The sequence below is a fragment of the Saccostrea echinata genome, unplaced genomic scaffold, assembly GCF_033153115.1.
Source record: "Saccostrea echinata isolate AGI-Se365-2 ecotype Australia unplaced genomic scaffold, CSIRO_AGI_Sech_v1 ptg000009l, whole genome shotgun sequence".
Lineage (NCBI taxonomy): Eukaryota > Metazoa > Mollusca > Bivalvia > Ostreida > Ostreidae > Saccostrea > Saccostrea echinata.
Genome location: NW_026889758.1, coordinates 49,927,233 through 50,032,670, shown reverse-complemented (window position 1 = coordinate 50,032,670; position 105,438 = coordinate 49,927,233). Strand labels below are relative to the sequence as shown.

Sequence of the window (105,438 nt, the reverse complement as noted above, 5' to 3'; positions counted from 1 at the left end):
CTTCAATATGAAAATTCGTTTGCATTCAAAGAAGTTGAGGATGACAAATGACTTACCCCCTCCCCTCAAAAACTGAGGAGTTGGTTTACTGTACAGAACAAATATCCCTCTGTTATATAGAGATTTTTCTATCTTAAAAAAAGGATACTAAAATTTAAAATCTATTTTTAAAGAGGGAACAAACAGCAAAGGTTTGAAATTAAATTTTTCGCATAAGCTGAAAAACAGTCAAGAATTCTTTAAAGTGATTGACAGAAGGGCGGACATAATTTGCCAGACACAAATAGGAAATAAAATATTATTTGATATCACATTCTGTTTGACAGATAAACTTGATATCCTCTCAAGATTTAATATAACAGTATAGAAGGCATATTCTTCCATGAAGTAGCCCTCTCTCGTCAGAGTTCGCCGACCTCCAGAAAGGAACGTACTCCATCTTAAAATCAAGACTTTTTACGGAACATTATTTGTGACGATATTTTGGTTTTCCCCAAAGAGGTCATGGAATTCTTAGATAAGACCCAAGTGACTAGTATATTTCTTTGTCTCAAAGTCAGTCTGTTATCAAACAAATATGAAGCTTCATTTGCAAACCTTTGTATTGTTTTTAATATGCTGTTTTGCCTTTTCAGAGGCGCTAAGAAGGTAACATTAGATCATTGCGTATGTATTTTTACACAATAACTATTGCAATCTTTAAGGTCTTTTAATAATGTCAAGTGTCGTCGGGTTATTGTTCTATGTGTTCTGTCTGTTAACTAGCCTTGATTGACACCGTAGCTATTTTGAAACATGCTGTTTCATTGTTGATATAATTTTAGGCCAAATGAAATACGGTTATATTAATATAATTTTTCTCTATGATTATTATGATTATCATTGTTTTTGAAATTCAGTTGGGATGTAACAAACTTGTCAGAAAAAAAGCCTCCACGTATATTTGTATATGAAATAAAGTATATATATCCCAATAGTTCCATTTTGTTTATTTTTGAGTTTTCTGTTCTAACACACATAGATATAAGATCTGTAATTTTTCGCTTTTAATAAAAAAAAAAAAACCCTGTTCATTTTCATTTTTTAAAGGACCGCAAGGAGACAGTCCTACTAGATACGTGAGATAAGGGTCATCTGCATTGCCATGGAACTTTTCTTCTTTTCTTTTTGGTACAAATTGCACAAACAAATGTTATTCTTGAACGCTTGAATGCATTTTGCAGAAAATGGTACTTGCGGTCCAATTTTGACGCTTGTGAAAATGCTGCTTTGCTGCATTTTTAAAATATTGTCTTGATATGTTTTTTTCAGTGTTGCTAAGTCAGAAGAATTATGTTTCTTTTTTAGGAAGAGAGAATGGTGTAGGCCAGTAGACACAGAGACCCAGTGCATACTTGGCATCTTTGGTAGCGTTTGTCACATGAAGGATGACATGTGCTGTTGCCCACCAATTTATCCGGGTATGTTATAATATAAGGGAACAGAATGTAGGTATCAATTATACATTGTATAGTACTTTTTGAGGAATAGAAATTTAAAAAGAAAGTGTAAACAGGTATCAAAGGAATGATATTTATGTAGATGTAGATGATTACCAATCAGCCAATAAAACATTAAAAGAACAATGCAAATCTGAAAACAATAAACATGTATATTTGTTCAACTTAAAGTTGATAATAGAAAGCTGAGGCAAATTTATATTCAAGTATTTTTTTTAAAATGTATTGTTTATGCACATTATATTAAGATTATTTCATGGAAAATCCGTTTACAATTAAATGGAAAACATTTGAAGCGTTTGTGACGCTACTAAAAATCGCATCTCAAATTTTAGCATACATGATGATGAAGTCTGTTAAATGTATCAGACACTGAATAAGTAGGGATACTGGGATCTCGTATGCTTCAATACTATTACCAAATGATCACGTGAACACAGAAACGCATTACGTTATATTTATTTTATTTCATAAAAAAATAAAAAGAAATATCTGTATGGTTGTATATACGTAATGTACCAGAGAAAGCAAAGCTTGTTGAAAAATATTTTGAAAAAAAAGGTCAAAATCGATTTTAATACGAATTTCATTTTAGCATAAATGAATCATACTATTCGTTGTCTTTTCTGTTGCCAAGTGTTAGAATGTAGGAAATGTATAATAATTAGATATATTAAATAACTCTATAACACCAGTAACAGCTGAATGCTAAGTTTTATTGAGAGAAAGTAGAATAATTCAAATCTAATTTGAGAGAAATAAGATGATTTCTAACATAAATGCGGTATGAGATAAAGTTCTTTTCCCCTTAACAGGTAAGAGAGAAGCAGGACACTGCGCTATGGTGTGGGACTGGGTTTGTCCCCCTAACTGTAAGATGGTGAGGGACTGCCGAACTAGATGTGACATGCCGGGAGAGTACTGTTGCTGGTGTACCTCCTAAACTCAACGCAACAAATAAAGAATTGTCATAGAACCAATTTGTTATCCCTCTTTTAACTCATTTCTCTTTTGACATGATGCTTATGTGTGTTGAGATGTAATACCATTGTTATTTCCAATTATTGGTATATTTTTTCGTGTCTATTTGTCTGCATTCTTTTAAAATGTTTTGGTTATAAATACACAAGGAGTATTAAGTAATTTAAAATAGATTAAAGTGTTGTAAAAATGGTACTCAAAATTATTCGACCATTATTTGTCCATGTTTTAACTTTCCCTTTACATCGGCAATTTCCATACTGATTAGATATAACTTAATAAAATAGAGATGGTAAAAATCAGCTCAAAATCATGCATTGAAAAAGATCAAAATATGCCAAACATACTAAAATCTCAATTAAATCAAACCAAGAAACTGCAAACGTGAATGCAAACGTGTTCATCAATGTAGTACTCTCTATTCATAATAAGACAACCATATTGACTTCCAAGAAAGTCTTTAAAAATAGAAGCTTTCCAAGAAGATAGGAGGTATCAAAACCATCAAAAGAAAAGTTGAAGTTTCAGCAACAGCCATGTCTGTGAAATGATAGATGTACTTTCAATCATAATATTGCACAAAGAACCACTTTTTATAAATTTATGAATGCAAAGTTTACATAATATATGTATCTTACCCTATTTAAGTGACGGATCATTTTATAAAGTATAAATAAGTATATAAATAACTTCCTGATAAAACAGATGAAGAGAAATAACCAAATGTTGTATATGTTCTTCTATTGCTAGCAAGTTATGTCTCTTTCATTTGAAATATTTTATTTCATCTGAACTCAAGGTATTTTCCTTTTCTGTTTTTTAAAATTTTCTTAAAAATGAAAACAAATATGATGCAATAATTCTATTCTATTCTTATACATTTCACTGAAATTTACTTTTGAAACTGTTATTTTTTTTATTTAATACCCATTATAAGTAGTACCTTTAAAAGAGTATGGCGTACTATATAAGATATCATACGTAATTAAAATACAAAATACCATATTGAGAGAAACAGTAAAGTTTTTTTTTTGTCATTCTCTCCGTATGCCCTCTATCTGTTGATATGATCCTTGCATTATGTTATTGATAGCTTAATCAATTCTAAATTCTTATTTATGTGCTTTTAATAACAGAGCATCAAAATATTACCACTCCTTTAGCAAAGAGATTTGTCTAGAATTAGGCCAAGTTCCCAAGATTGCCTGTAATCTCAACACGTCGACTGTATTCAGAAAAATGAAGCTTGTGCAATTTGTGATCCTTTTTACCTTTGTTGTTTTGGCTTATTCAGCTCGTTGGTAGGATGTATTTATATTAATTAATTTAAATTTTCATTTCATTAAAATTATCTTCATATAAGATTTTTTTTGAAAGATGACATATGTGTTTTAGAAATTGACATGCATATGAAATACTTTTAATAATGCGAATAAAGAATTCATTTGCTTAAACCATTATACAAATAACCAGTAATATTCATATTAATGTACTTGTTTTTGTGGGATTAACCATCCAAAATAAGCTACGAAATTGGACATGTTTGAAGACATGCTTTTTATACAGGACTCGTGAAGACTGTCATTATGCAGAAACCGAAGAAGCATGCAAATCTGTTTACCTTGGTTACCGATGTCATTTTTCTGTAGACGATAACAGATGCTGTTGCCCACGCATATTTCCAGGTACAAAAGTTATTTAAATTAAGCTAGATTTTTAAATAAAAAAATATCTGAAGCTTACGTACTTAATGAAATTATATTCAAAAGTTTTTTTTACTAATTACAAAGCAACACAAAAATAATTATTATCCATAAAATATGGTGTGTCGCGCAGGAATATGTACCTTTTTGTGTAAGATATTATCGTGGAACTTTGTATCAAATACGATTGTGTTATACTAGTCAGCATAAACTTTATGTGAAAGCCTTATAAATTTTAATCAAGCTGCACACAATGTATATCACAAAATAATTTTTAAAGAAAAGTTTCAATATTACGAAAGGGTCTACAGTAACCACGTGTGAAATTGCTGGACGACTTTTTGTTGGTGCTCAGGGAATTGATTTCTAGAAATTCTAAAGTCGCCAAACTGCCTTTCAGTTAACGTCATTTTTTCTCTGCCAGTGAGACCCGATGTTTTAATTTTTGTAAATTCAGGATCACCAAAATTTTAACTGAGAAAAAACAACAACAATTTTCTTCTATCCAATAGAACACGTAGAAGCAAAGTTTTGGACCATATTACTTTAAAGGATTTCAATTTGAACAGGGATACTATATGCGATTTACACATCTAAATTCTTGAATGCAGTTATCTAAATTTTGTTTCCGACTAAGATACATTTTATGTTTTTACAGGTAAAAGAGCATTCCCATGCTTTGGGAAGGACGAGAGCCATTGTCATTTACCATGTCATATGACAGAAGATGGAACTTGTTGTTGGTGTCCACTGGTTGGATAAAATGTGTCACGTGATTTGCATTTTTCTTTGACAAGAATTTTAAATTTATAAAAAAAAAGTAATGTATTTAGGCCCGATGGCAGGACTAAGCTGGTTATATATTGAAGTTGCATTATATCTTTGAAAATATTTTTTCTTCTGGACATCTCGCAGACAAGCCATGTGCATAATTATTCATCTACCAAGAATGTAAATTCATGACCCCTCGGTCAGAATTAGGCCCCAGGGTGTTTACAGTGTAGCTTTAATAATCTTATTTATTAATGGACATTTAGCAAGCATACTTTATGCATGGTTGCATTATGCCATTTTCCCTTTTTATCAAATTAAGGTGAGGGCGGAGGATGGGGCTAAGTTGATCATAATTTAATTTTATTTTTAAATTAATTTAAATTACTTTCTCTTTTAAAATCTCTCCCTCTTTTTATCCTTCAGAAACAACATTCAGGAATATGATGGTGAATTTAAAGTCCATGTGAAATTCATGTAAAATATCCACGATTTCAGTGTTTCAATTTCAGGTGGTAATGGATTGGTCATATATCAAGACTCATGATACTCAGGTGACCGTCAAGGCCTATGTTTGTTTGTTTGTTTGTTTTAAATACATGTTCCCCTGCACATGGAGTTTTTGTCTCCCAGGTGATTCAATACGCAAGAGCTATTCTTCGTTCGAACAAATTCTAAAATGAGGCAGGCTATTGAAAAATAAGTTGATGATACAAGGATATCAACATTCTTGTTTAAAGTCACCATTTTGCAAATTCTATGGTCGATACAATGATCTTGTTTGCAAAATACAATCTGTCGTTAGGTCGAATGTTGACTGACGTTTTTCATACAAATTGTTAGGCCATTATTTTCACACTGAATTGTCTACGGATTTTCCGTTTACCCAATCAAGACAAAGAACACACGGCGGGTGTGACCGGTCGACAGGGGATGCTGCTACTCTGTGGCACCCGATCCTTTCTCTGTTTTCAGAGGTTCGTGTTAGCTTTGCTCATAATGTGTATTGTTTAAATGATCACTGTTCGTTATCTTCACATTTCTTGCTGCAAAATTTTAAACTTAAGTGAGCGTCTCTGAGAAAACCATGCAAAACAGTCCACAAGCAGGGTTTATGTATTGATATCAATTTTTGTGTGCAATATAGTATTGATATACCATTAAATTTGCCACAAATATTTTCGTCATTGTTGCCTTAGTTCATGACTTAGAGGCATGTTACTAAAGATAGAACATGTAGTCAAACTAGGAGCTTGAAATCATTGAATCTAGACATATTTGAGGAAGTCTCAACAAATTATGACATTTCATGCATTGAAATTAATTGATAGGCATAAAAGTATGTTGCCTAGAGTATCAGTCAGGATAGTAAAATTTATTCAGTACTTATCCAGTTTAAGTACAAAAAGGTCACAAATCTTCCAAAATTCACATTTCCAAAAAATTCATATATTTATGAACTTTCAAAGTATTTTTAAAGATTCTTTAAACACTGCAATTTGTTTTATTGTAATTACACCTGTAAGTACAGACCATAATTAGGAAGATATAAAAAAAATCTATCTTTGGACTCTTTCAAATAGGGCAGATATGAGGTCACGAATAATGCTATGTTTTGACGTATTGCAAATCATAATAAACATTGTTAAAATAGCTCATATCTAGTATATCATAATTTAAGTGGAAATGTTTCAGCATGTGATTGTATATTTATTATATAGATTTGTAATCATAACAAATACCTGGAAACCCTTCATTTCTCTAACATCAAGATGTTGATATTTCAAGGGATTTGTCTCGATGAGCCTTCCACAACCAACCTGGTATGCCTTTCTCATAATTACTGAATCCACATTAAATATGAAGTTGTTCAGAAGGCTATTCTGGGGGATTTGGGATTTTATTTTTGGTTCTTCTGCATTGTCAATGGAGACAACACAAGCTTTAGTTCCTTTCAATCCATGATTGCTTTCTAAAGCTCTTTTCAAGTCTCTATGGCGAGTCCAACAAATTTGTTCACACCAATCTGATAGTAAAATAATGTGATCTTCTAAACAAATACTTCTTTTTTTGATATAAAAATTAAATTTGTCAGGGAAGGCACAAGTTGCATGTGCAATAATGCACTAAACTAGAATGGACTATTGCATAAGATATATTACATACAGCACTTTAGTTTCAGAATTTCATGAGTTTTACAACAAATGTACAAGTACTTTTCACCTAACAAAGAATTTTGTCTTATATGTAATAAAATTATTAAGCATGTTGTAAAGTCCTTGCTCATTCTCAATTTTTTCCTCAAAATGTCAATATTTTGAATCTGAAAATTGCTTAATGTATCCTTTTGCATACTAGCTAGCTAATGTATACTTAACAAATATTATAATTAGTAATTACTCCATGTATACATATGCTCTTTAAACTTAACTTGAATTTATTATCTAAATTTATTCTACTGGAATAAATATTTCTTTCATACACATAATTCAATGCAACTTTTTTTTATAATCATTTTATTGAAAATATGATAACTACTAACTAGGTTCATAATAATTATAACCAACCTGAAACTATTGGTAATATTTGTCTTGTATTTAACCAGAGTTCTTTACAAATTGTTGGACTGGCTCCTCTGTCTGCTTTCATGTTTCCCTGATGACCATTAGGAACAGGTTCTCTTGGGTCTTTTCCATCGTGCCCCCAACTCTTCACGGTGCTTTATACATATTCTCGTTGAAAGAACGGTTATATCAACCGTGAAATACCCACTTCGATATAATATTAATATATACTCAGGACATACGTGAGCATCATATACATGCTTGTCTATTATTTCCGCACTTTGTAGAGAATATAGATGACTCAAGATATCTATGTCACACTCATAAACATAAAAAGTGTTTGCAAAATTACAATCAGATTCTCCATTATGAAAGTCACACAAAGTAGGGCATTTGGTTGACAGTGCTTGTAAATGAACATCCATTTCCATTTATAAATGTATCAAATTAATCAGAAAAATCTTGGAAGTCATTTTGATTAAAAAGATCAGACCACATAGATCAAAAAAGTTGCATCAAGTCCATTCTGATAAATCATGTTTTGACCTCCATTTGACTTCTCTTCTCTTTTCTACCTCCTCTGCCTGGAGATTGCATTTAAGGGGAGGTAAATCTTATAAATAATTTTCCATAGAAACAAAACTTATCTACAGGATTTAGACATGGAAGATATTGATCTAACATGTATTTATGACCAGAAAATATATTTTTAAAATTAATTCAAAATTTAAAAAGCATTTTAAGGTCTCGATGTCTAAAATATGAATAAATTCAAGAATGACTTAGAATATGTCATTTCATATATGTATATATCAATTTTAATCAATTGTGCAGTAAACTTTGAGAGTCCAAAGATGGATTTTCTTTCAGTTTCCATTTAGGTCTTCTACTTCTAGAATCATGTGAAATAGACAAGATGCAAGCGTTTACAGGTATATTTATACCTTACTCAAAGTTAGCATTTTCTTTAATATCTGGCAGTGGTATCGATATGCCAGTTTTCTAAATTCTGCCTGATCTTTATAAAAGCAGTATTTATCAATTCAACTTTGTTTTACTGAAAATATAAGACATAGATAACTTATATCTGAGTAAAAAGTTTGTATGAATTGTTCTCTTATTTTTGTATTTTGGTACTCAAAATGTATCGTTTTTGGTATCTTTTTTACAATTTTCAAAGGATATTTGGGCCAATACTTAAAGTAGGTCAAAGCTAAAAATAGAACAACATTGAGGGGCAATTGAATTCAAAATTTGGACTTTCATGGGAGGTTCTTCCAGTTTTATACCAGTTTTAAAATATCTGAGATGTAAGCTTGTGGACCATTTTTGCCATTTTGCATGGTTTTCTCTGAGACGCTCACCTAAATGGCATAATTTTGATTATCTGTATTTACGTTAACTTTAAGTGAAGATTTATATTTTATTATTCCTATGAAAAGGCTTTTATGTAATGGTGGATAAATGAACAAATGTTTTGGTTCTCCGAGACTTGAAGAGTTAATGTCGTACGAATTGTCACCCTGTGCACTTGGTGCAAGTCATAATCCTTCGTCATCTTAATGAAAACACAGGGGCAAGGAGTTCATAGTCAGTTTATTCTGTTGTTAAAGTGAGTTAGCGTTAATTTTTACATACACTGAACTTTAATGAGACGTATAAACAGCAAAAAAAATTACACCTTAAAACATTATTTTACAAGGACATGTATATACATTGGGTAAATTGTATCAATAAACTTACACAAACATTAACAATGTTAACAGAGTGTTTTAAATATGGTATTTGTTCTGATTTTCGTTTTCCCTGACTGAAGGAGCTCGATTTTATTAAATCTCTAAATTCCTGAGCAAGATTTGTCTTAACATTTAAATTTAAATTGATTTAAAAATTCTTGTAAAACATTTAATGGAAAAAAAATTGCATTACATTATTTTATTTTAATATCATCTATGATATTATGATATGCTTACAACGTGCAATTCAAGAAATATCGGTAGAGTGAATAACTTTAATCTTAAATATTTTGATTTTCTTTTCACTGACGTGAAAATAATTTGGATCCATCTTCTGCAACTTTAAAGGATGTTTTCTAACATTTAAAATACAATGAACACATAAAAGTTGCTGCTGCTGTTGTTTTGTAAAAAAATATCTTCTCCAGAAAAAAAAAGTCAGTGAAATTTCAGTGAAGTTTTATGGAATAGCAATAGTCACTTAAACACTCACCACTCATTCGATATAAATAATTTCTTTCAGCTATTATGGAATCCGATTGGACGTTTTTTGATCAAATAATTATTACCATCTGAACTTTGTATAATCTGGAAAACTACCTTATTCATCACTGAAATATATATTGCAATGTATGTACAAGTTGACAGAGTTTTCTTTTTACCAAAAACTTATTTGTATGGAAATTATTTTTCCCTGTCGTGGAAATTTACTTTGGTAAGTTAGGATCAAATTCAAATTGTTTTCCTTGGCCTTGCAAGACAACTCCATTTACTGAAATAAAAAAATAAGTTTTTTTTGGGAATAAAAATCAGCGACATCAATGGATCTAAGGATAATATAAATCAAGCCCAAAATGATGTTACTAATACTAAATAAAACAGAATCAGACATATCTAGTATATTCAATACATTCTACAGAAAGAGCTAAATATAGATCTTTTGTAATTAAATACTTGCCTAATTCGGGTACTGAGTCGACGATTTTTTCTCCATTAGCTGCAGTCAGTCGAATGAGGAAAGGCGCCTTGACAGGTCTGTCAATAGGATCCACACCAAATGTCCAGAAACCGTCATGGGTATGAGCAAGGGTTGACCATTGTTGCCACTTTGGTTGAAAGAATTCTACTCTTTTGGCAGGAATTCTACCCAGATTTTATAGGTTAATTTTATGATGAAAATGCTAAACAATGCATTTTTTAAATAAAAATTTGGGGGGAAAATGAGAAAAATCTATTTATTTAAAAAAAAATCATCTGTAGCAATTCATAATATACCAAACGCATTAATAAAATCTTCCATGTAATAAGTGTTCATTAAGGTCAAACATCTTTTATTTATAGTTACATATATTTTTAAAACTTACCTTGCATTTCTGACTTGAAGCTTAATGTAATACGGACTACTCCCTTGAAATTTGTACTCGAGCGTTGAGTTCCTTACAGGACACTGTATTGCCTGCATTTCCATTCCTAACAATCCATCAACGTTTTCGGGTAATGCGGGAACCCCTAAAATCGAAAGTAACCGGTGCACTGCATGCAAGCAAATTATCCAGATATGAAAGGAATCGAATAAATTTTTCCTAAAATGTCTTACCAGGCATACAGTTAGGACAAAAATCCTTTACGAAAACTGTAAATGTCCCATCGATCGGCAAGCCTCCATTATATTTACCCGACATGTTAACCTGAAATATGGACATAAGACAAAATAACGAAATCAAAATTTGAGTTTTAATTGAATTTTGCGAAATCCTAATATTAATAATGTGTATATCGTTTTCTTTTTTCAAGATAATTATTATCCATAAAAATAAGTTTTGATTTTAATGATTTTAAAAAATGCACAAAATGGACGAGATTTCTGTAGAAAATTCACAAAACAAGAAATTCGACAAACGAATAATTAACAAAGCAGCATGATTTTGTTAAAACAAACAAACAAACCAACCCAAAAAACGACATTTTTTTTTCGCAAAACATACCCTGAAGCAGACGCCACAGGCAAAGCCTCTGTAAAACTGACCAGCATTGATTGCTATCGTCCTATCAATGTTCTGTGCAGCCGGGGGCATGCTTGGAGGGTCGTAGCTGCACGTCCCTCCATGGGAAGCTTCATAAAACATTCCCTGACAAAGATGGCATTATTTGTCATTATAACATTTCCGTACAACTTTATAAAATCTGTTCTATCTACATCCTTACAACTACAGAATACATAATACATTTTTTTGATACAGAAAAGGTAGATTAATAGTGGGATTTTTAAACCCTAAAACTGCATTTTTTTTAAAAAAAATATGTATATTAAATACACAATGGTCCAGAAATTTATTAGAAAAAGAAGAATTGTGTTTACATTCTAAAATACTCACATTTCCTTGATATTTGTATCGATAGAGATCTAGAACGTCCTTACTTATTGCAGTCTGCACTATTCCAAACACAAGAAAAAATATGGCTACACGCATCGTGAAAACAGAAAAAATAAATAAGGCGTATTTTCCGTGAGATTTTCATCACTATTTAGCCCGTTTTATTGTTTTTATATAGATTAACAATTTGTTTCAAGCACGACTTGTCAGCTATAGCCGAAAGAACGCAAAGATGTCAGTCCCCTGTAAACACGAAGATGGGGGACACAATAAAAATGTCATTGACGGTTCAAGTGTCTCCCTTCTTTGTACAAACTTTGTACAAATGTGGTATACAAAATATTTCATTCATTTTGGAATTGAAAGAATGCTAAAAAGGTCCAGATTAGAAGGGGGCAACGTGGATATATAGTTTTGGTGATTTAGTATTTACAGCAAAATATCACGACGTCGTGATGGATTCTCTAACAATTTTATTCGGGAGAGAATTAGAGCTTATATATTTTCCATCACTAATACTAACTAAGAAGGACACATCTGTAACAAAAATGAAGCTGAATGTTTACTGGCAAAAGTTGTTATAACTATCCAATGGCATGCTTTACAATGGTTATCCAAGTGTATTTGGTTGGGGAAAATTTCCTTTGTGTTTCTTACAATGGCTTAAAACAAAGTGCTACGATGTATTCAGAATATGAACGCATGGCAACCATTGCTTTCATCAAATAACGATGAGTTACGAATCGCCCGAGGTGTGCCGAGTAAAAAAATATAAAACTTTCGATTGCGGCATTGTTATGGCAAGTCAAATGTTGCAATATTCGATCTTTTCCATTTGTATTGTATAATTTTCCATTTATATTTTATAATTTTCCGTTTGTATTATATAATGTTTATTTGTATTGTATATTTTTTTCATTTGTATTGTATAATTTTTCATTTGTATTGTAAATTTTTTATTTGTACTCTATAATTTTCTATTTGTATTCTATAATTTTTCATTTGTATTGTAAAAATTTTTATTTGTATTGCATAACTTTCCATTTGTATTGTATAATTTTATGTTTGTATTCGATATTTTTCCATTTGTATTGTATGATTTTTCATTTGTATTGTATGATTTTCCATTTGTATTCTATAATTTTCCTTTTTTGTATAATTATACAATACAAATGGTAAAAGTATACAATACAAAAGGAAAATTATAGAATACAAATGAAAATTATGCAATACAAATGGAAAATTAAAGAATACAAATTGAAAATTTACAATACAAATGAAAAAATATAGAATACAAATGGAAGATTATAGAATACAAAGAAGAATTTGACAATGCAAATGAAAAATAGTAGAATACAAATGGAAAATATCGAATACTGCAACGTTTGTCATGCCATATATTGTTAGGGGAAAACGGTTTATTCTACCTATTCCCACTTTTAAAAAATCAGGTAGGAAAAGGTAAATTTTTATGTGGGAAAAGATGGAATACTTGTGTATATAAATAATTAACTATATATACATATAATCACTATAAAAACACTGATTTATTAACTCCTGTTGGGATGGAGGGGTTTATTCCACCTATTCCCACTGTTGAAATATCATGTAGGGAAAGGTAAAATTTTATGTGGGAATAAGTGGAATGCTTGTGTATTCAAATAATTAACTGTATAAACATATAATTACCGTATAAACAGTGATTATTTAACTCCTGTTTGGATATAGGAAAGCTAAATTGACCTTTTTTAATTGTAAATCTCATTTTTTGACTAATATTTAAAAGAAAAAGATATTAATATTTTTATATATATTTATTTAAAAAACACAATGCATAAGCCCTTATTTATGTAGGACAAATTCATACTATGTATGGCGCATAGAATAAATAAATGTAAGCGCTAAATCCATATAAAAAATGCACATTTGTTACATTACATATTTTTTTCTTAAGCCTATTTATTTTATTTTCTAAAATTCTTAAATTTATTTATCTATTTGTCTTCAAGTATACGAAATACAGGTAAGTCAAGGTGGGATGTATTGTGCTATAAAAACAAATTAACTACTGAGTATCAGAACATCTGTTGTTATTTGCAAGTGGGAATAGGTGGAATTGAGATTTTTAAAAAGTGGGAATAGGTGGAAGACCCCGATGGAGGACAGGTTAATTTATTATTTTCTGTAAATCCCATGTTTTTAAAACTAATATTCGAAAGAAAAGAAATAAATATAATTCATATCATTTATAATTATTAGATAAACGATAAACACAATGCATAAGCCCTAACTTATGTAGAACAAATTCATACTATGTACGGAACATATAATAAATAAATATAAGCACTGTCTAAATCTATATTAAATATGAACATTTATTAGATATTTAAGTGTGTTTTTTTTTCTTGAACTTATTTATTTTATTTTTTTTCAATTCTTAAATTTATTTATTTTCGGTTTTGAAGTGTACAAAATACGGGCAAATCAAGGTAGGATGTAATTAACCTGAAGTCCAATTAAAACAAAGTAACCATCAAAATCTCTTTCATTATTTGCAAGTGGGAATAGGTGGAATGCTGATTTGGGAAAAACCATAATCACAAAATGACAAAAATAATATAACTTCTATATTAGTTTTATTACAATTCTTAAAAAAACTTTTTCTTTGACAAAACACCACACATATACATGTATATTTCAAAAAAGAACTATACACTTTTTGATGAAACAAGACGAGATCACAGAATGTACAGTGGATCTAATGTAAATGGTTAATGAGGTAAGGAGGAGTCGAGACTGAACTGTACCCCATCACCGTGTATAACAGCGTCGTTTGCTGGAAATAAACAAAATATTTCATGTCAGCATATATATATATATATATATATATATATATATATATATATATATATATATATATATATATATATATATATTTATATATGGAAACATATATTAAATCAAAAAATGGTTTCGCAGTCGTATCTTCACTGTGTTTGCACTTAAGATAAAAGAACTTAGTTCAACTTTGTACACTTCTCAAAAATAAATAAACATTGAAAGTGAAGGCAACTTTTTTTATTTCTTAACAAAAAGTACAATCCAGATACTGATTAATGATTCAATAATATTTGATAAATGAATTATCTTTAATAAGAAAAACCTAATAATTGTCAATTATTGGAATGGGTCAGAACTGAACCGTTTTCTTGATATTTACCCAGTTTTGGGATGTGGTCCACCACGGTTTCCCCATTGGCTGCGGTCAGACGTACTCTGAATGGAGTGACCACTGGTTTATCGACATGGTCACTGCCAAATACCCAGAATCCATCTGTGGTATGACGTAATGCTGACCATCTATGCGACTTTGGTTGGTACATCTCCACTTGGGTAGCCGGGATTCTGTCATGAAATAATACTTTTAAGGAAGCTCTAAACACTGCACACTAAAGAGTACTATTTGTAGGGTAGTTTTATTGAGTTAGAGTGATCTGCCCTTAGAAGAAAAATAGAATAAATGGGAATCTACAGTTAATGACACAAATTGTTATGAATTGAAGTATTCTTAATGTTATGTTAAACTAAGATTTAGTAATTAAATACATCATTTCCATTAATTTTTCCGATGTAAGTAAACAACAGCGATTTCTGTTCACAGATTTTTCACTGTCTTTGAACATTTTTCCTGCAGAAATAAGGCAGGCACACTATGTTGAAAATGAACCAGATACACTGAATATGTGCACCTTTATATGATACATGTATATTTTTCTCAAAGTCCAAAAAGCATTTTTGATTAGTGTTTATAGCTTCCTTAAAGGCTTAAGAAACTTTTCGTGAAAATGTATTTCTTTTCAATCAAAGTTCTTAAAAGTTTATCTGTTTGACAAAAAGAGTCAAAAAGAAAAATAACTGTATTGTTGTAATTTCTGACCGTCTTGTTTACTTCTGTTCACACTACCCTTTTCTAGCTCACCTTGCATTTCGTATTTGTAATTTCAGATAGTAGTGATTACTGCCTTGAAATTTGTACTCGATCTTGGTGTTTCCAACCGGACATTGGATGGCCTGTATTTGTATCTTCCATCTTCCGTCACCATTCTCCGCCAAGTCCAAAGATCCTTATTACAAAGTAAGAATACTAGTGTATTATTTTACAAGGGTTATTGATATATTCAATTACATCTTTATTAATGAATAAGCATAGACAGGAATTGGACGTCTTTTTTTTTTTAAATCATCATTTGCCTGCGAATTTAGAGACGTTAATAAAACACTACTCGGAATCACTGTCTTTTGTTACAAAATCTACCACTGACCATGTGCATTTATACAGATAAAGTTTGCTGGTTAATTTATAAAATGTAATACATGAAGAGTTACAGAAAATGTACAATGTAACTCATTCACTATACCCCTCTCTCTAATATATATATATATAGAGAGAGAGAGAGAGAGAGAGAGAGAGAGAGATTAGTACTAAAGTGGGCAGTTGAAGATAAGTGAATACACATCTTTACTTTAAGATAAGAACTGACCGGCGTGACATTCCGGACAGAGGTCTTTGACGTAGGTTGTAAAGGTTCCAGTAATTGGGTCATTTCCAGCTCCATGTCCACTTCCATGAACCTTGAACAATCGCGATTTAATTTCACTTATTTTTTTTTTTAATCAAATTACACTAAAATAATTGTTTTTAACGAAACAATCCATAGTTAATGGAATTAAAAACATTGAATATATAAATAATGTAGTACGCATAGGTAACCATTCTCAAAGAGAAGTTTTTTTTAAGTTCTAACTACATACATTCGCAAAATCTATGTTAGTTACTTTTAATCATGAATTACATTTTGCTATAGAGAATAAGCAGTTCGTGGTTGTGAAGTGCGATGGAGAAGAATGGGTGCGGCGTGTTGGCTACTTACCCTAAAACACATTCCACAAGAAAGAGATCCATAGAACTGTGGAGCATTGAGAGCCACCAGCTTGTCTAAGTGACTGGCCACAGGGGGCATACTAGGAGGTGGATAGCTACAGGTGCCACCTGTTCCTGCCCCATAGTAGGTGCCCTTAAATAAGTCAATGTCAAAGTTGTTAATAGTCACATACAGTAATATGTAAAAATTTGCATGTTTTTCATATGAATTTTTTTAAGTTTGAAATGTAGACATCGAAAAGTTGTCGAAAATGCTTTTATTGCATACTTGAAAATTGCAGTTGCAGTGTATGAAGTATAGACATGGAAAAACTTGTACCTTGGATTTTCAAGGAATTTAAAAATTCTGAACTGAGACACGAATTAACCCAATAAGATAAAGTTTTTGCGTCTTCAGAAAAGAATCTGTTTCATATGGGCATTTACAAATTGTTTCCCACCAACTCTTCAAAAATGATCACTTTTCACCATCTCAAAACAGTTAAAATATTAACAATGATTCTTATAAAGAAAGTTTAAAATTACATTGAAAATAATAATTTTTAAACATTAATATGTTTTCAAAGATGGTACTTACATCCCCGTTATATTTTTGGTGATACAGATTTAGAATCCCTTGATGTGTTGCTCCCTCTAGCAAACCAAAGACAGAAAACAGAATCAGAAAAGTCATGATCTAACAATAACCTTAAAGATTTTTATCTGTCTGTATAGCCCTTAGGCATGAATTTATCGTTCCAGGTATAGAGAGGGGCTATTTATATTATCGCATACAACAAGCGACATCCCACGTTCCTGTGTTGACCGGATCCGTGATTCAGAAAGATGCCAACTCGTTCATCAAAACGTGTTTTCCTATTGTTTTGACTGAAATTATTTTATTCAGTAAAACTGACCTGAATTGTTAATTACAAATTTCTATATAACCCTCAAACATATGCAGTGCCAAATTAAATCGAATAATTGAAGATATCTTTGATTGTTTGAAGATATCAATATTCATTTGATGCGCGTAACAAATCAATAAAAATATTTTCAAATAATTAATGATAGATCTATCTTCAATTCCAAATTATTATGCACATTTAATTCAATTGTTGATATCATTGATTGATTGATTGAACGTTGTTTTACGTCCCATTCGAGAATTTTTCACTCATATAGAGACGTCACCATATACCGGTGAAGGGCTTCAAATTTTGACCTTTACTCGGCACTCAGGGCCATTGAGCAGTGAGGGAGCTTTATCGTGCCAACGCCTGTTGTGACAAGGGACCTCGGTTTTTAAGGTCTCATCCGAAGGACCCACAACTTTCACTTCAAAGTTTGTTTGTTTGTTTTATTTGAACCAGAGACATTACATCTCATAGGTATACAAAATATGTACATAAATATTTATACATAAGCTTTGCACAGGATAAGTGTAGTATATGCTATACAATATACATTACATGTGGCAATTACATAAACAATAGCATTTAATGTATTATCATTTCTTACTGTACACTATTTAAAACATCATTTCTTAATTGATAAGAAAAATACAGAAATTTACCTAGGTTACATAGTTCTTTAGTATTTGTGGAACTCAGTAACTGTACTAATTTAAAAACTGATGGTTTTTTAAAATAATAACTCTTGATATATTTAATTCTTAGTTCTTCATATCGAGGACATTTTAATACAAAGTGAAATTCGTCCTCTATCTCATTTGATATACATATTTCACATTTTCTATCTTTTCTTTCTATGTTACAATACCTTCCCCTCTCTATCTTTAAATCATGCGCTGATAGTCTTAAACGACTAATAGGTATTCTATACTTTGAATGTAATGGTTTTCTTAAATACGTCTGTAGTACAACATTATCCACTACATGTTGATATAAAAAAATATTTAGGAGAATTACAAATTCTTGCCATAATATCTTGTTTATAACCGTCATACATTCTTTGAAATACGATGTTCAAAGAATTATTATCAATACAATTGCTATTATACATGTCAGTTAAACCAAGCCTTTGAAATTCCTTCTTAATGTTTACAATCCATTCATCATTATTTTCCACCATATCTTGATAACATGATTGTAAAATACAATTATCACTGTTTTTTAATTTCACCCAATATTTCAAAATTTTCTTTTTCCTTTCTAGTATAAGTGGAAATCTACCTAATTCACAATAAACTGCATCATTACTGGTGCTTTGTCTGACTTTTAAAACTCTTTTACAATAAGTTAAGTGAACATTTTCTATATCTTGACCCTTGTGAAATCCCCACACTTCAGCTCCATAACTCATTACACTGTTAATATAGGTATCGAATACTGCTAATTGTGTTTCTACGTTAAAATGCAAATCCCTAGTTTTACTGTTTACACCATACATAGCTTTTTTACCCTGACATGAAAAATGTTTCTGTGTTTCAGCAAATTTGCCATTATAATTGAACAACATTCCTAGATAATTAAATTGATTAACAACTTCAACAATGCAACCGTTGTATATCCAACGTTCATTTTCAAGGATTTTACGACTATTGCGAAAAATTAATATTTTTGTTTTTTCAACATTTACAGTTAAATTCCACTCTGTGGTGTATGTATACAATGCATCCAACATTCTTTGTAAACCATCAGCAGAGTCAGATATTAAAACAGTATCATCTGCATACATCAGTAAAAATATATTTAACATCTGCAGTTCAATTGATGGACAATTATTTGTAATAAAGTGACGTTCAAAGTCAAATAAAACAAACCCATTTTTTATCGACTTAGGTCAGTCGCGGCCGAGATTCGAACCCACGACCTCCCGATCACGGAGCATTGATAAGTTTGCTGAATTAATGTGCGCAATAATTGAATTTATGCTCTCTTCAAGTGTATTAATCATTTCTCCGCGCAATAATTCAATTAAGAAAGCAATTATTCAGTTAAAAGACGCAGTAATTAAATTATTGCTATCTTAAACTGAAATTATGTGCGCATCAATCCAGTAAGTAGGCGTAATGAATTATTGTTGCCTTCAATTAAATTTATGATATCATTATGATATCATCAATCGATTTATCATTAAATATTAAACTAATTATAATCCATTTTCTGTGCTGGTGGAAAAACTGAAACAACACACTTTACTCAAATGTCCTCTCTACAAGGACGGAGGGAAAAAAATGACTCATTAATTTAAATATTCTCTTATTTGGAGATCAAACTGGATTTTTTTCCCCATTAATACTAACATTTTAAAACATGTACATCATGTTATTTTTGCATCAAAAAGATTTGTAATTTGAATCATATTGGAGTCTTCGTCCCTTTAGACGTTGAATTTGAAATGTATATTTTGTTTATTTCTTACTTTCTGACTATCCTATTTTTTTTTTAATATGAATTACGTTATATCTCTCCAAATATTTGTTCATATTCTAGTTCATTTTTTCTTCATTCTTTTTTCAATTAATGTTTCTAATACATTAATTTTGTTATGCAACAAGGGCGATGTAATTTTATAGTTGAAAGTATATATAAGGAAACGGATTAATATAAGTTGTAAGAACTTGTTTCGGAATCCTATATGTATATATCATTTAATGTGTATATATGATGGCTTACATTGATATAATGTTTTAACTAATTGCAACAGAATTTTTTAAAATAAATAAACTTTAGCGTGTGCAAAATATTTGTTGCAAAAAGTCTAACAAAATCGGATAATGGGAAAGCATTATTTTGGGCTTCATGAATTTCGTATGAAAATTACAATAGAAAAAGGGAATAAATCGTCTCATGGTAAATTTTAGTTAAAATCTCGGTGCACTTTTTTACCTTGAAGAGGAAATGAAAAAAATGTGCAAAATGACATTTATAGATACAGTAAAACCTTTAATACCATTTTTTTTTAAATTATTGGTTCTATAGAATAATACTTTTTAGTAAAATATATCAAAATTTGCTTTATTCTATCTTAATTGTTGTTATCATGTTTCAATTTTATTTCCGTTCTCACCAGATATTCATTAATTTATAATTTTATATATACAAAAAAAAAAGTTTACAAAAGGTACTCCCCAACATTGGAATGTGTAAGATATGAAGTATTGTGGATATTAATTACAGTGCCGAAAGTGATATATAGAAATTAAAAAGCTGATAGAACTAGGACCGACTTTGAAATAATGTTTGCTTGCCTTCTCCCGACTCAGGATGAAAAAAATTGAGTCGGTAGGTAGGTGAGAATTTTTTTTTTCAAAGAAAATTTCAAAATCAATGTTGAATGATCAAAATCTGTTTTCGGAGTGCATTAAAAAAAATAAATGCTTCCTGGAGGTTAAAAAAGTTTGAGTCGGGCCATCTTTAGCCAGTCGGTCGGGAAGGGGAAAACCAAACAATTTTTTAAAGATGGCCTAGTAAAATTAAAAAAACCCCAACTTTTTCTACACTTTGCAGTTATTGTGCTGTCCATCAAGGCACCTCGCAAAACTCCATGACTGGTGATCTGATTATAATTATATATAATATTTGTCTCCTTCATTTTGATGATAATACATATTCATCATTTATCACTGATTTAATTTATTTTGATTGCCAAATGCAATAATTTTTTTTTTTTTTAAATGCTATGATATCTTAAAATTTGTGAATTTTTAAGCTTTGATTTCAGTTATTAAATAAAAAGTTTATAATTTTTTTCTTTCAGAATTTTATGCTTTCCTTGGACTCTTTCTCGTGAAAATACTTTTGTAAATGCTACATTGTTTGCTGCGAAATGATGCATTGCATCAATCTTAACTCGTCTGTTTCTGTGATAATATTATATGATATAATTTTTAAAAAGCCTAATTCTGATTTTTTTTCTTCAGCATTAACAATTTTTTTTAATCAAATATATTTGTTAACATGATCTTTGTGATTCCTGATTCTTTGTACATTAATTTCAATAATTCATGTCTAAGTTTGAGAGAAGAAAACTGCCAGAATGTATAAATGCAAACTGTATTAACGTATTTTTTCTAGTAAAATATCCAAATATGAAACAGATTCGGCAGACTCTGTGGTGTATTTTATTTCAAATTCACTGGGATATATCGAGTCGACATATGAATGGAAATAACTATTGTTAAGTGATAAAACGTCGTCAATATACATGTATCTGAATGTGGAGTTGAAGGCCACAGCAAGTGTTTTTTTCTTCTTATGTATAAGTTTTTTAAAATAAATTATGCTTCATAGGAATATATACTATTATCGGCTAATAAAGGAGGGGAATTAGTACCCTTCTGAATTCCAACAATTTGTTGGAAGACCCGGTCTCCGAAGACCACACAAATGTTGTCAATAAAGAACTCAAGCATCCTTTTAATATAAACTTCAGAGTACTTTTCTGTAGAATCAGAGAGATTTTTAACAAAGTAATTTTGTTGATGACCAATCACAAGATACGAATATTTTCGAATTCCATTTTTATTGAAGAAACAGTTGTCTATAATATCGAAAAGCCTAGCTTTTAATTGGTTGTATAAAGTGTAGAAAATTTTGATGTAATTGACTTTAGAAGAAATTGGTGATTTTTAAATTTTCTTATAAATTGGGGTTTTTGAGAGTCCACATAATGTATGTGACCTGCTTTTTCTGGTTGAATAAACATATTAGCTCATTTACAGTTCTTTTTTTCAATGATGCACGGGTAATCATACAAAACATGCTTCGGTTGCTACATATGATCTATATTCAACGAGTAAATGATCAGTTAAAGTTTTTTAAGCATGCCAGTTACTAAGTAGATATGTATAAGAATAACTTTATTAAAATACTTTTGTATTGTTACTCCCTTATACACACTTTGATACATATCTTATGAGATTAAAAATAAACGTCGAGAAATTTTAACGTGTTTCCCCCCCCCCCCCCCTCAAAATAGTCTCAGCAATCATGCTTGAACACACATTTTATAGTTCTTTAATTTTTATGCCCCCGGATCGAAAGATCCCGGGGGTATATTGTTTTTGTCCTGTCTGTCTGTTTGTCTGTTTATCTGTTTGTCTGTCTGTCTGTTGTCAACTTTAACCTTGCCCATAACTTTTGATTGGTTGGAGCTATGACTTTCATATTTCACATGTGTATTCCTTGTGACAAGACCTTTCTTTGGGTACCATCATATTTGACATTTTGACCTTGACCTTGGAGTTTGACCCACTTTTGCAAAATTTTAGGAGACTTCAACCTTGGCCATAACTTCTGAACAGTTGGTGCTTGGGGTTTCAAACTTCACATATGTATTTCTTGTGACAAGACCTTCCTCTGGATATCAACCTCTTTGACCCTTTGACCTTGACCTAGGAGTTTGACCTACTTTTGAAAAACTTTAACCTTGGCCATAACTTTTGAACGGTTAGAGCTAGGGCTTTCATACTTCACATATGTAATCCTTGTGACATCACCTTCCTTTGAATACCAACCACTTTGACCCTTTGACCTTGACCTAGGAGTTTGACCTACTTTTGAAAAACTTTAACCTTGGCCATAACTTTTGAACGGTTAGAGCTAGGGCTTTCATACTTCACATATGTAATCCTTGTGACATCACCTTCCTTTGAATACCAACCACTTTGACCCTTTGACCTTGACCTATGAGTTTGACCTACTTTTGAAAAACTTTAACCTTGGCCATAATTTTTGAATGGTTGGTGCTAGGGCTTTCATACCTCACATATGTAATCCTTGTGACATCACCTTCCTTTGGAATGGAATATGTTAATGATAGTTAGGCTAACGATATATGAAATACTTTGTGATTCTAAAAGTCTGAATGCATGAAAACTTTTTAGAGTAAATTAAATATCATCTACACTGGTTTTTCAACTGGTAATTTAATTTTAAAAAAAGGATAGTAATACATTACCCACCTGTAGGTGCTTGAGTAGTAGAAGGTTGCTGTGTTGGTGCAGCGGTTGAAGGTTTCTGTGTTGGCGCTGCGGTTGAGGGTTGTTGTGTTGGTGCTGCAGTTGAAGGTTTTTGTGTCGGCGCTGCTGATGAAGGTTGCTGTGTTGACGCTGCAGTTGAAGATTTTTGTGTTGGTACAACAGTTGAAGGTTTTTGTGTGGGCGCTGCGGTCGAAGGTTGCTGAGTGGGTGCTTTGGAAGTTGGTGTTGGCATTGCAGTTGAAGGTTTGGGTGTCGGAGTTTGACCATTTCTATCAATTTTACACGTTCCAGTTGGCATAGGAAGAGAATAAAAGTCAACGTGAAACCTCAATCTAATTTCATTTTGCCTCTCAGGCCATCTACTTTTTAAGTAATACCATAGCCCATTTGACTGTTGATCTTCAATATCCATTGTCCACTCCTATAACAAACATGTTTTCCCTAAGTTATAATGAATCTACTTTAAAATCAGATTTCTATAGTTACCACAAAGTTAGTGCAGATAGTATGATAGAAATTGTGATAATCTAGCTATCTTGTAAATAAATACACATCTGTTACCGTCATGTGGTAAGTTTCTTTGTCAAATTCCACCATGATTTTATAGGAGTTAAGAACTGGCTTAATCTGGAATATACAGACTCCGGTCATTCTATAGCCATTTCCAACGCTCCAATGTTGTCCCTTCACTGATATCGGTATGACGTCAGAAAAGGACACTGGTATTGTAGTTGTGGAGTATCGTGGTTTTGACGTTGTCGTTGGTTTTTGTGTCACTGTCGTGGAACTTGCTTGTGGTGTCACTGACGCATGCGTAGTGCGCGTTTGTGGTGTTGTAGAGGGTGGCGTTATGTTACTGATGCATCTTCCTATTGGAAACTTCTTCTTGCTACCTCTGTATGTCAAAATGAATTCAACTTTCAGCATCGTATTGGAATACGAATACTTGCTTGATAATTCATATGCCCGTCCCTTGTTCAGTATTTTATCGATATTCATTATCCATACCTGTTAAAGAAAATAAAAATCGTAAATTATATTGTATGTTTTTGATTATCTCAACAATGTCAATTACATGTAAATTATTTTCTTTTATCCATCTAAGAAATTGAGGGCGTGAAACCCGTCTAATTTAATACGAAAAACACTGGGACACAAATTTTTGTTCGGAATATACAGAATGTCGGATTGTACAGAGTAAGAGAACACTAATCTAGTCGAACTGGGAGAAAAAATAAAGGCCGGAATTCACGTGAAACGGTAGCACAATTTTTATTTGTATTATACTTTTGATATAGCTGGCGTTCAGAATAATTTGATATAGAACTGAACGCAATTTATCATACTTCCAGCTATGAAGGAATGAAGCTCGATCTTATTAACTAATTCATTGACAATCAAAGGAAAGATCAAAATGATTCATAATTATTGATTATTATTATATTATTATATTTATTATTATTATATAGCAAATAAATAGTCTATAATAAAAAAAAAAACTACTAAAAGTCTAGAGAGTTTTAGCGTTCAGTATCTTGGCGTTTTATTGAACACTGAGTTTGATTACTATTATATTGTTATATTTATTATTATTATATAGCTAATAAATAGTCAATAATATTAGAAAAGACTACCAAAAGTCTAGAGAATTTTAGCGTTCAGTATCTTGGTGTTTTATAGAACACTGAGTTTGCATTTTGTATACGAGTATGCCCCGAATCATTCCAAATGCAAGCGTTCAATATCGAACGCCCCGTTGTGAACAAGAAATGTCGTCTGGTCAACCTCAACCGCAATATTTAGATAGGAAGTGTCAGCTAGGTAAGATGTGTTTATTTTCACACAAAATTGAAATTTTTAATTTGATTTAGTAATTTAGTACCTTATAGCCTTAATGACATAGGCCAATCTTAAAGCATGGTAGGATCATTGGAATGGTGCGATATTGAACAGTTACAGGACAGACGTTGATATTAAAAAGTTTTAATTTAAATGCCGATAATGAAAAATTCTCCTTAATTTTGAGTTAATTGAAATAATTAATACATGATAAATAATCGTCTTTCTTAAATAGAAACAATACATGGTTGGAAAGGATTTTTCTGAAAATGTGTAAACAAGATGTGTTTGTGAAACACTGATGCCCCCGTATAGCAGCTTATGGCGAAGGTTAAAGTTTCTCAAATGCAAGTAAAAATCCAGGCCAAAAGATAAAAAATGTTGGTACCCAAAGAAAGGTCTTGTCTCGAGGAATATATACCTGTGAAATTTGAAAGCCCTAGCTGCATCTGTTCAAAAGTTATGGCGAAGGTTAAAGTTTTTTTCAAAAGTAAGTAAAACGTCAAGGTCAAGGTCAAAGTTGTTGGTATCCAAAGGAAGGTCTTGTCTCAAGGATTACATATATGAAGTATGAAAGCCCTAGCACCAACCATTCAAAAGTTATGGCCAAGGTTAACGTTTTTCAAAAGTAGATCAACCTCCTAGGTCAAGGTCAAAGGGTAAAAGAGGTTGATATCCAGAGGAAGGTCTTGTCACAAGGAAAACACATGTGAAGTTTGAAACCCCAAGCACCAACTGTTTAAAAGTTATGGCCAAGGTTATGGTTTTTTCAAAAATAGGCCAAACTCCAAGGTCAAGGTCAGCTGGTCAAGGTCAAAAGGTCAAAGTTGTTGGTATCCAAAGGAAGGCCTTGTCACAAAGAATACACATGTGAAGTTTGAAACCCCAAGCACCAACTGTTCAGAAGTTATGGCCAAAACTAAAGTCTCATAAAATTTTGTAAAAGTGGGTCAAACTTCAAGGTCAAGGTCAAATATGATGGTACCCAAAGAAGGCCCATGTCACAAGGAATACACATGTGAAATATAAAAGTCATAGGTCCAACCAATCAAAAGTTAAGGGCAAGGTTAAAGTTGACAACAGACAGACAGACAGACAAACAGACAGACAGGACAAAAACAATATACCCCCGATCCGGGGGCATAAAAAGCATACATAAGGGGTTTGATATCGTAAATTTAGTGCATTTTAACATTCGATGACTTGTGTTGTCTGGACCAGTAGCTTTATTAACAGGCAAGATCGAAATAATATCTAGAGCCTCTTGATCATGTATTTGAATATCAGAAATATTTTCATTACATAAATAATACATTACGTAGTATGCAATTCGTACTTTCTTTATTTGAAATTGATGAAAAATATATATTCAGTGTTTCTTTTTTGTCTGTATCTGAAAAGGCTAATCTAGACACTCCATTTTCGTAGTATTGCAATGTGCCTTGTATTCACCAATAGAAGTTCAATAACCCCATACAATCGATCATATTTGTCGGGAAAAACCACTCTTTGCTTTATTTTTTTTTAAAGTGGGAAAGTGGTGAGAATTTGCGAATGCATAAAAATATACCCTTAACCTGAAGATTTCTCGTTGGTTTGTTAAAGATGAGGTCCATTTTGATGTCTCCTGGGCCCCTGAATTCGTTTAGTTCAAACACGCACCAGCCTTTCATTTTCCGAGCAGACCTATTATTTCCCCAGACATTCCCATTCTGTACGGGTACCTCGTAAATTGCACTCACACCCGTCCAGAAAGCCATTAGTATTGCTAAACTGTACCTGGATAAAGAAAAAAAAATCTTATATGAAGAATCATAAGGACGTTTTAAATAAATGACTGCATTATTTGCTTGCAGCAAAATACTGGTTGGTGACCAAATTCCTCTTTGCTTGGAGTTTGACGAAAATTCTTTTAATTTTTATAAAATACATATTTTTTTTTTTACAAAGTTTCTTGATTAAGTTGAACGTGTGCAACGGATAAATGCATGATTAATTTATTTCGATGTTAATTTATACACCTTTTCTGAAATTATGAGTATAATATTAGTCCTCGGACATGATTTGTATGAGGATTTTTTCAAAACATGTATTACTCAATATACAAAAATATCTCATTTCATTGGTTCATTGAAATGAAAATTAAAAAATTAAAGAAATGTGCAATGTACGATATATCCCGAATATCTGAACTAGGGGAGATATGGCACATGTCGTAGAACCCCCCCCCCCCCCAATTTTAAAATAATTTGCTATTTTACGCAGCAAAAATTATTATAATTTAGGCTTTTTTTCAAAAGCTTATATACATGTAGTATGACAGCAATAAAAAACTTACATCGAGGTTTTGCGCCTGAACTGTTACAAATGTACAATCATTTTTAATAAATAATAATTAGTGTAAAAAAAAATTCAGTGGCCTGTCTGAGAGAGGTTCACTATGGTTACAATTTTTTTATGCAAAATATGTATATAACAATCAACATTTTTCATGGCAGTTCTGTCAGAGAATTGGTCGCAAGTCGGTATAGATTTTAAATGAAAAGAAAATTACATTCTTTTTTCTATATTAAACTAATTACGGAAAAATGATTATAAAATCATTTCAGTAGTGTATAACTAATTATTAAGCAAAACTTACTTCATTATGTCTTTTCCCAGTGTTTCTCTGTGCTTGTCTTATTTGGCTCGCATTTTTCTCCTTACTTTATTTTTTGTTGGTCATTTTCGAGAGAACCTCTATTTATACCCTAAGGAAGTTTTCTTTGGGTCAGCAAAATAAGGTATATGACGTAGCTACACGAGATTTAAATCTCAAGTCCAGCCATTTGTTTTTGTTTGGATAAAAAATTTCAATGCAATTCATGCGTTAACGTTATTCAAGGGTACGGTCAGTTTGTTCATTTAAATAAGTCATACATTTGCCTCTGTTGCATGAGAAATATACATGTAATAAAAATAATCATTGAAATAGGAATAAAGGATAAATGAATGGGAAAAAATGAGCTAGTAAATGAACAAATATTTGGAGAGATATCATAAGTACATACAAATATAAATATAAAAAAGTAAGGAGTAAACAATTTAGTATAGATTTCAAATTCAACAATTCAACAAAACAGAGAGGACGAAAACGTCGATAAAATTCATGTCACAAATCTTTTGGATGCAGAAATTAAATGATGTACATATTTGAAAATATTAATATAAATATATTAATATAATATTTATAATTTCCTTAATAGTATTTTCAAATATGTACATCATTTAATTTCTGCATCCAAAAAATTTGAGGAAAGGAGAACGTTTTTAACTTCCTCATCAGTCAATATTATTTCTTAAAATATATGGTCACAAGCGTTTTTATTATTTGGAAGAAGCGCTGCTGAATTGTCGATTTTTGATTGGTTAGTAAAAAAAATGTTAAATGCCGTCGCTTTATCATTTTTTTTTTGTCGAATACGTTGCCATTAACTTCTAAGAGAGGTAAGTCATTACTGGTTTGAGTGTTGGATTATCAGTTCTTTTTTGCGATTAAATGTACTCGTTTCTGTCTACGAATGTGTTCTAAAAGTGGGGGGTTTTTTTAGCTAAAGAGGATATGAATTTTTTAATTGTCACTGTCTTTTTAAGAATGTTAATTTTAGCCTGCTTTCGTGTCGATGTCAGGATCAGGTAATAGTTCATCCCAGTCGACTGAGTTTATGTTATCTCTATATGAATCCCAATCGCCTCGATTTAATAACCAAATTTCGCGTTTGAATGAGTAAGAGATTTGATTTGATTATATTGGCTTATCATCGCATAAACAGGCCGGCGATAGCGTATATTCTGGTCCAGAAAACAACCACCAATATAAACTTTTTCCAGAATACTACTATCACTAACTATAATGACATCTAGAAGTGTAGAGGAGTCTTCAGTAAAATGGGTTGGTTCGTCGATTAGTTTGGTCATGTTGTACATAGTCATTACAATGATAAGATAATCAGATTGATTATTGTTGGTCAGTTGAAATCAGTACAGTCAGTTGGTATACTATTAAACCCCAACGGCTAAAAATGTTTGTTTTTTTAAATTTTAATTAAAAAAATTTTTTACTTAGTTTGCTGTTTTATTTTTATAAGTGTTTGAGGAATTGTATCCTTAAAGAAACAAACACAAAAATAGGTAACAAAATTAAATTGTTCGACAATAATATGTTAGCCTGTTAAAAAAAATCTGAAACTACTGAATAGGACAAAAAAATACTTATGAGGTCACCTGAGTCACTCAGGTGACCAATGCTAACTGTTTTCGTCCGTCGCCGTGCGTCGAACGTTGAACATTTTCATTTTCTTCTCTTAAACATTTTCACCAATTGCAATCAATTTTAGCATATAAATCAGTGGGTGAAGGGGTACAAAAATTTAGAATTTCATGGTCCGTGCCCCCTACCGCCTTGGGATCTAGGGGTGGGGCTAAAACTATCAAAATCAGTGCATTCTTAAAAATATATATTTTTTTAACTCCTCGATATCAAACAGTCAAACTGTTGACATGATTGTAATAAGCATTAAGCCCTCTACCAAAATTGTGAAATTCATGACCCCAGGGAAAAGGGTTCTGGAGCTAGGGTGGGGCTCTTATGATCACATAGTGAAAATGCATTATTTCTTTGAAATCTTCTTCTCTACTCCTATGTAATAAGCAAAGAAACCAAGTGCATAGTTATGATGATCAAGGGTGCCTCTTCCAAAATTGTGAATTTCATGACCCCTGGATATGGGGTTCTGTTGTTAGAGCGGGACTCTATTGAATATAATGTGAAAATGCATTTTAAATTCTTTGAAAATCTTCTTTGTTCCTGGATAGTAAGCATGTAAACGTGTAAGCATGTGTAAGTGCATGGTCAATGAAATGATCAAGAGTGCCTCTCAATAAAAATTTTGAAATTTGTGGCCACAGGGACATGGTTCTGCAGAAGGGGCGGGGGCTCTTTTGATTATGTAGTGAAGGTGCATTTTTTTTCTATGAAAATCTTCTTATCTGGGTATTAAGCAGAGAATTCAAGTGCAAAGTTACGATAAGCAAGGAAGCCTCTTCCAAAATTATGAATTTCGTGGCCCCTGGGTCAGGGGTTCTGGTTTTAGGACGGGGCTCTTTTGGTTATATAGTAAAATGAGTTAATTTTTTCAAAAATCCTCTCTGTTCTTGGGTATTAAGCAGATAAACTAAGTGCATATTCATAATAAGCAGGGATGCCTCTTCCAAAATTGTGAAATTCGTAGGCCCAAGGTTAGGGGTCCCGAGGGGGGGGGGGGGTAGGCGTTGGATATATAGTAAAAATGCATTATTTCTTTGAAAATCTTCTCTGTGCCTGTGTATTTACCAGATAAACTAATTTGATGGTTATAAGGAGCAAGGATGTAATTTCAAAAAAAAAAAAAGGAAATTCATAACTTCTGGATCATTGGGTTTCGGCGTTATGGCAGGGGCTCTTTTGAATACTAGAACGTATAGTGAAAATGCATTATTTCTTTTAAAAAATATTGTCTTCTTTGTCCCTGGATATTTAGCAAACATAGTTATGATGAACAATGGTGCCTTTTCAAAAACTGTGAATTTCTTGGCCCCTGTGTCAGGGGCTTTGGTATTAGGGTGAAACTATGTTGAATCTATAGTGAAAATGCATTATTTCTTTGAACATCTTCACTGCTCCTTGGCATCTATGAGACAAACAGAGTTTATAAAGTTATAATAAGCAAGGATATTTTTGCCAGAATTTTGGCATTCTGCACCGCTTGGTCATTTTATTAATTCGTATTCTACTGAAAGAAGCCATTCCACTTTGCTATTCATCTATGATAATTAATCACTGTCAATAATGTAATTGAAATGTCACTTGAATACAAGAATTATGCAAGAATTTTTATAATATTCAATACAAAAAGTACTTTCGTAGTTTTAATGATCAGATAGACTTCTAAATAATAGATAACAAAATAGGACAAAAATACCTTATCTTTGTACATCAATTATTCCTAAAAGACCAAGAAAGGCCAATGTGAGAGGAAATGAGATAGGTTTATTTGTAGAACTATTGTTTTGTCTAGATATAGTTAGGATCCGTAGATTGAAGTATAAAATTAAACAAAATAAGCAGATGAGCTTAATTGTTTTATTTTAATTTCAATCAATGGATCCATTACAGTGTTACATTATACATATCTTTGGGCCTCGTGTTTGTAATCATTAGATATGCATGTAGACTGTATCAATATATACTATTTAAAAAGTATAATTTTTTTAAATCCTTGTATGACACATGGACGTATTGACTCATAAACTTATGATTTATTTACTTGTTTTACAGCTGACTTCTTGCTTACGTATTGGAATTATTATAACCAACAGTGAAATATCATGTAATCATAATCTCTTTGTGTTAATTATGTCTTCTGTGTGCAGAATTATTCATCATTTTTACGTCGTTTTTCCTCGCTGTAATGAATTGGTAATCGAAAAGGGTCTTCAATATGGTGAAATAATAAAAAAAAAGAAATGATAAAGAATATAATTCAAATTCCATTTCTTCATTTTCTTATCAAGGTTTCAATTATAAATCATCGAATTTCGGCTTTTGCATTGATCAAAGTCATCATCATACATATATTCGAGTATCAGCCACTGTGTAGGTCTTTTCTTTATACAATTTACAACTATAAGTGTTTTTTTTAATCTCTTGTCCTGATTAATAAACAAGTTCAGTTTCATTGTTCTTATGAACCGGACTTGATATTAATTATAGAATTTTGAAAACGAATTTTGATTTCGAAAATTATTTGCTGAATTTACCAAAAGATTGAAATGAGAGTTACACTTAAAAAAAACTGCGAACATGTAATCATCATTTGCTAATTGAAACAGGTAGAGGGAATAATATTGATAGAAATTTAAGAATATGTACCATTTGTGATTGTAAAACTATTTGTGATAAATTTCATTATGTTATGGAATGCAAGTACTTTTCGAATGGTCGCCCGAGTGGCTCAGTGGTAAGAGCGTCTGCTCTATAGAGTCGCGGAGTAAGGAGTTAATCCTTACGTCACGGGTTCGAATCCCACTGTGGAACGTGGAGACCGGTCCTTCGGATGAGACCGTATAAACCGAGGTCCCGTGTCGCAGTAGGTGTTGGCACGAAAAAGATCCTTCGCTGTCAATGGCCCTTAGTGCTGAGCATAGGTCAAAATTTGCAGCTCTCCACAAGTAAGTGCTGGCGTCTCCATATGAGTGAACAATTCTCGAGAGGGACGTTAAAACAAACAAACAAAACTATTCGAATGACAGAAAAATATTTCTCCTAAAAGATATTGTAAAAATCCTAACACTTTCAAATTTAATGAACTTATGAACACAAATAATGTAGAAATACAAAAATCATTGTCAAAATTGATTAAGAAAATTTTCAAAACTGACTGTCCTTCTTGAATCCTCCATATATATAACTGATAATATGTTTATTTCATTCTATTTCTTTTTTCTTTATATACTTGTCTATTTTTTTAACCCATGTTATTTTTGTATATATGTACCTCTTGTACCAGTGATCGGGTTTAGAAGAGAATAAAGAATTGAAAACATTGAGGAAATAGTGCACGTATGTTTATTCAATTCGATTTGCTTTGTTTGTTTAATTTTCTCTTCTTGTTGTTGTTTTTTTATTTGTTGTTGTTATTTGTTTGTGTTTTTTGGTTTCTTTGCTTTGTTCTTTTTTGTTTGTTTGTTTGATTTTTGCATTTATTTTGCTTTTTACTAAACATGATCAAAAAGGTTTTATATTCATTGCTAAAATACATACAAAAAATAAAATACATTGTTAAAATGCCCCTGCCCCTATAAACAACTCAAAGAGGAGGCAACTTTTGCATCGGCAAAAGTAATTCTTGTATTTTAGTACAAAAATCAACTAGATATTGTCATAAGACAGTAAAAAAAAGTACGAAAGAAATACATTGTTAAAATACCACAACCCTTTAAACAACTCACAGAGGAGGCAACTTTTGCATCGGCAAAAGTAATTCTTGTATTTTAGTACAAAAATCAACTTGATATTGTCATAAGACAGTAATACCCAAAGGAAAGTGTTTGCATATAATGTAAGCCAGCTCTCTTGTGCATGGGTAGCGAAGAAGCTACGATAGTTATTCTAATAAACATGAAATATGTGTACTTGTATCAAATTGAGCATAAAATTCCCAAGTGATCATAAGGCTCATGGGCCTCTCGGAATTTTGAAATGATAAATTCCTTGCTGATCTGAAATTAAAGATTGTTATACAGTAGATTCTGAGAATGTTTTTTCTGTAAACAATCAGCAAAGAAGAAGAAGAAATCTGCCCAAAATTGGAAGTTGATGAATAATAATATTTTTTCATGTTTTCAAGGCAGGACAATTTTTATGGTATTGAAAATATAAGATCGGGATGACTATTGTTCGAAAATGAATTACATTGTATTCAAGTCACCCGCGTCGCGCAGTGGTTAGAGCGTTCGCTCTAGAGTCTCGGAGTAAGGAGTTAATCCTTACGTCGCGGGTTCGAATCTCACTGTGGGACGTGGAGACCGGTCCTTCGGATGAGACCGTATAAACCGAGGTCTCGTGTCGCAATAGGTGCTGGCACGAAAAAGATCCCTCACTGCTCAATGGCCCTGAGTGCCGAGTATAGGTCAAAATTTGCAGCTCTCCACCGGCAAGTGGTGGCGTCTCCTAATGAGTAAAAATTCTCGAGAGGGACGTTAAACAATAAAAAACAAACAACATTGTATTCATACATTTATTAGTATATTTTTGGGGATGGAGTGGGGCTTTTAATTCACATGGTGACCTCGATTGACTTTGAAATCAATCAAGTATACCTTTAATTCTCAATTTATTTGTTTTCCTGTCACACATGTATTTGCCTCAGCTACCCCATCCTTGGAAACATTTTTTCAGGACACCACCAATTACCTTCCAAACGTTGATTTGTCTACTGGGGAAAATGTACGAGGAGTTTTGGGAACCAGGTTTCTGTAAAAAAACAAGATGTGTTTGTGAAACACTGATGCCCCCGTATAGCAACTTTTAGCAAAGGTTAAACTTTCTCAAATGCAAATCAAATATGCTGGTACCCAGAGTAAGGTCTAGTCTCGAGGAATAAACCTGTGAAATATGAAAGCCCTAGCAACAACCGTTGAATAGATATAAAAAAGGTTAAAGTTTTTTCAAAAGTATGTCAAACATCAAAGTCATGGTCAAATGGTCAAGATTAATGGTGCCCAAGGAAAGGACTTCTCCCAAGAAATACACAGGTAAAATATAAATGTCGAAGCACCAATCGTTCAAAAGTCATGACCAAGGTTAAAGTTTTCCAAAAGTAGGTTAAACTCCAAGGTCAAGGTCAAAGGGTCAAAGTTGTTGATATCCAAAGAAAGGTCTTGTCAAAAGGATTACATATGTGAAGTATGAAAGCCCTAGCACCAACCGTTCAAAAGTTATGGCCAAGGTTTAAGTTTTTCTAAAGTAGATCAAACTCCAAGGTCAAGGTGAAAAGGTCAAAGTTGTTGGTGTCCAAAGAAAGGTATTGTCACAAGAATTACACATGTGAAGTATAAAAGCCCTAGCACCAATTGTTCAAAAGTTATGGCCAAGATTAAAGTTTGGTAAAATTTTGCAAAACTGGGTCAAATTCCAAGGTCAAGGTCCAAAGGTCAAATATGGTGGTACCCAAAGAATACACATGTGAAATATGAAAGCCACAGCTCCAACCAATCAAAAGTTATGACAAGGTTAATGTTTTTGCGGACAAACGGACAAACAGACAGACGGACGGACAGGGCAAAAACTATATACCCCCGAATCTTCGATACGGGGGCATAAATAAAAAACACGCTATTTTGACCTCCATTTGACCCCTATGATGAAAATGAAAATTCACATCTACAGGACACAAATGCTGTTACTACTTAAAAATTGTAAGAGGAAGAAGAATGTGTGACAGACGGACGGAGGGACAACGAGAATAACAACAATATACCCGAACTTTCTTTATAAAGTGCACCTGAAATGCACCTGTCAGCAGTTTTGATCCTCACCTTAAGCATTGTGGGCACGCTTAAAAAGTCATCAATAGTTTTTAATTTAAATTCTTAGACCATGTTTATCTTCATTCTACATTTTGATAATAATAACATGAGTCATGAATTAAGGTTTACCGGCGTGTGACACAAGTCCAGACAGTATAAACATTGCATTAGAATTAAACGTCAAGGGACTGTCGTCATTTGAACCTTACCGACCCTCTATAGACTAAAGCAAAATATTTTATGGACATTGAAAAAAATAAATTGTATAAGGGAGTGATTATTTAGCTTATTTATTTCCTTTTCAACATAGTATACCTGGCATTTAAACTCCAAGGAAAAACGTTCAAAGACAACAAAGAAGGTGGTGAACAGAAATCACCGTTGTTTGCATTTGTGTAAAGTGTTCAATATCAATTTATCTTGATATATTAAAATGCTCAGAATGTTTGAAATGATTATAAATTGAATATAGACAGGAGATTTTAATTTATCTTAAATTAGATCCAAGGGCAGATTACTCTAACTGTATAAAAATACTAAAATCCATACCGTATGTCATATAACCCTCGGGCCTCATATCAACCCGAAGGCTGATATGACATATAATATGGATTTTAGTATGTAATATTCTCTATATATGACACATTTGGACCTTGAATCTACCTCTATAAAAGTATTCGATTATCAAAATATTGTATTACATTTTTGATCTGCACGAAAATTAATTAAAATCCTCCTGTCATTTAGTTTAGACACACGCAACATGGTATTGAACTTCATTTTCTTATTCCCTGAAACCTTCGTGCAATTTCATGATGCCTTGTAATAATGCACAACTTCTTTGAATCAAATTTTGAGAAAATGCCAGCTAAAACTATTTTTTCTTAATTTTTCTTTAAAAATTACAAGGATTTTCATCATTTTGATAACTGTTCAAAACTCCTGGTAATGTATGCTGATTTTTTGTCGAAGAAAATCTGATGATAAAATGATTTTTAATTAAGAATATTTTGAAAAAATATCAGTGGGAAAGGTACATTGTAAAGTACATGTATGTTGCGCATAACCTTTAAGAATCTTTGAAATTAGTTGTTTTTCTTCTTTTTTAAAACTTTGGACGACTCTTATTTACTCATATGTATTTTGTTTTGTTTATGACATAACTTCCATGTATATACTACTTTTGTTACAACTGTTTTTGTTATTTTCTTGTTATATATTTTCCCATATTTTTGTATGTTTTACTTATAATTTCATGATAAAAAGTCAAATTCTATTCATGCAACTAAATTTATGACCAAATTACGGAAATTTTCTATAGTAGTTAAAACTCTGGCAGGAATTGATTGCAGCCATTTACTCACTAGTTAGAAATGTATCACAAAGTAGATTGTAGGTAATTCAATCGCGCTACTATCGGTCTATTTTATTTACCAGGAAGAGGTACATATATAACATATTTATTTTTAGTGTTACCATGTGCATTTACTAAAAATTACGCTCAAAGTGGCCACTCACTGCATGGCATTAATTGTAAAGAAATATGTGCACATTAAATATGTAAATTTCTTAGCTTTTGTTTTATTGGCAAGCGGGGATATTGAGATAGATGACGTGAATATAGATCTTCCTAATGCTCCACAAACGCAAATGATTCGAGAAATTATTTCAACACATAATTTCGTTAATAATATTCATGAACCGACTTGAACTTCAAACACATTAATTAAGCACGCTTCTCGACCCAATTCTCACATCACATTCAAGTTTCCGAATGCGGGCACACTAATAATAGACGCTTCTGTTAGTGACCATCTTGCTTTCGTCCAGAATAAATTATATCCGTTCGATCAAGCGTAAAGCGCGGGCTTATAAAAATGCAGACTCTAACTAGATGCTGTCGTTAGACAGTGATACCCTCAAGTAAGTAAGCATCTGAATGAAAGCTAGTTCCCTTGTACTTGGGTAGCTAAGAAGCTACAATACCAGTAGTTATTCTATAATTTACATGTACTTGTATCAAATTCTATCTAATTGAGCATAGAAATCCCAGGTGATCATATGGCCCTCTCAGTATTTCAAAGAATAATTTACTTACCGGTCTGAAATTAAAGATTGTAATGAAGTAGATTCTGATTCTAAAAGTAGTTTAAGAAAATTTGCTTTTTATAAAACACAAAAAAGGAAGAGAAAGATATCATATGCCCAAAGCTGTAAACTGATGACTTTTCAAAATCACCCAGGTGACCTCTATTGACTTTGGAATCAATCAAATATACTTCCAATTTACTTGTTTCCATGCCATATTTGCTTCAACTACCCCTCCTCGGAAAATCTCTACAGGTCACCACAATTACCTTCCAAAAGACGATTTGATTACTGGGAGAAATGTATGAAGCGTTTTGGGAACGAGATTTCTGGAAAAATAAAAACGTTCAAAACCCCCGTTTGACCTCTAGAGTGAAAAAAAAAATCGGAAATCTTATTGCACATCCACAGGACACAAACTATCACATTCCAAAAAAAGAATTGGTTACTGCTTAAATTGTAAGAGGAGTCTAAGGAAGAAGAAAGTGTGACAGACCAGGATAACGACAATATAGTCGAACTTTCTTTAGAAAGTGAGGTAAAATAATGGTTGAGATTCAAAATCTTAAAGCAAATATAATCCTGTTGCACTGACATAATGCACTGAGTACCAGGTTTTTGTGCATATTTTTTTCAAACCCAAACTGGCCCCCAGGGCGAAAATGAAAATTCCGAAACCATATTGCAAATCCACAGGACACCAACAATCACCCTCTGAGAGAGACTTTGGATACTACGTAAACTGTAATAGGACTTCCGGGAACATATTTTTTAAGGGAAAAATGTCATTTTTCTACCTATGTGGTTTTGAGGCTGAAAATGAATATTCCTAATCCTTATTGACCATCTACAGAATACCAGCAATAATCTCCCAAAAGGTTATTACACTACGGCGTAAAATGCAAGAGGGGTTCTGGGATCTTGAGTTTTTTAAATAGAAAAAATGACATTTTCCAACTCCCATTTGACCCCCAGGTTAATAATGAAAACTCCGAAACTTTATTGTATAAGTACAAGACCCCAGCAATCATGTTCCAAAAGACCATTTGGCTACTGCATAAAATGTAAGAGAAGTTCAAGAAACCAGGATTGTTTTGTAGAAAAAAAACAGCCATTTTTGACCCCAGGGTGGAAATGAAAATTCCCAAACCCTATTGCACATCTACAGGACACCAACAATCATCGACCAAAAGATCATTTGGCTACTGCGTAAATTGTAAGAGGAGGTATGGGAACCAGATTGTTTTTTTTAAAAAAGAAATGACATTTTTCAACCCCCAGTTGACCCCCACGTTAAAAATGAAAACCCGAAATGTTATTGCATAACTACAGGACACCAGCAATCATCTTTCAAAAGATAATTTGGCTACTGCGTTAAATGTGAGAGGACTTCTTGAAACCAGGGTTGTTTTGTAGAAAAAAACGTCATTTTTTACCCCCATTTGCACCGAGGAAGAAAATGAAAATTCCAAAACCTTATTGCAAAACTACAGGACAAAAGCAATAATTTTCAAAGGATGATTTGGCTATTGCGTAAAATATTAGAGGAGTACTGGGAACCATTTTTTTTTTAAAGAAAAAAAAACCCGTCATGTTTTGACTCTATGTGATTTCGAGGCTGAAAATGAATAATTTTAAACCTTATTGACCATCTACTTTTTAAACCTTATTGACCATCTACTGAATACCAGCAATAATCTTCCATAAGGTTATCATGCTACAGCGTAAAATGTAAGAGGAGTTCTGGGATTTTGTGTTTTTTAAAATAGAAATAATGACATTTTCCAACCCCCATTTGACCCCCCAGGTTAAAAATGAAAATTCCGAAACCTTATTGCATGACAACAAGACACCAACAATCATGATCCAAAAGACCATTTGGTTACTGCGTAAAATGTAAGAGGAGTTCTGGGAACCAGGATTGTTTTGCAAAAAATAACGTCATTTTTGACCCCCATATGACCTCAGAGTGGAAATGAAAATTCCAAATCTTCAAAACACCAAATTACTGAACACTATCTGGCAGGGATGGGCACGATTACTGTAAAATGTAATCGATTAATAATCGATTACTTAGAGGAATTTTGTGTAATCGATTATTAATCGATTACACTCATTTTTGTCCTGTTATCGATTGTAATCGATTACTTTGGAAGATGTAATCGATTAATAATCGATTACTTCCAAGTTTTTATCCCTTCAAATATCAAAGCAATATCTAAATGGTAAATGTTGATGTTATCCACTGAAGTTTGAATGTGTAGTTTCAGTGCAGATTCTTTAAAGGTTTTGTTCTGGCTAAAATTCTCACTAAATGCCCAAATGAGGGATTCTCTACCATGGAAAGTGGAGACATGATTCCTACAATAAAATTGCCATGGAATTAATTATTCCTTTCAACCATGGATCAACCATGGATCTGAACCTCCATATTTATGGACTTGTTGCAAAAATTATTTAATATTTTATTGTGAATTACTTCATTAGAAGTATTTGGGCCGTCCGTATGTTGATAGTACACATTAAACATTCCTGTATGTGTCTTTTTCCAAAAAAATAAGTAAATTAGAATTCCTAGTAATAAACATGTCAATTAAATGTGTCTTTAAGCAATGAAACTAATAGCACAATTTCATTCTGTATTGAAATAAGTGTTTTGAGAGTTATTGTTTTAATAACATTGTTTGTCTTGAATGGAATGAAAGTTGAACACTAGGTAGTTCACAGTTTACACCTCATTATCTGCAAATCAGGATGTCTCATTCAATTAATTAGCCAAGATAAGCAAACACAGTGACACACTCCCTCTCTTACAGACACTTATAACCTCTTACTGATATAAAAGCAACCTTACAATTTTGAATGAAAACATGAGAATGATTTTGCAAATTTTTTAAAGTTACTAAAACAAGTTTGAAGTTGTTTAAACATTTTCAGATATGGACAAGTATTTCCATCTTCTTATTTTTTCGAGTACAATGTAGTTTATTTACCAAATTATTTATATTTAATACAGCTTTTAAATCTGTTTTTGCTATTTATAATTTTCTATTACAATAAAGACAAAGTTTTTCAACATCTGAAAATATGAAAAAGGACATGCAGCAAGAGGACAGTTGGTCAAATGTAAAATGCACACGAAAAATCTGTATATTTTATTATTAAAGGGTTGAAATACACTTCTGAATTATTTAATACTAGACCAAAAGGTCATTAATGCAAATTTTATTGAGAACATTATTAAACTTATGATAATAAAAGTTAGGAAATCCAAACATTACACTAGGTGGTTTATACTTGATATTTATGTGTGACTGACTGGAAATAATTCTCCAAAATAACACCCATTTATGTATAAAATAATCGAAAGTAATCGAAAAAGTAATTATAATTACATTGAAATTTTTAGCTGTAATCGATTAAATTACGATTACAAGTAATCGAAAATCTCTTCGATTACAGATTACTGTCGATTACTTGAAAAAAAGTTTTCATTACAATCGATTACGATTACTCGATTACGATTACCCCATCCCTGCTATTTGGACTTGGTGTTGAAGATTGGCACAGTTTATATAAAAATTAACACTGAATTTTGTAAATTAAAATTTCACTTACAATATAGCTCGTTTTTTTTCCTTTAAAAGAGGACATAAAAACAAATCAAGACTGCATTCACTTAGGTAGTCACTGTAGTGCTCTTCTAAATCACACACTAGTCTACGGTTTGCAATTTCTTGTAATAAGTGAATTAAACAACGTTAAAGCGACTATTAATACAAACTTACCTTGATTACAGTCGTTGAAAGAAACATTGATATTTGATGATTCACTGTCGATATGACACTACTAATATCGTAATATAAGAAAGTTAATCTAAAAACTAATCATAATTTAGTTAAATTTTAATTTATTAATCACAGCAGTATATCCATATTAAGAGTATTAAGAGTAAACACTCGAATTAAATATTCTGTGCCTCAAAACACGTTATTTTACCCATAATTACATTAAAATCTTTGAAAAATTTGTGTGTAGACTAATGGAACAAAACAAACAACTCTATTGAAGTAAGGATTTTAAAGCTACCCATAGACTATAATATTATTTTTCTTTAAATAGATAACTATCAGATATTCATCTCGGTCATCTCTCCCAGCTTCGAAGAATCTTTTGTGCACGTCGAAGCTGCTTGATAGTCATTATTAGTTTAATTAAGTAAGTGTTTCGTTAAGGAAAATTCTGAGGTAGTCCTTCTGATAGGCGGAGAATTCTGACTCGATACTGAGCACACAGTTTTGTTTTCTCAGCTGACTGAGCGTTTTGTGGTTTTGGACGTTTCCAAGGTTAGGGTAACAAAGCCTCGTCAGGTTATTGGAATTCTCGTGTTGACAATAAATAACAAGTACTTGTGTGTTACCTAAAATGGAAATAATTATCATATACATGTATGTAATCAAGATTATTTTTTTTGTATATAAATTAAAATAATATAATTTTTCATTTTCAATGATCATAAATTGTCGTTAAAAAAAAACAGCTAACTTTTTTAACAGTTAATGACTTTAATGTCCATCTTGACAACAAGTACATGTACCCATGCGTTTTTTTGTGCTCATAGCTAGTAAATCGATATACAAATGTACATGTATTTTGCCCCTTATACACATGTATCTCTAATGAATTGATGAAGTTCATTTTTTTTAAAATTCGATTTCAGTTAGTAAATCATGTTGCGAAAATGTATGAATTAAACCAAGTGTTTATTCACAACCTAAAATGAAATGAAAATAAATTTACCAGACACAATATTTACAATATTTTAAACAGAGGAACATTAACTAAATCTTGTTCACCTTGTTTGATGATAGATTGGACGAAATCAGACTTTGTCTGTGAGACATCATTGTCTGTTTCCAGAATGATATTCCTCTCATTTTTATCCACAAATACGAAGCAAACCTATTGATGATAAAAAACGGGTCAAAATAAAAAAGAAAGAAAAAATATGACATTTTCAATTGTATCACTTTATTTAAGCATTGAATTATTTCCCGATCATGACAAGGAGCACACGGCGGGTGTGACCGGTCGGCAGGGGATGCTCACTCCTCCATGGCACCTGATCCCACCTCTGATGTTTGGAGGTCCGTGTTTGCTCTGCTCCTATTTTGTATTGTATAATGGACTTTTGAGCTTGAATACTGTTCGTTATCTCCATATATTTCATTTTTTATGTCGCTGTTTGTATAACAGCACCTGGCGGCCGTGCCGACAAATTGAATACCACGTATTAACGCGGTATAATAATTTGTCGGCACAGCCAGGTGTTGTGTTATACGACCGACAACATCCAAAGTAATAATTCAGTTTTATATCTACGTTCTGTGATCTTTTAACCTGTTAGTTTCATTTGTCTTTATTTTAGATTTAAGGTCCATTGATACTCTGATAAGAGGGATAACTTTAACTGTTATAAATGACAATAATTATTCCTTTAAAAAACTGTCAAGTTAACAAGCCATTTCTGTAAAATTTTGCCCGCAAGGTATGCTGAAATTATAATTTATAAACAAGATTTCTTTTGGAAAATCATAAGCGTAATGGAAATGTTTTATATGAGTGAGCAGAGGAATGATGAATCAACGCCTTTCAGAACTGGTGTAGGTAATAGACCGAAGAGCCGTTTTGAATTTTGACAGGAAAACGTAAATGAATGTTGTGTGGAAAAAAATAAATAAATTGATAAAAAATTTAACTTAAAATGGTTAATTTTTTTCACAATGACTTGTTTTCAATTAAAATGTGAGCAAAATCAATAATTATATTCTATGGTGTTCCCAATGTATTTTAAGGGATGTAGTTCTTATTATGTGTTCTAGTCCTATGAAAAGGTTTAGAGTGAGTTCAAAGGTGGTTGAATGTTTTAGATTTCCAATGGATATCAACAAAGAAAAATACACCGAATAAACATATATACCTGAGTATGTACTATATTTTAATACACTAGATTTAACATGAATATTTTAGCTGAGCATTAAGAAGATTTGTTAAATAAGATGCACGCACCTTTGAAGTTAATTGTAGACCAGATAAATTTCTCACTCCACCCAGAATGATTTGATTGCATTTGAAATCTTCTGTCACAGATTTTGCGATCTTTAGATGAAGGTTTGCATTGTGTTCCGAAAAACTAACAACAGCAACATTATTTTCAAAATATGAAAGTTTCTTTGCGTCGTCTCTCAACGGTGCTTGCTGCTGTAAAGATACAAATGAAACTTTAATTTGAATGTCTGCTCGCATAAAAGATGTACTCGAGTCAGAATATATTTAATAGAACTGGTTATTTCATGAAAGTGTGTCTATTGTTAGAGACTTTTATCTTTCTGTTACTAAGAATACCCAGAATGCCTGATATGACATTAAATTTCTTTATATTTCTCTAACTTTTATCTTATTAAATGGTTCTTTTTATGTTATACACATACCAAATTCTTTGACGGTCGCTTGCAAAAACATCGGAAAACAATCATAATCAATACCATTACAAATACCACAGATATGTAGAAGACTGAAATAAAATAAATCTGGTTATTTTTCTTTACATGATATGAAGACAAGTTGAAAGAAAATAATTTAGATTCACTTGAATATTTATTCTTATCATTACCTTTCTCATGAACAAAACTTTTCATGCTGTCAATTTCAATGTTGGTATGGAATCGTACTTTATCCGACACATTCGAAAAATGTTGCTGAGTGGTATTGAAATTTTCTTCAATGTCTTTCCTAAGCCTTTTCATGTCTCCTCTGATCTCCTTCTGAATCTGTTGAATTATGCCCATCAGGTTGTGCATGGTCTTATCAATGGTTTCTTCTTTTCTTTTTCTATCTTGTTCCCTTCGCTCGTTCTCTGATATGATGTGGGATATATTATTTGAAAGCTCAGTAAAATGATTCTCAAATCGGTCGCTTTGGTCGGTAGTTTTTTTCCTCCATATGGGCTCTGCATCTTTATGATTTTCCAAATCATTACTAGGTACTTTATTTCTTGCACAATAATTTGCCATTTTCATACATGTACATGTACATTCTCTGTTGCCTTCTTTCCACACATTATCCACAAAAGGGGAAATTATAAGTGTCAGAAGGAAACTACAAAGAAATATTTTACGGTACAGTTATAACATTCCTCTGTATTCAAATAAAAAAAGCAATACAAGGGTATTATTTTATGGCTTTTATTTTTTGTTTTGGAACAATCAAATAGACCAATTGAGACAGAATATGAATGTCCTATGGTGCTCAGTACCCAAGTTTTGCTTTTGATAAAGCTATGAGTTTCCATTATTCACTATAATGATTTCTGTGGAACATTTCTAAACGTACATAAATAAACGCACTCAAAAACTTATTGCAATCTTCGTTATCATCTGATTAGTGCAATCAAAAAGAACTGCGAATGATAGTATTGTTCTGTTGGGTCTTTGTCTTAAATAAAAATTTGAACTTGAATCTGCTGCCTACCTCCAAGTCAGTTTTCAAAAGTTATATACATATATATAAATATATATATATATATATAGAGAGAGAGAGAGAGAGAGAGAGATTTCTATGGGTTTTCACAAAACATATTTTATTTGGGAAAACAGAGAGGGAGAAAAATATGATTTTGGTACTTGTGTTTGTCACTATAGAAATCAATGGAAAACGGAAAATATTTTAGCCCCCCCCCCTCGTGTTTAGAGACAAAAAAAAAAACCAGCATTTTTTTCCAATTTCAAAGGGGATTACAACTTAAACAATGTACACTGTATTTTATTAATCATATATGTTTAATTTTACATGAGTTAAAAATAAGAGAAGATTTAAGGGACAATTATCCATATCCAAGAATATTTTAAAATCTAGTGACCTTTTGAAGCCCGATTTCAATGGAAAACATTGTCTACTACCCTTATAAAAAGAGTTGGAATTATGAGTAATTAACTATTTGAAACTGGTATTAAAATTATTAATCAATTACCATAGAACTCTTCTTTGCATTCAAAAAAGATTTTATGGCCAAATTGCATTTAGCTTTGAAATAAATGGATGTAAAATGCAGGCGGGAATCGAGAGATAGCGTGCGTAGTTCTTAGCGAATTAAAAACGACATGTATTGGTTTAAAGTACTAGTTCATGTGAAAATCAGTTAAAACTGGTTTAAAAGTTTTAATGAGAACTTAATGATTTTCCACACGTAGAATTTCTTTTGCAATATGATCCTTTTATATGTAAATGAAAAAAAAAAATTTGCTTTATGAATACTATGGTTACCTGGCCAAAGTCATTTCCGTAGCAAATGGTCAATTTTCATGTAGAAGGAAGAAAAATTACTTATCTTAAGAGGCTTGAAATGAAATGTAAATACTTTTAAAATTATTCTTCCTCATTGGTATAATAAAGATATACATTTTAAGTGTTTTAACAACCCAACCCATAAATATCAGATCTAAAGATAGTTTTAATATAGACATTAAAAATATACATGTTTTGCATCTTTTGCTGATTCAGCAATTTTCTTAATTTTGTCAATATTCAAGGTCAAATTAAATATTGCATCTAAAACAAACAGCTGTTGAATAAATTTCAAATAAAAGGAGAGAATGACTTTTGAAATTTGAATCTTAACACGTGGGTATGTGAATTAGCGTGTACAGGAGTTATTGGATTAGAAGCAGATAGCGTTAAGGTGCTAAAATACGTTTACTTCTAAAATAAGTACGGTGCCATTATATTACAGCAGAAAGCGAAAAAAATATTATGAAGTAGTAAATATAAAACACAACCACCATCCAAATCACTACATTATAATTTTGGCTTTAATCCGTTTTTGAAATGAACAGTCTTGTAGAGTAGGTTTTCCCCTCAAAAATATTTTCCCCCGAAAAACTGGCCCTAGAGTAGTATTTTCCATCGGAAAATGAGCTCTGGTGTAGGATTTCCCCCATAGAAATCCCACATTAGATTCAATTTTCCAGGGGGAAATCTTACTCTGTGAAATAGTTATGACTGCGATTTCCCCCGAGCCAATTCTCCCAAAATGAAATATCATGACTGCGCTTATGTATTAGAGAGGATGGGCGGCACATTTTAATAAGTGTCCCTTCTTCAAAATGGCAACCACTTTCATTGAAACAATCGAGGTATGGGATTCTAAAATATTATAATCCAACCAATTCTTTTGAAGAATTAAATCCTAAACTTTTCATCTGGTCAAAATGGTTTCTAAAAATCAATTGGTACAATGTATTCGGTTGGACAAAATGTTGACTATATTAATCAAGAGAAAAAAAGGTGACTTTTATTTTAAAAGGATTCTATGTTTCATACTGTTTTCCTTATAAACAGATAACCGAAGCTTGTTTTTTGCTTAAACTGACAACTGACAAAGATTTTTTTTCCAATTGTATTTCAAACTATTTGTACATAATATGGATTAAAGTTGGGTACTAGTAATTTTTTTGCAAACCTTTGGGAGAGTATCTCGCACTATTTGTTCTCCGCTTTCAAATCTAATACTGCACTGCTAGGGTCGAGGGGACATATCTATGTTTTGGCATGCAAAAGCAGTGTTTCCTGTATTGTTTGTTTTTGGGTTTTGAATTTCTGTCTTTCCTCGAAGAGCTTCTCTATTCAATGGAACGTTTCAATACCATAAATTTCAGAATTTTTCTCACACACTTGTTGTAAAAAGGATTGGTCCTGAGATAAAATACTGGGCTTTTAGAGGGAAAACAAATTATAAAATCACTGAGTGTGGCCTGATATTAATTTTGCCGAGAGACATTGAGTGTTATCATTTTGATTGAGTTTAATAGTACAATTTCCAATAAGTTAAAATTAAAATTTTAGGTTGATACTAAATGATTTTATCTATTTTTTTGAAAGTTTTTCTTTTTTTTACTAAATTTGTAAATTTTTGAGTTGAAAATATTGTCATATAAAATTTTAGCCAAAATATTGTCTATATGATTGACGCATTGATAAAAAAAAAAGAAGGAAAACCTATCTGAGAAAAGAAAGAGGGGAATTTTGGCTCTATTGTGAGATTTTCTCCCAGGGGAAAGTCCTACTCTCAATGTTATTCTTTCTAAAAATAACCATAGTTTATTCACAGCCCAGGCCCGGTCATATGTATTCTTAATATCATATATACATGACCCTATAAAAAGTTGTCTTACGAAAGAAGGGAACCAAATTTTATTTTTTCTTATTAGAGCAGTTCCAGAAAAAACTATTTGTATAACAATGTTAAGTAACAACAAGCTCACAACCTAAGTCTTGATAAAATTGGTTGAAATCAGCATAGTTATAAAATTGATTAGGTTTCTACAATGATGTAATTCATTATGAGCGAATGAAACTTGCTTATGGACCTCCTGTGACTTACCTGTATCCGTCCATCATCATCTTTCCTGTGTGAAATAATGCACGTGTCTTCAGCAAAAATAATTAGATGCTCTTATACGACAGATACACTCTCAAGCAATGTTTGCCTCTAAATATACTCTCCTTCGTACCTAAGTAACAAGCAAAGAAACATTATGTTATTCAATACTTTATATGAATATACATGTATCATATATATTGAGCACAAAAGGCTAAGGCTAGTACATGTATGTGGACCGTGAGTTCTAATATTGCTATTTTATATGATAATTTTATTACCAGTCTGAAATAAAAAAAAAAAACAAAAAAACAACTAAATTCCGATTTAAACGGAGTTTTTTTTTTGTTTTTGTTTTGTTTTGTTTTTTGGTTTTTTTTTTAAAAATGGAGGGTATTAATATAAAGTAATACTGTGGCAATATTAAGTTTATACAATAATATCTTCATAATATCGACCAGTCGAATCCACCAAATTTTTGGTCCTCCACCTTTGATTTTCAAAAACATCGATATCGATTAATTTATTCATGAAAATGTCTATTTTGATCATCTCATGCTTCTTTCATTTTAATTCTGATACTTATAATAATAGCTTGATCCGTCCCACTCTACAGAGAAAATATGCCAAACTATAGTCAGTGGTTTCATCTAGGTACAGCAAGATCATGTCAAACTAGTTAGTGATGCTATACAGTACAGCGTAATCATTAGCTTTTATTCTATATTCAGTTAATGTATGTAATTTAGGCAGTATAAGTTGCACATCATTTTATATTTACAATATCTATGGAAAATAAAAGTGAGTGTTAAAAAAAGGACCATTGTATTTATCATTTTGTTTCGTTTGTTTTAACTCTGAACAGGTGGATGTGGAATATGGGTGTCCTTAACCTAGCTGCCCCTCCAAGATGTGGAAATGAGCAGATACTATCAGATCAGAATTGGTGGAAAAACCTGGAAAAGAAAAGACTGATGGACTTTGACTCTCCAAAATGTGGAAATGAGCAGCTACAGCCAGACATGAATTGGTGGAAACAAGTGGAAAAGACAAGACTGATGGAGATTGACCCTCCAGGATGTGGAAATGAGCAGCTACAGTCAGATAGGAATTGGTGGAAACAAGTGGAAAAGGAAATGAGCAGCTACAGTCAGATAGGAATTGGTGGAAACAAGTGGAAAAGGACTCTTCAAGATGTGCGTGGAAATGAACAGCTACAGCCAGATAGGAATTGGTTGAAACAAGTGAAAAAGACAAGACTTATGGACATTGACCCTTGATACGTTCAATATATTATGTAATGTGTGTTCATGTTGGCATAATGATTTTTACAAGGTGACTCGGATATGACAATGTATGATTTTAATATACATCCGGCTTATGTTTTTGTAGCTAGTTTTTTGTTCTCGTATTACATTTTAATATACATCCGGTTTATGATTTTGTAGCTAGTTTTTTGTTCTCGTATTACGTCATTTAATTACTAAATGACCATTTTCGATTCTAATTTGTGATTAAATGGTTAATGAAAATCAAACAGAGCCAAAATAAATGAGAGGAAAGGGATTTGACATTTTTTTTTTGCATAAAAAGGGGCGTTTAAAATTTTCTGTACCTAATTTGCCCTCAGGATGAAAATAAATATTCCCAAAAATTATTCCAGATCTCTAGGATGCCACAAATAATATTCCAAAAAATAAGATATGATATTCTCCTTTGATTGTCAACTTTGTCATTTTCTCACAGCTAAGTCTTTTTTACGCAATATTTTGAGCGAGATTCGATAAAAGCATGCATAAAAACATATGTTTGACACATACTTAAACCACCTCAGAACTATAGGATCTCCCAAATAAAACACAATATGATAGACTGTAGTCTATATAAACATTCTCCCAACTGGCATTTGTATCTGTAGTGTGCATCCGAGTAATTAGCAAAAATTGACTTTAAAATTTTCATTTGCTGAAATGGTGTCTCTTGTTACGTCATTTTTATGGTCAGTATGCTAAACACACGAGATTCTGACGTCATTTCGGAGTTATTACGTCATAAAAATTACAAAGTGACCTCAAAATAAGTGTATATTTTTCTGACCTTTCCAATGATATCAAACTCAATAATTTCCCTCTAAACGGTTAATATTTTATCAAACAGTTCTTAGAACTTTTCAAATGCCCCTCGTATAACAAGATTTTAGTAGATAAACATCTTTAAACATTTTTCAACCCCATTTGCCCCTCGGATGTGAACAAAAATACCGGAACCTTATTGCAGAGGTACAAGACACCACCAGTCATATTCCAAAATATGATTTGGCTAAGTACTGCTTAAAATGTGAGGTGGGCTATGGGAACATAGTTTTTAGGACACCTGAGTCACTCAGGTGACCTGTTGCTATCTGTTTTCGTCCTTCGTCGTTCGGGTGTGCGTAATGTGTAAACTTTTCATATTTGTTAACTTTTCAGGAACCACTGGACCAATCAAACTTGCCTCAAAGTATCCTTGGCTAAAGGGAATTTAGATTTATTCAAATGAAGGGCAGTGCTCCCTTCAAAGGGGAGATAATCAAGAAAATGTAAAAAGGGTGGGGTCATTAAAAACATCTTCTTCTCACAAACCACTTGGGGCAAGAAGAAATGAAACTGATAATATGGAAGCTTCCTGAGTTAGGATTCATGTTTGTCCAAATCACGACCCCTACGGATGGGGTGTGGCCACAATGGGGGATCAAAGTTTTACGTCGAAATTTATTTAGTAAAATCTGTAAAAATTTTCTTCTCAAGAACAGCAAAGTCATAGATGGTCATGTATATATGGAAGTATCCTCAGGTAGTGTAAATTCATGTTTGTTCAAATCATGACCTCCTGGGAAGGGTGGGACCACATTGGGGGTTCAAAGTTTTACATAGGAATACATGTGTATATAGGAAATTTTTTTTAAAAATCTTCTTCTGAAGAACATCAGAGCCATAGATGGTCATATTTAAATGGAAGCATCCTCAGGTAGTCTAGATTCATGTTTGTTCAAATTATCACCCCTGGGGGAAATGAATCGAGAAACAGCGCATTTTTTGTGCGTAATAATTATACACTTTTTTTTCAATGGGTAGCACTGTAGCTCTCTGGTCATCCATCCGAATATTTTCAGACCAGCGAGCCACAGACACAGCTAATTTATATAGAAGCATCCTCGGGTAGTCCAGAATGCCAGATTGAGTTTCATGACCCTGGGAATGGGGCCACAATAAGGGATAAAAATATTTTCATGGGGAATATTTACTTGGAAAATCATCAACTTTTGCTCGTGTAGAACAGAGGATTTATGGTGGGTCATGATATGCCAGCATAAATCCTCAGGTAATGCGAATTCAATTTTTTTCCCAATCAACATAGGGGGTGGGCAAGGAGCACAACGGGAGAACAAATTTTATGCAGGAATAGGAAAAAAATCTTTAGAATAGTTTTGAGGGTGTCATGTATTGCAATTTATTATATAATATTTATTTCAGTTACTCATCATTTTATAGGGGACAAGGTGCATGGATTTGATAACGATTACATAATTCTCATCAAACTGTAAAATGTATGTGATATAAGTCTATTTAGCCAATTCCAGGTGGGCTCAAAGTGGATATAGCCAGAAAAAACTTTTGATATTAGTGACCATTAAGGCCCTTTGGCCTCTTGTGAAAGAATATCAATTTTTGGTCCAAAAAAGTCCCTGAAAGTAAAATAATATTTTAAACCTTATTTTTCATCTATAGGATGCCACAAAGCCTATCCAAAAGATGAATTGGCTACTCTAGACCAGTCTGTTGCAAAATTCTATTGCCATGTAGGAAACTCTATAAACTTTGATGATTTACTTATGATACATCTATAATTCTTTTAATTAAAATAAATTGTTTTGGTAGAAATTATGTATTTTCTGTCTTCTGCATTTAATAAAAAGAAAATTAGTGTCAGTAGCATTACAAATTTCCAAATTTTTTTGGTGACCTAGGTTATCATATCTGTCTACCTTTAATTACTGTTAAAGAAGATTTATCGAATACATATCATTGAGTCGAATTTATTAATTATGCAAATCATTAAATTTTTCATACTTCTTTAAGAAGCCAATGGATAATTCTAATAGCCAAAAATTCATTCACATTGTGATATTCGTTACTTTCGTCAATTTATATTTGAATCATTTTTAATTGTTTCAAGGGCCGAAACTCTCTGTAAGCGATTAAATCTAATATTTTTTCACCAAGAGTTCACGATTAGATAACAACCAAAAATATTTTATTATAAGGTATGAAATATTAGTTTTGTACTTTTTTTCATAGACATTGGCACAACTTAACTGAAGTTAAGCGTAAATGAGCAGCATAAAGTACGGACCAGGATAACAGCAATACCGGTCTTGTAGAGTAGGCTTTCCCCTCTTAAATCTCCCCCTCCTCCCCGGAAAACTGGCTCTAGAGTAGGATTCCCCCTCCCCGGAAAATAGGCTCTAGAGTATGATTTCCCTCATGGAAAGATGACTCTAGAGTAGGACTTTCCCTTACGGAAATCCCACACCAGATTCAATTTTTCGGGGGGAAATCCTACTCTGTGGAATAGTTATAGAGTGCGATTTCCCCAGAGCCAATTTTCTCCCCATCAAATATCATGGCTGTACTTATGTATGAGGGGGAGGAGGCGACAAATTGTTACAAGTGTTCCGTCTTCAAAATTCTTTTCATCTGGTCAAAGCTCGTTTCTAAAAAAAATGGTGCATGTACAATGTAATCGGTTGCACAAAGAGCAGGAGCCACTTAGGGCCTTTTTTTGGCCCTGAGAATTTCTGAAAAATCAAAACTGCTCAGTTTTGGTTGAAAATGCAGTATTTATAACTTGGACCCTTGGTGACCGTGTATCTATTGAACATGACGTAATTTTCTCTCTAGTCAATGCATTATGACGTCATAAAATGCGTCATTTTTCCCATATCCTGTAAATTCCCTTAAAAATGGCCAAAAGTTGAGATATTTTTTCAATATTTCATGTAGAGCACAACCTCTGATCCAAAATATGCAATTACATAATGAAAGATCTATTTCTGAAGATCACAAAACATGTTTTAATTTTTGAATCGTGGACTGTGCTCATATTTTAATTCTTTGCTGATGGTAGTCAAATACGCATGTTTTCTGTAAAATTCCAGAACATTCCATTTTCTCAAAGCCTGTTTTCCAATACCTGGATTCTCAAAAAGAAATTTTATTAAAGGAAATGAAAGCACTAAGTCTCTACTTTATTTTGATATATGAAAAGGGACAGAGGGTGATAGTCAATTAATTGATATAAGGCCAGGGCCATTTTATGCATAAAGTGAACCTAGCTCATTTAACTGTATTCAAAGAAACAAAAGGGAACTTCATATTAAAGGTTTTTTCCTCCTGTTGACTCAATAATTTGAACTACATAGTTTAAGATTTCATACTAAATTCGACAATTCTTGAGTCGAAACACTCATATTTCCATAAAAGAATCAGTTGACTTTCATATTAACGTTTAGCCAAACATTGTCTATATGATTTAAGCATTGATAAAAGAGGGGAAATCCTTCTCTGAGAAAGAAAGAGGGGGAAATTTGGCTCTAGAGTGAGATTTCCCTTGGGGGGAATACCCTACTCTAGAGTACAGATTCCGGGGATAAAGCTGGCTATGGGGGAAATCCTACTCTACAACACCGGTATTCCCGTATTGCGTGTAAATTTTTACACTAACTATAACATTTTTGGAAAAATTTCTTCTGCACATACATCCAAAAGTAATGTCACATCTGCTCTAAAATCTTTAATGATCGGACGTTTTCAACAATTTTATAAAAACCAATACCTCTAACTATTTTGACTCTTGTCCTAAAATTTCATTCAGCTATATGGAATACTTTATAAAATATTAAAATAAACACGACAGTGTGTCTCATTTATCGCTGACAGTAAGAATGCACAGACTTGATATGACATTACTCTTCGACACCGATTTTGAATCGATGATACATAAGAATTACGTAACTAGAGTGTTCCAAGGAACGCATGTGTCGCCTGCTTTGTAGCTTTATTTAAGGTGTAAATAAATCTAAGGGTGGTCAGCTTTTTATTTACTATAAGCATAATAGACTTATAGTTCATGCATTTCCCTGCAAAGAAAAAATGGATCCGTGGATAGTATAGGACTGCGACAGAATCTGACAATCAAAGAAAATATGGTTCAATAACCCTCAAATGAAAAATTACATTGAAATAATTAAATTGATATTATTAGAAATGAATATTTGTCATTTTATTAATACGTGTTTCCAACAATCCTACAAAACAGATTTCAGTATGTCTTTGCCAGATCGGGGCCTGTATAATCATTCCAAGATATTTCAGTCTGTCTTTACTGCAATTCTAAGTCTAAACGATCCGTTTTGGAATACAGATCCCGAGGTATCTAAATATATGTTTGTGTAGTAACTGAATGTCATACGGTATCATGAGCTCATAAACGTGTATTAATGCTAATTATCTAAACTCTGCCTCTCAAAATTCAAAAGTCATAAGTTTAATTAAACTGCCCGAGATATTTTTGCAAAGTGCTGTTTATCGGGACTGTGAACTATTTTGAAAAGTAGATCAAAGGTCAAAGGTCACGAGGTCAGTAACCATGGTAATTTACAAAAACCATAGTGCCAAGAAATATATGTGCAAAATATCAAATCCATACCTCTTACAGTTCTTGAGATATAGGGTGTGACAGAGACAGAGAGACAGGCAGAAGCCGGGTAATGTGATCCCTTAGTGCCGCTCTGCTCTGCAGGCGACACAAAAAGGAATGAATTTCAAAGTAACTGTCGGACAAATTTTAAATAATTTTATTTCCTACAACTCGAAACAAGATGATTATAGCAAAATGACAGCAAATATTATTTTTTAAAAAAGCAAGGGAATGGTTAAAAAGATATGAACTGAAAATAATTGCCTAGAAGTAACGTCATAATGACAAAAATCTCTTTAAAAGTATTTCCCTTTAGATAAGTTACAAGTGAAGATTTAATTACATGAAGATACATGATAATAACACAAAGAAAAGGCAGCATAAAAGGATTAGGTAAGCATGTGGCCCATGGGCCTCTTTTGTTAGTATTTATACAATTGATTCGTTACAATCTGAGAGAAAAGAATTTCATGAGACATAAATTCTGTTTAAAGAGTTTTGGAAAGAAACTTTCTATGTTAAAAATAATATATGCCCAAATTGGCCTCCAGGACGAAAATTTGGGTAAATGTGTCTTATAACAGCATCTACTCTAGTTTTGTGTCGCCTGCAGAGTAAATCACTTCACCCGGTGTTTGTCTGTCTAAGTAAATAGTTCAATGTGTCGATATACAGCATTTACGAGATAAGTCTATGCTGTTTAGCATGTGCACTGTTTGCCATAAAACATATTTAAAAAAACAGCGTACAATCCACTTGACCTTAACCTTTTTTGCAAAAATACTCCGGATGATTAATTTAACTTCTGTTTTTTTTTTTTTTTTTTTTTTTTTTTTTTTTTTTTTTTTTTTTTTTTTGAGAGGCAAGGTTTTGATAACTAGCATTCGTATCACAAGTTTATGAACTCATAACACTATACTTTGAAATCATATACTATACACTTACCACACAAACTGAAAAAATGCTATGAAAATATATCAGGATCATTAAACCAAAAGGATTGCTGTAGATTGATAATTACAGTAAAGAAAAGCTAATAGTTTTTTTTCTAAAATGATTAATAATAATTTTTAAATAAGAATTTCAATATTCACTTACTTGAGGGTTGGGAAATTATTTTTATTGGTTATCAGACTTTATATGATAAATGTTATTCTAACGGTCTTACTATTTGTGGATTTTTTTCTTTGTTAAAATGTTCTTTGCTATAATGCTAGTAGCAAAATAAATAATTGACCACCTTTAGTTTTTATAAATCTTTAATGATGCTATAAAGTAAGACGTTCCTTGAAACACTCTAATTAAAAAGCAGTCACTGAAATTCTGTTGACAAAAGAACAATTTGAGAAAAATTCGATTTCTATTATTCATTTTTATTTTACCCGAATTTTCAAAAGAAAGTTTGGTATATTGTTGTTTTCCCGGTCTCTCTGCCCGTTTGTCAAATTATCTTCTTCCCCAAAGTCCCCTTACATTTTAGGCAGTAGCCAATTCTTCTTTTTGGAATCTGATTTTGTGTCCTGAACATGTGCAATAAGGTTTCAGAGATTTCATTTTCACCCGGGATCAAAGGATGGTTGCAAATCTCCCGTTTTTCTACAAAAACCTGATTCCAATAACTATTCTTAAATTTTACGCATAAGCCAAGTGTGGTATCCTGAATAGTGCGAATATGAGTTCAGAAATTTTGTTTTTATACAAAGACCAATTAGGGATGAAAACATCGTATTTCTGCAAAAACCATGTTTTCCAGAATTCCACTTACATTTTACACTATTCAAATCATCTTATCTTGTTTTAGAATATGATTTCTGGTGTCCTATAGATGTGCAATGAAAATGGCATTTATATTTCATTCATAATCCTACAAAAAAACATGAGTCTGACAGATGTTTCATATTTGGATGTCTAACTGGCAAAGACACTGAACAACAAGCTTTATTATAAACGTGATGATTTCAACTTTTCCATCGTCAACTTCCCATACTTATATAGCAATATACCATCATCACCTCCTGGGGTTTATGTCTCCCAATTGATTCAATAACCAAGAACATGTTCTACATACAGTTTTCTAGGACGGAACCTGTCACTGACAAATAAAATAATTATACAAGGCTATCAAAAATCCAACGAAAGTCAACATTTTGCAAACCCTGGGGTCTACACAGGGTCTTTGTTTGCAAAAACAATCTGATATTAGGTCGAATGTAAACTGACATTCCTCTTATAAATTATAAGGCTATTATTTTCAGACTGAATTGTCTACGGATCATTCACCCGCTCAGGACAAGGAGCAAACAGCGGGTGTGACTTATAGACAGGAGATTCTTACTCTTCAATGGCACCATAATCCTACGTCTGATGTTCTCAGAGGCCTTTGTTTACTCTGCTCACAATTTGTATTGTTTAAGCCTTTGTTAACTCTACTCACAATTTGTATTGTTTAAGCCTTTGTTTACTCTACTCACAATTTGTATTGTTTAAGCCTTTGTTTACTCTACTCACAATTTGTATTGTTTAAGCCTTTGTTTACTCTACTCACAATTTGTATTGTTTAAGCCTTTGTTTACTCTACTCACAATTTGTATTGTTTAAGCCTTTGTTTACTCTACTCACAATTTGTATTGTTTAAGCCTTTGTTTACTCTACTCACAATTTGTATTGTTTAAGCCTTTGTTTACTCTACTCACAATTTGTATTGTTTAAGCCTTTGTTTACTCTACCCACAATTTGTATTGTTTAAGCCTTTGTTTACTCTACTCACAATTTGTATTGTTTAAGCCTTTGTTTACTCTACTCACAATTTGTATTGTTTAAGCCTTTGTTTACTCTACCCACAATTTGTATTGTTTAAGCCTTTGTTTACTCTACTCACAATTTGTATTGTTTAAGCCTTTGTTTACTCTACTCACAATTTGTATTGTTTAAGCCTTTGTTTACTCTACTCACAATTTGTATTGTTTAAGCCTTTGTTTACTCTACTCACAATTTGTATTGTTTAAGCCTTTGTTTACTCTACTCACAATTTGTATTGTTTAAGCCTTTGTTTACTCTACCCACAATTTGTATTGTTTAAGCCTTTGTTTACTCTACTCACAATTTGTATTGTTTAAGCCTTTGTTTACTCTACTCACAATTTGTATTGTTTAAGCCTTTGTTTACTCTACTCACAATTTGTATTGTTTAAGCCTTTGTTAACTCTGCTCACAATTTGTATTGTTTAAGCCTTTGTTTACTCTACTCACAATTTGTATTGTTTAAGCCTTTGTTAACTCTGCTCACACTACTTCTGATGTTCTTAGAGGCCTTTGTTAACTCTACTCACAATTTGTATTGTTTAAGCCTTTGTTAACTCTGCTCACACTACTTCTGATGTTCTTAGAGGCCTTTGTTAACTCTACTCACAATTTGTATTGTTTAAGCCTTTGTTAACTCTGCTCACACTACTTCTGATGTTCTTAGAGGCCTTTGTTAACTCTACTCACAATTTGTATTGTTTAATTAGATTTTTGAGCATGATTGCTGTTCATTATCTTCGCATTTCATTAACACCCTAAAGTAGTATTTTTTTTGCCTCATATACAGCAATAATTAAAAAATAACGGATGTAACACACATAAACTGCTTAATCAAATTTATTGAATTCATTATTTACCTTCTAAGCAATATAAAGATCTATGTACAGTTGATGATCTTAAATACTTAAGTTGTAACCTACATAACTTTTCATACTTCAATACCAAAGTTACATCGAAATGTAATCATATTATTTTCATCCATTTTCAAATGTTTAATTTATTCAAGCAATGTTTTATTGTAGTCTACATAACAGAACCAATACCCCCGAGGTCTATCTGTTTGTGCCCGTCTGTCTCAGTCTTTAGATATATGAGATAGGGGACTAATATTTAGCATATATAGCTTGGCATATGAGTTTTCTGAAATACAAGGGTGACTTATTTATTGAAAACAAATCAAGGTTATCAAAAATAGCAATAATGACAAAATAATGACAGTATCTTTCTATCATGAGTGGTTTAGCAGTGATGTAAAGCATGCACAATGTTTGTCTTGTAACAAGATATTTAAAATTAAAATCTTTGACGAGGCTGAAGCTTTACTGATGTATAATTTTAATAAATAAAGTTGTTTCTTAATGTAATCTACTTGTGTAAAAAGTTTTACTGAAATCTGAACAAAGCTTATATATATATATATATATATATATATATATATATATATATATATATATATATATATATATATATATATATATAAACACTAAAAATGACTAACGGCACAAACAATTAAAAATTGTCAAATTTTCTGGACGACCTTCTACAGGACATAAATTTTAAAAGTCATTAAAAACAAAAAGATGAAAACAGAAAAATATAGCACAACAACTTAGCTACTAAACTCTATATATGTACAGTTCTTCTTTTTCGTCTATAAAATATATAAACAAAATTACATTCACGTCAATATCAATCATCTAAAATTACTGATGATAAATTCAGAATTATTTTATGATACATTTTTCCTATTTCACTCACACAGCATTCATCTGCGTGTTTGCCATTTCAACGCAGACAACCAGTGTGTATACAAGAACAGTACTACAGTGAACAGAAAGTCACATGAAGTCCGTTGCTGCATGGATGAAAAGATAAAGATCTATTCATAAAAAGACTTTATATATGCTACTTGGAATATTACAAATATGTTCATACAGCTACATTAATTATATAGTACAACTACTGATAATCAAAAATATTTTACATCCACTGAATATTTTCTCCTTAATTTCTTAAGAAAACCATTGTGGTTTATCAGTCAGTAAACATCATTAAGCATAACACCTGCAATTTCTTGAGCAGTGGCTCTTCCATCAATGAAACATACAATGACCAATTATACAATATTTAATCTACTTAAATCTATTTTAAATTATTATTTGTACCAAAAAAAAAATATAAATATAAACAATAAAATGTCTTTATTTCTATGTTAGTATGGGAATTAACGTTGCTGCTATTGCAAAAAAAATATATAACCCGCTCACGCAGGTTATGCATTTTTTTCTGCAACAGCTGCAACATCAATTCCCATACAAACAACCTAAGAAAGCATTTTATTGTTTATGTGTTTCCATTTTAATTCATGTATTTAATTTGCTCTGATAGTTTTTCTGTAAATCATGCCAAAAGTTTGGTTAAGAAACAAATTGAATTCGGTGTTATATCTTAAAAAAATTTCTAGAATCGATCTCGTTCCGAAAAAAATGAAACCAAATATACCAAAAAGAAAATATACAGAGGGTTTTTGAATAATATTTCCATCGGAGCTCAATTTGCAAAGATTATCAATGCTGGATAATTTGTGGTTCTCATGTTTATAGCTCTCGCATGCGGTATGAATCCCTGATATTGGAAGCATAAGCCACCAGAGGTACATTAAAATGAAAACACACTGGGCGAAATATAGCACTGCAGTTTTGAGTTTTGTATTTTTCAGTTTTTCAAATGCTTGTCCAAGAGGTGTACTTTCCTCATAAACTTCTCGTGCAGGATCTATTACCTAAAATTTATGCATCAAAATACAGTTAAAAAGATAAAAAAAACAAAAACATTTTGAAACGTTTTTCAAACGTTTCAGCATTTAAATTCAAGTATTTGATCAGCAGATAAGTTTGAAATAGATCCCTATAAACGTACATAAAATGAAGGAATTTTATCCGAGTCTGAAGCAACTCAGTATACTGGTTTAAAATATTGAAGAAGACTAGACTTTAAACATTTTTTTTTTATTTTCACATTTACATAATTAGGTACTGATCGAGTATCTTAGTATTTTCTTACCTTATTGAAATGAAACCAAATTGTAGGATAGATAGTGTTTTGAAATCAACCTTTTATTTATAGTTATCACAACAACACCGCGCATCTAGATTAAATGATACATCGATTTCTTTATTTTGATGAAGTCTTTTTTTTTGTATTCCATGTTTGATTGAAACCAGACAAAAACTGAAAAGTAGAATTTTGAAAGAATTTCACAGTATTTTTTTATCTTCGGTAAAGATGGCAACATCGTTAGAAAAAAAATTAAAACCATTAATTAGTTTTGTTTTAGGGTAGTTAACTTGTGTTGTAGGAGGACAATTAACATCGGAGAAAACTATAGCAAGTTCTATTGAAATCAGACAAAGCTATTTATAGGTGAAGTAGCATTTTTAAAAAAATTGTTTACTAACAAAGAAATGGAAATGCAGGCGGACGAAAGGACACCTCACTACTGTATAAGCTCTTCTGGTCTTTTAACAGTAGAGCTAAAAACAGGAAGTAAGTATTTCGAAATAAATTTTTAAATTTATTCTTTATTATCTGTTTATTTCTAACCTGTCTGATGAATCTTATCACAGGAACTTCAACATCGGGATTTCGCCGATTTTTCCAAGGCAGATCATCACAGTAGTTAGTACAATGAAGAAATCGCAGCTGAGACAACCCTAGGCCTCTTCTGAACTTTTTTTCAAATTCAGAAAATTCTTCGCCATTCTTCTCATGGATCTGATCAGCATGAGTAAGAACTCCAAATACTGGTATATCTTGATCAAGTAAAATTATGATAATATCAATACAGTACATCACTAGGGTAGATGAGTCATATCTATGGCACGCCAAATTCACAAAAATTAGATAATCATAGTTTAACAGTTGGTAAACTGGATTTATCGATTGTAAACTGATTCGTTAACTAAAGTTTTCATCTGTAAACTATATTTAACGGTTGCAAGGTGTACTTTACGAATCTATACTACTATATTAAAATAATAGACTCGAATTTTTGGCCTTTAATACCGATAAATCGGAAGAGTACTGTCTTTTGTTATATATATTTTAAACATAATTGGTACTTGAAGATTACCAATTTGTTTTTATTTTTTCTCAATTAGCCTTCGCTATATTTGTTATTTTATAATTTCTCTAATAAGAAATAAGAAAATAAGAAATCATTAATATATATAAGAAATCATAAATATATATGAACAGAATATATAGCAAATTTCCAATGAAAATTTACACGTATTTGTATTATCTTTCTGAGTTTATCCATACAAATGTGATATTGTGGCCACGTGGGTAATCATTCGCCATCTCGGAGACACATTTATTATATGTTATTTATGTCTCTGGCCATCTCAACGGGGGCAAAAAGCTCATGATCGTAGGAGCAATATTAATGTAACTACCCGATTTTATTTTATCCTTCCTTTCTTTTATGCTTTTTTGAGGGGAAGGGGGGGGGGGTTACAACTCCAGCTAGAATCACATCTTAGTGAAATAAGCATTCTTTTTCCGCCAAAAATTACAATAACATTATTTTCATTTCTTAACTTTGAAACAAATCGAAGTAATTAAATAACGTCAATATAACCCATATTTTCAATTTGAAATGTGTCTAAATGATTGCAACTTGAATTTGTTCGCCATGTTTACTATTACCTTCACTGCTGAAATTTATAACGCGGTAAATATGAAACATAAACTAAGGGCAAAGAAATATTTGATTCCATGCAAAAAATTCACATTATATTTCTTAGAAGTGCAGTGAAATCAATAGCATTATTGTAGGTTTATAGCTTTGTTATGTAAATACATGTAATGACCTCTGACCCTGGTCTGTCAACAATACGGTGAACACCCCCTGCAATGCTTGCGCCGTGCATTTCCCACGTGAACCATCAAAGAAAGCATTTTATTGTTTATATCTAAATTCAGCTCTAAAAATTTCTTTAACTTTCAAAAAAGTGGGTGAAATATGTAAATTATTGTTATTGATCTTCAGTACGTTATACAGAAGGGACAGCCTGTTCTTCTAAATATGTAAAGGTTGTCATGGTAACTACGCTTTATAGGTATCAGCAGTGCTGAATTCTTTGTTGTTGTCATATTTTCAATGAATATCCATAATTTCTTTTATTAAATTTGTTTGGAAAGGTGAAATTTATGTAAGCTCCGGCGTGATTCTAACTCATGACTTGATTTATAGCTAACTGATGGTCAAAGCCATTCTGCGCTACGCCGTTACACAACAATTTTGCAAAAAAAAAAAAAAAAAAAAAAAAAAAAACAGAATTATATTCACATTCATTGTTTATCTCAAAAGTACCTTACAATATCAATGTGTCGATGTATCTATTTTGTAAAAGTCCGATATGCACATGGACGCATTCATAACAATGTCAACCCGTGCACGCACGGGTCAAAGTCTAGTATATATATACATCTATATAATGATGTTTTGGATGTCGCATGTTGACATGTCTCTAATACTTATATTGCAAATATTCATGTCTTAAATAATCCATATCTGAATTTCCATTACAAACACACAATTTTTTGATTTAGTGGGTTTAATTTCATCAGACTTTTTTTTTTAGATGATCCCATCTTAGAGATAAAACGGACGCAGGTTTTGTAACTCATTCTCGATAAGAGTGGTAGGGCCTTCGCTTCGTGATCAGGAGGTCGGGTTCGATTCTCGTGCTAATCTAAGTTTATTTGTCTGTAAATAAACGTTAACAATAAATTTTACTGATAAATATAGATTCTCTTTGTAAACTAAAATTTACATTCGTTTACCATAGTTAAGAGTTTCTAATCATAGTTTCACAATTCGTGAAACTATATTTATCAGATAAACTATGTTTTACATTCGATAATTTTAGATTTCGGACGTAAACCATAGTTTACGGTCATTATTACTAATAAACTGTATATAACAGACGTAAACTATTCATATTTACCCCTTGTTCCATCAGAAGCTTGAGACAAAACAGCTTTGATGAGTTCAGCGGGAAATTCTTTGGATTTTGCAGAAGCAACAAAAATTATTCTGTCTACTTTTGCATGACCCTCGTCTCCGTAGTTCAATTGCTGCAACACTTCTGGTATGTTTCTTCAAAGTAATGAGCAAACTTAATTACAATAATTATTATATTATAATTGTCTTATTTCTTTGCAAATTAATCTGCCTACACTGTCAATTTATATCTTTTACAAAAATGTATTTCATATGACTAATTCAGTTCATATAAAGTAAAAATTTTTAACAAAGATTTTTTTTAATTGTTGTTTTTATGCAGTAAAGCAAGATAATCTGTTTATTTACATTTTTTCTTATGTGCTTGTCTCAGATAAAACCTGGTCAAAGTAAAGAAATCCACAGAGGAGTCCAAACATTTCATATGAGTATTGTATTTTATTTATACAGGCGCATTTTATTTATATTAATACATGTATATGCTAATGCAATAAGAGTCAGATCTGCTTGGAAAATGGCTTTAAATATCCATAACTTAGATGAACGAAATATAATTAGTAATTACTCAACATTTAACTGGACAAAGTATTGTTGCTTATAAAAAGCAAATCTAAAAAAAACAAACAACATAAACCGTTAATAAGAATAAACAAATTAAAAAAAAAAACAACAACAACAAAATTTGTATGGTGTCTCCTTAACATTTAACGTCAAAGATAAACAATTTTGTTGGTAAGCTCTCAGAAAATATATCTATGTAAATCAAGTATCTATAATTTAAATTGTCGTCCATGCCTAGTATGTTTTTTATTGTGCAAAATTAATGTTTTAGCTGGAATGTGTCTGTGGACAATTTGCATGTTTTTATCTGAGACAAGCACTTGTTTTATACAAAATTCTTTTCCCCATAAGTATATTTTTTACATACTGTTGACTCTTTGTTTGAAAATTTAATTTAGATCCGTCCTTAATCTGGCCGTGAAAGATCAACTTTAGTACTGAATTCACATTCTCGTCATTCTGAAATCCTGTCATATCCATCAATGTTGGGTAATTATATGGCATCCTTTCACGTTTTCCCATGTATTTTTCTTTGGTATATCTGAAGATAGGTGGAAAAAAGAAAAGAAAAGACGACTTGCGTTGAATGTTTTTAACGCAAAACAACAAGTTCAATTACTTTATCAAAAAGGCTAATTTTGTGTAATATTTGCAAGCAATAAAAAAATTGTTCTCAATCTCATAAATTTAAAAAAAAATTAAGATCCAAGTAATATACAAATCTCTGGTATATGCATAACTGATCTCCAAAATAAGTTCCTATCTTGATTGGAGGCCCATGGGCCACACCGCTCACCTGAATTAATATGGCCCTGCTGTTCTTCAACAGATTTTTTCTATTATATATTCCTATGTCAATTTTTTAAATCTATTATGACCCCAACCTACCCTCAGGTATCATGCTTTTTATTATTGTAGCCCCCCCCCCCCCCGGGTCATGATTTGAGTAACCTTTAATGTACACTACCTCAAGATACTTCCATATCAATGTAACTAAACATGACTTTTCTGATCTTGACAAAAAGATTTGCGCTCCTAATGGGTTCTAGTGTCAAAAGGGGCACAAATGACACTGTTAGATTTTTTTTCCTAGACACTATGATAGTGCATTGTGGCCCACCCTACCCCAGGGGGTCATGATTTGAACAAACTTAAACCTACAATACCCAAGTTTGTTTCCATATCAATATAACTAAACATGGCTTTGCTGTTCTTGAGAAAAAAAAATGTCCCTATATATTCCTAAGTAAAACATTGATCCCCAATTATGGCCCAACCCTACCCCCTACCCCCCGGAGGGTCATGATTTGAACAAACTTGAATGTACAATATCTGAAGATGCTTCCATATCAATATAACTAAACATGGTTTTGCTGTTCTGGAGAAGAAATTTTTTTCCTACATATTCCTATGTAAAACTTTGATTCCCAATTGTGGCCCAATCCTACCCCAAAGGTTCAAGATTTGAACAAACTTGAATTTAAACTACCTGTGGATGGTTCCATATAAATATGACTAATAATGGCCTTGCTGTTATTAGAAGAATATTTTTGAGGATTTTTTTTCATATATATATATATATATATATATATATATATATATATATATATATATATATATATATATATATATAATTCAAAAGTAGTTAAAAGATGATGTCACACAGTGAAAATAATCATAAAAGAAAAAGAAAATGCACAGTTTCCAAATTTCATTTAACACAAGCGCTTTCTGGATTTAACAATCGTTCTTCAGGTGTACATACTTTGAACTATATATATATATATATATATATATATATATATATAACTCTGATTTAAGGACTAGGGAGACCAGACCATTATATATGGCTTAAGGAGACAATATACAGATTTTTTAAATTTGCTTTTTTCTAAAAAGAAATACCAGATCAATGTTCTATAGAACACCATTTAGTCGACTCTTGCTTTATTTTTTCATTATAAATGCCTCCTAAAAATATATGAAAAAAATGGTCTCCCTAATATTTTATGTTTCTCTCATATGACTTAAGGAGACCAGTGTATACTTTTATACATATAACTTGTGGTTTAAGTAGACCATTTTTCTTTCATAGTAATTTCACTGATTATGGATTAATTAACATATTGTTTCCAACCAGAATAGTTGCGGATGGTCATTGGTCAAGCTCAGCAGAAAGATATTTGTGTTAATGTGACTCAACATGATCAGTACAAAATCTTGAATATAAAACTAAAGTCATTGCACAAGTGACTTATATAGAGAGTAGTTGCCCCCCTGGCGCAGTGGTTAGAGCGTCTGCTCTAGAGTAGAGAAGTAAGGAGTTGATCCTTACATCGCAGGTTCAAATCCCACAGTTGGCTGGGGAGACCGATCCTTCGGATGAGACCGCATAAATCGAGGTCCCGTGTCACAGTAGGTGCTGGCACGAAAAAATCCCTTCACTGCTCAATGGCTTTAAGTGCTGAGTATAGGACAAAATTTGCAGCTTTCCACTGGCATGTGGTGGCGTCTCCATATGAGTGAAAAAATCCCAAGAGGGACGCTAAACAACATACAATCAATCAATCAATCAATATATAGAGAGTATAAGCCCAGAGTAGCTTGTTCTGATATCCACAATTAACTCTCAATGCTGTCGCCCACATGTTGCAGTGGTAAGAGCCTATGCTCTAGAGTTGCCGTGTTAGGAGTTGATCCTTATGTCACATGTTTGAATCCCACTGTGGGACGTGGAGACCGGTCCTTCGTACAAACCAAGGTCCAGTGTCACAGTAGATACTGGCATGAAAAAGATCCTTCACTGCTCATTGGCCCTGTGTGCCGAGCATAGGTCATTTGCAGCTCTCCACCGGCAAGTGATGGCGTCTCCATATGAGTGAAAAATTCTCGAGAGGGACGTTAAACAACAAACAAACTCTCAATGTCCAATACAGTTTAACCTGAAAGTGAATGCAGACATAGACATGCAGACATAGATTAGACTTATTCTTTAGACCAAGTATAGTATACTCCATATTGTTTTGTTGAGGACACAAAGTTCACAGTGGAAATCAAGTAGTTTTTCCTGCTATTTATACCCAGCTTCTTTTAAACCATATAGTCATTGAGTGCATTCACTTTCCAACTAATTGATGAAGTTCTGAATCATACCTATATTTGTTTAAATTCTTTGTGATTTAAGAATATGTTTGACCAGTTGAAACCAAGAGTACATGTACTACATAAAATTTCAATGTTGTGATTAAGATCCAGTATAGCAATATGTAGATGCCATGTTCAATATACATATTTGCTATCATTAAACTTGCAGAGACCATGAATCAAAATAATTCAAATGCTTCAAAATCATTTTATTTTTACTGCTAGTCAAAATACAGTCACTCAAGCATATCCTTTGTTAATTTGAATAAAAATGATAGTTTAACATTTATTATTAATACCATACCAAAGCACAAGATAGTGCACTTCTTACATAATCCAATGATTCATGCTGTGATTTGACATATTTAGATGTTTCTCATTTACAGTTCAATATACATGATATACAAGTACAGTGTGACACTAACCTAGTATCAGTTGAATGGATCATTACTATTTTGTTTTTAAGAAGTTTGCAGGGTAAAAAGTATAATAAAATAAAAATGTTGATACATTTATTGATTGCATATGCTAAAAACTTTGATAAAATATCAAACTTTGTATCATAACAGCTTTTACAAATTAATTCAATACATTCAAAGGTACAAAAATCAAATTATTTTCATCCACAGTTTTATCATATTCAGTTGAACAACAGCTACATCTATTATATAAAATGTATGGTAGTATGTTATCCACTAGTAAGGCAAAGTCTCACTCAACAAACACTCTGGTAATATATATCACCTGAATCCAAAATCTATGCAAGTTGTTCTGGGTTAGATTTAACTGCTCAATAACCCTGAAAATGTATGTTACATCCAGCATCAGAAGCAGGATGCATCATCTATGTTTACTGATCACCAAAGAGTATATTGTTACTTTGAATGAACCTTCTCTAAAAAACTGGTCATTAATCCAGAAAATCTAAGTCAAATCAAGGATTGGTACCCTGAAACATTAACATACATCATCTTTGCAGGTTTGTTCAACATACAGTTTATAATTACATGAGAATAGGACTGCTCAAAACACTTACTCTTGTGGAGTCCCCCATGTGGCGCAAAGGCTAGAGTGTGTAATCTAGAGTCGCAAGTAAGGATTTAATCCTTAAGTCTCAGGTTCAGATCCACTGGGGATGTGGGGACCAGTCCTTCAGATTCGACCGTATAAACCGAGGTCCCACCTCGCAGTTGATGTGGGCACAAAAAAGATCCCTTATTGCTCAATGACCCTGAGTGCTAAGTATAGGTCAAATTTTGCAGCTCTCCACCAGTAAGTAGTGGCATCTCCATATGGATGAAAAATTCTTGAGAGGGATGTTAAACAACAAACAAACAAAAACAAAAAACACATGAAGAAAATGTTGATCAGGTCAAGCATCTGAAGTAAATCTGTTAATGTGCTTTAATCCATGCAAGTTTGTCCAGTTAGAGCTTAGGAATAAACCTTGCTCCTTAAATTTCAACTGGGATGACAATGCTAGGTACAGTCCCTGAAACGTTCTACTTTCCCATTTTTCCGTTCGCTCACCGTTCGTTCAGCGTGCGTTCACCGTTCGTTCACCGTGCGTTCACCGTTCGCTCTCCGCTCACAGTTTTGCGTTCACCGTTCACCGTGCGCTCGCGTTCACCGTTCACAAAGCGTTCACCGTTCGCTCTTCGTTCCGTTCACATTGCGTTCACCTTGCGTTCAGCGTTCACCTATCGTTCAGTTTTCATTGTCATTCGGAACTCCGAAGTGAAAGGACTTATCTTTTTGTAGGGAAGGAGTTACAGGTTTTTTAATTTAATAACTAACGTATCGTGTTTGAAGAATCATTATTTCATGTTGAAAAATATCTACGATATATATTTTTATTATTCTAACTTAGCTGTTAGGTTATTTATTAAATTACTTTGGAAAATAAATGTTGTTATAAGCACATTCTGTACCTATGTAGAACGATGCTGAAATATTAAATATAACTAAGGGCAATGTGCAAATAATTCAAGCACTGCAACATTTTGTTTTTTTGTTAAAGACGACAATTCGTTAATGGTGATATAATTACATATGTATCTAAGTCAAATAATTATACGCAGCAAAATTACGAAAATATTTATTTCTAACACGTTTTTTTCAATTACTACAGAAAATATGATAGAACTAGTTGTGAGAGTTATACATAGTACTGCGGATATCCTGTTAATTTATTATCTTTGGAGCGAATTAAATTGATAGTGTGGTTAAAGGAAATATTTATTTGAAATGTACTGCACTGCAGAATTTTCTCTACTATAATATGTAAAGTCTATAGTTATAGAGAAAAAAAAAATCTTTCTTCACCGTAACTTTATATGTTTGTCATTCGATATGATTAAAATCCACCCACCCACCCACCCCCCTTTCCCTCCTAGATTGGTTACTTAGTCAGTACTGTATTTCCAGAATATTTTAATTAACATTTTTAAAAAAAAAGTTAAGGTCTTTTTTAGAACAAAAATTTCAGTCTCAAAACAAACTAGTACTAAAAAAAGTCACAAAACAATAGTAGCTCAAAATGTACACGTGTCGGCAGTGGTATTTGAAATTGGCAGGAAGTTTCAGATTCAAGTGTTAATGCCCAATGTATTTTATTCATTTATTATTCAAATGTTTGGATCAAATCTAGAAATGATAAAAATAAATGTTATAACTTGTTGGAAATACTCGCACTTCGTCTTCGATGTGACGAAACTTTCACACCTGCACAGTGTCGAATGATTTTGATTGACAGGACAAGCACGTGGATTTCGTGTGGACTTGAAGCAGGAAAATAAAAACGAGTATGACTGTCAAACAAATAGATATGATTTGTTGATAAAAAAAAAAGTTACTTTCACTGCATGTCTGATATATTTAGAAAAAAATTTTCAGAGGTTTTGTTTGATAAAGGTACAAACATTTAGTGAAGCCTGAAGGGGGGGGGGCTAAAACGAAAACTCTCTCTCTCTCTCTCTCTCTCTCTCTCATTTGTCTGTTTAATAAAAACTATAACAACATATTACATAAATATCAAGTTCTGAAAATTGAATTTATAACAAATAATATGAATATGTATCTTTGTATTATCTTGTCCGAGTATAACCACGGCCATCTGCATATACATGTAGAAGTCTGCTGAATAAATCATCATGAAAAATAGGAATGACACATAATATATTATTGTATTAAAAATTTAAAATACGAGCGTATAAATGCAAAACGTCCACTGACCTTTGTAATTAATTTTTTTTCATTACTTTACACGAAATCGCCCTGACACGGAGATATATGAATAGATGTTACAATCGCTTTAATTCATTCTATAAGTCAGAAGTTTTCTCTGATTTGTTTATACTTCAGCATTCGGCAACAATTGCAATGTTTTAATGCGATAAAAATCATGTGATTAAAAACTTGATGTGCATGCATCGTCTTTCTTACGACAATTTTGGAGAATTTATTTTATTGACTTATTTATTCATTCATTTATTGGTTTACTTATTTATTATTTATTTATTTATTTTTTTTTTGGCAACTGACATTATAATACAATAAAATAGTTTCAATGCAAGGAAAATATCAGAGGCATTCCGAATATATCGTTCATCTTGCGTTCACCGTTCGTTCAGCTTTCACTTTGCGTTCGCGTTTGCGCTCCGTTCGCGTTCTGCGTTCGCTCACCGTTCAGCGTTCACACATCGTTCACCAAGTTGCGTTCAGCGTTCACACATCGTTCACTCACCGTTCGCTCTGCGTTCGTTCAGCGTTCGTTCAGCGTTCGCTCACCGTGCAAGTGGGAAAGTAGAACGTTTCAGGGACTGTATATAGCAAGAACTCATCTAGACTGTCCAGAAAAGCTTAAGAATATTTAGCAATATCTTACTTGCATGATTTAAAAAAATCTGCAATCTAACATTATTCTAAAACAATTTCAACAAAGTTTCTAATTTTCAACAAATTCAATGCACTATGAGATGAATTACATTTCTAAACCACATACACTCTACTTAAAGTGCAATATACATGCATTATACTGTATGTTAAATCTTTACAGTTCTCTTCAAGTACTCTAATAGTATATAAAATATGAAGATTACCAAAAGTGATCAAGCTTTAAAGTCCATTGAAACAATACAAAATTGGAGCAGAGCAAACACAGACCTCTAAAAACACCAAGTGCAATGGAGGAGAAAGCATTTTCTGCCATGTGCTCCTTGACATGATTGGGCAAATGGAAAAATCCACAAACAATTCAGTGTAAACAATTTTGATGAAAAACATTAGTCAACATTCAACTTAATGATAGATTAAATTTGCTTTAACAATTAATTTACATGTAAGTGTACACACATGTATGCATACCCAATTTTACTAAATGAATTATTTCACAATATCCAAAATTGGACAATAATATATAGTTTCTAATCTAGCCAGACAACAGGAAATTTTCATTATTACTTAAATTACATGAAACTATTGATGTCTGTGAGCTACAAATTATATCTAAAGATTATATACATTTTAACAAGTGTTTACAGTTTAGTGTATTTATTATACACAAATGATGACTTAATTAGTAAGACATACCAGTAAAGTCCACAGATTGACTTCCAGATTTCAGCTCAAAGGCTTGAAGATTTTTAGTGGCTTTTTCTCTCATAATTTTTTTTTCACTGAATATTTTCATTTTTTTTTCAAGACACTGTTTTTGTTGAGGTCTTTTAGCAGTTTGATGCAATCCAAGAACTCTGAGGGCAATTTAAGAACTCCTGAATTTCTTTCTTACCTGGCAAAAATAAAAATTTAAAAGTTTGAAATATATTCAACTTACATGAAGAAAACTAGTAAAACTAGCGATAATGTAATAGACCTTTCAGATGTTCCAAAGCAGCTACATGTACCTTATTAAAAAATATAAAGTTTAAAGTATTTAGAGTCACCTGTATTCTGAACAAGGGATATGTGTATTTGACAGACAGATGAATGAATAGACTGATCACTATAGAGCACCTTAGTCTTTTTTCAATAATCATTATATTAGTGAAAATCAAATAGGAACTAGAGTGCTTCAAGGAATGTATATGTCGCCTGCTAGGTATCTTCATTAAAGAGGTAAATAAATCTAAGAGTGGTCAGCTATTAATTTAATATTAGCATGGAGGTTCATGCATTTGCCTGCAAGGAAAAAAAAGGATCCAAAAGTAAAAGACTGGGATAGAATCTGGCAATCAAAGAAAATATGGTTCCCCAGTCCTCAAATGAATAATTTAATTGAAATTATGAGGAATAACTATTTATCATTTTATTAATACACATGTAGGTGCTTCCAACAATCCTCGGAGGAAAGAGATTTCAGACTGTCTTTACTTTGTCACTTTGTCAGTCAACACGATTCATTGTAGAATACTGATCCCAATGTATTTTCATAGTATTTAAATAAGTTTGTGGTAACTGAATTTCATACAGTTTCAAAGTATAGTATCATGAGCTCAAAAACATATATAAATGCTAATTATCAAAACCCTGCCTCTAAAAATTTTGGAGATATAAGGTGTGACAGACGGACAGACAGACACCAGGTAAAGTGATCTCTAAGTGTCGTTCTGCTCTGCAGTTGACACAAAAATGAAACTTAGTCAATTTTTGAGCATGCATATCACTTCAGTGATGAAAGGAATGCTGAAGTGGTAAGTCTATCCTAATTATTTGAAAATACGGCAACCCCATTGGTCAGAATATAATACATATGCTGTCCAGCCTTAATTTCATTGGCATAAAGCAGCACAAAACAAGATTTGATTGGATGGTGCAACTTGTTTTTCTAGGGGGCGCTGTTGCAACCCTGGAAAAGAAATTAGGACTGGGGCTTGCCCTTTGGGGGCACTTACTGACCGAAAGTAAACAAACAACAGAAATAGCAAATTACACTAGAAATATGTCCATAGGCCATGAATGCCCCGCCGAGTGTATAGTAATGCAACATGAAATTTTGTGTTAGTATATGAAGTTTGATGAGAATATCTTGAAAAGTTTCTTTAAAATTGAAATAAAAATTTTAAAAAAAATGAATAGATGATAAGTTCTCACCAAATTATGTATAGATGCATAGCCTTAGATAACAATATCTTAAATGGTTTAAAACCATGCAAGATGCAAATTAAAGGAAAGTGAGGTCAAGGTCACAGGAAAGGTCAAAAATTTTTGAAATAGTTGAATAGGTCTTACTAATCTTACAGCATATTAAGTTTGATAAAAAATATCTTGAATGATTTCTTTAAAACTGAGCTAGTCACAAGCGTGGCGCCATGGTTAAAGCGTCTGCTCTAGAGTCACGAAGTAAGGAATTGATCCTTACATCACAGGTTTGAATCCCACTGTGGGATGTGGACACCAGTCCTTCGGATGAGACCTTATAAACTGAGGTCCCATGTCGCAGTAGGTGCTGGCATGAAAAAGGACCCTCACTGCTCAATGGCTGTGAGTGCAGAGTATAGGACAGAATTTGCAGCTTTCCACTGGCAAGTGGTGGCGTCTCCATATGAGTGTAAAATTCCCAATAGGGGCTGCATATTACCTGTTATGATTGACCAAAATCCCTACTAGGCTTTAAACTCTTCATTCTTGACCTGTATATCGTCAAATGAGATTTGTCCAGTTAATTAAGGTAAAAATTACTAATTGATAAAACTGTAAATGATTTTTTTTTTACCTGAGTCAGATTTTTACTTTTCTTAAAGGTGTCTGGATTTGACTGTTGGTTCCACCTATCTCAAGGAAATGATCTGTAACAGTAAATGTTAGAAATCATAATCTGTTCTCTATCTCCTATAATCACGAGAAAAGGTGTTAAAAATTAACAGATGGAGATAAAATCAGCAGTCACATTAAAGGCTTTTTTCAATCATCAATTTATTAGTGAAAATCATAAAAGTATTAGGCAAAAAGGAAAAATAAATGTTGTCATTAATTAACCTTGCATATCTCTACAATTTTCTGATAAGAAAATTTATACCCGATAGATGCAATATAATCACCCTTTGCCTGCCCCTAAATTAAATTATGAAATTTTGATAGATTTTGATTTAAGCAATTATTTAAAACAAGGTTTTTTTAGGGGCACGTACCCCTGCTTTAGATTTATATAAAAAAAAAAAACTACAAAAAACGTGAAAACCTATTTCTATCTTACTGGTTTATATTTATTACAAATGTCCTCATAGTCAGCATAGATCAGAATGGTAGACCGCAGACTCTCACCATGAACATTTTTAGTGTCCTGGTTCGAATCCATTTGTTGGCACATTTTTATTTTTTCAAACTTTTTACCTGTATAAACACTAAAGAACGAGTGCACTTATGGGCCCCGGTAAAATGTGAAAAAATGAAGAATCAAATTAAGCTTAATTTTCCATCTCAGATCATTAATTGATATCTAAACCCTAAATTCAACAAATTTTATTGCTGAAATTCATGAATATACAAAGAGCAAAGCCATACAATGTAGTAGGGGTCAGCCAACATTCGTGATTTTCTATAGTAAATCGAGGACAGTCATTCATTTCAAAGCTTTTGTTTATTGTCAGCCTAACGTTGTACAAACTTGTGTGATTGACAAAAAACGCATTATACATTTATAAAACTTGTGTGAAAGTAGGAAATTTGTACAAGATTAGGCTTGTACTTAAAATATTAAAAAAATGTATGAAAAGTTCAATGTTTTTCCTATAGCAAGTAAGAGCTTAGATTTACCTGTATGATCTAGCTATGTTGAACCCACCCATGGAATAAATTATTTAAAATACCGGTAGTCACGTGAGTTCTACCCAGGTAAACATTCCTCAAAGATGCTCACTGTAAAGCATAGCCACGTTTTGTATCATTATATCAAAGTCATGCCGCATAGAGAAGTTTGTATGTACATGTATTTGGTTTTAGGAAAACGGGAGGGTTAGGAACACAGAAGGGTTAAGAGAGTTTAGTGTCGTTAAAATGTCATCATAAATAAAAGTGTCAAACATTTTTAACATTCAAGCAAGACAATGGTACCAGTATTGAAAGCCACCCAAATACACCTTTTTTCATTTTAAAATATAAAGGAACTAATGTTAATACTTACTGCATTATTTCAAATGCAAGCGTACCAATTTCATAGTTTGATCACTATGGATACAGGCATCTATACAACTTCATTCAATTTTTTTCTCGGGTAAAATAGCGCAAGAAGTATCATTCGGCAAATGTGCCTGTCAATGATCCACCATCAGATTGTTCAAGTGTCTGATTTAAGATTTAAATGCCTCCTCCCCTTGATTTAAATAAACGATTGAAACTCAAAATGGGTTTGATATGACTTTTCCGGATCTATAGGCATTTAAAAAACTTCATTTGTTTCAAATCCATGCTGATTGATGTTTTAGCGTGATTTTAATTAGAAATGTCCACTTGTGTTTAACTATTACTAAAAGAGAACAATTTGGTAATATATTCTAAAGTAATACAGCACTGAAAAAGGGCCCATTAAGCATTCCTTAAGTGCACTTGTCCTTGCACTTTGATTTTTTTATACAGGCTTTTGCATTTTACTTATATTTTCTTCCTTAAATGCATGTTTGGTGTTGATATAAAAGACATCTACAGAAATGCAGATCATAAATTCTCTTTAACTAAATGCAATCAACCGGAACTATACCTCATTGTAAGCACACTTTGTTCGAGGACACTAATCATTCACTTTGTGTTACTTGATACTGCAGGTGTCAGGAAAAAGAATCTTGCTGAGCAATAACTGCTGTGTTTTCCTTTCAAGAACATAATGACATGTAATAGTACTGTTGTGCCAGTGGGAGAGATACTGTTCTATGCAGAGTAGATGCAGTTCATTCCTTGGGAAAAATGTGTGCATTGGCGATATGTTATGCTAAAAATGCATGAGGGTTTTCAGATTAGAAAAGAATGTGGTAAGGTCAGTTAAGGTTTTATGTCCCATTGCCATTACTCAGTCAGACATCAAGAATGACCCTCATACAAAGGATGTATAATTCTGTAAATACTGAGGTAGGATCATATGAACACACAGTTGACTAGAATGAAATATATCGAGATAACAAACAGTATTCAAGCTCAAAAGCCCATCAAAAAATACAAAATAGGAGCAGAGCAAACACGGACCTCCAAAACATCAGAGGTGGGATCAGGTGCCATGGAGGAGTAAGCATCCCCTGCAGACCGGTCACACACGCCATGTGCTCCTTGTCACAACTGGGAAACAATGGAAAAATCCATCGATAATTCAGTGTGTAAATAATGGCCTAACAATAAGTATGAAAAACGTCACTCAGCATTTGACTTAATGATAAATTGTATTTGCTGACAAGGTCATTGTATCGACCATAGAATTTACAAAATGATAACTTTAAACAAGACTGCTGATATTCTTGTTTCAGCAACTTGTTTGTCAATAACTTACCTCGTTTTAAAAAAATTTCAAACATAGAGGATGCTCTTTCGTATCAAATCAACTGAGAGATATAAACCCTGTATGCAGGTGATGAAGGTATATTGCTAAATAAGTAAGGGAAGTTGACAATTGAAAAGTTAAAGCCATCTCATTTGTCATAAAGCTTGGTTGTTAGATTACCATTAACGTAGAACTAAAGCAATACATGAGAAACAAGAAACTACACACATGTGGCCTAAAGTCAGTGATCGGAACATACATCGATAAGCTTTTTCTAAAGACTGAAACCAATATTGGTCCTAAGGTCAACTCAAATTTTTAACTAGAAGTGTTCCTTTGATATACTATATTTTACTTATTTTCTATAGACTTACTATACCCTGAAAAAAAAAAAGGAAAACAGGAACTAGCTGTTTAAATGACCTCGACCACCGAGGTTAATCTAAAGTTTGTCCCTGCCTACCTGAAAAACAGACTACCTCGTGCAGTCAGTAATTTCCAACTCTGGTTATGAGATGCTAAATGTTCAATATTTACAATCAAATGCTTATATTTACATTTTTAAATTCAGGATAGATTGAGAAAGTCAATAAAATCACTTCTATATTATGTCTGTATACTTCAACTGAGAAATTAGTTGAAACTGGTTCCAGAAAAGAAGCTGAAAATGTTCAATAGTTTACAGACAACACTTGAAACATGATGACTGAACAAACACAGATAGCAATAAGTAATTTAAATGACTCAGGTGAATTATAACCTGTTCAATCTAATAGATCCATCTTTTTTCTAATACGACGGTTGATCCAAAAGTTTGTGAAATTTAATTATCTCTAAAATTTTATTGTGATTTGATGAAAGCAAACAATAGGCATATTTATAATATGGAGTCTTTATGCAACAATACTGGAAATTTTCACCATGTTCCAATTACCAATAAGGTCACACGAGCTTTCTGAACATTGATAGTTGTAAAATCAGGGGGAGACTTCTACGTAACGTCAAGTTAAGTATGTCATGTCACATTATAGGAGCGTTATAGGAGCATCTCACCCTCATGTTCAATTCGACTAAGTAATTCTACAGAATATTCTGCCTTTTTCTCCTTTTCTCTCTCAAGAAAAGCCTTGGTATCCTCTCACATGGATCAACTTATCTTAATATTACACTCATATTTCAAAAATACTCCCCATCTTTGCATATGGTGTTCCAATTTCAGAAGCAAAGTCAAGCACAGTACGTCAGCGGTCAACGTCCATCAACGCTTAATTTGTCTATGAGAAAAACAGACCCTCCAAAAGGGCGGCCACACCTTTAATCAACCTCCATGGAAGTTCTGTTTTTCTTAAATTTCTAATGCCACTGGTAAATCAGTTGCTTAATGCATTTTTCTCCAGCCTGTATCAGTAGTATACCCCTTTAAGTCAGAGTGTTCCCAAGATTTTAACAAAACTTATAACTTGACCAAAATGTGATGTTCTCTAACAATTAAAATATGAACAAGAAATCATCAACTAATAATCTAAATATCAAGTTAAATCAGTAAAACTCTCACAGAAAGGTATATTAGTGGTCAAGCAATCGTAATTATGACAAAATTTTCATTTTATTTGCCACTTAGTGCAGGATTTTTCTTATTTCACGTATTAAGAATTAAAATGATAATGAACGAGTAAATATCTCCCCTGCATTTTCAAACATCCTTTGCTATGGCAACTGCCATAGAGTTACTATCATAAATATTTAAAATATTGTTTATTAAAAAAATTCAACAAGTGTCTATATAATTCTTATCTATAATTTTCAACCACTTACACTAACAAATAAATAAAAAATGAAGAAATTCCATGAACTTTCGGATCAACCCTCGTACATGTCAGTCATTAAATTTATATTAATATACAGTATGCATAAGGGAGACCAAATGTATTATTACTGCATTAAGGAGACCAACTACTATCCACATCTAAATCAGTATTTAACCACTTTCACTAATAAATAAATAAAATATGAAGAAATTCAACAAACTTTTGGATCAACCCTCATACATGTCAGTCATTAAATTTATATAATATGCAGTATGCATAAGGAAGACCAAATGTATTATTACTGCATTAAGGAGACCAACTACTCTCCACATGTAAATCAGTATTCAACCAATTTCACTAAGGCCAAAGTTTTTTTTTCACTTGGTTTACGATTCCGCCGACCCTAATTTTCACCAATCATGAAAATAAAAATAATGTCTTTTTCCGACATATTTTTCCGGATTTTTCTCAGCTGAGCTGGTGGGTTTTAAATTTTAGAATGCATCTTAGTCAGATAAGCGTTTATAAATTATATAGAACTTTACAAACATTTAGGTGACCGTAAATAAACACATGTGCAAACCAGAAATGGTGGTTCTGTCATGTAACAAGGTAATTCCTCACTGAAAGCAATGACACACACTTAAAGAACTTTTTCTGCATGGAAAAGTGAATAAAATCTTGGATGCATGATCCCTTTCCCCAATTGCAATGTCTCAATTGGCTAAATTCATACTGTAATATTGAGGAGTGTATGCCCAACCCTGATCGACCTAACAGACATACACCTATAGATAACAGGGATTTATCAGTGCCTTCTCAGGGGCCAAAATTCGGCCCCATTCCCAATTGAAAATGAGTTCAGTTTTTCCCAATTTGGCAGTATTTTTCCCAGTTGGTGAACACTGAACAATGCTTTTATTTTTAATTATCTTGGAAAAACACAAAGTAAAAATGTCAGATTGTCTGTATTTTTCATCTATTTAACTCATTTATTAAAGCTACAGTCATAACACATGTTTAAAAACACTGTAAAAACATCGCCAACTTTTAATCCGAATTTCCTCCGTTTTTCTAAAAATGATGATATTGTGTAATTATATACATTTATTAAGTTATTTCCACCTACTCAATTGATCTGCGAGTGAATGGTAAGGACTTTAGGCATTATTTCAGATAGAAAAATATATTTTCAATGCATTAATACATATTAAAAGAGGACTTTTAGAAAATGTGTACTTAGTATAATTTTTGCAGGAGGTTTATAATCTCCAGAAACAGATTCACTATAATGACCTAAATTGAAATCTCATACACACATGTACATGTACAACCATAAGTTTTATAAATACTTTATATTAATTGAAGTCTATTTTAATTTTATTAGTCTATTATTCATAATTGATCTTGTATGATGAATTAAGATGGATCATATTTAATTGTCGTTTGGTTGCCCAAATTAGAGTTCATGCTGAAATGTTAAATGAATTACCCCTGAATACATGATTTAGCAACATTTTAAATTTTTTTTCCAATTTCATCAAATAGACAATAATTTGTTTACCCATTCCCCAAAAATGGCATTTCCCAAAATAGGGAGATAAATCCATGCATGATCAAATTATTATAATTAACCTTTATTTTGAACGTCAATTACTTTTAATATCGTTAAACAATTAAATTGTATTTTTCTTCAATCTAAATTAAACTTTAGTTAAATTTGGATCCATATTTTTAGTTTGTGGGGATACTGAGGTTTATAACACATCACATATCACTGAAGAGCATATAAAGAAGTTGAACATCATGAACCAAGCACTGATTGACATACAAAAATCAGAACTAAATGAAAATGACATTCAGTCTAAAGTTAGAAATGAATTAAAATTAAATAAAAAGAGTTATGTGATCTAGACAATAAAACTTAAAAGTACTACGTGTATTGACGTGTATTATTTTTATTAAAATAAACATTGCTGGTATTTTAAAATGAAATTGTTGAATCCTAAATTATTTTTATTTTTATTTTTCGACCACCCAATGCATTTTTTTGAGACAGAAAATCGTAAACCAAAAAAAATAAAAACTTTGGCCTAATAAATAAATACAAGAGGCCCAAGGGCCTTAACGGTCATCTGATTATAATACAACAATTAAGAGGATCCACAGAGTATAAAATGAACTGAAAGGTGAAGCTTTGTTGCCCAAAAGCAAGAAAAATAGGGTGATCAGGATCAACAAAATAATTAGTCTAGTGTTCATGAACAGTTCATAAATTAGGTTCTAATCTGTTCCCCATTTATCACTATCACCATACAGTTATTAACAAACTATTAGTGCTTCTGTACTACCCGGTATTTTAATTCCTTGTTGAAAATCTCTTACATTGGACTCTTTTGGTCTTTGATGAACATTGAATAAGACAAGTTATTTTTGTCTCAATTTTATTCATCTATTACTTACAAGTCTACCTGATCATTAAAACTATGAAAGTACTTTTTGTATTATACGATAAAAAACCTTGCATAATTCTCTTATACTATTAACCTTTCAAGTACATTATTTACAGTGATTCTCACGTCTGAGATTTTTCTCAAACATGCGTGCCACCAACGTTTTTTCCGACTCAGCTGAGAAAAAATTCTGAGATTTCTCAGAAAATCTTGAGATTGATGTATACCAGTCTCAAACAAAATCTCACAATTTTTTTTTTTATGGTAAAATGATCGCAAATGTTGTGACAGTGCACATTTTAATCAATAAATACACGAAATTAACATACAAGCACAGAAAGGATGTTAATTTCTCCCAAAACTTGATTATCCTGCGAAGGGGGGGGGGGGGTGATTACGCGCATGTAAATATTCTTATTATATTAATATTGTCCACGCATGGAATCAAGCACTTTAAACTTTACCAAAAGAAAAAAATAAATAAAGAAAAAAATAAAGAATAGAATATTCTAGTGGCACGTTCGTACATAACATTTATATCTTCATTCGTACAGGAATTAATATAATTAATTTAATTCATATTTAAATGAGCTATTTGTGACAAGACATTTTTATAACATGTAATTCACAATGTTCATGTATATCAGAAAAGGAAATATGACCAGATAAAATATCAAAACTCCTCGGTCCCGTATTTTTTTTCCCAGGAAGTTATATTTTACTATTTATTAAGGTAAATATTATACGAAATATTAAAAGAAATCTGTCTAGAATTTCATGTACAAATTCTTCTGTTCTTTCGAAATAATATGTAAATCGCCATTTATTTATTACAGATGATAGCAATCTGTCTAATTTGGTTCTTAATTAAATCTATAAAATTCTTGATTGAGAATTTGGATCGACTTTATACTCACAATGTATTGTGCGTACTTAAATCCTTGACCATTTATATTATTTATAAGAATAAACTTGACTTATGACCATTCTGAAATACATGTATAAATCACAAGAAGGACTGCATCTATTCAAATGTACTTGCTAGCTATAGTACTTGCAAGAATAGATTCTTTTTTAACAAACAGTATTTTTTAGTACGACAACTTACATTTTGAAGCAAAAAAGTATGATCCGTAGGTTCTTTTTTTTTTTTTAAAAATTACATCATTACGCAGTGAAACTTTTATTTACGATACAATTAGAAATTAATCAGTTTCTCATTACTCAATGAGCGTATGCGAGATTGATTTGGGTTTTCAATGTAACGATGATTATTTGTCAAGTGGTGCTATATTCGTTGTTTATTATTTATCTAAAAAAAAAAAAAAGAAGACTTTCCGAGACATTTTGACACAGGGGATCGTAGAAAAATGCGATGTGTTAGTTTGCGGCTTCCCTATACATGCCCTTAGTTCAAATTTCAGCCGGTTTTTCTTCCTTCTGGGGGGATATGAGCTGAAATTCACCGACAATTAAACAGTTCCTCGAGAAATTTCCTTGATAAATTAAATCCTGTAAAACTAAGCATGCGTATGTTACCTGCTCCTGGATATGTTTGCTGTTTTTCCACAATTATGGTATACTCGCGAAATTTATTACAGCATGTGAGAAATTTACATGATATAGGCCTACTGAGCATTTTTTTTTTTGTGGATCTGCTAGAAAAAAAATTCACTCAGGTTTATTCTAAATTTAAATAGTCCCTATGACTCATATTTTTTTTTTTTTTTTTTGCTATGGAGAATTAAGAATTATAGATATATCTAACATATATAACAAACAAAGAAAAATGATTTCTTTTAATCAGTCTGGGGAATATGGTCTTGATCCGCCTACCTGCTACATGTAACGTCACAATGGTGGAAGTGACGCCTCGGTGTATGTTTTTGTGTGTTTATGTCGACAGACGAACCAAGACTACAAAGTTTAGATATGTTTTTGTGTTATTCTTCTGTAGGGATTTTTTACGGGGGGTTCAATGAAAATTTATTGTCGCAAATGTCGAAATGGAATCCTCTTTGTTGAATGACTCGAAACAACAAATAAAAGACGAAGGAAGTGTGGGATGTGTTTTTTCGTGATATTCACTAAAATATTGCATAAATAACTGACTAAAAGGTAAATTCAATCATTGATTCAACAAATTCATGCATTTTCAGAAAAAAAGGTCGTATATAACAACGAGAATAAGTCCAAGATTTTTCTCAAATCTCAGCTTAGGTGAGATGATCGAATCTCAGAGATGTTGGTGGCATGATGTTTTAGGAAAATCTCAGCTGAGGCAGAAATCTAAGATTTGAGGTTGAGATTTGAGCTGAGATTTTATACATTGGTGGCCCCGAAGCCAGATGTTCAAAAATCTTTATGAAAACTTTTACTTGTTTTGCCTCTGATATGCCCAGGTGCAGAGAAGATTTCCAAAGAAATAATGCATTTTTTACTACAGATTCACTATATTATCAATAGAGCCCCCCCCCCCCCCACACACACACCTAGAAACACCAGAGCCTCTCACCCTGGGACCTGAAGTTTGCTCATCATACATGTAAGTAATCACTTTGTTTATCTGATTAACACTAAGGAGCAGACAGGATTATTTAACAGAATTAATGCATTTTCACTATATCATCAAGAGCCCCACCATTATACCAGCACATCTGACCCAGGGGTTATGCAATTCACTACTCTGGAAGAAGCAATCATGCTCATCATAACTATATGCTTAGCTTCTTTGCTTTTTAACCAGAAGCAGAAAAGAGTATTTTCAACGAAATTTTGCTTTTTCACTATATAATCAATAGAGCCCCTCCCCCTTTTTCACCATAACCCTTGACCCTGGGGCTATGAAATTCACAATTTTGGAAGAGGCAATCTTGAATATCATAACAATGTACTTAGTTTGTTTAAATAATACCCAGGGGCAGAGAAGAAGATTTTCAAAGAATTAATGCATTTTCACTATATAATCAATATAGCCCCGCCCTAACACCAGAACCCCTGACCCTGGGGCCATGAAATTCACAATTTTGGAAGAGGCCCTCTTCCTCATCATAACTATGTACTTAGTTACTTTATTTAATACCCAGGAGCAGAGAAGAAGATTTTCAAAGAATTAATGCATTTTCACTATATAATCAATAGAGCCCCGCCCTAACACCAGAACCCCTGACCCTGGAGCCATGAAATTCAAAATTTTGGAAGAGGCCTCTTCCTCATCATAACTATGTACTTAGTTACTTTATTTAATACCCAGGAGCAGAGAATAAGATTTTCAAAGAATTAATGCATTTTCACTATATAATCAATAGAGCCCCGCCCTAACACCAGAACCCCTGACCCTGGGGCCATGAAATTCACAATTTTGGAAGAGGCAGTCTTGCTTTTCATAACTATGTACTTAGTTACTTTATTTAATACCCAGGAGCAGAGAATAAGATTTTCAAAGAAATAATGCACTTTCACTATATGATCTATATTGCCCCATCCTAGCACCAGAACCCCTGATCCTGGGGCCATGAATTTCAAAATTTTGGTAGAGGGCTCAATGCTTATTACAATGATGCGAACAGTTTGACTGCTTGATGTCCAGGAGTAAAGAAGAAGATTTTTAAAGATTGCATTATTTTTGGTGGTTTTAGCCCCGCCCCTCAGGCCCCAGGGGGACAGGGACCATGAAATTCACATGAAAGTCTAAACTAGACGTAATGAAGATTTAGATTTGCAAACAAGGTCATTACACTGACCATAAATTTCTCGACATGTAAAATTCTAAACAAGGCAGTAGAAAGCTCTGTATCATGGACTTAGTTGTCAGTAGGATGTCTTGGTTCAAAACAGTTACTACATAGAAGATACTCTTGCCGTTGCAAAATTAGTTGAAAGACGTAGACACCATCTGCAATTGATAATATAATGTGATTTTGTTTTCTTGCAGGACACGGCAATACTTTTATTCTTCTCATGTAGAAGTTTGCACATGAATTCTCCTTCATTAGAACATACAATAATAGGTCGGCAAATTAATGATCACAGTTTTTGGAAATGCGAATTATGTAAAACACATTGTTTGAAGGCTTTCATACCATCTGATGGTTTTGGGGTAAGAATCGTGATTTCTAATTTTCTTTAATTTTCTACAGGTTTTTTTAGAAACAAGATTTCATTAAAATCACTTCTTTAATATGGTAATTGTAGCACAGTGCTTCTTCACAGCATTTAGATATTTATCTCATGCACATTTAGAGCAATTTTTGAAATTTAAATATGGCATTCTTAAACATTTGTTACACCATTATACAATTACACAGGTATTTATATTTACTTCGAATTTTAACATGAAATTTGATTTGAGTAACATTTTTGTGGACATCCATGGGTTTTAACAGGTCTGGACGATTTTAATATTAATTGCCATAAATGCCCAGAATAAACGACATGCAAAGGCAATCTTTAAAATAATGTTTGTTTGCCCTCTCCCTTCACCCAAAGATGCTATATACCAAATTTGGTTGAAATTGGTTGAGCGGTTTCAGAGAAGAAGCTAAAAATGTTCAAATGTTAATGTAAGTCGCACGACGACGGACGAAAACGGATAGCAATAGGTCACCTGAGTTACTCAGGTGACCTAAAAATATGAAGAAATTCCTCGAACTTTTGGATCAACCCTCGTACATGTCAGTCATTAAATTTATATAATATACAGTATGCATAAGGAAGACCAAATGTATTATTACTGCATTAAGGAGACCAACTACTATCCACATCTAAATCAGTATTCAACCTCTTTCACTAATAAATAAATAAAATATGAAGAAATTCAACAAACTTTTGGATCAACCCTCATACATGTCAGCCATTAAATTTATATAAAAATAAATATGCAGTATGCATAAGGAAGATCAAATGTATTATTACTGCATTAAGGAGACCAACTACTCTCCACATGTAAATCAGTATTCAAAACGAGAGATTTTAATACCCTAGTAATTTACATGTTTAGTTACATGAACTAAATCTATTTACCTTTGTCATCACGCAAGAACTGTTTTACATTCATCCAACTTTAACAACATTATACATGCATACAGTGTATGCCATACATTAGGAAGACCAGATGCATTATTACAACATTAAAGAGACCAACTACAATGGAACAATGAGACAGTATTCCAAAATGTTCATCCCAATACCATAGTAATTTCCCTTAATTTGTTTGTATTTAGATGACCTAAATCAATTTATCTCAGCCAGAATTGGAACAAAAAAGCTAGTCACACAAGTGGCCAAACACATGAACAGACAGATGGACATGATGATTCCTATGCTTATATACAACCATGCTTATATACACCCAAAGTTGCCAAAGTAGAGCAGATGCAGTGGTTAGAGCGTCTACTCTAGAGTCGCGGAGAAAGAAGCTGATCCTTACATAGCGAGTTTGAATCCCACTGTGGAATGTGGAGACCCGTTCTTCAGATGAGACAGAAATATTAACTGAGGTCCCGTGTCACAGTAGGTGCTGGCTCGATAAAGATCCCTCAATGCTCAATGGCCGTAAGTGCTGAGTATAGGACAAAAATTTGCAGCTCTCCACCAGCAAGTGGTGGCGTCTCCATATGAGTGAAAAATTCTCAAGAGGGACGTTAAGCAACAAGCAAAATACACCCAAAACTTTGTTTGCAGAAGATTTTGTGATACATGCTTTACAAGTATACATATTGTTCATAAGGGAATAAAAATGCTATAATATATCATTAAGGAAAGCAACTGAAATTAAATGTGCACTTCTAATTGAACTAAACAAAATTACCCTTTGTCAGAATGTAGATTTATAAACAGGAAGGCTGTTTTTCTTCATTTTTTCCATGTCAGATTCAGACTGTTCTTCAAAAAATTCTGGCATACACCCTGTAAAAGTGAACAGTGCAGATAATAAAGAGCTTCTAAATAAACTGCATAATATTTAAAAGATCCACTTAAAAGGGATAACAAATGCATTTAACTGCATCAAGGAGACCAACTGATATCCATATATATATAAATCAGTACATGTATTTTAATTATGATATTTTAATATCCTAGTAATTTACATGTTTAGTTTCATGAAATAAATCTATTTACCTTTGTCCAATGACCAATGAGCACAAGCACTGATTTTTCCTCTTTTTTCTTAACGGAATCACCAGGGCCAGTCTGCGGTCCATATGATTCTGGCATATGTACACTCTGTAAAATGCATATTTGTACCATGTACAGGCATATGAACAATATTTCTATACTACATACATGCATCATTAAACTTAATAATCTTTTTTTCCAAAATTCATTATTCATAGTGTTTTGCTGTTAGCAAAATTCAACAAAAACTATACCGTATATACTCGCCTATAAGGTGGTCTGCCTATAAATCAGTTGTATTTTTTGAGGTTATTTTGGAGGGATTTGCTATTGACCCGCTTATAAATCGGTACAACTTTTTGCCAGAATCAATTGACAATTTCAAATCAATGCTCTGATGTTTTAACCTGGTTTCAAAATACTAATCTTTTTATGACTCACCTATAAGTTGGACATAGAGTATATACAGTACCTGCATTATACATGCATTAGGAAGACCAAATGCATTATTGCAATATTAAAGAGACCATTGCGGCAAATGAAATCAATGTATGAATTGTATTCAAAACTACGGGTGTACTACATGTAATTTGTCTGAAGTATATCATGATATAATGTGATACACAAAGACTTGAACAGGATATGTACATATACCCACATTCCTAAATGTAACAACAGTTTAAAAATCAATAATTTTTTTTTTTTTTGCAAATTTCACTGTCTAATTTATGAAATATAAAATATTATTTAAAACCATAAAGCATAAAATGGTTGAAAGCTCATTTAATACAATAACTGACATAAATAGGATGTTTAATCTACATTTATTAATATTGTGGGTCATCACCCCATTTTTTGTGAAGGAATCGTGAAAGGCATTGTAATTCCAACTTGCTCACAGAGCAAGTTTTACACAGAGGACCAACTCTTTATTCAAAATTTAGTTTACATACTTAATTTTTTAACAAGTTTAATGGGTTTATAAAACTTTAAACTAAGTCAAAATATTTTGCTTTCTAAATATGGACAAGAAATGTTTTTTGCTTAAAATCACCTTAACTTCAGATAAAAAAAATGCACTGTGCTCATCCTCTTCAAATGCCTTGTTTGTAAATAACTGATAAAGGGTACATCTCACAAATGCTTCATTATTACAAATGTCTTACAGTAAATATAGGCATCACCTCAACTTATTTCATTAGTAAGAATAAACCCTTAAGCAATGAATATAAATGCTGAAAAGTGGTGCATTGTTAGGAGTTGATCTTACTACACAAGTTTCGAGATTATCTCCATTGCACTCGGCACACCTCGGCCGATTCGTACCTCATCAAACGTTTGATGAAGGTGACGGAATCAGCCGAGGTTTGCCGAATGATCTCCATTGGTGCACTCTTTTGTTATGGAGGGAAGTTTTGTTTCCACATTAGCAGGCAGGTGGGACAGTTATTTATATATTGCATACATTACGTCATTGATATACTGTGAAACCTGTCTTATCCAACATGTTGAAGGGGAATAAAATCAATGTCAGATTAGACAGTGTGTCGGATTACCCAGTGTTGAATATTTCTGAGCATTATGATAAATGTCAGGTGACTTCATACAGAAAAAAAAAAAAATTTTCGTTAGGTTTAGAGTACATGTGTATTTAATTGTCAAAGTGTGTGTGTGTGTGTGTTTCTTTGTTGTATAAAATATACCTTCGGCTGATTAACATTTCTTTGAGACACATCATTTGTTACAGCACTAGTAAACTCTGTAGTAATATACGATAATTTCTTTTAAACGTGCAAAACAGATGGAACTGCCAATCACTTCGAGTTGTTGCAATTTAATTTTTAGCATTTTACTTACTAACAGTAGATATTAAATATTTTGTCTACCTTCTGTAAACAGTGGTTTTATTTTTTTTTCTACACTACATTTCTCTCCGATTTTTTCTGCATTGTTAACTTCTCAAGATAGACTGTGCTATTAATACCCTCTCGTGACTTTTCAAACAAATGGGACGTACCTCTAAAACATTGTTATTGCGATTTAATTTTTATCAAACAACATTAACATTTTAAAATTTAATGGGTCTACTTAAAGTGGAAGTTTTTTGCTTCCTGCAAATCTTTTATGTGCACAGTCTCACTTAATTCAGTGTATATTAACCCGGAAATGAAACATTTTCTATTAGACGAGATGCTGTCTTCAAATTGTGTGTTGTCATGTTATACAGTAGTTTGCTGTACTCATTTTTTAGGGAGACATGACTTTAAAGGACTCTGACTGCATGTTTGATTTCAATTTCAAGCAAAAAATCTTATTTATTCTGTTAGGTAAAGGCAATCTAAATATCAGGTACTCCTTTTTATTTTCTATCGCGTGGATGCTATTTTGTCAATGCAAGAATAAAATTGATAACAACGAAGAGTACTGATTGCCTAATTTTTAAATTCAAACACAGTTCATTTATTGTTTATATAAACACCATCAAACTAATACATGTAATTAACTACTAAGTAGACCAAGCTTGTGCCCAAATGGGACTAGCGACTAATTATGGTACAAATGTATAATTATGTCGAATTACCCGGGTAAAATCATAAGGTAATTATCTAGTCTTGTCGACAAAAAGCACCAGAATTCGGAATGTACAGTGGTCGGAATATACAGTGTTTTATTCTATATATATTATAAAGAAATTTTTGTGAATAAAATATTTAAGTTTTAATGGTTGGAAAGTCCAGTGTGCTGGATTGCACAGTTGTCGGATTGGACAGTGGACACTGTAACATCATAACTGATTGTCGGGATGCACTCTTCAACTTGAAAATTAAGGAATTAAAGAAAAGGCGTTAATTTTTTTCAATGAACAAAAAATCAGAACAAAAGAAACTAAGAATCAGAACAAAAGAAATATCAGTGGATAAGGCCACAATTAAAAAATTGTTGGTTTGGCATTGCCGATTGAGTCTTTAAACACTTGGGTCAGTAGGTAGGGAAAATATTTTTTTTTTTTTTGCTGATACAAAAATTAATGCTATTAAATTAATTGTGTTGTATTATTGCATTTTGTTATACAAATTAACAACTATGTCAAAACAGATATGAAATTTCACACGTCATACAGATTTCTAATACAGTTTCAGGTCTTGAGTGACAATTATGAAGCAAGAACTTCTGCTTTCTGCTTTCTGAGCAGGAAAGGGCATATACAAAACAAATCAAACAACACTAACAAATAAATGCTGAAATGATACATCGTGATATGTAGGTATATTGGGTTTGGATAATACACAGACATTATGATATGATACATCTCTCAAAACAATTTTATGATTCAATACATGAATCTAGACATTATTTAAGTTATAAAATTTTAATAAAATTACTTTCTTATTAATTTTTTTCTAAGGATAAATTAACCATAAATGTACAAACAAACAAACAAAAAAAAATCAAAAATCAAATCACTTGAATTGAAATTTACAGCAAGGTATTGCTGTAAAAATTATCATTAATATATTTGTCTAGGGAGGAATTGATGGGAATTGCTTTAATTTGTTTAAATTAAAAATTTCAAAATGATTTATAAATCATGATTGTCAAATGTCAATAAATAACACAATAAAGTAGATTCATCATTTAGTGTAATGGCTAAGCATTCAGATTTGTTGTGTTTCTCATATATATACTGAAACTTTGAATGACACAGTTTATAAACAAGCTGTCTTCTCTGTAGTAGCGGCACTAGTGAAGAACCCAACATGTTTCAAAACTTGTAAGAATGGCCTGATTTGAATGTGTAAGATACAGTTGCAATGCCAACCATGCCAACATTTGGCATTTGTTTATTTTTTAGTTATTTATGAACCAGCAATAATTAGGGCTGCACCAAATATATTGATACATATCTAGATTAATGAATATATCGTATCCAAAAAATAACTTAATTCCAATACATTTTGGGCAGGCAGTTTTTTTATGTAATTCTGTGAAAAAGTTGGGAATTTCAATCACCAAAGATTATATTTAACTGTTTTGAATTAAAACTGATCAAAAATGATATAATCGTTAAGGAGGTAGCACATCTTAGATGATTATTACAAAATCATAAAAATACATAGACAACTTTACTTAGCATGTTGATTTTACAGTCAAGAAAAGTTTGAATTTGAAGTGTAATTTTTAAAGACAGTGAGACAAAAAATTAAAAATGAGTTGCAAAACAATTATTATTTTTATAAAATTCATGCATAATGAATTATAAGACTTTTTTGACAGAATTGTTAAAGAATCCAATATATTGCATATCGCATTAAAAAATGTCTTCTTCTTTTTTTTTGCTCAATACACAGCCCTAGCAAAAATGATATACAACAAGGACTTTGATTGGATTATTAACATTCATTCAATTGATCATAATTATTAACTGTTATTGCACTTTCATTCTCAAAATGTTGTTAGGTATGTTGTTTGTTCATTCTTTTGCATTGATATTATAATTTATAAAAGAATATTTTAGCAGAAAAAAATTATCAATTTACCTTTCTTGGAATAAAGACATGTTGACCCTTGAGCTGAGATTTTCTCTCTTTCCATAGATGTGTTACACTGGGGTCCACATGATTCTAGCAGAGACCCTGTAAAAAAGGACTTAATTATGGAAAAGCATGAAGAATATATGCCTATTATACATATCTTAAATTCTAATAAAAACAATGTTTTTTAATTAAGATCCATATATTTCTAATGATTGACATAATACAAATTCAAAATAAAATATGCATGTCTATATTATACCTTAAGCAGACCAAATGCATTAATACATCCTTCAGGAGACCAACTTAAATCAATATTTGAGAAATATTTGTGAGAACAATAAATTTGTCTACTTTACAGTACTAAATGTACATGGAATCTATTGGATCATGTTACTTTAATTGACCTGCCTTAGTTCAACACAGTAATCTAACAAAGAAATTGAGCCAAAACAACATTTTAAGACTTTTTGAACAGTGCATGTTCCTATCATTTCAAAACCATTACCAGTAAAAAGCTAATATAGGAAAATGATGACAATTAATTAATATTGTACTTTCAGGTATATTAAATGAATCAATCTGATTCGTCAAGAAACATTTGTTAAAAAGCACTATTACCCACTGAATAATGAAGCCACGCCCTCCAGTGTCGCAACAGTCAACATTGCTTGACGACGGGTGATATTCCAAAAAATAGTGACTGCGCAGATTTATGCGCTCAAGGTTCACTATTATTTGTATTTGTATAAAACATTCAGTATAATATAATAAATGTTGCATGTAGTTGAGTGTAACATTGAAAATTTTCACCCCTCGAAAACCAAATACGTCAAAAAGGGGATAGGTTTCTTTTCCAACTTCTATATAGTTTCGCCCCTGCAAAAACTGGTATAGACCTAGGAAATGTTTAAACGGGCTAAGAGAAATCAAATGCATCGAGAGTACTTTAATTGTTTTTACCCAAGTTACATGCCAAAAAAGATTCAGAAAGACGTCACATAAAGTTAACGTTGATTTGAACTGAAGTTAGGGTGTCAAAAGTCATTCACGTCCAAAAGTGACATTGATCATGTGTGGTAGATAATAAACTCCTACGAGCAAAATATGCTGGCATAATCAAGTGAGGATCTTTCCCTAATCCTATATATAAATCCATTTAATACAATATTATATGCACTTAAGCAGCTGTTTATGACATTGTAAAATTATATAAACAAGACCAGTTTATATAATTTATAACAAGACCGGTTTATACAATTTATATACCAGGGTAATTAATAATATAATTTATATAATTTTATCAAGATAAGTGTATGGGGTAGAGGGAGCAGACATTGAGAAACAATGTTGTCGGACCTCATGAAACTAAACTAACAGTCTTCCAAATAACCCGGGAGTCCAATGCCAGGGACCTGTTAAATTTGCAGCTGGGCATGTAAAAATTGTCAAATTACATGTCCGAAGAGGGCATATGTGAATCTTCTTTCATTTTACGATCTTTACTTGCCATTTATTCTGTCCTACCCCCATTATTCCCGTAAACGTTGCTATATGTAATGTCTTAGATGGATTGCCTGTCTACATTCTCGATACGACCTGTCAAATGATTGTCAATCTAATCATTGAAGTGTTTAGTTTAACCTATTTGTTTTCTGGAAGTTTCTTGCTAAATTACGAGACGTTCATCGATGCCACATACTGTGGCACTACAGTCATGATCCCATTTCTGAAATTCAGTTCAGCTAAACCGGCCAACAAATGACCAGCATGCAACTCAAAAGTTATTAATGAACAAAAACGCTTTAGAAAATGGCAATCACGGTGAATAAACACACGTGGTACAGTCACGGAGAAATACAATGCTGAAAAAATTAATATAAAACCTTTATACCTAATGTTTTTTTTTTGTAGCACAATACTGGTAAATGTAAGAATTTTGAGTAGGGCATGTACAAATTTGAATGCGCTGGGTAAAAATGATAGGTCTACATGCCCGAAGGGCATGTGCTGAAAAAGAATTGTTGTGAAGACTGAACTAAAGTGACAGCGCCGGGAGATCATATAAAGTCCCTTTTATTACATAATAATTTGGCAAATTATCAACATATCACGCTAAAATTTCCAACATATCTTAACGGTGAGAATTTTTATTTTTTAAGTTGAAACCCTGTGACCTGTGAAAAAAATGAAATTTGTATCATCTAAAGTCTTAAGATGTATCAAGGTAATTTTCAAAACAAATTTGCGGTTGGGGTTATAAATGAAGGATAAAACCAGAGACCTCGGAATGGAATACTCGGAAGTCTCTGGTTTTATTCTACCTCAACTGGAAGTTGTATCCCATCTAAAGTCTTAAATTTAACAATGTATCGAGGTAATTTTCGAGGAATAAATGAGTGGTTTACAATAAAGAGTCTCGACCAGAGACGTCTGAAACGATTTATTTGACAAGAAAAAAGTCTCTTGAAGCAAACGATGTCATTTTAAAGTAGGTTAATGATTGATATATGAACAAAATACGAGCTTGAAGCAGGGTGCCTAAAATTGAGTTAGATACCTTGTGGTAAAAATAAGTAGGGGTGCACCGTATATGAAACAAGTGCCTGTGATTGATAGTCTGAAATTTCTCTTCACATAAATATTAAAAGCTTGCAGTGATCGCTATAAATCTATACAACAGTCAAGTTACATATGGTAAACTAACATAAAAACAAGATTACAACAGTCATGATTACAGAAGGTATATTTTGAAGACTCTAGGTCAGTAGGTGAATGTAAACAGGTAAACACACGTGGGACAGTCACCGCAAATAAATGAACCACAAAACGACTTATAACATTAAAATGTAAATATTCATCTGCACACAGAGTTTTGCATAATAATTTTAAAAAAGTGTAAATTAAAATATAAAATAAACAAACCTCAAACCTTGTAACAAGGCTTGTTTCCCTGCATTCTTATATCTGGTTCTCTGTCACTGAAAATGCAGGGAACCCAGGGTGCGTTATTAACTCGTACACAGATTTGTTGATACGAATAAACCTATAAACATATATATACGAAATAAAATATTATCTTAAAAAATGAAGAATTTCAAATTGCTTGAAAAATTATCTTTATGTAGTTTATAATAAATGGTTGTAATTGTATATTAATTTCTATCTATCCATTAAAATTTGATATTTATATCAGCTTATGTATCCGTCTGAACAATTATTGTTTTTACACTCCCTGTCACATCTTCATAGTTAAGCCTGTAAGCATGGTAAGTAGGAATCAATTTCAGTTGAAGGGGACCAAAACCAAACATTTTTTAGTTTCATTTGGTGGGGAGGGGGGGGGGTATAAACCCCAAATGATCATTTTATCTCCGTCACTGAACTGCTGAAAATAATGAAGGGAACTAGGCTGCGATAATGATTTGTAAAGAATTTCCAATTGCTTGGAAAAAAAAAGCTTTTCGTGTATGTGGTTTACAATAATGGTTGTACTTGTATATTTTCTATATATCCATTAAAATTTCATAGTATCAGTATTTCACTATTTGTAAACATTAACTGTTACAATAATATTAAATAAATGTTACACTCACTGTGTAACATTTAGTTACTGTCACATCTTCATAATTAAACGAGAATATTCCCTTCCGTAAATATTGCTATATATCTGAACTGTTACCAATTAATCTTTCTTTGGTGAAAGAAAACCTCAGGGATGGAGAATAGGCCCGTACGTAATTTAGTTGGAGGGGGGGGGGGTGAGCACAACCAAACAACATTTTTCAGTTTCAGGTTGGGGGAGGCTACAAACTAAAAATTTCTTAATAAGCAAAAGAAAAATACATTACCAGAGGTTATTATTTAGGGGGGCCAAAAGCAAAAGTAAAAAATAGATCATCAGAGGTTATTATTGAGAGGGTCCAAACATAAAGGAGCAATGTTTTCTATAGTATACCTAAATTTCATTTCGTACGTTCCTTCAGCCATGTATTGTATCAAATCTGCTTCACCCTTTTTTTACTGCATATGTATTTTAACAGCAGAGGACCACATTATATTAATAAATAATTATTAAATTACAGCTATTTTTTTCTTACAGGGTCTGTTTCATTTATACTATATCATGATGATCATGTCCTGCATGATGTTTACAGAAAGTTTAATTTAAATTTTTAAGCTCGACATAGCTGCGTCAACTTGCGAGACTATTTTTTTCTACGTTCGGCCTAATCTTTAAATATTTTCTGCAATTTGTTTGTGGACTTGCATAAAAGAATTAAAAATATAGGGGCCTATCATTTAACTTTATTTCGAATTTCCTTCAGGATTTTATATACCGAACTATAGTCTAATGATTATTTAAAATCATACTTTTTCTCTTAAAAGCTAAATTACTAGGCCAAAAAAAAAAAACAAAAACAAAAAAAAAACACGAATGTTTGTCTTGCGTATTCTTAATTACAACTTATTACTGTATCATTTTAGTTACTTACCCAAATTTCTCAACATTCATGATGTTCAGAGGTCATTTTCTGAAAACTGAAGAGGCATTCAGATGGCATTCGGAACAAATGACGGAAAGCACTTGCTAAGAATTCAAAACATGGTCCATAAATTTACAATATTTTTCCTTTTTAGGTTTTTAACATAAAAAGTGGAAAACTAAGTTAAAGAAACACTCATTTGAACATATCAAAAGCGGAAAAAATATATATGCTAGATTTTTTGTTTAATTGCATGTTTTTCATGGTCTCCAAAATGCAGAAAAATTATCCTTTGAAATTATACGTAGGTTATACATTCTTTTCTTTTTTAGGGAAGATGATAGGAATTAGACAACTTTTGAATGTTAAATAACAGAGTTAAAGATTAATAATATTTAATGGCAGACTGTTTATTTATCTATAAAAAGACATTTGCAATACTGATGAGGTCAAAATAATAGGGAGACCGAAAAAGGTCGCCTTAATCCAGTGGTCTCCCTAAGCCAGAAAATATATCCTCCTTGGTCTCCTAAAGCCATATGTCATATATATATATATATATATATATATATATATATATACTCCTATGTAAGACTCCCCCTATTACCAAATTTTCACTGGTTCTTCTTTGTCTCCCTCTGAAAGCGGATGTGGCCCTTCATTTAAACAAACATGAATCCCTTTTACCCAAGGATGCTTTGTAGCTGAAACTGGATCTAGAAATGTGGTTCTAAATGTGAAAAGTTTACAGACGGACGGACAGAGTGTCGACGGACAAAATGTGCTTAGAAAAACACACTTGATCTTTCAGCTCAGATGAGCTAAAAACTGTGGGAGGAGTTATCCGGATAAATGGGGTCCGCCTGCCCAACCGCCATTTTTACCATTCCAATATCCGAATTTTTCCTACGCAAAACCCGGTTAAAACTAGTCAGGTAGAGCGCAAACAAATTATTATAATTAAATCTTTTAAAGGTGGCCTGATAAATATTTTAAAATTCTTGAACGAACAAGTACCGCTGCATATAAACTTTTTGCCAAATTATTTTTGATAAAACGGGGGAAATCCTAATCTAAAAATGAAGAGGGGAAAATTCGGCTCTAGTTTTCTTTAAAGCTTTTAGCTGTAGTAATCTTTTACGAACTTCAAATTGACCTTTACCTTGATAATGGACTTACCTGAATAACCGACGAGTCACATGTCCACCTTCATCCCCAAAATCCCCAACAAGTGCACGCTCGTGATATTCACCACAAAACACCGCCATGACAGTATTTATGAAGGATGACTTGCCACATCCATGTTGACCGATTATAGCTATTGTTTGAGGTGGTTGTTGTAGATTATGCACAGTTTTTTCCAACAAATTAGTTTCTAACTCTAAATCTTCTTCTGAGTACTTCACGATTTCTTCCGCCATTTGCAGTTGTATACACCTCACATAACAAGAAATTTTCTTATCATTTTTACTTATTTTGATTTAAAAAAATTGAGTAGTATTTAAATTTCATGTATTTAATATTCACACCCTATTACCGTACACCAACTGGTACTGCCGATGGAGACGGACGGACAGTTGTTTCTTGCTGTGACACAAATTTACTTGATTTTTTTATCGTGTGTTTGACTATATCTATAAGATTCATTTACTCTTGTATGGTAATTTTCCGTTTTGGTCATACCATTAACTAGTTTCCCATTGAACATGAAACTATGATATCTTATTACAAAATAAGAGCAGAATAAAGTTAAATTCCAACATTATTAAAATATGAATCTACTTTATCTAATTTAAATTAAGTTTCAAATTCACGAAATACACGATAAAAATCACGCACATGTCATAGCGAACAGCAACTTTGTCATCTGTCGTCCAAGTTGCATCGGAGTTCAAGTTGCCAGTAATAGGATGTGATGTATATAGAGACGCATGCATCTGTTTTCTAAAAAAAGTTAAGGATTATTTTAGGAAACAAAATGCAAGTTTCGTTTTCTTTTCTTGGTATCTAGACACATGCATTTGTTTCCAAAAAAAAAAAAAAAAAGAAGACGTTTCGTTTTCTTTTCTTGGTAAACAGCACAATCTTGATCCAGGAAAGATTAACACCGAAATTGTAAGTGTCTTACCTTTAAGGTTGTTATTTCAAAAATCAATAAGTGTATTTTGGTATTAGTAAGGGTTAAAGATGCAATTCAATTTGCCTGTACAGAGATTTCCCAATCTATTATACTCGGAGTAGTGTTCTGACACGTTATCAAATGTGGGTGCTACCGAACCATCAATCGGAACATTACTCGGCCTTTTCCGTCAAGTCTCGTGAATTTCAAATTAAGCAAGCATGATCTAATATTCATAAAAATACTAATTATCGATCCAGGGGCCCGTTTCATCAAAAGTCGTAAATTTAAGACCTAACTTGGGTGTACTTTCGGGGCTTACGCCAAAATTTAGTCGGGCGTAATTTGCGTTTCACGTAGTAGCGTAAGACTAGTCGTAAACAATACGCTTAGTCTCAGGACTAAGTCCTTGACAACGCTGCATTGCACATGCGCAAAAAACATAAACGTACGCATTGTCTACAATTCAACATACAGTGTTGTTCTACATACATTGTACACAATACGGTCACATGTACATTAGCTTAAATGAAAAATTACAGGAACTTTTAGGGACCTTAAAAAAACATGCATTTTAAATCTACTTATTATAAAATATTAACTACTTACAACATACCATGTATGATGAAACTTCAAAATTAAAGGTCTAAGAAACGAAATAAACGTTCTTGTAAATGTATTGATATTTATTTTGGAATATTTGCATCCCCCCCCCCCCCGGCTCACCCCTCGATTCTGATACAGGTAGAGAGAGAGGGAGAGAGAGAGATTCCGTTACAATTGTACGATATGTAAGTTGTAACTGGGCATATGATTAAGAATCGATAAAATAATACAAATATGCATCATCAGGAAAAAATAAAAACTTTTTTTTATTTCTTCCGTGACATTACCTTGTACACCATTCCGTTTGTTCCTAAAAATTGTAGTATTTCTTTTTTTTAAATGCGGATTCTTTTTATTTTTCCCGATAAAGAAAGGCATGTAATAAAAATGATAAAACGGTTTTAAAGTTCAGAATTTATTGTAAGTCCAAAAATTTTAATTTCACAAAGACAATTTAGAACAAACTGAATTTAACAAAGAATTTTCGTAGATTGACTCACATACAAACTCACTCACATCTAATCTTTGACAACTCCGCCCACTTTCGTACTGTCCAGCCAATTAACTTAAGGATAAGAAAGTTGCATGAACAGGGGGAATCCGTATGACATTAATTTACAACACTGAAATTAGGTAGAGCTAAGCATGACAAATTTAAAGAACACAATCCTAAAATCTAACCATAAAGTTGATAACACATATCATTATGAGTAAATGACATTGATATCGTGAGACAGGAAAGAGATGTCAAGGATTAGATATTGCTACCATGTGCAAAAATGCCCTTTCTAAACATCAAATAGAAACAATTACCTTCAACTACAAATGTCAAACAAGACCGAAAATTAATAGAACAAATATATAGAAATAGATTGATAATTAATAATTTGTCATTTATAAGTCCTCATAATACATAATCATAACAGGCAAGTACCATGGATATTCATTTGAAATTTTCTGAAATTTATCATTCATTGTTTCAACATGAATATATTGTCATACATGGGAGTAATAATTGTAAAATTACAGTCATTTCCGAGTCAAGTTTCTCTGACAGCTGATTCGCAGAATCTACCGAGTGACTTTGTTGACCCCTAGTCCCTTAGGTAAAATTCTCTCTAATTTGTATTCAATATCAGGAAAAATTGACTTTCAAGCAACTGGAATCTTTTTCGTCTTTTGAACGTTAACAACTTTTTCTGGACGCAGGTGCGGTTCCGTGGGGGGTTTGAAGATTCATTGTCAGTCATTGCTTTTAAAAAAAAATTTGTATCCAGCAAAGAACTTTTAGAAATTAAGCACAAATTCAACTATAGTAAAGGATATTTATGCGAACAATTGGGTATCAGTGCTTTATATTAAATAGTTTCGGATTTTAAGCAGTTACGGGCAATTTTCATTAAAAAATGAAAATAAAACAAACAAAAAGGTTTGTTTCTAGTGAATTTTTGTATAAATGAAGTTACATTAATTGTCGAAAATCTAGGCCATATTATGGCGAGATCAACAAGTCCGTCTCTTTTCATCTCAAGGCTAAATGTTTATTACTGCCAGAAGCGCTTTAGTGGCGTTTAATTAGAAAAAAATACATACTGTTTCTAAAGTTGGAGGTGTGTTTCGAAACTTTTAAAGGGTACATATTTAATTGGCGAAGTATGAGACCCTGGTGGATCATCTTTCTCAAGTACACTTGGTTTCGTTAAACTACGAAGGATCTCCAAAATAATGAGCAATCTTCATAGCATTTCCGGATTAGCCATGGATGGAGTTTTCTCCAAGGAGTTCTACACCATACGATATAAATACAATAAATAAAAGGACGAAAACATAGCTTCGTTTTACATTCAAATATTTACAATTATACACTTCATGTTGTGATTAATGGCCATCTATTAATATATCTTAATTACCACGAACTGAAAAAAAGTTGACAATTTACACAGATATTGTTTTGTGTTTCTTAGATAAATATACGAGGGCTGTTCGGAAATTATTGAGACAATGTGTATATTCTTTTTTCTAATGAACGTCTTTCGGTGAAAATTTGCATACACGTTTGACAAATAATAAAAATTAATAAAAGCAAAAAATATTTTACAAATATTTTATTTCTTCTTCTCGGTGGTATATTTATGTGTCAATGGTGGGGGTACCCGGCGCAGTCACGAAATCAGATGTTGAAAATAAGTTACACCAACGTTCAAACTCCCGGTGGACTCATAGTAAGAGCGAAAATAATTCAATTTATGTATATAATTTTTCAATTTAATTTTCACTTCATTTTGTGCAAGTTTGTTAGAATTTCGATCACAAATACGGAGATCATAAATAAATTTAAGCGGGGCATAGAAAACTGAGAACGAAGACAAAATGGAATTTGACGTCAAGGCGGCGCAGCGAGCATACCTTCAATTTTGTGTAGCGCTATGGAGAGAACTCTTTTCCAGACTAAACGACCTGCTAAAACAATAACAATGCAAAAAATGTGTCTAAGGGTTTTATTTTTTCATTGGTATATATTTTATTCTTACAAAATATTCAACAAGAGTAAAAACAAGAGCTCCAGACGACCATCAATTATTACGGAGTAAATAACGTGGACCCGCTGTGCAGAAATCGGTACTGCGTGATGTTAATTCGACCTGTATATGACACTTAGTGTATTTTTAATATATTCGATCAGTGCATATTATCTATTCAAGATATATTACTAAAGTCAGGTACTCTTCACACAATTGCTCCGAAGAAAATAGTTCCATTCATGATCAGTAGATACAACATTACAACAAATGTTAAGAATAATGATATATATTTAGTATGTCAAAGAAAACAAAATTAACGTAAAAAGATTTTAAGAAAATCACTTTTTCCCCAGAAAAGCAAATAAAATGTTTTCATATTCCTACGCTCGCTGCCCCCTCAGTCTTTTTCACGAAAATATATAGGTCATACTTCGATTGATAATGATAAATCTTTTCACCAATTATATTACTGTCATGATTATTGTTTGTTAATTGTCGTATATTTTCTTTTGAGTGAGAATGTTAATCATTAATTGTGTGTGTTTTATTTTACTTTTTTTTAAAATAATGGAATGGTTAGACACCTGCAATCGTAACTTCTCGGCAAAGCAACTCGTCGGAAAGGATCTTCGCACGTGTGTAGACCTAGGCTATTTGGTCTTGCAAGCACAGGTGTATGCACCGTTCGCTAGTGACGCTTAGATCATGTAGATTGGGTATCAGTATTTGATACGGACATGAACTGATGAAGAAGTTTAGAACTATTCACCGGTTTCATAACAAGTGCAAGTTTTTTACTCAAGCGATAGAGGGGCTGAGTTATCTAAAATGATGCTAGGTCATCGATCTACTCAGTTTAAAATCACGAAAATATACTATTTCTGTAATTAAAAACATTTCTAGAAACAAAAATGAAGTTTATCTTCAAAACGTCTGTATATTCAAAATCTTATGTTAAGTGTTAAATGTCGGATTCTATTCTATGACTATAGGGAATATTCAGTGATGCTCCACAACCGATCTCGCGCTTTCCTTTGCGTTTAACAACGACCGTCAATGCATCTCTGGACGAGTTCATTGATTACTCTAAAAGGTGACAGGTTGACCCATCTTTAACATCTGCCTATATACTTTGAGTGATAGTACTTTAATAGCACAAAATTAACAAATAAATTAAAATCTATCCTTGATAGATCTATATAGTTTTGCTATTCAAAAAAAAAACAAACAAACTGGGCTTTGATAATCCATAGCGGCTTGGACTTGTTTTGAATTTTTTTTTCCAGTTCTAAGATTCTATCCTTGGAAAGTTAGATGGTACACATCTAGCACAGGCCCATAGTTAACGCGGGATTTTTTCGGAGCCCCCCCCCCCTTCACTTTGAAAACGTTGCTACAGGCCTGTACATTGCAACATGCTATTTGGATCAAATATTTCTGAAAATGAGTGAGGTGTTCAATACATTTTTAAAATTGTACGATTAATTATATTTAGTCTATGTTCTATGTGAAATTAAAACTATTTTAAAACTATGTGCAACTTTGTGATAAAGTCACTGTACATGCATGTAACGTTATATATGTACATGCAGTTTGTTTCCTAGTACACGCATATTTTATTCAACAAAATATGTTGAAACTCAGTAGCCTAAATATTATGTCATTTTAGGATTTTTATGGCACTTTTATAGTTGACTTTCCACAGCTTGAGTATCTCTGACGTTTTATCAGTAAATACTTGTTTTTTTTATTAGAAATCATCTGAGCACAATGCAAATTCGAATAAATTAAAAGTCGAATATCTTGGATATGGGGTAACCCATATCTATTCTTGTTTACACGAGGTAGCAACAGATCACATTTTTTAAATTTTATTTTTTAAAGAATTTTTTTAGGAAAGAGACAGTTTGATTTTTGGAATGTTATATGTGATAACAGAGAAAGAAGAGTAAACGCTTCCCGATCGTTTCACTTGCAAAAACATCTCTGGCTGACGTGAAGTTAAAATGACGTAGCGATGCTGCTCCAAATCGATAGACATATGCATGTTTATAATTTTACCGGAGCTTGTCTAATTATTCTATGAATTAGAAATTTTGCACAATTCTTTTATTCGTTATTTATAAAATGTTGACGAAGTTTCATGAATGTATCTCTGGCCTTTATGGAGTAAAAGTAAATGTCTCAATTATTTCCGAACAGCCCTCGTATATGCAAAAATTTTAAAATAATCCTAGAAGATTTTATATTGCATGATGTATAGAATGTAAATATTATTATATTTCAGCTCAGGCTACGTGTAACTAATAGCACATACTAGTTTGACTAGGGATGCCAGTAATGTGAAGAAAAAGAAAACATAGTTATGATCTCTTTATTTAAGTACTGTGTTGAAATTTCCAATACTACTGGTTTATACCTCTTTTTTGCTAATGTGAAGTCACAAACTTCTCAGGCGCGAAGCGCCGCAAGGTGCAGGAAGGGAGGGGGTAACACTCAATAAAAAAAAATGGGCAAAAATAATACAAAATCTCACGATTTTATGTGTCACATTGAAAAAAAATATTTAAATTTTGGTTTGATTTATTATCTATATTCTTGTCGTAATACTACAAGTACCTTAAAATAAATAAGGTGTTTGCCATCATCGGCACTTAGAAAATTTCTGCGAACTTGAAGACATATCTATGATGGTCTTTTGATGGGTAAATTAATATAAATGTATTCTCAGTTTATACCATGAAAATTAAGATCGCCGTGATCACTTAAAAAATTGAGAATTTTAACCATACTGTTACACCATGTACAGTGATGAATACTTATGGAAACTTTCCTTAATATTGTAAATAATCTGAATACGAACAATACCTTGTTTTACAATACCAGAAATAAGAATTAAAAATGAATAATGTAGAACATGTAAAGGTTTGATAAGAAAAATGTGGGTTGCTAGGAATATTTTTTTCTCATTCGATGTCAAACTTGCGACAATAAAAATAAAATGATAATTATATATTAGACAATATTTATTATTCCCCCTCCCCTTTTTCAACCAAATATACACTGTGCATATTTGAAATTTTTAACTTGATAATATAAAATTAGGCTACAGCCATTTTGTCTTTATGAATATATACTCTACTGAACACAACTTTTACAATTTTTAAATTCTTTACCGTGCCAAGGTGCTTTCTCTTCATATTTTCATTTTTGATAAAGTTGTTAAAACATGATCTTTCTTCTTTATATTTTTATTTATCTATTTATATAATACATATATATAATTACATGTCTAAGGCCTCATTGTAAGAAATTCTCTTCGATTTGATCGTTTATTATGAATTTTGAGATGATTCTTATTAAATAACGTAACACCGATAGGTGGCGATAACCGGAACTACTTGAAATTTTCGAAACTGCTTTAATTCAAGCATATTTAATTGAAAGTTTCGAAATAAAGCGTTATATTTTTAACAAAATGCTATTAGGTGTTGAAAAGTAGATAAAGGACTATTTGACTCAATTTAGAAATCAAGTAATAGTCCTACGCAATTGCAATCCGGAACGGTTGCAATCCGGAACTACAAGACTGTGGGTTAGTGATGAATTTTCGTATTATGTTACCATTGAATCTAAACGTAGCATATATGACTAGCCCTTCTTTTAAGCATTAAATGATTTGTAACTTATGATAGAATTGAATTATTATTTTTTTGACTGAACGCATCAAATTTATTCTATTAGTGTAACTATGGTGATTTGTAGTGATAAATCAAATTAACTAGCAGACACATGCATTCTAAAGCAATCATCAAATTGTCCAATGGACTGTTTATTGTTTATTGACCAGTAATGTCTAAGGATGAAATAGAAGATTTTGGAGATTGCATTTATTTTATTGGTTTTGGCTCTACCTTCAGACCCCCTGCCTCGAGACCAAGAAATTCAATTTTTTGTATCCCTCTGCTCATGTATGCCAAACATGTACCGAAAATTGGTTGTAGTGGCCTAAAAACTAAAGACATTTGTTATGTTATAAACCAGTGATTTAGCGTTGGTTGAAGTCATGTATAAACATCAATTTTATTTTC

At 32.2% G+C, this 105,438-nt stretch overlaps 6 protein-coding genes and 1 long non-coding RNA gene across 8 annotated transcripts; 1 reads left to right on the top strand and 6 right to left on the bottom strand.

The window, feature by feature from the left end:
• The first annotated feature begins 537 nt into the window (after positions 1–537).
• On the top strand, positions 538–2,470 carry LOC133183889 (uncharacterized). Its single transcript, XM_061318779.1, has 3 exons — positions 538–648; positions 1,348–1,460; positions 2,315–2,470. Exons 1-3 carry the CDS (start codon positions 578–580, stop codon positions 2,440–2,442), a joined length of 312 nt encoding a protein of 103 aa, XP_061174763.1. The 5' UTR covers positions 538–577; the 3' UTR covers positions 2,443–2,470.
• A 7,491-nt stretch (positions 2,471–9,961) lies between these two features.
• Positions 9,962–11,852, bottom strand: LOC133183888 (uncharacterized). Its single transcript, XM_061318778.1, has 6 exons — positions 11,630–11,852; positions 11,240–11,383; positions 10,852–10,942; positions 10,619–10,763; positions 10,213–10,397; positions 9,962–10,026 (listed from the first exon to the last, which is right to left on the bottom strand). The coding sequence occupies exons 1-6, from the start codon at positions 11,723–11,725 to the stop codon at positions 9,962–9,964; spliced, it is 726 nt and encodes a 241-aa protein (XP_061174762.1). The 5' UTR covers positions 11,726–11,852.
• A 2,524-nt stretch (positions 11,853–14,376) lies between these two features.
• LOC133183887 (uncharacterized) lies at positions 14,377–17,287 on the bottom strand. The gene is made up of 6 exons (XM_061318777.1): positions 17,149–17,287; positions 16,561–16,704; positions 16,171–16,261; positions 15,609–15,753; positions 14,850–15,034; positions 14,377–14,465 (listed from the first exon to the last, which is right to left on the bottom strand). The coding sequence occupies exons 1-6, from the start codon at positions 17,242–17,244 to the stop codon at positions 14,401–14,403; spliced, it is 726 nt and encodes a 241-aa protein (XP_061174761.1). The 5' UTR covers positions 17,245–17,287; the 3' UTR covers positions 14,377–14,400.
• A 6,186-nt stretch (positions 17,288–23,473) lies between these two features.
• Positions 23,474–24,179, bottom strand: LOC133182832 (uncharacterized protein DKFZp434B061-like). The gene is made up of 2 exons (XM_061317677.1): positions 24,061–24,179; positions 23,474–23,920 (listed from the first exon to the last, which is right to left on the bottom strand). Exons 1-2 carry the CDS (start codon positions 24,148–24,150, stop codon positions 23,474–23,476), a joined length of 537 nt encoding a protein of 178 aa, XP_061173661.1. The 5' UTR covers positions 24,151–24,179.
• Positions 24,180–41,559: 17,380 nt separating this feature from the next.
• On the bottom strand, positions 41,560–44,393 carry LOC133182831 (uncharacterized). Its single transcript, XM_061317676.1, has 5 exons — positions 44,207–44,393; positions 44,025–44,107; positions 43,603–43,794; positions 42,390–42,495; positions 41,560–41,953 (listed from the first exon to the last, which is right to left on the bottom strand). Exons 1-5 carry the CDS (start codon positions 44,391–44,393, stop codon positions 41,748–41,750), a joined length of 774 nt encoding a protein of 257 aa, XP_061173660.1. The 3' UTR covers positions 41,560–41,747.
• A 15,440-nt stretch (positions 44,394–59,833) lies between these two features.
• LOC133183004 (uncharacterized) lies at positions 59,834–97,567 on the bottom strand. The gene is made up of 5 exons (XM_061317915.1): positions 97,280–97,567; positions 64,467–64,640; positions 63,522–63,673; positions 61,111–61,319; positions 59,834–60,289 (listed from the first exon to the last, which is right to left on the bottom strand). Exons 1-5 carry the CDS (start codon positions 97,519–97,521, stop codon positions 59,879–59,881), a joined length of 1,188 nt encoding a protein of 395 aa, XP_061173899.1. The 5' UTR covers positions 97,522–97,567; the 3' UTR covers positions 59,834–59,878.
• On the bottom strand, positions 71,080–94,654 carry LOC133183005 (uncharacterized). 2 transcript variants are annotated; one of them, XR_009720572.1, is made up of 6 exons: positions 94,539–94,654; positions 91,620–91,715; positions 87,085–87,189; positions 86,774–86,871; positions 73,956–74,028; positions 71,080–72,032 (listed from the first exon to the last, which is right to left on the bottom strand). It is a non-coding gene; the product is annotated as an uncharacterized LOC133183005 (long non-coding RNA). The 2 variants fall into 2 exon arrangements; XR_009720573.1 differs by having other exon boundaries at positions 94,546–94,654.
• Positions 97,568–105,438: the final 7,871 nt, after the last annotated feature.

Bases quoted from the DNA above. Each gene is read 5' to 3' on its own strand.
- LOC133182832 (XM_061317677.1), bottom strand. From the start codon at position 24,150: ATGACCGGAGTCTGTATATTCCAGATTAAGCCAGTTCTTAACTCCTAT. The intron at 23,921-24,060 runs GTAACAGATGTG...TGTTTGTTATAG, and splicing joins AAGAAACTTACCACATGACG to GAGTGGACAATGGATATTGA.
- LOC133183887 (XM_061318777.1), bottom strand. From the start codon at position 17,244: ATGACTTTTCTGATTCTGTTTTCTGTCTTTGGTTTGCTAGAGGGAGCA. The intron at 16,705-17,148 runs GTAAGTACCATC...GACTTATTTAAG, and splicing joins ACCAAAAATATAACGGGGAT to GGCACCTACTATGGGGCAGG. The intron at 15,754-16,170 runs GTCAGTTCTTAT...CTTTGTAATAAG, and splicing joins CTGTCCGGAATGTCACGCCG to GATCTTTGGACTTGGCGGAG.
- LOC133183889 (XM_061318779.1), top strand. From the start codon at position 578: ATGAAGCTTCATTTGCAAACCTTTGTATTGTTTTTAATATGCTGTTTT. The intron at 649-1,347 runs GTAACATTAGAT...TTTCTTTTTTAG, and splicing joins TTTTCAGAGGCGCTAAGAAG to GAAGAGAGAATGGTGTAGGC. The intron at 1,461-2,314 runs GTATGTTATAAT...TCCCCTTAACAG, and splicing joins TTGCCCACCAATTTATCCGG to GTAAGAGAGAAGCAGGACAC.
- LOC133183888 (XM_061318778.1), bottom strand. From the start codon at position 11,725: ATGCGTGTAGCCATATTTTTTCTTGTGTTTGGAATAGTGCAGACTGCA. The intron at 11,384-11,629 runs GTGAGTATTTTA...CATCTTTGTCAG, and splicing joins GATACAAATATCAAGGAAAT to GGAATGTTTTATGAAGCTTC. The intron at 10,764-10,851 runs GTAAGACATTTT...TTTCGATTTTAG, and splicing joins TTGTCCTAACTGTATGCCTG to GGGTTCCCGCATTACCCGAA.
- LOC133183004 (XM_061317915.1), bottom strand. From the start codon at position 97,521: ATGGCGGAAGAAATCGTGAAGTACTCAGAAGAAGATTTAGAGTTAGAA. The intron at 64,641-97,279 runs GTAAGTCCATTA...ACCTATCTTCAG, and splicing joins GTGACTCGTCGGTTATTCAG to ATATACCAAAGAAAAATACA. The intron at 61,320-63,521 runs GTAAATATGAAT...TACTTGATCAAG, and splicing joins AGCTTCTGATGGAACAAGGG to ATATACCAGTATTTGGAGTT.
- LOC133182831 (XM_061317676.1), bottom strand. From the start codon at position 44,393: ATGCACAACCTGATGGGCATAATTCAACAGATTCAGAAGGAGATCAGA. The intron at 43,795-44,024 runs GTATGTGTATAA...GTATCTTTACAG, and splicing joins AGCGACCGTCAAAGAATTTG to CAGCAAGCACCGTTGAGAGA. The intron at 42,496-43,602 runs GTGCGTGCATCT...TATCATCAATAG, and splicing joins GTCTACAATTAACTTCAAAG to GTTTGCTTCGTATTTGTGGA.